General features: G+C 42.3%; 10 protein-coding genes across 11 annotated transcripts; 3 read left to right on the forward strand and 7 right to left on the reverse strand.

The window, feature by feature from the left end:
* Positions 1 to 36,134: 36,134 nt before the first annotated feature.
* Positions 36,135 to 68,121, forward strand: spred1 (sprouty related EVH1 domain containing 1). Its single transcript, XM_084568879.1, has 6 exons — positions 36,135 to 37,074; positions 48,780 to 49,050; positions 53,557 to 53,725; positions 57,722 to 57,768; positions 62,523 to 62,678; positions 62,779 to 68,121. Exons 1-6 carry the CDS (start codon positions 37,043 to 37,045, stop codon positions 63,457 to 63,459), a joined length of 1,356 nt encoding a protein of 451 aa, XP_084425005.1. The 5' UTR covers positions 36,135 to 37,042; the 3' UTR covers positions 63,460 to 68,121.
* Positions 68,122 to 69,430: 1,309 nt separating this feature from the next.
* Positions 69,431 to 72,676, forward strand: fam98b (family with sequence similarity 98 member B). Its single transcript, XM_084569728.1, has 8 exons — positions 69,431 to 69,769; positions 69,898 to 70,046; positions 70,140 to 70,268; positions 70,356 to 70,531; positions 70,758 to 70,838; positions 70,930 to 71,046; positions 71,136 to 71,303; positions 71,382 to 72,676. The coding sequence occupies exons 1-8, from the start codon at positions 69,732 to 69,734 to the stop codon at positions 71,655 to 71,657; spliced, it is 1,134 nt and encodes a 377-aa protein (XP_084425854.1). The 5' UTR covers positions 69,431 to 69,731; the 3' UTR covers positions 71,658 to 72,676.
* Positions 72,677 to 72,843: 167 nt separating this feature from the next.
* Positions 72,844 to 88,800, reverse strand: ptpn21 (protein tyrosine phosphatase non-receptor type 21). 2 transcript variants are annotated; one of them, XM_084569134.1, is made up of 19 exons: positions 87,902 to 88,800; positions 86,451 to 86,767; positions 84,993 to 85,162; positions 84,640 to 84,737; positions 83,554 to 83,621; positions 83,370 to 83,440; positions 82,950 to 83,037; positions 82,757 to 82,845; positions 82,255 to 82,342; positions 81,871 to 81,950; positions 81,010 to 81,070; positions 80,790 to 80,871; positions 79,162 to 80,693; positions 78,030 to 78,200; positions 77,346 to 77,564; positions 75,605 to 75,733; positions 75,260 to 75,494; positions 75,025 to 75,185; positions 72,844 to 74,919 (listed from the first exon to the last, which is right to left on the reverse strand). In XM_084569134.1, exons 2-19 carry the CDS (start codon positions 86,628 to 86,630, stop codon positions 74,791 to 74,793), a joined length of 3,651 nt encoding a protein of 1,216 aa, XP_084425260.1. In that variant the 5' UTR covers positions 86,631 to 86,767; positions 87,902 to 88,800; the 3' UTR covers positions 72,844 to 74,790. The 2 variants fall into 2 exon arrangements, with proteins under 2 accessions (XP_084425260.1, XP_084425259.1); XM_084569133.1 differs by having other exon boundaries at positions 87,539 to 88,800.
* Positions 88,801 to 88,805: 5 nt separating this feature from the next.
* On the reverse strand, positions 88,806 to 93,231 carry spata7 (spermatogenesis associated 7; the record flags this gene model as incomplete). The annotated part of the gene is made up of 11 exons (XM_084568511.1): positions 92,943 to 93,231; positions 92,214 to 92,276; positions 92,036 to 92,125; positions 91,870 to 91,917; positions 91,340 to 91,443; positions 90,728 to 91,182; positions 90,593 to 90,638; positions 90,216 to 90,337; positions 90,060 to 90,110; positions 89,801 to 89,909; positions 88,806 to 89,429 (listed from the first exon to the last, which is right to left on the reverse strand). The coding sequence occupies exons 1-11, from the start codon at positions 92,983 to 92,985 to the stop codon at positions 88,806 to 88,808; spliced, it is 1,755 nt and encodes a 584-aa protein (XP_084424637.1). The 5' UTR covers positions 92,986 to 93,231.
* Positions 93,232 to 95,832: 2,601 nt separating this feature from the next.
* On the forward strand, positions 95,833 to 112,668 carry kcnk10b (potassium channel, subfamily K, member 10b). The gene is made up of 7 exons (XM_084569513.1): positions 95,833 to 95,992; positions 98,838 to 99,253; positions 106,576 to 106,693; positions 109,184 to 109,344; positions 109,609 to 109,801; positions 109,893 to 110,035; positions 110,980 to 112,668. Exons 1-7 carry the CDS (start codon positions 95,938 to 95,940, stop codon positions 111,613 to 111,615), a joined length of 1,722 nt encoding a protein of 573 aa, XP_084425639.1. The 5' UTR covers positions 95,833 to 95,937; the 3' UTR covers positions 111,616 to 112,668.
* A 14,383-nt stretch (positions 112,669 to 127,051) lies between these two features.
* gpr65 (G protein-coupled receptor 65) lies at positions 127,052 to 128,185 on the reverse strand. The gene has a single exon (XM_084568770.1). It carries the CDS (start codon positions 128,096 to 128,098, stop codon positions 127,130 to 127,132), a length of 969 nt encoding a protein of 322 aa, XP_084424896.1. The 5' UTR covers positions 128,099 to 128,185; the 3' UTR covers positions 127,052 to 127,129.
* Positions 128,186 to 129,190: 1,005 nt separating this feature from the next.
* Positions 129,191 to 130,539, reverse strand: LOC311505800 (psychosine receptor-like; the record flags this gene model as incomplete). The annotated part of the gene is made up of 1 exon (XM_084569566.1): positions 129,191 to 130,539. One exon carries the CDS (start codon positions 130,537 to 130,539, stop codon positions 129,364 to 129,366), a length of 1,176 nt encoding a protein of 391 aa, XP_084425692.1. The 3' UTR covers positions 129,191 to 129,363.
* A 1,658-nt stretch (positions 130,540 to 132,197) lies between these two features.
* LOC311505802 (B2 bradykinin receptor-like) lies at positions 132,198 to 134,853 on the reverse strand (the record flags this gene model as incomplete). The annotated part of the gene is made up of 3 exons (XM_084569568.1): positions 134,762 to 134,853; positions 133,187 to 133,255; positions 132,198 to 133,067 (listed from the first exon to the last, which is right to left on the reverse strand). The coding sequence occupies exons 2-3, from the start codon at positions 133,196 to 133,198 to the stop codon at positions 132,198 to 132,200; spliced, it is 882 nt and encodes a 293-aa protein (XP_084425694.1). The 5' UTR covers positions 133,199 to 133,255; positions 134,762 to 134,853.
* Positions 134,854 to 136,658: 1,805 nt separating this feature from the next.
* Positions 136,659 to 138,633, reverse strand: LOC311505801 (B2 bradykinin receptor-like). Its single transcript, XM_084569567.1, has one exon. It carries the CDS (start codon positions 137,611 to 137,613, stop codon positions 136,663 to 136,665), a length of 951 nt encoding a protein of 316 aa, XP_084425693.1. The 5' UTR covers positions 137,614 to 138,633; the 3' UTR covers positions 136,659 to 136,662.
* Positions 138,634 to 140,354: 1,721 nt separating this feature from the next.
* On the reverse strand, positions 140,355 to 141,230 carry LOC311505365 (B2 bradykinin receptor-like; the record flags this gene model as incomplete). The annotated part of the gene is made up of 1 exon (XM_084568883.1): positions 140,355 to 141,230. A coding segment is annotated over one exon (858 nt), but the record flags the coding sequence as incomplete, so codon positions are not given.
* Positions 141,231 to 143,505: the final 2,275 nt, after the last annotated feature.

Below are 143,505 nucleotides of genomic sequence, written 5' to 3' on the forward strand. Positions count from 1 at the left end.
AAAAAAAAAAAAAAAAAAAAAGAGGCCCCTTTGCGTTGCCCCTTGATGCAACAGTCACCATAATGCGAGTGGCATGGTGTGTCCGCTGTTAAACGATTCGCATGAGAATCTCTCCCTCCTCCTTCCCTCCGTTTATCTCAGTTCTATAGTCTTCCTGTCTTTGACCCATGTAGAATCTAGCTTCCCATTTGGGCTTCCATGCGTCCAGTCATTTACATTTCAGCACATTCAAACCTTCCCAAATAGGATCTGAAAGCGTGTCATCACACCGACCGTCGAGAGAGGCAGGTCCCATAATTTCATTTAAATTTTCATGTGGTATATTTTTTTTTTTGTGCCGTTTCAGTTCAGTGGGAGGCCTTTCTCCGTGGTGACTGTTTTGAATGATTGTGGGGCTCAAATTGTAATCGTGAATCACAGCTGTCTGATAACAGTCTGAGTAAAAACCCAATGGAATATTCCGCAGCTTTCAAGTTACATTCTGTGAAAATCACTTGCTTCATCATAAATTTATAGCCGCTGAATTGTAACCAATAGCTTTCATAGTCGGTCACCTAAAAAGGACCCAAAACGACAATTCCAGGTGAATTTTTGATATTTCATTATGAAACAAGCCGACTGTCTCATTTATATTTCCGAATGTTCGCTCTGCCAGAGCCGTAGAGGCCCTCCCCGCCTCTCCATCTTCTCCTCGTCTGAGCTGAACCAGCCCAGGCTCATTTGGTTATCATCCGATAGCTCTCTAATGTGACGGCCGCTGATGAATGGCAACTCCGACAGTGAGACAACATTATTAAACACATGCGTGGATCTCACGGCAAAGGCTGAGGTCAAAGTCATACGGAATTAGGGCTGGAACATATTTTCAAACAATGAATCTATCAATTATTCCACTGATTATTTTCTGAGCTCTTAAATAATTCTGTTTTACTTAACAATAAATAATAACCCTAATATCTACCATTAAACTTTCACTCTATTACACCATGAAATCTATAAATATATGACAAATTTGAACTTTTACCCAATTAGACAACTCAACAAAAGTTCAGATTTATTCAGTGTAATTAGGAAAACAAATGTGGTTTAATATTGTCGGCATTTATTTAGCGTAACTTATGTTCTTGCCGATTGTAACTGGCAATGCATTTGTATCTGTAAATGGTTGCTTAGACTTGGAGCGTAATGTTAAGAGGAAAGTCACTCTACACAAAGTTAGAAATTCAGAAAAAAAAAAAAAAAATTCTAATAGGTCAACAGAACACAGTGGGAAAAAAAAAATTTACTACCGACAAAAACATCCACGTCTGAAAAACTACTATAAAAACTTAATTAATATTTTTTTTTTCTGCGTTTTTCTGCATAAATCTCTTAAACCACTTCAGCAATTTACAAAACTACCAACAATTCCATCATTTTGAGGATTTTAATCCTTTAAATGCCAGTTTGATTACTTAAAGTCACTGTTTGTTTTTTTATGAAAACCATAAAAAATTTGCTAATTTCCATTAAATGAATGTTGGGAGTCTGGGGAATTTTTTCAAATCAGTCTTGGATATGACCAAGATTATCTAAAATATTGACTTGACTGCATTATTAGTTTTTGTGTAGCATCGGATTTAAAATTTACTACCCTCTTGTGATCTTAACGGACAAGAATGTCCCATTGACAGCCACTAAAACCACATTTTTTAATCTCTCAGCCATGACACAATAAAATCATTCATTCTACAATATTAGGGTTTCATATATGAGAAAAATGGTCAAATTTGTCATTTTTAGTGTTCAACACTAAAATCAGCCATTTCCCCATTATAGGACCCATGCATAAAATGTTTGTTGTTTCATTAGTTTTTGTGCTTGTGTTATTGAGCTTAGCAGGCTGTTTTAAGGTGTGTGTGTATTCACAGCCATGTATGCACTCTTTCAAGAAAATAAAAACACGGGCCCCTTCACTTACTGCACTTCACTGTGGAGAGAACAAAAACAATGGTTAGTGAGTTCATGCACCTGGCTGGAGTCCTGTCACAAACTATTTGGAGCTTGGCTATCTGGTCATTTCATTCCTTTGACAACCAAGGAGCAAGATGAAGATGTTTTTCTCTTTGGAAAAGGGTCAGAATGGAAACATGTGGCCTGTAACTCCCAGAGAGATGCACAAAAAGTGAAACATCCTCAGAAGGAGAGTCTGATGTGGACTTTGAGGTGGGGTCAGATCATTCTGCTACCTCTTCTTCCTCTCCTGACTTTTCCACCGTGAGTGGAGACGACACAGCGGATCTTGCAACAGAATGGACTTCAAAAAGTGGGAGATTACCCACTGTGCTCCTGTTGCCAGAGGTCATTGTCATCATGACAAACCTGAATGGAAGACGTGTAGTGCAAGTGATATTGATGTAGACAGCATCTGTATCACTCCAAAGCATACACTGGACACCTGACTTTGGAGGCCAAAGGGGAATCCACCTGCATCCTCAGGGATGACCACAGTGTAAAAGTCAGGAGAAGAAGAAGAGGAAGCAGAATGATCTGACCCCACCTCAAAGTCCACATCAGACTCTCCTTCTGAGGATGTTTCACTTTCCTGCTTCTCTCTGGGAGTTACAGGCCACATGTTTTCATTCTGACCCTTTTCCACAGAGAAGAACATCTTCATCTTTCTCCCAGATAGCCAAGCTCCAAACTGTTTGTGACAGGACTCCAGCAAGGTGCATGAACTCACTAATCTTCACAGTGAAGTGCAGCAAGAGAAGGGGCCCATGTTTTTATTTTCTTGAAAAAGAGTGCATACATGGCTGTGTGTACACATAAACACCCACACACAGAGACACACACACACACACCTTAAATGAAACCCTAATACTGCAGAATGAATGATTTTATTGTGTCGTGGCTGATAGAATAAAAAATGTGGTCATAATGGCAGTCAATGGGACATTTTTGTCAAATAGTAAATTAAACTAATGCCTGAGGCTTAATGAAAGTCTACTTTGTTTGCTTTTATAGGTGTATATGCAAATTAGCACACAACTTGCAAAGGCATTGGGAAGCAGTGTTAGCACACTAGCCATTAGCATCTGCTCTCTAGTGAGTCTTTCTCGAGTTACTGTCACGAATCGATGGACGAGGACACAGCGTCAGCTCCCGGACACCGAACAATGACCAAGAATCATAAAAACATTAATAGTCCAAATACTGAAGCGGACGTCTTTTCATTCTGAGATTGGAAACCTGGAGGATATTCTCCGTTGATGTACTTGTGCATAGCGGTTGTGCTGCTATGATGGGTTCCGTTTCTATCTGAATTCCTACACTTTTGACACCTTGGATCAGGCCTTCTTTGGCTAAAGTTTCATTTTCTGCCTGCCTTTCAGCAGGACCCAGCATAATTGTGGATGATTGTAAATACTGTGACACTTGGTTGTAACTAGGGATGTCCCAAACCAGATTTTTTCCACAGATACTGTACAAACCAATCATTGAGTATCGGTCGATCCACTCACTCAATCCAATGTATGCCTATGTGTTAGACAGTTGAAAAGCTCTGCATTGCATTGAGGAACTAAAAAAAGCTGCTTACAAGCTAATAATTTTACTATAATACAATAGTATTTGTTTCACCACTTATAACACCAAAATAAATAATGCCTAAAAAGAAATTGAATGACCGTCGTTGATTATGCACCGTCTGTAGTCACTTTATTTCTGCCAGAACTTTAAACAACTAAAATGAACAAGTCCCTTACAAACATATCCACACTAATGCTCACACGCAGTCACACGTTCCCTTTTGATGATATTCTGAAATTGGCCTCTTTAATCAAACGCACCGTGGTGTTCGGGTGTTGAAAAGTCCTCCTTTTTTCCGTTTTCCTGAGGTTGTTGTTGTTGGAAAAGTATTCTGTGGATTACACTGGCAAGCCACCCATGAACCCTTCCTAACTCTGTAATCCAAAAGGGAAGCATGTTTTTTTTATTATTATTTTTTTTTTTTTTAAATCAGGAAGCTCAATAGATAAACAATAATAATACATTTCAGCTAATGAAACAGGCCACGATGTATGGAGAGCTTACCCGTAAGCCGAGCGCCTCGTCGCCATTTGTCTGGAGCTGTTTGTTTTCAACTGCCTGCCTTTGTTACTGTTTTTTAATCCAAGAGAAGTAAATTTATTTGAATGCTCCACGGATTAAAGAAACTGTGATTCTCCACTTCAAACACATGCAGTGTGCCGAATGATAAAACGACTGCAGCTCAGAGTTTCATTGTCCCTTTCTTCTTCATGAGCCAAAATGCTGTTTATTTAAACTGTACCCTTCCTTTTTTGGCTTCACACTGTCTGGGTGTCTCTGTAAAGATTTTTTATTTATTTATTTTTTTTTATTTGGAGGTGTTGTTTACCTCCTCAAAAGCTGGTTTGAATAATCCCAGAGCCCACCTGCTCAACTCAAACTTCTCCAAAACAAAAAGACCAGGTAGGTGTGTGCATGTGTGTCCACAAGTTCGTGTACTTACTACCAAACTGCAATAATGCAAAGTAATTCCAGCTCTAATTGCAGATCAAGAAAACAATGGGCAGGCTTTATTTGCATCACAACGATCCCTTATCTCTTCATGGCCGGCGTTCTCCCTACCCGTAACTCCAATTAGCACTCTCTCTTTCTTTGTGGTTTCAGGAAGTCTGGTCGGATGGCCATGGTAAAGGCCAACTTTGGTCCATGGGGGGAAAGCAGCAGCAAAACCCCAAGTGAAAGATGGAAAGGAGGAAGGATGTGTGCGAGCATGCGACAAAAGGAGGGAGAGAAAGAGTAAAAAAAAAAAAAGAGAATTTCTGTAATCAGAAAACTTCAGATGGATGGAGATTTATAAGGTAGTAGGGGAGTTGGGTCCTGTCACGACAAAAATACAGTATCTATCTAAAATAATTGCTGAAATATTTAGGTTTCTAAATATATGACTGAAGCAAAAACACCTTTACAGTGATGTTGATAACTTCAACCATTAAGCTATTAAAGTTAAGGTCAAAAGTAAAAGTCAGTGTTTCCCGTCCAATGTTAAAACTATGGCGGCCCGCCAGGGTCTAATTTACTCCGCAGTGGTCTCATCGGAAATATTTTTGCACGTTTCCAAACCCGATGTTCGTGCTCTTGACTTTTACACCATGGAGATTTACAATTATTTAAAGAGAGACGGTCAAAACCCAAATGAAACGACTCCAGACATAACGTTAACTAGCTAAACTTTAGCTAACTTTCAGCTAACTTTTAGCTAGCAAGCAAAATTAGATTGAAAGTCAACTGCTTACTATAACTTGGATTTATTCGCTGATACTTTATTTAATCTTACATACATTTGCCCACAGAATGCCACGTCTCAAAAGCATGTTGTTTCGCATTTCTGTATATGAACTACGCAGGCTGCTCCTGTATGTCGCTAAATCCAATGTGCGCGTTATATGCGGTAAGTTAAAGACGGAGTGATAAAAAAAAAATATACTGTATAATTTTTAATGGTTGTGTTCGCATTATAATTGTATTAAGACAGTAGCACCCCCCCCCCCCAACAAAAAAAAGAACAGATGCCTGGGTGTCACGAAATTTTGTGGTAAACACTGAAAGTGAAGAAATATTTTCTAAAATCTGCACACTTCCCTCATAAATAAAATAAAATAAATAAAAGCTGCAACATTCTGACAGTCATTCCCGTCTGTCCTTCCATTCCAACCAACACCACTGCCACCCTCCAGGGTTGGGGGCATTTTAATTGGCCCACTTCCGAAGTGTAATTTTTTTAATTGCTTGGAGACACTCTGCTCTCTTTAAAAGAATCAATGCAGATGTAATAATATCTGTAATTGTCTGCCACGCTCCAGGGACACCACAAAAGCCTCGGATCAATGGAGGAAAGCAGGGAAGCTGGTAGGGGTTAATTTTTCCCTTTCTGGAGGTAATGACAGGGAGGCAACGCTTGGCTCCTGGCATAGAGGCACAACTTGTGCTGTTCCTATTGTCTCTACAGCGCCTAATTGGGCCAAATGCAGTTAGTTCCCCTTGGCAGAGGCTGTCGAGGTGGTGATTAATGAAGCCTCCAGTCACGTAACCTGATAAAAAGAAAAGAAAGGGATAGGAGAGGGGGAAAAAATATCAGCCTGCTTTGTGTTCTTCATCCTTTTTCCTTTCTTGTGCTTTTTCACTGCCTTTGTCAATTCGCCACAACTTCTTTATCAAAGTAAACAGGTGAAGCAGTTTCAGTTTGCTAAGCGTTTATTTTTTTTTCCTTCAAGGAATGAAAGAGGGCGAGCTCATTACTATGGTGTGGCAGTAATTAAACCAAAAAGAAAAAGTAGAGAAACAGGGGGCTGCTCAGCTTGAGTCCACTTCTTGCGGTGCAGTATCACACATTCTTTGCGAAAAACTGTCTGGCCGAGGAGACGGTGTTTTGGATCTTGCGGCCGTCTTTCCTGTACAGTCTCCAGAGACGTGTGTCAGGAATCCAGGATCAAGAGGTCACAGGTATTAGCCTCCCAGGATCGTCATGGCCTTTGACTAATTACCTCATTAAGCTGCACTCCAATACCTTCCGTGGTCTCTGTGGCCCGGCCTTGTTGCTCGGTGTAAAGAGGATAGAGTGGACACAGAACTCACCCGCAGTGACCTGGGTGAACTGACCGCAGCTTGTTGCTGCCTGGTGGGTGGGTCGTGGGAGGGAAATCAATCCTCGGTAAATATATTAGATGCAATTACATCCTGCTGGACTTTGCCTAACACATTTATGGAAGCATTAGGCAAAGCCTTCCTTTATCAACCTCCCCAGGCCATTAGGACAATGACATGTAATTTTCACATGTAGGAACTGTTGGGAAGGTATTGGTGGGGGGCAGGCACAGAGAGGGGGGAGTTTCAAGTCTTAAGTTTTGATTACATTCAGAGCAGAGCGTTTTTCATTTGTTTCATTAGGTTGGTGACACGTTGTGGTTTGTTCTTATCCTAATAGTAAGACTTGATGCAACATGGCTACCAGGCTTATGGAGAAAGTATGAATAAACTTATATACTTACTATTTCTTTAATCACTGATTAATTTATATAATCAATAAACTATAAATATTTTTGTTCATGTAAATGAAGTATTAACATTTCAGTTTCTCTCAAAGAGAAGTCCTCATTATTCACTTTTCATTATCAGTACTACATGATTATTAGCAGCAGTTGCATTATTTCAGGGATTTGATTAATGTTTGTGTTTGCGCATGTTCGTTTTGTCTGGAATTATGTCTGCACCTTAATTCCTCTATGGTGCTGGTGGTGTTGGGGGGGGGCAATTACCATAAAACGTATGAATGATAATTGTGGAACAATGTAATGTCAATAGCTTTCTGATTAATCCCTCTGAACGGAGCCAAACGGCTGGCACAGTAACTCGGTAAGTGATAAGCAATTTCATTTGTTCCTAATTACCAAGAGCCCCATTTTGCCACTGTCATGATGAGATTTCTAAACCTCCTTAACCAGCCAAGTCTTATACATTTATAAAAGCATCTCTCTCTTTTTTTTTTTTTTCCTCCTCCTCTCTCCTTTTGGAAAGTATTCAAGTCTAATTACTCACGAGAGGGCATGTGTGCTTACAGCAGCACAAGAGGTGCTTGACGACAAAGTTTATCCCAAACAGCTCGACTGAAAGTGCATTCAGGGACTTTGAGCAAGAACAGCGGTTGTCCTAATGGGAAAGTCTTCATGTGTGCGTACTATATGAACTTTTATTTCATGGGGGTTTCAGAGCCAGCAGAGCAAGTTCGTTTGTGATCATCCATGAAATAGCCTTAAGCCTACATGCCATAGGTTCTTCAGACAGCCTGACTTTTTCCCACCTTCCTTTTTCTTTTAGCTGCAGAGGAGGCCCGGTCAGATCGGTTCAAATACAGCATCGCATAGTTTTACCTCAGGGCTTCCTCGCTGTCACCCAACAGCACCCTCAAGACCACTATTCTGCTTCTTATCCCAGACCTGAATTCTTCATTTGGTCACACTGCTTGCTCCTGAATAGTCACCTCTGAGGAGATTAACCCTTTCATTAAAAATGCCTGACTAGGGTCAACCTTCTGCCTGGCTCTGCGGTCCCAGCGCCTCGCTTTGATCTATCAGCTATGGTGAAATTATTAGCAAACTCTAAGCCATGCCATGTGATTTGTTTTTGTAAATTTGCAGAAATTATTCATAATCCTATTATGTGGCCAAGGGGCAAACCTGCATAAAACATATAAAGCCTTTGTTATCATGGGGAAGGCAGAAGGAAGAAATGTTGAACGCGGGCACACCGAAGTTATGGGAAAGCAGAAAAGGATATGTCCTAATCTGCTGGACTGAGGCTTAAACCTGTGAAGCAAACCACAGATTTCATTCACATAAAATAGAAGAACTAGTATTCATATTTACCCATTTCCCATCTCCATCCCAACCCCAAGTTCGCCCCTTTTGTTCCAGACAAGGAATAATTGTGACGTTACAAACCTCGGTCCCCAAAGCATGCATTATCCGCGGGGGTAATGTATTGCACATAAGCAGGGGAAGAGGAGAAATCACAATTTTTACACCACCCATCTCCCTTTCAGGGGCCGATACTTTGCAGAACAAAAGTCAATGTCTCAGCCCAAATCTTGTCTGACAACGCGTAGCAGCCCGTGCTATTTTGGGCTCTTTGTGGTGCCAATCTCCTATCTCTCCCGTGACATTTTTTCAAAGAAAGAGTAGATTTCCTAGAGACTCTGCCCTTTGCAACTTCCACAGTGTATTCTTGCACATAGAGTGAGGACCCTCCTCCTCACTCTTATGCCGCTGCTCTCTGCAGTGACCTGAGAAAGGGGAAATTAAGACAGCGTATCAGACTAAGAGCCCTATCTTTGAAAGTGAAAAGACGTTATACAGATGCTTAATTCTCAGTTACACATTCGGTATAAAAGGTGCAGAACCTGGGAAAATTCTCTCCGTGAACTATGCCGTAAACAAGAACAAAAAAAAATGTTGAAGTCGTTGAAAAAGAATATGTTGCGTCTTTGCGGGACCACTTCCAACTTTTAACATGTGTGATTTACAATTGTCCCTAAAGTTATTCACAAACCTCACCCTTTAATCTTCCCGTGTTCTGTTCTGCAGTAATTTACAGGTTATACAAAAATGTGCCTTCATGCTTTTAATGTCCCCATTTTAGATGGACTGTCGAACTGGCAGGCCACCAACTTCACATTAATTTGCCGCAGTGTCTGAGTGTACGGGTCTTATCCGGGCCCCGCTTTTATTCAGGGTGAAAAGCTGAGTCGTTCTAAATAACGCAGGTCTAATTGGCTATGTTTTGCAGTTAATTTCCATAAAGAGCCTAGGAGACTGTCACCTCAGCTTGGGAGCACAAGGTGCTGGAGCTGGAGCCATGTAGCTCAGGCAGCCGTTAATCAGGAAACACACTTTCGGCTGCTTCGCTGAGGGCAGAGGTCAAGGAGGAGGGGCCGACACCATATCTGCACCAGAGTGCTATAATTGTAGGAGTGTAAATTGCTGCAGAAAAATGCCCTGTCTCGGAAATTCAGTGAAAATGCGTGGCGAGGATCTGTCCAAAGGGTATAATGAAGGACCAAGTGTGTCTTTGTGTAAGCAGAAAAGTAAGACTTGAGAAACTTATTTGGCAAAAATCCAATCTACATTCAAATAACTAATAGCAGGTCCAACGAATGCATATCAGAAACGTTGTCGGAATATTTATATCCAAAATCGGACTTTTTCCAACAAAAGTGTCAACTCTAAGCCCTTTGATTTTAACCTGTGAAAGTAGTGCTGGTTCGTCACTAGGAGTCCATATACTCACAATCAGTGAGAAGATCCTCTTTCCTTTGGTATTCTACTTGTGCTGTGCTATACCCATGCTTGGGGGCGGACTCTCTCTCCTAATGTGGCGTGCTTGATCCCACAGCTGTGATTTTTCGGCTGCCACTTAGCATCCAGTGGCTCCGGAGCCATGAATAGAGGTGGTCTCAACAGAGTCGGGCCCCCTCATTTTATGGCTGCCTGCCTGTGGTCAGCAGTCCTCTAGATCACAACAGGACCACAAAGGGGAGGGGGTGAGTCTGGACTCGAGATCTGCTACGTAAATGTACGGCGATATATCATTATTTCTTTTGATGTGCTTGGAGTGAGCGCCCAAATACTTTTTCGGAGAAAATCATATCGGTAGTAGCTATGAACACGTACAAGTTGTAATGCAGAACCAAAAACCCTAACCCTGACGCTTAAAAGGGTCAAAACTTGACCTTTGAGATGCAATCAGGATGCAAGGAGGCATGAAAACATGACCTACAGGTGCACTTCACAACTTTATAGCCACATGAAAACCCACAAAATCCAAGATATGTTTCCTTTACAGCGATTTCCCCCCCAAAAAAGGCCTTATTTATTCCGTTTAAAGTGACCACAATGGGGTCCATGGAACACACAAACCCTCAGCGGTATAATTAAGTGATTCACAAAGAGCTGCGGAGGACGGTGCTGCCAAGAGCGGCTTTATAGGGACAATTTAACATAATGGTCAAATAAATACTGGTGTAAAAAAACACCTGTGAACAGTGGTGGCAGGTTGACACCCATTACTATATTTTTTGTGTGACAGTTCAGCAGTGTACCAGAGATTTAATTCCATTTTGCTGAAGTGGACGGCGGCGTTCAGGTTTTATACGCTAAATCGGCGCAGCTCACCAAAACCTAGCTAGGTAAAGACGCAACAGGCAATGCAATGATCTCTAATCTTTCCTTTGATTGTTTCTTACTTTCAAACATTGTTCTCTGTTGGTACAAAGGTTAAAGTCAAAACCCACTGTACAGTTTCAGAGCTATCGCAAAAATACAGAAGTCCTAGTTTGAATAAAAACGGTGGACGGTACGCAATATTAGAAGAATAGTAATTATGGCAACTGGCAAAGGACATAAACATGGTACTGTGCGATTCAGTGTGAATTTAACCCTTTAAAACCCCTTTATTACAACATTTATTACGGTTGTGACATTAATTTCACGGGTTAATAGTTGTTTTTCCACGGTCTCAACAACTGTCATCTCTTTGTGGACAAATCAACGCTCACTGGGACGGTGTCCTGGTAAACACAGACAAACAATGGCACAGGCTCTGATTACTCGGGTTTTGTCAGGTTTCTGGCGCTCAGCTTAGTCTCGGGAGGCTCAGAGTGATGACTGGGTATCTACGAGCTGTCAAAACAGGCCAGAATTATCAGCTAAAAACCCAAATCAATACGAAGTCCAAATGTCGATAATGGACATGTCACTACAATTTGGATTTTGCATTAATATAGTTTCTTTTAAAACCATTGTGTTGGTTTGGGAGAAACAAGGAATGAGTATTTCATATTTTTTAATAATTATAATATCATACATTAATGTTTAGTAAGAATATAATCCGACCAGGCTAAAACTATCTGACTCAAATTTATTCAAAAACTCTGACTTTATTGGTTGCAGTTTCTCAAATGCGAATATTAGTTGATCACCTAGAGTGCTATGTTCGTCATTCTCCTATGTTCTTTGGGTTGTTGGACAAAATGAGGCATTTAAAGATGTTTACTTGGACTTAGGAGACGTTTTCCACAATGTTTGTACTGATATTGCAAAGGATTAACCGATACAGAAAATAATTAGCAGATCAATCAGTCCACAAATGTGAAATTGGTGAGCATATACAGCCGACACCAGATTGTTTATACCCAAAAGCTGCCATAACTCATTTATAAGGCTTCTCCTTTAAAATGTCTATGAAGTATGTCTTATTAAAAAGCATCCTAAGGTCTTTCAGGTGAACAGTGCTGCTCCAAAAGATGTACTCTTGATTTTGTTTCTGCCTTACCTTACTTACTACCTGTTACATAATGCCGCCTTCAGACAATAGTCCTTGCAAGAATTCTCCCTCTCCCACTCCTTCTGCCCGTCATACTTCTACACGAGAGATGAGATGACCCCTGCCTCACCCCTACGGTACTGTTTGTGAGCTGGCTGTCCCAGTCGGACCCGTCCTGCTGAATGCCTCGTGGCAGGTTGTTTGTGAAACTCTTGCGTTATGTTTGTTCCCTCTCCCCACCCTGTCCTCGTTGACAGTGTCCCCATTGTGAATGTGAAGGGCCCTGCTTTGTTTCGCCTGTCTCATTGGAGACGGTGTTGGTCCGGAGGGAGCTCGCGCTCACCTCCGCTCGTTCTGGGAGAGCATCTGTTGACTTACCTGCCCAATATTTAACCTTACCTGCCCAGTAATTAACTTTTTCTGGGGGTGTTTTATGCAACTAGAGTGTTAATATTAAGATTTCGTGCTTTTTGATCTGCTTGTACACATCCAAACATCCTTTCACAATCATCAAAATAACACATAAAATAACCTTTATATTTTGAATATGAACACCCTGTATATAATTTTATCTTGCATTAAAATAATCCATTGAAATTTATGAGCGGCATATAAAAAGAATTGACCTCATTGAAATATGTTGTAACGCATTCCTTATGGTTCCCTTTTCCACTCGCATAAATATGTGATATGAGGGAAAAAAAAAGACATTAAATAAAAATCCAATACAATCAAATCCAGCCACACATCTACATCTAGTCTTCTCCCTCAGCCCCCCTCCCCAGTCTCCTGTTCCCCGGCTCCTAACATCAGCGGGAGTGTGGCTAATTTACGAGCGTGGGCAATGCCAACATACTCTCAGAGGAGGGCCCGTTTTAACACCTCCAAATGCTGTAATGCATCCCAGCTGACCTTAATTATAAAAGCATGTGCCTCCCCTGTGCTCCCCCCCCCCCCCCACCACCACTTTCTCCCCCCTTATATACAATCCACAAGGCCGGGGGTGTGAGCCAATGTTCTTACCTGCAGAGAACAACACAGCAGCAGCTACCGTAGCGGCTCAATGTTAATAGTTGCATCCTGAGAGGAAATCAATAAAGCTATAAAGGGTGATATCACAGTGTCTGGGCCCCCACGCACACATTCTTCCCATCTACCGCCCTCCCTTTGCCCGTCCCTCCCTCCCCTCCCTCAGAGGGACCTGTTTATGAGGGGTTCTGTTGGTTGGTGGGAGCGACTGAAAGGTCAGTAGTATGAGGTTTTGATCCAGGGATGAGACACCCTCCTCGGGAGTGTGAGGTAAATGGTGGAGTGGGACCCCTGACTCATCTGGAGAAAAGTGGATCTTTTAGAGGGGCTTATAGCTGCTGCTGCGTGTTGTCAAGGTAGCGGAGCATTAGTGGCTGTAAAGGCCCATCGATGCCGCCTGGTTACGATCAGAGAAGAATCCCATGAGGTAAAACGAGGCCTTGCTAAACTGCTGATGAACCGGGGGAGATATTAAAAGACTCACTCTCCCTCTCCTCCTGTCTGTATTGCAGATTTTTGCCCATAATATTGATATACGCACAGCACGGGGCTCCAGCATCATTGGGCTGATAAACTGCTCATACAATAGATAATCTTTTATGTACCTCCCGTGCACAGCACAAATATTATGACTATTAGTACATTAATTAACTCGCTGGCCTGGGGGTCCTCTGCCCAGCCAAGGTTAAGAGCTTCTTTAATTAAAGATCAATACGGTTTTGCAGTATATTTCTACAGCACCAAAAGAGAGACTTGGAGCTCTTTACTGTCTGCGTGTCAGCGTGATATAGAAGTTCACAAGATGTGTACAGACAAAGGCTCAAAGTGCAAAATGAGGCCGTTTGCAGGCGCAGAACAGTGAACTGATATATGTCAAACAGCTGAAGTGATCACGTGAAAGACGTACTAATGTCTTCTTTGTGGAATGATTTAAGTTTGTCACGTTTATCAGCTCCGAACTTGATCCCAAACATAAAAACGGAGCAGAGATAATGGGTTCAGCCAGCCTTCCTGCCTGTGTTGACACTTCCCTGTCTAACACTACTTAATACACCTGTGTATTGAACAAGGCAGGTGAGCGGCCATGATGACAGTTCAGATCAAAGCCTGGACCACTCTCTCGCTCCCTCTCTACAGCCATACAGATGTATACACCTTAGGATTTAGCCCTTGTTTGTAGAAGGAAAGATGGCAAGGCCCAGAGGGCACACCTTCACGCTCAAGGCTCCAAAGTTCCCCTCAGATCATTGTAATCCGCCTGGATTATGTTTGACAGGAGAGCACCCCTGTCCATTCCGGAGGACGGCCCACAAAGGGATGGCTACAGCCAAAACGCTGACCCCTAGACCTAAACCGAGCAGAAAAGGGCCTCTATATATAAGCAGCTTGAAAACATGGATCTTTGAACTTAGAGTCAATTGAAACGCTGTTTGTTTAATGTATTTGTCCAGGAGTCACTTTAAAATATTTCCTTTTTAATCAGGTTTGAGGGCAACGATGTTGATCTTTAAATCTTAACGTTATACTTTCTGTGAATGCAGTTGAGGCCCTAATAACTGCAAATACACTGCAGCAACATATGTTCACATCTTTCATCTAATAGCCAAGAAACGAGGGTTGTAACTGAAGAAGGATTGATATGATTCAGATTTATTAGTCTGTGACACCCAAGGGAAGCCACACGCACGCAGCCTCTTCATCCTCCGTCTCTCCCTCCCTCACACGTACACTGGTGTACTCTACCAACTCCACTGGTTATGTCACGGTTAAGTCCGCCTCGCTTATCAGTGCTGCTCCGACTCTGGCTTAACCCACCCGGGTCTCTCCGGGCCTGTTGACCAGTCTCTCTTCAAACCTTGCTTCCTCTCCCTCCCACTCCGTTGCCACACAAGACTAAGACAGGTTAAACAGTTAAACACCAGCAAATCCAGCACTGCCCTGTGGGAAATTTGCTTCTAATCCCTAACTTATAGGCACAGAATCAAAGCCAAAAAGCCTGAGCAACAAATCTGATCCTCCCCCTAACAATCTTAGGCCTCTTGGGAGGGCAGGGAGAAGCTCCACAGACAAGGCTGAGATGGATAAATACCTAAATGATGAGACAGTCTGGGGACAGGGGAGTAGTGTCTGGCTATGGCCGTTCACCTCCAATTTGGCATCCGCGCAATGAAAGGCAATTGGGCGGTAGCCCCCACACAGCAGCCAGTCCTTATTATTATATGTTGAAGTGTGGCTTGGGCAATGATTAATGACAGTGTCAGGGCGAAAACAAAGCACAGCGCAAGTTATCTCCAATCCACCTGCTCCTGCGGCCCGATTGGAAGAGAATGGAAAAGACTGTGAGCAGAGGCTTGATAATGTGAAAGAAAGGGGGAACAGAATGGAAAGGAAAGGAGGAGGAGAAAGATGGGGGTGGGGGTGGGGGTGTGTAGGGGATGGGTTGGAGGGTATAGTGATGGGAACTTACTGACCACAGCAAGGTGAGAATAACTTAACATTAAAGGAATATACGATACGAGTCATTTACAAAGACCAAAAGTCGGTGCACATCACAAATCCTTAAATTCAAGATCAAAATAATTCCTAACAACCCCCACAAGGATGTATTCTTTGTGTCTTTAGACCAACCCAAATGCCAACTTGCAGGTAGTTTCCATGTGAGGTGTGAACATGTAGCTTGTGGCTTGCCTCGGTGATTGATTTGACAGACAGAGTGGACTTTCATGGCGTCTGTGTTTGTTACATCCAGGCCCACTGTCCCCTGCTGTATTGGTGTTGACATTTATGAGACATGTCGGAGGGGGCCTGCTAGACCTCACTAATGAGAAGGCTGGGGCCGACGGCGGGTAGCGCAGCCTGACACTGCCATCCAGAGGACGCAGCGGGGAACGGCAGCCGCGGCGCGTCGCTCAATTACCGTGTTTACACTTGTTCCACTTCTGTGAGTCTTTGACAGTGTACTAAACTGCGACGTCTAACAGATAATCAGAGATATTGCATTTATGCCAAGTTTAAAAATATATACAATATACAAACAATTAAGTGCTTATTTATTCTGCACAAGTAGCCAGTTAGAGTGTGTACGTGTGGACTCTCAGGGCCGTGTGTGTTTATAAGTGGGGATCTGCCTTAACACAGCCCTCTAAATCAGGTCACTGCGTGGCGGCGTGTTGCAGGAACCACTGTGACTAGAGCTGGCTGACGACTGAGGCCACCCTACATAATATCACATTGGAGCACTGTATTTCATTCATGCGTGCACCGCAGATATGCAAACTCTTGATTGCTCACTTATCAGAGTGAGGAAGGCTGGAAAACTGCAATTGCAAACCTGCACGCACACATAGCGCCCGCACTGTAATCAAAGGGATTAGGACACTATCTGGCATCCGTCTCTTCCAACAAGACGTGCAAGTAATGTAAGAAACAGTGCGGTCATGTTTTCCATGTTTAAACTCCATCACGTGAAAATCTTTAATCCTCAAATGATTCCTTTAAACGTCAACATGGAACGTCAACTGAAATATTCACCTCTCTGCGCTCCGTCCCTCACAAGCTGCAGAAAAAAAAAAAAAAACATCTCACTTCGACCCGCGTGTGCACCCAGAGACTGTCTCCATTAAAACCAGGAAATGAAAGTTCACCACCCCTGGCTCTGCTAATAAATGTCTCCGCACTTTCCGAAGAACCCGTCGCCACAATATACACCCTCGCCGTCCCGAGTCTGATGTCTGAAAGTGAAGCAACAAAAACTGTTTGTGTAGCAAAAGAAACATGCCAAATAAAACCTGACAGAAGGAATTTATGTGCATGTAAGAGACTTCATCAATAGTTCGCCTGGATCAGAAGTTGCGCAGATGAAACCGCAGTTTCTGGTCCAAAGCAGGCCTTGAAACAAGAAGTCGGATTAAAACTAGTAGAATACAGAACCTGATGTTTTTACTTTCAGAAAACACAGCAGTGGTAAATATCTGTCAAATTTAGACGAACTTCAGCAGGCACTGAAAGGAGCCACATATTTACGAGTGGTTCTCTAACACATTTCCTTCAATACGCAGCCTTGGCTTGGCAGCTACTCCTAATGTATACAAGACTGTTGCCTTCTGGCCTTTTAACCATTAGGATCTGTTCAGAGGCCTTGACCAGGTCTAAGACAACAGGCTGAAAATAAGCAGCCCTCCCCAAAATAAAACAAAAAATAAAACCCTAGACATTTCTGAACATCCACAAAATTTCTCTGTAAACAACTTGTCAATCATTTCCATTAAAAATGTTTTTGTCGTTTTTGTTTTATGAGCGCTTGTTTCGAGGCTCCTCCGACTGTATGCTTTATTTGACAGTTCCAATCATGCAACGCCGCATCCTTCAGCTGTATCTGTGGCAAAGGGTGTGTTCCCTGTGTAGTTTTCCCACAGCAGCGTAATCTATGGAGGAAACGGTAGCGTTTTTTAATGAGAAGCCGTGGTCTCCTCTTCTCCGTGGCAGCTCTTGTCTGTCTGGAGCACGGCGCAGCACTGCACTGCACAGCACAGCACAGCATGCTCCACTGAAATGTGGTCTGTCTATGTGGGATTGCAGGGGCCCTCTTTGAAGTGCAGAGCTGCGGCTGTTTCCTTTGTGTGTAACAACCCTAAAAATCAAACCTAAAACCAAAACACCCATAAGAATACCTGAAAGGGGTACAATATAAAGAGCCATATGTATATGATGCTTTACACGTCTCCCCTTTGTTTCATCCCCTCCCCTCTGCCATAATTATGCATGTCTTCTGTGAAGAGCTGCACCGCGTCTGGAGAGCCCCTTGAATGGAAACCGTGAGGTACAGAGAGGCACATTAAAATCCTCTAACGCTCTCAAACGAACAACCTAGGGACAAAACATGAATTCCATGCGGTTCCTCTCCTTGTAGTGGCGCGGCTCAGACAAGCTCACATTTAGCACTGGCTGCCATCTCAGACAGTGGGTCCAGTGGGATGTGTAGCTATGTATTTATCAGAGGATGAACTTCCCCTTTTAATGTGGCAGCCCCCCCCTCCCCACCTCCCTCCACCCCCTATTATCTCCTCCTTTCCCTTTTCTTTCCTCTCCTTCCCTCCCTCCTACTCCTCTCATACTGTAGTTGAAGGTGAAGCGCCAGAGTTCAGAGAGCAACCGTCGCCTGAGTCGCACGGAGCGCCGCTCTTTGGGAGGGTTTTGTCCCTGTGTAGACGCTCTGGCACACTTACACACTTACAATGTAGGATGCTTTAATATAGAGTTTATGTTATCGTGGCCTACATAACATCTGTGTTTGGTAACTCGGCTACAAAAAATAAATAAAAATCATACTACTAACTTAATAATTATCTAGTATTTTTCCTTTCAAAGAACATTTTCTTGCATGAAGATAGAAGATTTTTTTAAATCACTACATAAATTACATTTTATTGATGTGGCACAATTCACTGAGTAGAAGTGATTCAAAGTGCAAGAATAATAGTAAAAGGTATATAAGGTTTGAACATTATTTGCAAAACCTGTGCATTTATTAAAAGCTAAGTTAAGAGATGCATTTTTAAAAGGACAGTACTGAGGGTTCCCACTTGATGTCTGGCTGCTCCACAGTTAGTGGCGTAGATGGATGTTGAAATGCTGCATCTCCTATATTTTTATGTATATGTTGTTAAAGCTGGGTATTTCAAGACCTAAGAGATTGTACATGAATATACCGATTTAAACATTTGGTTGAGTAGTTCTGGGTGTATGTAATTTAAAGTTTTGCTACATGGAGCCAGTGTAATAAAGTCTCTCTTCATTTTTGGGTTAAAATGTTAGCAGCATAGCTCTGAATCAAACAGTTAAATTATGTCGTAAAATTACTTTATTTATTGACTTGTTTTCTTGCATTATGAGGAGTTTGTTCCAACACAATCACAGTAAAACCAACTTTTATTTTGAGATTAGCCGAACTTCTTAAATTGGACCTGCGCCAGTGTTTCACTGTGTCAGACCGATGTGATTCCCCTTGCGTCCGCTCTGCACTCAAATATCTTTCATATTAAACAGTACACTCTGCATTAGTGTTGTTAAATAGGCTTTAACCCGCTTTGTCAACATTTCCTCCCACATAATGGAAGTAAATAACATATGGCTCTAATACTCCGTACACTAATCTGGGTGCCTAATTTTTAACTGACGGCTCATGAGCAGTTATCGCTCAGTGTGATCTAAGTTTTCGGCTGTGCCCAAAATCACTCCCGACTTTCTCTATGGAGGGCTACATTTAACGTGCGCCATTTTATTTGACTGCCTGAATCCCGAGTGCAAACATTTAAAACAACAGTGCCCACCAAAATACACAGTGAAGCACAAGAATTTGTGGCTATGGCACGGCAATCCCCACAATGCAAAGTTCTGTCATTCCATATTAAACTACTTGTGCAACTCTAAAACTCACAGTGATGTTTCAAAATGACATATTTGAAATGATGAAATTAATTTACTTACTCTTCTAAGTAAACTACTGAGTGACTGTGAAGGGATTTTGGACACATCCATTGCTTTGATGACCCCGTAATCAGATCAAATCAACCCGTCAAATCAGCTCTATATCAAAAAACTATATAATAAAAATTATACATCATTTTAATTATGGAATATTAACAGGAATTTTAAAGTATGATAAAATCCTATTGGTTTCTGGAAAAAAAAAAAAAGATCATGAAATCTAATCTCAATTGCGCTCTCTAGTGGACAGTTTGAATCACTGCCTTTAATCCAAGAAAGAATCTAGTTCATATTTATTATTAAAACCTTTTATCCTTCAGAATACACAGTTTTGGTTATCCAAGAGAAATTCAAGAATCATGTGGATATTGTTGTCTATATATGAACTTAATGAAGCAAGATGCGGGGTGAAAAAAGGCAAAAAAATCCATTCGTTTGGACTTAATACTCCAGAAATAAGAATTTACACCGAATCTTTTTGTTGAAAGAGCGTGAAGCCTCTCCACGTAATGGCATCTGCCCATTTTCTTCCTTTGGCGTTTTCCTGTGGTGGTTCCTATAAAGTAGTGCAGTAGTAAAGCAATATTCAAGGCCTCAAGATTGTTTCAAATAAATTACAGTATGTGCTGGAAAAGACCCAGCATAAACAATATGATACAGATGGGACGCAACAACGAAAGAAAAGAAAAAAAGCACCAAACTTGTTTTAAAAGTTTAAAAACTGAACAAAAATAACTGCTAAACAGCCGACCTATGAGCGTCCATCAGCCTCAGAGTCTCGATGCCCCCTAAACAAAACAATATTTAGGCCTATACGAATCCAAATCTTTTGGTAAACAAATACTTGTCCATTCAAACAAGCTGTCAGAACTGTGACGCCGAACATGCTTCCGCCCTTCCGTTGTATATTTGCATATCTTTTCGGCAACCAAATGTTCCACAATCATTTAACTGATATCACGAGAAATCCTACTTCAGAAGCTGGAAGAGGTTAAGAATTAATTCCTCCTCGTAGATATATATATTTTTTTTTTTATGTGTTTGTTTATCAGTCTTGAACAACAATAAAGCAGACAAAACTAAACCTGTGCAGATTTATGCGCTACAGTCCACTAGTTGCCACTTGCTAGATCAATATTTGTACTTTCTCAGTTAGGGCAACTGTTGTCATGCAGCGGCCATTTTTTTTTTCTTTTTCTTCGTATCAGTTAAATACACAACCCGCTACCAGCCTCATGTTCTGATAGGAATTGAGTGTGGCTACTTCAGGCTATTTAAAAGCAACGACTTTTGATTTTAAGCGCAGTGGCGTTGGTAATCTGCAATGAATTCAAACATTTCAAATTCATCCCTTGTACTAAATAATTGCTACTACTTTGATTCTGGTTGAACTATATTAACAGGCACAGGAAGTATAATCTATTACAGTAAAACACTATGGTTGAATGGGTGTCGCATGATCGCCCCAACGGACAAACTGCCCCGCTTGTACGGGGTCGAACGGCCTGCAAAATTTTGTCTTTAAAGGCCCTTCGGACACACGTTTTTAATCATTGCCATGGAGGAACACGTGCAGGAAAGTGCGTGACGTCGCAAAATATCTACGTGCTGGAAAAAAAATTAATAGCACAAGTAGCCTCAGCCTAACCAGTTCAAGAAAAGTGACAGGAAACTGAGACGGATGTCAATCAGATACAGTTTGTACACACCCACGCATCACAAAATAAGGAAAAACAACAGATCAGTCTCAGTCAGCAAGCAAATTAAGTAATAATAATGTAAATGATCTTTTGGAGTAGCAACAGCATGAGAAAAATAGGTATGTATCTTGTCAATGTGGCTGTATTCAACAGAGTTATGATAGAAGGCGGGGAGCCAGGTGGGAATCTGAACTGCGAACAGGGCGATTCGTGTAGCTCAGGGGCTGCGTTTTCTGGTACGGACTTTGTGGCTTTGACGGCACTTAGCGTAAATTAAAGGAGAGGGAAAACCAAAAAATATATAATATAGCATCTTTAATATGCAATGTAAGTGTGGCATTGTGCGTTTGTCGCTCTGTTCAGTGAGAGTGCAGTGTATTGTTCTGTAACGTACCACACAAGTGAAGAGAAAGCATCTGAACAAACAATGCATTATTAGTCAGCAAAATCTAAGAAGCAAACAGTGCTCCTTTATTGCGGCGCGTACAGCCGGCTCGGATGAGAAAGTACCGCTACTTTCTGCACAGTGACGGCCTCCTTAACCTCCAGCTCGAGCAAAGACCAAAGGAAAAGCTGAGAGTAAAACAGAATGATGCTGATGTGGAACGACTCAAACATCAAAAGCACAGATAACAGTCCACGGGCCTGCCTGCATCTCCTCTATAAATAGTTCACCTGGTTACATTTTTCTCTCCATCTTTATTCTTCAACACCAGGTTTATCAGGTTCAAAGGGATGCACCGAGGCTCACTCATTAAGCTATCAAAGTGTGCTTGGAACCAACATGGAAATACACGAGAAGTTGGGATGCTCTTTGGGATAATCTTGATGCCACATATTGATGCAGCGGACACATGTTTTGCCAAGAAGATGCCACAAACTGACAGACTTGAAGGTGGAATTATAGCTCCTGTGTATGTGTGGTTGCTCACGCTGTCTACTGTAAACATCTGGGACACACACTGCTGTGTTTCTATCTAAGGGGGGTGTGTTAAATGACAGTGACACTCATCCCTTCATGGCGACAGGATGAAGATATTACGATGATCAAAGCACGGGTGGCACGCCTTGAGGAGACAGACGTGCGTTTTACGTGCTAGGGTGTGGGCTTAGTATCTATGAAACAATTCAAACAAAGTTGGTCTTGCCATTTAGAAGCATGTGTCTGTCTCTGATAAAGTCATCTCTCCGTTGAGAGCTCTTCACTGGGCTTGCAACCAAAATGAAGGACTTAATATATTCACCGATCAGGAGAAGTAAATAACATTGACCATCTTGTGACAATTCAATGTTCTGCTGGGAAACTTTTGGACCTGGCATTCATTCGTGTGGATGTTACGTACCCACAGTTTATGCTTCTACGTTAAGTTTACGCAGACGCCTACGCAGACCCTAACGTTGTAGCTGATGTGCACCTCTCCAGAAATGTAACTAGGCGCTGCAGCGACGCAGAACGCAAGAGCTGCGATTGGTCCGTTTGGTAGCAGCGTGTTTCCGATTTAGTATTTCTGGCTGCTTCTCCATCTCAATCGAATTGACTGTTTTGGATCAATAAAGAATCACTAAGGTTAACTGAGGAGGTTTGGAGATACAGACATTTGTATGACTCGTGTTCGGCGAAATTCCTGGCGAATGTTTCAGACGCCATTGTTGAAAGTGAAGCAAGAAGTAGAAACAAAAATGAACCCGACTGGCAAAAAAGACACAGCGCCGTCTAGTGTTTAAGGTGGCGTTGAGACAGAGCGAGCCAGACTGACGAGGAACAAGCATAAATGGCTCGCACCAGCGTAGGCTACGTGCGTAGGTCCTTGCTTTTAGATCCCGCAGTACTATAAAAGCGCATTCAGACATGTACTACCCACCTAGACCTGACCAGGCACCCCGACCCCATAGCAAAAAAACAGCACAAGGTGTTGACCTGGCCTCCAAATTCACTAGATCCCAAACTGATCAAGTATCTGTGAGATGATCCACAGAGGCCCCTCCCCTCAACCCATAGGACCCAAAGGCCCCCACTAACAACATCCTGTTGCCAGACACCACAGGACACCCTCAGAAGGCCCATGTCCATTCTCTGATGAGTCACAACTGTTTTGGAGGCACAAGGAGACCTACACAATATTAGGAAGGTGGTCATAATGTTATGTCTGATCGGTATATAGATTACTAAGCCATAAATAATTTTGCTTAAGCCAATCTTATCTGGTTTTATGTTGCTTGACTTGTCCTCTGGTTGAGCTGAGATGTGGCATTAAAATTGATGTAGTAGGATTTAGCGGCATCTAGCGATGAGATTGCAGACCAACTGAATACCCTCACCTCCCCCTCTCCTTCCAAGTGTGTAGGAGAATCTATGGAGGCCAATGAAAGCCCAAAAAAAGGACTGAGTGGAAGAAGACCAACTCCTTGGTTTGTTGTAAATATTAAGGGCTTGTTTATCAGTTAAATGAAAACACAAGTTACATAAAATAAAAATAGTAAAAAAACATTCAAAACTACTAGTTATTCACTTTACAATATGTAAACCTGCCCGAAAAAGGCTGTAAATCCAGACTTAATACTCTATCACACACACACACATTAGCAGCAGGGTGTTGCTGTCATTGTATTTCATTTTCTTTTCCTTGTTGTTGTTGTTTTAAATCATTATAAATGAGCCCTGTTTTTTTTGCATTTTCGCTTCTTGTAAAAACATGAAAAATATTTTATATACACACATATTAATTAATTATATGAAAAGCTAACAAACTATGTGCTAGATGCACAGTTTTGAAGTTTTGACGTAAACCGGTTGACGCTTGCTGAGGAGTTGTGTTCAACATAAACACATTGAAGGATGCTGAGATAATCAGGGTTTACTAATAAAAGCCTGACGTCTGTTGTCTTTACCAAACTAAATATAGAATAGACAGTTTAAAAATGACAAAGGCACCACGGCGGGTGCAGACGAACAACACGACAAAAGCCAAGTTTCACAACACAATACAACAAACAACACCGATCTTGAACACCACTCGAGCTAACTTACCTCTGTCCGGCGTGTTCTCCTGCTAACTAGCATCCTCCTCTTCTTTACGGAATAAGATCCAGCTTCTTAAGTTTGTAAACTTATTCTTTTTTGAAAATGTCTTTAACATGACACATTTTTCAGCTAGGTTCTCCATCTTTTCCTCGCAGGTGTCCCTCCACGGACTGGACCCTTGGAAAGCGAGGTTAGCTTGCGGCAGGTGTGTTTGATTTGTTTGATTTGTTTCACCTGTTTTCACTTGTTGCTTTTACTGGTGTAAACTTTAACCGCGATCTTAAACTATCTCTATAACGTGTTTAATATAAATAAGTATGGTACAAACAGTGTCTATTGCAGGGACCGCTATTTTGGAAGACGCAGCCGTGACGCAGACTCACCTGCTTACCAAAAACTAGCAAGGTCACGTGATGCGGAATTATGTAGGCCGAAGGCTACACATATTCAAACATATTCAAATCATTTCGCCATTTTATAAAAAGTGCTATTTGCTGGAAGTGGCAGTTTTTAAAAGTTTACACCGTCATGTAATATACACCCATAATCAATAAGTCAATTAAATGTAGGTGTAGAAATGCTAGTGGCTCATTAGCATGGCTTAGGGGCGTAATTCTTAGTTTACTTTTGTTAATGGTGTCTCACAAACCATCTTAGAGATGCATTACCGCCACCAACTGGTCTGGAGTGTGAAGGAATTACATTAAACAGGAAACAAACAAAAAACTAAGAAAATAAACGAACAAATTAACAAAACAAAATAAGAAAAAGAACAGAGCTGTTATGAATTCAATTCAGTTCAGTTCAATTCAATTTTATTTACATAGCATCAATAACAATACAAATTGTCTCAAGACGCTTTACAAAATCCGGCCTGAAACCCCCAAAACAAAATAAGAAAAACAACAGAGCTATTATAAATATTGTCAGTCTCACCCGTGTTTCCTGATCAAGTTAAAATGCATGCCCTTGAGAGAGTACTATAGCAAAACAAAGCGTTTTAAACGCACACAAATAAAGGTTGTTCAAAATGTCATTAAAATTTTCAAATGGGAGCTATTTACCTCGGCAGGAAATGCACATCTGGATTGAGGGTGGCTGCATTCCATTTAGAAAAAGGCCCCGCTATGATGTGCATGCTGCTTGACTGTCACAGCCGTCACTGACCTTAGCGGTTTCACATGTGCTTTTCCTTCTGTGTCCAAAATGTCTGCTGTGAAAAAGGTCTGTCCTCGTTGAACTTAATAAACGCAGGACCAACTTTCACAGAGGAAAGCAGATATTGATCCAGCAAAGCTTACTTATTTACTGCATTCTCACGTGATTGCCATCCAGTTTAATACCTAAGCTTTGTCTAAAACACATATTGATGCAGTAGAAAACCTTCACTGCATGCATTCATACACCATTGCATTAATTAAATTGAGCTGGCTAGAAATTTCTTAAATAACAGAAAGGTGGAACATGGCAGTTGTGATAAAGATAAAGAGCCTTTATTTGTCATTATATTATACAAGTATCATATAACGAGATTGCATGGTCAGACATGGAGGGTTGGTCCTGAGCGCCGCCACTGTGGGCCAACCTGACCAGTGCCTAACACCTAGCATGTTTTGATGATGGGAGGAAACCGGAGTGCCCGGAGAAAACCCACGCAGACACGGGGAGAACATGCATACTCCACACAGAAAGGCCTCCGCCCCGGGGATTCTAACCAGCGACCTTCTTGCTGTGAGGCACCAACGCTACTCACTGTACCACGTGGTACATCATTAAACATATTACTTAACATTGAACAAACCAAATTAATGTCATGAAACTTAATATCTTTGTGTTTAATAATCATAACCCTATCAAATATTTTATTATTATTATTTTTTATCTATGTGGTTCTTTAAAACTGAGCCATAAAATAAAGGAAAATTACACTTTCATAGGGCCCAAGAAGATATCTTTGTATTTCAGGATGTTACAATCATAACAAAAGCAGGTAATCAGCAAATATAGCTGAAATGTGGAAGTGTAGAATAAACTAAAGAATGAATGCTCAGCAAAATAGTTTCCGATTGTTATTAAATTGTTAATGACATAACGAAACCTCTCATGTTTGGTCGTTTAATCCACATATTCACGGGTGTGGGTGCTCAGTTTTATGAATGTTTTTTTTGTTTCAAACAGAAAGCAGAAGACTTACTGAATGTTTTATGTGTAAATTAATTGGCAATCGGCCATCTTGTGGTGAAACTGTACTACCCTGAAGATATGTAAAGGCAAACTCATCTCTCTTTTATTTAAAAAAATATGTGCGTATGATCAGCCACTAGAGGGCGCTAATGACGAGTATATTTACTGATTTTATTTCTTTTTCATATGTGCGTTGTTTTTGCAGAAAGATAAGAGTTGATGTTTAAACTTTTACTCTGCTTTGGATTCATGTTGTCACACTTGTCCTCACCTTTGGTTAGAGTGAATATGAGTGTTTCAAATTTTGCACTTCATATGTAGAATAATCTGATGAACCTAGTTATATCAGAGTTGTACAGTCTATGTCCTCATTTGATCACCCCTATTTGGATTCTTAACTCAGCCTCCTTTAAGTCCAGCCTTAAAAATTAATATTAATGGCTTCAATATTGAGTTTTGATGCACATACCAAACAACCTTTGCAATAACATCTGTAGCCACTTGGTGGCAGCACAGGCCAAAAAAAAGAACTGACAAGGACGAGATTCAAATTTCACCTAGCAACACGGTTGCTGCTTCTTCATTCACACACCTACACGGTGACACACGTGATCTCCTTCCACTTTCACATGTGCAAACAATCCATCCCAATTGCATGGACGCAAGGTAGATCAGGTAGTGCTACATATGAATATATATGATCACAACAAAAACCCTTATTCATCTGCAAAACATTTCTATGTATGTGTTGTATGTATCAGGAGAACACTGAACATGCCCACACATGCTACACACATGCTACACACAATACATACAAGCAGAGAAAGCATGAGGGTTAAGAAGAAGTCGTATCCATGTAACACCAGGGCCTTGTCAAGCCACTTTTATTATGAACGGAACAGCCTTTAATAGTAGAATTGCTCTTGCCACTTTCACCTGTTCATATCCCACTTTCCTCCATTCACACTCAACCATGTCCCTTCTTTTTTTTTTCTCACACGAACCCTGACTATTTGCCCAATTCGAAAAAAGAATTTCAGAAATACTGGTGCTGTGTATGAAATTAAAAAGAAAAAATGCGACGCAGAAATCAATCGGCTCTGCAAGTCTCAAGACTGTCATGGAAGAAATTGGCTCTGAATGACAGCACTATGTGGACTGTCTTTGTTTTTTTTTTTCCTCTCTCATTTATTTATTTATTATTTAAAGTTCCTCTTTTTAAGAAAGACAGAAACAAACAAGCGATGGCATATTCAGAGCGCACCACAGCTGTTTTCCTCTGTGTAAAATCATACCAGGGGACTTTTTGAAATGATGTGATTACTTTTGTGGTTTTATCTTTCCCTATAGTGGCTGGACTTACAGAAAACAAAGTGTCTGTGGTTTCTGATCATGTTTACGGTAATAGATAACAGTTCTGTTCAGTTGTACTCATTTCCTAGACAATGCCACCAAAGCATCTTTTCACTGACTTTGGACTTTACCACTGTAGTCAGATTTGTCAAGGCCCTGTGAGAAACCATGACCGCTGTAGGAAACAGACTAATTAGTCTCGATCAATTGCAAGTCTTCCAGTCTGCTGGCGGGTGACAGACATATAAACCATAAAGGCCGACTTCCCCCATACTTCCTAAGCTCTTTAATTAACTCTTTGATCTGAGTGCTACGTAGTGGGTTCAGGCCAGAGGCAGCTTCGAGGGCCAAGGAGAGGATGGATAGGATTTCATATACAGCACACACTGCAGCAAGAGGAGAGGGAAATGCTGACCTACTCCTATTTGGACCAAAATGAAAGTTTAGATGCTTGCTTACGTTCATTCTTGTTTGGTTTCGTGTCAATCCAGGAGAATTTGTAGCCGTTTATACTGTTTAATATGGTGTACGGACACGACATGTGATGGAAAAGTTAGTTTCTACAGCCAAATCTGTATTGCGGCTTAATCTCACAACTAAACTTCTGTGCTAGATGACTAGGTAATTCAGATCTTGTGTGTTCGGGACTCCACCTTCAGTGGTGCGTATTGGGGTTTAGGGGGGGGTGGGGGGGGTTGAAGGGAAGGGGCAGCAGATCTGGCAAGTTTCAAAAGGAGCAGCAAGCTCGCTTTGTTGGTTGGAATTTGCAGCGCCATGGAACGACTTAATAACAATGCGTGAAGCAATGAAAATTACACAGCTCCCGCTCGAAAGGAAAAATTAATTGCTCTCAGGTTGCACTCTGGAGAAGTTTGTTCATTCAAGCATTTGCGTGCGCACACTCACACACGCATACACAGTCACTAGGCAAGCAGGACCGCACATTTACACCACACTCGTAGGTGCACGTGGAACCTTGGCTGTGAGCAAAACCAGGCCTTAGGACTGGATGTGCATCCATGTGTGTTTGCGTGTTCGTGTGTGGGGGGGCGTGTGTGTGTGTGTGGGGTGAACCTGCAACTCTCCTGTGCTGTGCAGTGAAGAGAAGAATTAGGGCCTGGGCCACATTCCAGCCCTGCCTCCCTGGGCGAGAGACAGTTTTCAGCATTCCTCTGCCTGCCTATCAGGCCAGGTGCATTCCAGAACACACACATGCACACACACAAACGCATATATACACACACACACGCTCACATTTAGACAAACGCTGCGCAGTTCAACAACACACATTTGTGCTCCATCACAAATGCAGCCTGTGTAGGCATGCACACGTGTGCACTCAAGCACTTACAGGTGATAATAGAGTAAAGCTATGTGTATATTTGGACTTAAAAAAAAAAAAGAAGCTGCATAACAGTATGACATGTCATGCTGCTCTCTCTCTCTCTGTGTGTGTGTGTGTGTGTGTGTGTGTACAGTAGATACAAGTGCTGCCTTGTTCACATGAATAAATGTTGGCTTTAACCGAGATGTTGTGCACCGCATTATGTAAAAGCATCCTCTCTGCCTCTTTAATTCTTGTGTGATTCAATCATTTTTTTTAATGCATGGATTTTTTTTTTCCTCTTTGGAGGAGGCTGAGCTATTTAAAGAGCACTGTGAATGTACAGCCAGCCTCTTTTTGAAGTTCATATGGTGCTGCGATGCACTGTGAGTCACTCATGACAGTGCAGACGGGGGTGGAGTGTGTGTGTGTATATATGTGTGTGTGTGTGTGTGTTTCTGTGATGCGTGTGTATGTGTCCCCATCCGGGTCTTTCTTTTTTATTTATCAGATATTTGCTTTGGTTCTGTTCTCTTTCGTCTTGACGAGAATAAAATAGGAAGAAAAAATACCAGGTTGTCTTTAAGCGAACAATCACAGCACAGAATGTGAGAAGGATCCACCCTTTCCCAAGAGTTGGGGAGAAGTTAAGGAAGTTAAAAATGGTGGACAAATGGCGAGATGGGCGGGCTGGATGAGAGGTAATGGAAGCTTGTGCTGACGATCAACCTGCGCAAAGTGGGTTTCGTCTACGGGCTTGGTCAAATGTAAAGACACAACCCCAGAACAAAAGCTCCATTCAGTGTTAACGGGCCGCTTGCCTTCTACAATATTCCTCCATCAGACAGAGAAAACGGTTGTTGGTTACAAGCTATTTGACTGGCAAGAGGCTCCAATGCTTGACAAGCTCTGAATCAGACCATTACTCTTTGTCATTCCTCCCTCACCGTTACGCTTACTTCCCCTATTCTTGCATTCCCCGTCGCTATCCTTATCCTTTTTCTCCTTCCTCGTCTCTCATCCTTCACCTCCCTCTCTTTCTTCCCCTTTACATCCCAGTTCATGTCTGCTGGTTGCGAGCCAATTCCCGCCCTTCTCCCACTCACCCCCAACCTCCCCTACTCAGCCCACTTCTCATCCATTTCCATGTGGCGACTTTTCATCAGTGAAGTGCCTCCCTGGCCCCGGCTACCCTCACCCCACCTACTCCCACTGCCACTCTCTGAATGGATGCAGCATTAAGGAGAGAGACAGAGAGAAAAAAGAGAGAGAGAGAGAGAGAGGGCTGAGACCGTCCTTCCGTCTTCCTTCCAGCGCCACCCCTTTGGCTGTCGCAGAAGTGGTATGTTCCACAGCGAGGACTGCAGAAGTTGAGAGAGCACATTGTTTGTAATCTGGCATTGCAGGGGTCACTTCCTGACTCGTGTGTCCGCTCCCCGAGCCCCGCGCCGATCCCCCCCCCCCACCTCCTCCTCCCAGTGTGTCCATCCGTTGGCCAAGCGGCCCAGGGCTTTTGAACAAACCCTGTTCTTCCCCTTTTGTGTAGGAATGCTCCAACATCTGAAAACAATCAAATAATCTGGGCACAATACGTCTCTTTATGGAGGGGTGCTGGTGGTTCCCAGATGAGCGGGAGGATTAAGTGGAGGAGGCCATTGGGGAGAGAAAGAGAGGGATGGGGATGGGGGCTACACAGCTGAGGAGGGGTGGGAGTCTGGGTGGAAGTTATTGTTACAAGAGTTTCAAAGTGAAATGTGTGGATTTTTTTTTTTTTTTTTTGAGTGAAGGGATGTTTTGGGAAGATGAGCACATTTCCACTGATCCCCTATGATTTGAACGGAATAGAAACATTAGCGTGAAAATTATTTTATATTTTTTAACATATTTAAAGTATAAGCCTAGGAAATGTACAACATTTTAGGAAATTAGCTTCTTTGCAGCCAGTTAGCTTTACTTAGCACAAAGACTGCTATGGGGTTCTTTTTTTTTGTGGCTAGACTGTGTTACTGCATCTTCCATGTAAAAGCTCCTTCCCACAATGTGAAGTATTGGTTATGAAACAAAGTGCATTTCAAACCCCACAAAGTGACTCTTTTATTATCTGAATTTGATTAATTTGGGCTCATAACATTTGGAGCTTGAGGAGCGTTCACTTTATTTCATTAGTTGATCGAACAGCGAACCTAATAGCCAGTTTATACTTCTGCGTTAAGTTGATACAGAGGCTATGGCAACAACACAGTCCCTACGCAGACGCTAGCACATTAGCTAACGCGCACCCCTCCAGAAATGTGACTATGCGCCGTGGGGATGCGTCCACGCGACTGCAAGAGCTGTGACTGGTCCGCTTGGTAGTAACGTATTTACGCTTTAGCTTCTTCTCCATCTTTGCAGCTTAATTTTTGTTTCTACTTCCTGCTTCGCTTTCCATTTCCTCCTTCACTTTCAACAAAGGCGACTAAACGAGTTATACAAGTGTTTGTTTATCCGAACCTCCTCAGTTAACCTTTCCTCGATGTGTTCCATCTTTGTTGATCCAAAACAATCAATTCAAAAATGGCCAAGATGGAGAAGCAGCCCGAAACACTAAAGCCGAATCATGCTAGTACCGAATGTGCTAATCATAGCTCTCGTGGTCTTCGTTGCCGCAGCGCATAGTTACATTTCTGGGGAGGTGCTCATCAGTGTGTCGAAATGTCACAGAATCCTAAACCGCCTAAGCTAGGCTAACTAGCGGCTGATGCTAGCTTTGTGTCAGTCTTCTCATCAAAATCAACTTCCTCCTTTGTGTATAAGATATGATAACACAATATGTCTTTCTTGCCCTCTTTCCTCTCTTTATCTTCTTCACATAAATGCACTTCCACATGCAGGCACGTGCCCACATGCGACAAACTTCTTCTTCTTAATTCTTCTCCCGTCTCTCATGCTGCTCCTTCTCATCCCCATGAGAATGGTAAATAGTCATCTGTAACTTCCCCTCCAACATATTCATTAATCCCTTCTATCCTGTGGGCCTGGATGATGATTACAGGGAAGCCAACTGAAGCCGCCCAAATAAACACCCCTCAGGCAGTAACAAAGGCCTGTCCACCTCACCCTAAACACAGCTTCCCCAGCTAGATCAGGTTTCAATCAAGCCCACGCACAACATACAAACAATAGGAAGTAACAGAGTCTCAAGCACTGAGAGAGCTAACTGTGGCTGAAACCAATTTAGTTTCCCATTTTTGTATCGAGACTTTCACGAGTGGTTCAAATTTACTGTAAAGCAGATCTTAATTGAGCACACTTTTGATGGCCTCAAACCTAATCTGTAACATGTAAGTGGATGTTCAGCAGACAGCATGAAACCAACTCTTTCTCTTGGTTTCTGTTTTTAAGCATAAGCATATCATATGACTTACTATGACACACACTGTGTTTTTTTTGTTTTGTTTTTGAACGTTCGCATATTTCAAATTCTGGCCATTTACAGAACATAGACAATTCTAGAGATGAGTTTCTCTCAAGGGCTTCACAGTCATAATGACCTTCCATCTGAACCAACATCCTTGTGCACTGTCACAAGACGAGCTCTTTAAGCTTGACACACTTTACTCATCTGCTTCCTCTTGAAAGAGAGCTAGATCTGTTTCGAGACTTTCCCAAAATAAACGTCTGTAGAAAGAAAACACCCCAATGAGACGGCGCTTAAACGACGCTGGACGTTTTAAAAGCGGGATTCTGAGGGGAATTAAGCAATATTAAAACATTAGCTTTTTTCGTTTACACTGGTCATGTGCACACACTCAGTCAGAAAGTGAGAGAACTCGTTCACAGCACATCAAACATGCCTGCAGGCCCGCACACTTCCTTCCCTTCTAGCCACTACACCTTTTCTACTCACCACCCTGCAATTAGCTAGCCTAAAAGTTGCAGGCTTCCGAGGCCAGGCCCACACTAATCATAGGTATGCATTGTTGTGTTCAGCTGCCAGGCCTTTAAAAAAATCAGCTCCTCTTGTTTAAACCACACCTCTTGTCCCAGATCGGCAAGAGTCCACCGTCCGATGGGCCTCGTAGATAAACTTCAGAGGAGTTTTTCTCCAAACTCTACAGGTGTTTTTTTTTTAAAAAAAAGAAAGGAACAGAAACAAAAAAAAATCAGCACAAACAAAATGTGCAGCTTTGGGTTCAACAAATACAAGGGAAGATGAGTCTCGGATGAGGCTGTTTACCAAGAGCTGTCGTTTTTCGTTCATTCTTGCTCCACGCCCCGGGGTCTCTGCAGACTGTATGGTGGCGACTACACAGGCACTGAATATCCTTTTCCGTAGCTACTGTACAAAGAGAGGCCTTCACTTCTCCTCTCTTGTGACCAGAGGCTGCCTATACTGCTGGGAGCTGGTGATCACATCACCTGTGTTTTGAGGCCGTCATCTGATTCTAGTCACCATGGACTCAAAACTGGGAATGAATCTACCGAGACCCAGTGTCCACTCTTAACGCCATACTTAAAAATGTATTAATAGTATAGCATTGTAGAACAATACGTCAGCTTTTATTTTTGAGAATGATGAACACAGTATTTGGATGCCAAGTAGTGGCTTATACTCATTTATCCTATTTTGTATGACCCGTGGACTGTGTTGTATTTCTGAAGAGATCATTGCTGCTGTTTTTCATTTTTTTAAACACAATAATGCAGCTGAATTTTCCTGTCGGTCTCAAGTCCTCCATTTTTTAACCTTCTGACACAATACGGGGTATGGACGGTGGAAGATTAAAGTTATTTTTTGGTGATCTGACAAACAGACTGCAAACAGATGACGCTCAGCCTTTCCTCTGTGCTCACGTCACACGTGTTTGCCATTTACGCGACGCTTTAACTGACCATTTCCAACGCAATTTCCCGCAGTTTACAACAGGATATTTACGTTTAAAAGGAATATGTTTCATTAAATGCGGCGACTTACCCAAAGACGTTTTTGCTTCCATATACAGTAAAAGGTTCATGCTCTCTCACGTAGCAATCTGGTTTATGTCTGAGTGGACGTTTTATGAAATAAATCACGAACCTCTGTGAGATTTGCAGATGGTTTTACTATCTGACTGTACCTCGAACAAAAAGAGGCAAGGAGAAATGTGTCTCGGTTTTTATGTCAAGAGCTTTGTTTGTTTTTGTGCGTCATCACTACAAATGATGATTTCTCAATTTGGAAACTATCTCTTATCGTGTGTTAGCAGTTTGGCAGGTTTGCCTGTGGAGTTTTAGTCAGTCACTTACAATGATTTAATAATCAGAATCTGTCCACATAGATAGAAATGAATCGGGTGGCATGTGTCAATGTTACAAGTAAGATTTGATTTAGACCTTTTTAGTAGGTCTCAGGTTTATAAATGGGATTTAAAAAATCGAATAAAAGTGTCAGCTAAAAGATAAATACTTTTTCAAAACGAAGAGACAATAAAACACATCACACCAGACTATGATCTCCAAATCATTTTAAGCCATCCTCTTGAAAATCAAGTAAACTTGTGCTCTGCTGAGGGAGAAACACATCCTTTATTCTGCGGTTGCTTCTTGGCAATACAGGAATTTTTAGCTTGTTTACTGCCTCAAAGAAAACCTTGATGACTCTCGTTGCACTTGGGGAGTCAAGTCAAGGGATGCCTCTGTTAGCAAGACATCCTGTTGCCTTGTTAAAGTACACTACATTGTGTGGTGTTCAGTGTGACAAAAAACAAAACAAAAAGAAAAACACAGGAAATGCTCACATTTGTGAGATGAGAAAGCAGGCTGACTTCCTGAACTTTAAATACTCTAAGGATAAAGGCATGCTCGTGGGAAAATTTGTGTGCTTTCTTCTTGGTTGGAAAGAAGGGGGATTTCATTGATTCCTGTAAGCGCGATCACAACAGCGGTAACGTAATTCTAAAAAGGAAGAAGTGAAAACACATTTAGTAAATGCCAGAGACAACCATTTGTCATCTGATAAGCTAATCTGAGCCTTTATTAGAAACAGCTAAAACAAAGTTATGATACAGCTCACTTTTGGTCTCCGGCAGGCAATCGTCAGCGTTACACACACACACACACACACACACATCAGACAGAAAATCTAACCAAACACCCAAAGCTCGTCTACAATATGTGTCAAGGCTGCACATGTGAGGGCCGCGCATGCATGGGTTGTCAATGTACAGTGACACAGAGGGGCGTTTTATACGGCTGCAACATAAGGCTGTGGCACAAGCTGTATGAAAGCCAGAGAAATACAAAGAAACTTCTCACACAACATGCTGTCACTATGACAACCAGGCAGAATCATTTAGCCTGATCTCTTGCCTTTCCACACAGCACAGAAATCCAATAGCATTTAAGTCTTACGCAACCAGGCAATGGATTCGCTCTGCGAGGCTTTTAACACATTTGCAAAATAAGATTCATAGACGGATTTTTTATTTATTTTTTATTCATTTTTTTCTGGTAACTTCTTACGTCTTTTTTATTTGGGAAGGTTGCTGGAGCTGACTGGAAAGAGTTTGTTGTGTAAGGTGGGGGCAGCTTTAACTACACGAGCACAGCTATTTGCATTTTTATTTTAATCCCCTCATCAGTTTAATTTTCTTTTTGTGTTGCCTGGAGGGTAATCTCACGCCTCATTTTTTATTTACAGTTACAGGCTATTGCATTACTGAAACAATACCACGCTGCCATCCTCCCAAGCTGGCCCTGAGAAATATATTTTTCACATAACATCCTCGTTTTCTGAATGAGCCATTCACTTGTACACGTTGGCATGCAACTATACCTTTATAATACCTTCATATACTGATTCATGGATAAGAAATAAGAGGCGGTCTGACATAGAAATGCAATCTTTATATTCATCAGCCACTTAAATAGAGAAGGGGGTCTGATGTAATTTCCACGTGCCGCAGCAGTCTTGGTTGTGTGTACATTTGCGGCACTTCCCCGCAATTTTGCATTAAGGTTTCCTTTTTAACCCTCTGCGACAGAGCTACTTAATGAAAGAAAACAACTGAATTTGTTAATGGCCGAGTGTGTGAGTGTGACAGCCCAAGTCCTCCCTCCAGATTATTTTCTACTTTGCGTGCTATCACACAGACGCTTCCCTTTAGTATCAATGCGTGATTGAAGGGGAAACTTCTTTTGGGAAGTGCGGGGACTTATTTTGGGTCAACTTTGGAAAGAAACGCTCCCAGTCCGCTGCACACGCCTACAAGTGGACGTATTTTAGTACAATATACGCAAGTCTTCAAGCGGACACGGCAAATTCAACGCCGTGCGGGTGTATTTTACCGCAAGAGTGTCATGTTTTTACTACGTCGCGGAAGGATCTACTTTCTCAAGCGAGGGTCGGCACATCCGCCCAGTTTTCCGATGTTTCATTCCCCCCCGAGTTGAAAATGGAGTTCGATTAAAGCAGATGTCCACCAACTTCTCAAGGAGATCTCAGCTCTAGACGTTTTCTCTTTGCGCGTCGGTGTTAGCGTTTCAAACAGCCGAAACCCCTTCCTTTTTGGCTTTGGATGCCTTTACTGCAAATTACTCGGACACGTTGACGGAGCAACGCTGCACAGCGCTTTTTCAAGTGTTGTCCTGGACCTGAAGTTGGCGAATGGATGCTCGACAGCCAGCCATAAATAACCTGCCAAACCTTACAGCCTACAGCGATTTCTACATTTTTTGAGGATCTATAAGCATCTCTGCAAGCGAGGGATCCGCGTTCGTTGAAGAGGATGGTGCCGATGGCCCATTTGTTGTGGTCGGATTTTACTTCCAGGGAGGATAAAATGAATCAACGGTTGTCATTCCTCCTCGCGATTTAACGTTAGTCCCAGCCAGCCAAGCTAACGTTGAGCTAGCTTCCCTTGGTCTTCACAGGGACCCCTTTACCCAGGCATGCCCCCCTGCACACCGCTCGCTTACTATCCAAAATAGTGGGGGTAATTTCTGCATGTGAAGGAAAATGGTGATATTTGTGGTATTTTATCCCGCCGTCACTGCGTCGTCGATGCTATTGCTAGGATTTGGATCCCCGTGAGGAAAAAAATGAGTGAAGATTCAACAAATCCAAACAACGAGTGAGTAATGTTTATGTGTTTTTTTGGGGTTTTTTTTTAATACACCATTTACTCACACACACACACACATATCCAGTTTAATAACGGGTGCTTGTATGTCGGGTACAGACGTTAACACACTGCCCACAGCTCCCGATGACATTTCTAACCGTGCAATGCTGGTATTTCATCATCTCGCGAATATCAACAATACTTTTTTTTGTTTGTTTGTTTTTAATGTGTTTCTGGGCCGATACACGGATATACATTATGATTAAAGGTTAAAAAGGAAACGTGACTAATAAGATATGTTACAAAAAAAAATGATCTAAATCCTACTATTTTTGTTCCTTTCATGAAGCTAACTAATGTAAATGCTGTGAGAAATCATATTAGGCCACAGTATTGTAAGTGTACTAACGTTTGTCTATATATATATATCATTGAATTTCGTGTATTATTATTATTATAGCTGTATAGATAGCCACTCATAAGACAGTTGATGAGGGGTCAATCCAAATACAGAGACGGCAGTAATCCGGTTTTAATGTAAATATATTTATATTTATATTTATATGCGTTCCTGTTCAGTACATCAAGATCCGATATAGCGTTATATTGACAGCCTGGATCCGTGTGTACGAGCCGTCCGCCATGATTTCGGGACATAACCATCGATTAAAATCGTCAACATCAGCTTCGTGTATTCCACTCCTGCCTTTCTTTAATGAAACCTCTTCGTGCTTATTGCGGCATTGAAAAGCCCGAAGATGCCATTTTTTTTTTTTTTTCTCAATCGCACTCATTTACATATCACAATCCCCATTCATAAAAAAAACGCCTAAAAAACGGCGTCTCCTTCGCGCCCGGAACAGCAAAACGCACGGGGATCGATTGCGACGTGTGCATGTTGTGTTTTCGTGCACGTCGCGTCCGTTTCGACTCGCGTTTTGGTATTGTTTTAATGGGCTGATCCCCTTGTGTGCGCTTGTTGACAGTCAGTGAGAAATATCTGCTTCGGGAGGTGCTGCGGTCACATGATCCCCTCCATTCATAAAGTACCTGCCTGCCCATTCACAGCACTGTACACTGTTTCGCATTGCACCGACGATCGGCACAATGGTCACATTTTCCGTGTTTTCCCGCACAGCACGTCGCGTATAAGCACCGGTTCTTGCTGGATAGTCGTTTATTTCATACGAGCGTGCCGTTTAACCGACGTTTCTTCACCGTGTCAGAGGATTTTCTTTGATAATGTATTTGTCACAGAGGAAGTCATATGCCCTTTTTCAGCCATTTACAGTGTCATGGTTCAGTCTCTAAATCACACCCATGTTTTTTTCCCCATTGCATCTATATCGCCTGTGTGAGGTTGATTGATTTAATGCATGGGGGTTTTTGTCCTTGAACTACACTTCTAGTTTTTTTTTTATGTAACATATGTCATGGAGTTCTTTTCCCTCACATTGAGCCACACCAAATAGCTCACAATCACACATATATTGTTTTAGGGGGATCCACCCTAGCTTATTTGTGCAGTTAGCCTCAGTTTAGCTTTAAATTGTGCAATAGCATGTCCCGATTCGAGCCGGAAGGATAACACCTCTGAACTGAGCGGTCGTCAGGACACATTTTCCCAATCGAATCGAAAGGAATTGCAGTAAAATCGGAAGTATGCCTAAATTCACTGTGGCTCCTCGAGGCCCGGAAGGCTCCACTTTGGCAATACCTTGCCACAGGCTACATGTCACCGGTGGGGTGGCGCGTGAGCTACAGTATATCCTGGGTTTGTTCCACGCTGCGTGATGGCAAGCGGCTAAGATGGCGAAGTGATCCAAACATCGTTGCTATGATTCCACCACCTTTCCGGCTGTTGTATGATTCATAGTAGTCGAGCGAACCGAATACCGAGCGCTGCCTGAGCTGGAGAGAGTCTCTTTAATGTGTTATTTAACATGGCACAGCTAAAAAAAAAAAAAAAGATATTTATGTATTCTTTTTTTTTTTTTTACATCCGTTTTGTCACCCTGACATTTTCCTCTTTTCTATTCATAACATGAATTTGTGTCTGATGAGTCACTTGCTAAATTAAGAAAAAAAACCTTTTCTACAAAATGTAGATATTGTGCGTGTGAGTCCTGGTTATCTAGCCATGTACAAATGTAATTAAGGAAAGCTGTGTGTATGTGTGTGTGTGTTCTCCTGTAGCCCGCTTTTAAAGATTCAATTTGAAAATCTCCCAAAAAAAGAAAAGACAATGTGTGTGAAGAGATAGCTCCGAGGTGGTTTAGTCTGAATGATAGGTGGTAAGCCAAACTGGTGTACACACACACAGTACGCCCTCTCCTAAGAACATGTTACTTGGCCTTGGTGCAGAGATGTTCACGAAGCTGTAATGACAAGAACGCACGTTAAGGCCTCGTGAGATTTTTGGTCTGCGTCTCGTCTGGGGTGTGTTGTTGGGGTGAGCGTGGTGTGACGTGAGGCTAATGTGCATTTTGTAGACAAGGGCTATGGTCATGCTGGGTGAAATGGAACATTTATGTGCGAGCGGTCTCCCTGAATGTCACGTTTCGTCTAAAATATTTATCTCAACCGAGGCCGCAGCCTGTTGAGGTGTACTACACCCAAGTTCTTTGTCTCCGCGCTTTACATGCACATTTATATACATGGGAGTGGTGTATTTTAACACCTTAAATGTCCTGCCTTGCTGTTCTGAATGACAGGCTACCGCTAAAATTGCTTTTTTTTTTGTTGTTTCCAAGCCGCAACTAAAACAAAATGACAAATACAGATCAGTCTTTGTCCTCAGTCATTTCGGAAACATCAGTGCAGTCGGTCTTGGCCTAAATACTGATTTTACTGAAATTATTCAAGCCCTTATCAATTTTTGTCAGTGAAGGTCAGTTGCCTCTGTACTTCACTGAACATGTATAGGGTTTTGTTGTAGATTCCTGTAGTGCTGTGGTATTGTCTGTTGCCAGTCAGGTGATCCCCAGCGATTCCTCCTCCTGTGTCCTCTTCCTATCTGTGTGATTGATTTGACAGCTCAGCGTTTTATCTGCCAAATGTGGGTGTTGTGATCTTATCACCTGTGGGCTGTTTTGCACTCCCATTCCTGTTGCAGAGCTTTTCCAAACACATTCCTCCCAAACAACCCCCATCATGTCCCGAAGCGACAAAGGGAGACAGCTACTTCAGCTGTTAGGGCTAGAGCTTTATGGCCTGGGTAATTGCCTATATCCTGTGGCCCTTATGTTAAGCTAAATAATTTCCTGGACCTTTTTATAGGTAGTATTATTTGGGGTTACTGCCAGTTGTTGGGTGTGACCTCCACGAACCCTGAGCTTTACTAGCTCGCCTAGTCTAAGCTAAAGACACATCTTACCTTTGACAAAGTCTGCTGACCTGAACACATCTTGGGTTTTGCTTCTGTATTCTTTTGGGGAAGTGTTGGTTATGACTGTGGTGGTTTACAGGCCCTAATGAAATGTGTTACTTGCAAATGTACATCAGCTCATGTTGGTGGCTGCTAGGCATCTTCTCATGTTTTGTTCTAAGATAAGTCTAAGATATATTGTGAAATTGATCGTGTCTTTCCAATGTCTTTATCTTACTTCACCTCATTTACTTAGAGTGAAATGTTATGTTCTAAAAGTTGCTTTGTGTGTGTGTGTGTGTGTGTGTACGGAATATTTATATCCAAGGTTTCTTACTTTACGAGGAGTTGTTGTATGTTTCGTTAATGCAAACGATTCACTGTATAATCACAGGGCTCGGGGCTGTCTGTCACCAAGACAAGCTAGCAAACTGAACAGGCCTTGTATAGTGGTGGACTGTTCCATTCCCATGGCCAGATTTGGGCCTGGATTCTGTGTATTTTAAACCCAAGCCACTTCCCTCTTATGATTCTCATTTCCTCTTCAAGTATTTTAAGAGCACGCATAAAATGGCGTAAATGTCAGTAGTGTATTTAGAGCACATTTCAACCCAATTTTTGTATTTTGAACACAAAGACCTGGTGCGGACCTTTGCTGTGTACGTAGACAGATTTTTTTTATGTGCGCGCGTGTGTCCACAACAGCATTCACATAGCAGGGCTTGTCTTTTTTTTTTTTCTTTGTCATGGATTGCCTCTGATGTTCACAGACCATATCTTAATGCCCCTAAGAAGGGCTTTTAGCACTAAGTGTCTGAATTGTGGATATTGTTTTCAGTTGTGCTGCATGCGGGAGCATGAAGGCTGGGCCTTGTTGTGAGCTCTTTGCTGCAGCTGGGCTAAGATGGTTCTTTCCTGTGAGGCCACAGACATAAAAGGGCACAGATGTAAATCCTAAACCTTGTGTCTTTGATTGAGTTTCCAAACGCTTTGAAAACAGGAAGGGGTTTCTGTGTGTGCGTCTGTGTGTGCGCGCACACACTTGAGTGTTTATTTCTCTGGAAGCATTTGGCATGTGTATGTCTTTCTGGAAGAGATAGGGCCGGATCCTAGATGAGTGAATTTAGGCAAGCGTAACATTATATTATAAAATAAATGACTTAACGACTCAAGTTTTCAAATAAGATTAAAGTTAGAGGCTTGTTAGGACCTATATTTACACTTTTGATCACATTTTGTCGTGTCTAGTGGCTATATTTAGAACTTGGAACAAACTTTTATTGGTTGGTTAAAAGAGTTTGAGTCTTCAAATTCCTTGAGACAGAGGTTCAGTTGAGAGATACTCGAATTGGAATTTAATTGATTTTCAAGATGGTCTGATAGTTTGGTTTCTGACATTCATGGTGAAGATAATGTCATAGTACACTCAACAACTGGGCATGTTGCAATAGTTTACAACTTGTCATAGCAGTCTCTCTTAACATCCATGGGCCGTCATCTTGGTTTGGTGGTTTATCTTTCCCAAGTTGCTCCTGAGATGTATCGACGGTTTCTCCCACAGCTTGGCGGCTGCCTTTTTCCCTCAGCTTCCTGTTTCCCCCCCCCCGTCTCAGAGTAGCTATGACGAATAGACGCTTGGTCCCTGGGGACCACTCTTACATCAAAGCAGACCAGAAACGTCGCAGCAGTCGAAATTTGTGGTTCCTCTTTTTTGTGTGTGTGTGTGTGTGTGTGTGTGTGTGATGGTAAATGCAAGGTTTTAATTTTCCAAATGCTTGCGGTTCAAATTAAGATCATCTCAATATGTGGCTTTGATTGATGTTTGAGAATAGTTTTTTGGCATTTGATACACATATGGGACTCTTTTGATTTATAGTGCCACAGCACAGCGGCACCTAAAACATTGCTCTTGGGGTTGCAGGCCCAATCCAGTAATAGAGGGGTTGGTTTGAAGATCAGTGTCAGAAACGTTGCCTAAGTGAGCAGCTCTGACATTCATCTACTGGTTAGGTCTATCTTTTTGATTTAGGCTACACGTTAATTTGACCCATTAACTGTCTGTGTGACAGAAACTACCAGAAGTGGCTATGATCCTTTAATTTGTTGTCATAATGGGTAGTATTTCTATAAGAGGATGGTGGTACGTTACAAGATTTGCAGTGTGGTGCAGCAGCAGAGTAGGCTTGTTCTTTTTTTTTTTTTTTTTTTTTCCTGAGTCAGTTGGTAGCTAAGCTGAATGTTCTTGTGAGGGAGATGACTCACCAGCAGCCTGAGGTGTTGAGAGGAGATGGGGCAAATTTCTCTTTCACTTCTCTTTCTATAGCCGGCGTATTAGTTTTCACTGCAGCGCATTTAAGCAGGCTTGTGATTCCGGCTTGGCGTTTTCTCTGGCCATTGTTGCGTTTTTATAGTATTTCTGTTTTACTAATGGCCACCAGACAGCCCCCTTTTTATAAGTATTTTGCTCTGACCTTATGTCATAATTTGCACTGCATCCATGTCAGGCCGTGTTTGGTGTTTGTTTTGGGTATGTCTGAGCCCTCGAGTTTGCCTCCGGTTATTTAAGGGATTTGAACCGTGGCTAATTGGCCAGCTAGTTTGCACCGTTCAGATTAGATGCACTGCTGGAATCGACGGCCGAGTCCCAGATTGCATGTTATTTATTTCTTCAATGAGGCATGATCACTGTGAAAGAACTTGCACTGCTTTATTCTCTCATAGCTTCAGCTCTGACCTACAATTAATTAGATTACTTTTTTGTTTTAAAGGAAAATATTTGGATTGATAACTTTTTTTTTTGGGAAATTCATGAATTGTACATGTGTAAACAAGCTTCAGAGACATTTAAATCTTTGTAAATGCGTCTACAATTAATAGATCAAGACTTAAGTCAGACTAAGGCTCTTAAAAAATGTAAAAATATCACACATTATTTATGGTAACAGCTGTTGAGGATGGACGTACATTTTAGAAAGGAAAGCAAATGAGTCACTCCCAGAGTAGCTTTTCACGCCATCTTCCATGTCCCACCCACTTTCCTAGTGATTGCTTTCCCTTCGGAGGATAATCTATTGAATCGGATTGGGATAAGTAGCTTGTGTTTATTTTCCCAATGATATTTTAATGATTTTTCCCCCCTCTCAAAAGTCCTACAAGCCAAAGTGGCCTAGTGGAGCTTGACTGAGCTTGACAGCCTTCCTCCGGTTTTGATACAGGGGAGAGATGGGGAGGAAAAGGGGCGATGGAAAAAAAAAAAAAAGAAGTGGTGGTGGTGGGGGTCTTTTCTCCTCTTTTCTGATGCTAATGAAAGGAGGAATGGTTTTCCAGCTTTTAGCTTGCAGAGTGTGTCTCTCCTGCAGCATGCTCCGCTGCCTGGACATTGTGGGAGGACAAAACTCCAGGCCCGGGATCCAATAACGTGAAATTTCAGCAGAGAAGCGGCCATTGTGTAGAGAGAGGCAGCCGGGGAGGGGTTGGGTAGAAGGGGGAGACAGAGTGGAGGAAAGGGAGGGTGACTTGGCGAGCACCCAGGGCTCAGGCCACATCCTTTCTCTTTCCCATCTCCTCCTGCTCTCCTTCTCTTCCTTCTCCTCTCCTTCTTCTCCCCCTTCTGTGTTTCTTTCAGTAACCCCCTTATACCGCTGCCCTCCTCTTCTGCACTCGTCTTTGGGGTGGGAAGCCCAAGGCTTAGACAGGAGCAAAGCATGATGGCATGCTGGAGCCCAGCGAGCCATGGGCCGGAGCAGCAGACAAACGGCCACTTTGTCCACTTAGGAAATGGTTGTCCCAGGATCCCCCTTCTCCACCATACACTGGAGCGGTCGGCCTCGAGGCCCACGCCTGCTTGGTCTGCACATGCTCCACATCACGCTTTTACACTTTCTTCTGTAGATTCGTACACATCTGTAAATGTGAACAAGATCTGTAAAAGAATGTGCAAATACTAGCGCTCGGAAATCGTAGAAAACTGCACGTTTTGCCAACAGCGAAGCGTACCTTATGCAAGGCACAACGTTTCGCCCGTTTTCCCGGCTCTTGAAGCTAACGTGCAGGTTCACCCGTAATAAAAGATCCTATTTGTTTGAGTTCACATACTTTCAAACGCACGCGGAGACGTGGCACATTAAAGATCTGCACGCACACGTCAGCAAATCTCCACACGTTTACAATGCCTTTTACACACCCACATATCTCAGTACACTTGCAAATCTGAATACACATTTACAGATTCCTCCACACACTGACAAATCAGAATACATATTTACAGATCCATGTACACACAAATGACACATAGAGTACACACTGTTTCTCAATCCGCGTTTGCACGTAATATTACCACTTGTCTTTCAATTTATCTCATGTGGAGTTACAATTTTAGCCGTGGTGTTTTGCGTGAGATTTGAAATGGCAAGATAATGTTAAATATCTTATTCTATGTGTCACGTAGTCTGTAAAACATCAAATCAAAATAAATCAAATACAAGCTTAAAATGTAATTTTTGTGTATAGAAGTATAGGTTCTTCTAAGAGCTGTTGACCATCACCTTGGTCTCTACACTGTTCACATCCACAGCCACCTTCTCCTCCTCCTCCTCCTCCTCCTCACCCCACAGTCCCCCCCCCCCCGTTAAACTCTCACTCCTCCCTCTGTGTTTCTCTCCTGCTTTGGTCGGAAATGAAGTCAGTCATCCAGCAGAATAACTTGGAATAATTTGGAATTGGGGGCTCCTTTCTTTCGGCCCCTCCTCCTTCCCTGCAGGCCCAGGCCAGCTGATCTGCTTCCGCTCTCAATTGTGTGTCCAGTCGACTGTGTGCTCCCAGCAAGGGGCGTGGAGGCCAGCCTTTGTCTCCTCCATCCCACTCTGAACTTTGTGTGTGTGCCTTTGTGTGTCTGTGTGTGTGTGTGATGCAGCAGCGAGTTGCTCTGAAATATCTTTTTGGACCACTGTTCCATCTTAAGAAAGGAACAATTTTAATATAAAGGGAAGAAGAAGAAGAAGAGGAGTGCACAGAATCCTTTAATTTCCATTTTAAAAGTTTTACCTCCAACACTTATTGGTTGAGTTCAAATTAGTTGTTGGTGCTGGTTTTAGGTATTTATAGTAGAATAATTCATATATTATAGGATGTATAATTTTAGTCTGAAGCTTGTTTTGATATTAAAACTACATTATATGGATGTTTTAGACTAGAAGGAAATGCAAAAAATGCACAAATGCATAGTCCACTTAACTTCCTCTCTGGGCCCAGCCCCCCTCCCTGTGAGTGTCATGGTTGCTGGCATGTGTGTGATGGTAGGTCTGAAGGGTCAGGCCCTGGTCATTGTGCCCTGGTCATGGCTGAGCGACACCACCGCCTGCCTTCTGTTCACCCCAGGGACCCCTGCCTGACTGACAGCCCCTTCTGCACCCATCACCAGCATCCTTTATTGGGGGCCATAGAGGGGTGTAACAGCAGCACTGTTTCCCTCTTTTACTGCCTACTATACTGCTCAAAAACAATTTTTTTTTCTGGCGTGGCAAAGGTTCTCGTGCACAGTTTCTGTGACACCGCAGTCATAAGGTGTAACCAGAAAGGGTGTTTCTGGGAGGATGCAATGGGGAAGTTAGCTGTGTCTTTTTGTCAGTCTCCCACGGCCAGACATGCACATTAGAGAAGAGAACTCACAATGGTGATACGGCTAAATTTATGTTCATGTTGTTGGTTTTTAATAAAAAAAAATTGTCAGTTTCTTTCCAGCTCTCCTTCTTTTCTTTCTCTTTTTTTTTTTTTTATTTGGCAGAGTGTGTGTTTATCTTTGGATCTGTTTATTCTTTAAGTGGCAGTAAAATTACAACACAGTATTTGAAAAATTTCCTTGGAATTGTGACGACGAAGTAAAAGCCTTCCAATGTTTTTCCACTTTTTGCGACCTGATTGTCAAAGCTTGCTGAGAATGTAGATGGACTGGAATGGCGTCAGCTTTCAACAGGCAGAAGTGTCTGCACAGGTCTGAGAAATTCACTATCACCGAAGCGTTTGATAACCATTCAGTCAGACATGTGGTTTATTTGGATATATTGATTTGTGAGCAAATATGGAAAGGTTAAAATGCAAAAGAAAGTCGAGGATATGAAGTGTATTTCGTGAATTTTGTCACAAGATTATTAGTTTAGTACCAGATGAGTCCAAACGTAACCCTCTTCAATGAGAGGAGCATGTCAAGCAGGCTACAACTGTCTCAAAATGATGTAAACAAGTCACTGAGTGCAGATTTCCTATAACTTCACGTACAAGGAGCTGTTATGTAACCATCAAAACATGCTAGACAACCAGCTTAGATTTAGAAGCTAACCAAGTCGTCCTTCCGCTAGTCACAGTTTCCACGAATTTCTTTGGCTTTCTTTTATTATTTTCTGTCAGCTGTGTTCGCAAAGAGTTGCATATTTACATACCCAGTAGTTACGGAGCAGCGTTATCATTTATTTCGAGTTGCGTGAGTGAGGAATTATTTGTCTAGTTATGTTAAATAATCAGCAAGTCGCTCACCGAGACACTTAGACAGGTTTGATGTAGTGGTGAAGAAGAGTTTTATGTGGGGTGTATGTGGCTAGGATGGTCCATATATTGTCAATAATTCAGATCTTTTCAGATGAATTAATGAAAATGCCCGTCTGTAAAGAATTTCGTGTTTGTGTGCATGTCTCAAGTGTCTGAACGGACCAGAATGTAGGGTTTTATTAGAGGAAACTTGTTTTGCAGATTCCTTTATTTGAATCCTTTGAGGAGGGAACTAACTATGGGTAGCTATTCAAGCAAGTGCCAGGATATTAGTGCTTTCACATGAAGATCGCTTTAGGTTTAATGCTCACTGGCTCTTAGATTAATTACTAACCAATTACTTGGACACTGAGGTTTGCCAAGGGTGTGGAAGGCAGGGGACCAAAGGTTAGCCTTATTGAGCTGGCCAAGAAGAGAGGCAGTATGGGGGAGGAGGATGCAGCTATCTTTGCAGTTCTTTGGAACAAGGACTACAAGTTAACTGTTTTATATATTACTTGTTGTTGTTGTCATTGGCGTTTCTGTCCCTCAGTCGGTGCCTAACATTTGGCTGCTGGCTGTGAATCCTTGACACATGTTTTAGACCCCGGGTGACATCATCTGCAGCGGTTAACCTGGACATTGGCCAGATGTGTCACAGGAAGACATCCGGCAGTCCTTGACATTCTTGACTTCTTTCCCCGTTTCTGTCTGCTCTCTCATCTTTCCCAGTCTTTAATACATCACCAACAGTTTGTGAAAAAAACGCTGCCCTCAGCACGCCGCGACCTTTGTCATTTCCGGTGGCCCAGTGCAGCCTTATCTAATCAGGGAAACATCATACTCCAAATGAAGGGACGGGGATCCTTGTTTAGACTTACGGTGTTTATTAAATAATTATTTGAAATAAAATGTGTAATAGATAGTACAATGGCAGTGTGATAGTGATGTGTTGTTATTTTATGGTCCTCCCCTTGGCGGAATAGTGGGTCATGGTAATTTAGCCTGTTTTTAGTTTGTGGCTTTCTTTTATGTTTGAATGATGACACATGCATGTTGTTGTATGTCTGGAAAGAATTAACGCTCTGTGCCTATCTGTGCAGACTGCCTCGTGTCAGCTGCTTCCAAACTCTTAAAGGCCTTTATCATACACTGAATAATCTGCCCTTGTTTCATCCTTGTTTCATAAAAACATACTTTTTTTTTTATTAGTGTGTCCTCCTGCAGTTACGGTGACAGAGTTATGTATTATAAATGGCTGTCTCACAGTGTTTGCCCTGTGATTCAAAGGAAAGAGGGCAATGTGAGCTGGAGCCCCTGTCATGTGCTGTCTTGTTTAGAACCACCTGCTTTGGGGGAAAGGTTAGAAATCAGCAGTGGCCAGAGACTGAACTTGGCCACATGGTCAGTCACCCTCTGGCTGGGCTTAAACATACACTGACGACTTCAGACAGTTAATAGTCTGTTATATCATGTGCAAGACCAAAATGCGATCTTAAGTTAAAACCTCGGACTGTACTTCACATTTTATTTAACATTTGCCGCAGATTTTAGGCTAGCTTATTGCTTAAACCTAGTAATAGGCTTTGCTCAGCTGTATATAGGTTCTTACCCGCTACACAGTTACTGATGTGTACTGTATTACAACTGTTTAATACTGTAGTTTAACTGTTACGTGTTGATATTTCATGCTGTTCTAATGATTCTTTTTCAGTTCAGGTGATCCTGAAATTTGTCGGTAAACCTGGATCATGTTCACTAACAGAATCGTTTGTCTTTTACCCATCCTTCCCCCCCCCCCCTGTCATCCTCCCTTCGTCCTCTGCAGTGACAGTTATGCGCGTGTGAGAGCAGTGGTCATGACTCGGGATGACTCCAGTGGTGGGTGGCTTCCCCTTGGCGGCGGAGGCCTTAGCTGTGTCACCGTCTATAAGGTCAGCCGGGCGGAGGACAGCAGCAGCACCCACAGTGGAGGCAGCGGAGGAAGCAGCAGCAACCTCAGCCCCTGTAGCCCCAGTCCTAGTCCGAGCCCCAGCCCTAGTCCCAGTCCCACAGCTGTGGAGTTCCATATCAAGGGTGAAAGGCTCAAAGATAAATTGGTAAGAGAACCTCTAGCTCATGTATGTGAATAATGTCCTAAGGTATCTGACTTCATATTAATACTATGGATGTAACAAGCTAGTTAATTTGTATCTCCATTTAGGCATTCCCTCTAATACACATTCAATTTATGCAAGCCATGAGGCCCGCATTCCCAGACTCCCTTCCTCTGTCTCACTGACAGTCACCGAGACACACTCACACAGGAAGTGGTTGTTTGGCTTTCCTCCGTAGTGCAGGTATCTGAAAATAGTAGCAAGCTGCGTGACATCACCGGGGAGGCAGATTACTCAAGAACGGAGAATGCAGGATGAGGGATGAGGGAAATATGCAAAGACGATGCAACGGACTTAATACATGGAATATGGGATGGAAATTCACACTTACTCCGGTTTTCCATGAGTACTAAAGTTTTTGCCTAGTTTTTTTTAAATTTTTTTTATATATAAGCGCTTCCTCCTTCTTGAAGTGAGATGTAAACACCATATGTGTCGTTAAATTAAGATAGGAAAATGAAAATATGCCCCTGATTATTCTTGGAGTAAAAGGATTGTATTGTGTTGGTATGTAAAACACTTACATGGTGATAAAAGGCTTTTGGACATGGAGAAAGGTTAATCTATATGTTGATATTGCTTGTTTTTTCTGATCATAGATATAGAGTTAATTTTTGCATAAGACAAAAACAATATGCTCTTGTCCAACCAAATTCTGAATTGGTGCACAATTGTCATGTTATTCTCATAAGGAGAAAAGCGCTTCGTTTACCTTTCCGGGATTAATGCGTAGTTTTCAGTGGCAGGAGGACAGACTAACTGTCAGTAGTCTCAGCTTGCCCAACTTCATCAGGGCTGCTAAATCTAACTTATTTACACTTTTATTGAACCTTCAGTCTGAGTCTGTTCCAAATTAATCAGACATTTGAGCAGGTGTACAATGGATGGCAATGTCTGTTGTTATGGTATGTTTAATATGCTGCAAGTATTTGCTATTTATCTTTAGTTTTAGTGCGTTTATGCTAATAATTCTTCCAGGTGGAGGACACTGTGGCCAAGTGATCGTTCTAGAGATTCAATCAATTAAAGAATACATACAGTTTCAGTTGATTGATCCTTTGTTCCTAAGTGACTTTCAGGCCTACTTCAATTAAACAAAGTAAAATACCAAGTTTTATTCAGAAGTAGCAGGTTCCTACACTGCGAGGATGAGTATTGTGCACCGCATCTTTACGAATCTGACTACCGACAGAATATTTTGAATTACTGACTTATAAAATAGTTTGCAAACTGCGTGTTTACTCTGCATCTGCGCTGTCAAAGAAACAGGGAGACTCCAAAAGATCAAGCCATGTGTTGTGGCTCTAATCTGTGTGGCTTTTGCTGTAGTTGCTGCAAAGCTCGTGACCTTCTTGTCACACACTCATTCTGTGCTGTAGATGTAAAACAGATCCAGCAGAAGCACTGGGATTATCCTGGGTCTGTGGTAATGAGAGAGTAAATCTATTTGTGAATAACTGTCTGTCACATGCCAGAAGACAGAGGAGGCCACCATGATGCACGGAATCCGGTGGTTCCTGGCGATCCGACATTAGAGGCTTTTTACAGCAGGGCGTCTAAATCACCTTTTTTTTTTTTTAATCTTCTGTGACTGAACGCATTTTATATGTGTTTTTGCGTTTATTGTGTGTTTGTGTTTTGTGCGTTGCTATCCGAGCGTGTGTGTGGCATGGGAAGGGGTGTGACGGGAATACTCTTGTTCAGACAGGGTATAGACATGGTTCAGGAACCCCGGGCAACTGTTCTGGGATGTGGTAAAACACCCCTATCACCGCCAGAGTCCCCAGCCACCACAACAAACACCCAGCCATATGTAGGTCTGTCGGGATGCCACCCAGTGCCAGGGTGTTGGCGTCAACCACAGCACTACCGACAGTCTGAGGGCATCAGAGGAACAAGCGGAGTGATGAGTCCAAGAAAACAACAGCAACAAACAAAACCACATAAGAATATGTTAGGAGCTAGTCGGGAAAAACGCAGGGCAGTGTCAATACTTGTTACCGCAGTAGTTTTTAAAACAGTAACGTCTGTGTTTTTATTTTGGAGGTAAATGTAAGACTATAATTATGTTGTATAAATGAACACTGAAAAGAGGTCTGAGGAAAAGCTCCTTGAATGTTTGCAAGGCTGTTTGATTTTAGTTGTTATGTCTAAAACACAGAAAAGGAAACCGGTCTGCCGTGTTTTGGATATATACTTTTTGTCCCTTTTAAAGGACACTGTTTTACTCTTTTAATCCAGCCAGAAATAGACGGAGCGAAAAAAGAAAAACGGTGACATCTCTCATCTCTGAAAGGCACACGAGCTAAACAGAGGAAAACGGATCAGAGATATTTTGAAATCAGAAAGGCACAAGTTGGGCTGGTAGGAATTAGGCGACTGGGACGGATGAGATATGGGAGAAATTAGGGAAAGAGCGGTGTGTAGTCAAAGAGCAGGAAATGGAGGTGGAGCCAGATGGATGGGAGACGGAAGAAGAGAGGTGGAGGGGATCTGTCTATAAGCGCAGTGATGCGGCACAGAGTGTACTGGTGATGACTCAGCTGGCTCTCCATATAGCTACCAATCACTCTCCTTCTTGCCCCCCCTCCCTCCTCCCTTTTTCCTCTCTCACTCCGATTCTCTGACTCTCTTAAAACTACCGATCTAATTGGTTGGTGATTACTTACCATACTGGCTCTCGGATTATGACAAATCTCTGGCTAAGCTCTCTGCCACTCCACCTCGCTTCCTGTCGTTCATACTCTGCGACTCCCTTTGATTGATACAGCTGTGGATGTGGTGTAGCCAGGGCTTACTCAAGGACTCGAGAGCCTGTTTGATACAGTTTGTTTCTACTCTTGCTTATCTTTGCTAGCAAAATACAGTTTATGAAACTTTCAAACATGAACACATACCCTCTTCCAGGCTGCACTATTACAGAGCAATGACTTCTTCTAATCCAAGACAATACAGACAATATTTAATTTCGTGTCATGCATTTTTATTAAAAAGTCCTGATATGTTGTAGGTTGTCATTACAGTTCTGATAGCAAAGACAGTATCTATAGTATCGCCGAGTTTCTTGTGTGCATGTAAACATAGTCTCCATCTATATTCACTGCATCCCACCTCCTTCTGTCGCTCTCCCTCTCCTCCTTTTACATCTCCTGCCTCTGTCTCTATCTCCGTCAGGATGGCTCCTCCTCCCCTTCTCTCTCTTTTTTTTTTTTTTTTTGAGCACATTGTGGAATGCGGTGTTAAGTGTCATCCCTCCATGCAACTGTGATACTTCCTCCTCTGTCGGCCTTGCTGTGCGCTCACCTTACCTGCTCCGGCTCCATTCAGTCTCGCCTCCACAATCACCCCCAGAGGCGCACTGGACCCCCTCCATCCCCCATCCTTGCCACCCCACCTCTCACATCCATCCCTCTCTTCTTCCCTCCCCTCATTCACTGGCTCTGGGCAAACACATGGGCTTAACCCTTGCCCCTCCTTTCCTTTGTTAGCGGCATGTATTCAGTAGTGACGCGAGGACAGGCGCTGTAAAAAAAAAAAATAAATGCTGCGGCACACTTGCACCGAGCGCACAAAGCACCTCGCACAGACGGAATGCAATATAAACACGCGCACTTCCCCTCTCGTGACACACACATCGCGTATCGTCAACCTCTTGTACAGCTGCCACGTATCTGCCTCTTAAAGTGTGAATGTTGACTGCCGTGCAGATTCAGGGTGGGACGGTGCCGTCTGCTTTCAGCCACCGCGTACCGGGCTGGGACCGCTATTCTCAGACAAGGCATTTGCACCGCGAAGATGCACAGTGTCGCACTTGGGTCATTGAGGTTTTCCTTACACCGGCTCCTGTGCTCATTCTCTCATGCAGATCACCATGCACAGAGTCACACATTCACACCCCATTAAGCCACCTCTCGTGCACGTCAGTGAAAACCTCAAAGACTGTAATGGCCGTCTCTCATTTCATTTAATCTGCCTAGAGGAAGGCCGGGAGGCGGCCCAGTAGCCCCTGATTAATAATAGGCTTTGGAAACACAGCCTCTCTCTCTCTCTCTCTCTCTCTCTGCCATACACTTGGGCTTCCTGGCTCCAGAACACCTCCACATATCCCCACCCTGCTGCCACCACTGCTCTTCAACGTTAACATCATCTGTAATGAAAACCCCACCATTTAGAATGTGTTTTACAAATTATCCACCCAAAACGAGGTGAAATTATTGGGTTCAGGGTGTTTTTTTTTTTTTTTCTTCTCTTTTTCTATTTTAATAACTCTCTCACTTTTTGCCTTACTCATGTTGTGTTGGAGCGATTGAATTTGACACATTGAAACTGCTTAGGGATTTAGAAGTCTGTCCTCATCCTCAAACCATTAACCCACACAGTTTAAAGTCTGTATACCAACATCGTTGAGTGCAAATATGCATTTAACTCTTAATCTCTGTGTGTCGTCAGGTGGTGCTGGAGTGTGTTCTTCAGAAAGACCTAATATACAACAAAGTTACTCCCATCTTCCACCACTGGAGGATCAATGACAAGAAGTTTGGACTGACCTTCCAGAGCCCTGCTGACGCCCGCGCCTTTGATCGGGGTATACGCCGGGCCATCGAGGACATCAACCAAGGTGGGTGTTCGTGTATTGCCATGGTATTTGCACTTATATTGTTTGTAGTTTAGAGCAGGTTAGACCAGATAACAGTCAGTGCCAACTCAGCAGAACGTCCTTTAACTTAAAAATCAATCAACCAGCATTGGCTATTGTTTCCGTATCAAAAAAATCTGAGCAGCCCACAGGATTTTTCTCGACTACCCACACCGTCTTACACCCTCTCACCTTATCAACAAAACATCAGATTTGTTTGGCATTCCCTTCCGAGAGTTTGCATCAAACTGTGCGTATTGGCAGCTGCTCAGCACGTGTAAAATAATATGGGTGTATGTGCATGGAGGTGGCGCGGATTTTGTTGGTGGGCATCTACAGTCTGCTTGTTTATCTTTGGGTTGTAATGGCTGACCTAGCATCTGTTCTAGGAGAGATGCACGGCGCTGATTAGCGTTGATGACTCCCACCCCTCCTCCTGCTACCTGCTCACTCACCCAGGCATGACCCCTCCTGTGTTATCTTATCAGCCCCAGCTGCCCAGATAAGCTTGCCACTTCCTGTAAAAACTGGCAGTGCAACACTGTGCCCAGACAGTCTGTGATATAGGACAGGGGAGGGGTGGTAGAAGAGACGGGGGCAAGAAACTCATAGAATGGATGGCAACCTGAGATAACAGCTAAGCTTTAGTCAGAAGAAACTTGACCAGACTGGGCTTTTGTGCTTTTCAGCCTTGGCAAGTTAGTTTGAGGGCTGGCTAGACTAGTCTAAAAAGAGGCAGGGACTGGTCTGGGTTTACACAGTCTGGCATTTATAAAAATGTTTAAAGCTTAACTAGATATTAACTCTTGTTGGGAGTTAAGTCTCTTTGTTGAGTTGGCAGCTTTGGGTCCCGATAAGCAATATTTTCCTGCGCAGTGCCAGAGGTTCCAAAGTCATCCAATTAGTAGGAGAGTTGCCAACTCAGCAATCTGTCGCCCAGCCCCGTGTTACACAAGACGCTGGCTGGCTGAGGAGCTATAATCTCCTTTACTCTCTAGACCTGGGAACCCTGGGGAGCATAGACGAAGTGCAGCAGAACATATCATAAAGGCTTATCACTGCTGGGCATCGGTTGCTTCTTGCCCACAAACGCTTATCTGAGATTTGAACTTCCTGGGCACACAGTGTCAAGGCAAACGATAATCACAGTCAAGTGTGGGCCTGGCTTTGCAAACTGGGTTTTCTCTGATTTTCACATGAAGCAAGAGAATAGTGGATTATTATGAACGTAGCACAATGTCGCCACAATGCCGTAGTAAAGGTCGTTCTTGTGTGTTGATTGGTTGGTCTCGCCAGTTGGCTTGGGTAGTTTTAATCAACTTACATGAACTGATTATAACGGATCAGGAACTATTTTGAAGTAAAGTATCCAAAATTCACTGCTTCCCATTTCTCAAACTTCAACAATATATGTATTTTTTTTTTATAGTCATGGCCAGAGACACGTGGCCAGAGGTGTTGTCAGTCTGTGCTTTCTTGTGAATGCGATATCTCTGGAACGCCTTGAGGGAATTTCCTCAAATTTCGCTTGGACTCAAAGATGCAGTGAATGATTAGAATTTGATATTTGAAGGTCAAGGTCACTTCAACCTTAAGAAAATTTTTTGGCCATAACTCAACTCGTGAATGGGACATCTCAGGATTGCCTGTTGGAAATATCTTCAATTGTGGCACAGATGTCCGCTTTTATGTCCAAAATGTCGACTTCACTGTGACAACATGATGTGCAGCAACATGTTTATTGGTTTTCTTAAACTTGATTAGTTGGCTGAGGCGTACAACTGCGAGGTAGTGATCCTGGTTTGCAATGTGAAGATGTCACGTTGAGCTAGGAAGATATTATGGTCTTTTTTTTCCCCTAAACATTCTGAGATGTTCTTGACAAATCGAAAAATATTGGCTGTTAATGGTGATGGTTGGATATTGCAGTTGTGGTCCACATAATAATATTTAGTAGCAGGGCATTGTTTGTGTGATAAGGCACATTACCTTCACCTCACAAAGAGACTGTACTGGTTCAGTCTGCTAGTAAATGCTTCAGCTCTTCCCTGTGAATGTCAGTCAGCTACACCAGGTGATGGTGAGTTTCGACTCCCTAGTGCCCGCACCTCTCTCCCTCTCACCCGCTGTCCTCTCCTCCCTCTGTTTTCCCTTCTCTCCTGGCATCTTCTGTATTCTGCCAGTGTTGTGTAATGCCTCTCCTCAGCACAGGCAGGCAAGTTCTTCTGTATTCCTGTTGCATCGCTCTGCTGCTGGACTGCTGCGCGAATGTGTGTGGGGAGAGAAGAGGCAGCGAGAGAGAGAGAGAGAGAATATGTTTCGCCTGTGTGCATGTATGTGTGTGCGCGCATCAGTCTTGCAGTCCTCTGTTGCCATGGCAACGTCGGGCACATGGCTCAGGCAGCTCCGTGGCCCAGCGCTGCCAGAGTCGTGCTGCAGGAGGCCTCTTTCTCTCGGTAGTGGAGAAATGCACACACGCACACAAACACCTCTCTCCATGTGATTTACAGACAGACAGACAGACAGACAGACAGGCTGATGGACACACTGCGTCTCGTGGATGCTTCTGTCCTTTCTGTAACAGACATGGCTTTACCATGTACTGTATGTGGAGAAAGACTGATGCGTCTGTGCTTCTAATGAGGCCTCAGTGATTCTAATTAAGTGAACCAAAGTTTTAAAAGAACCTCTTGATGCTTCAGGTACAAACTGTTTCCTCCTTATCTCTGTGCAAAGAGCTTTATGCCTGTTTTCTGCTCTTGTGTTCCGTAAAACTGAATTATTAGTCTGAATGCCTACACTTCAAATGTAAATATAATAAATAATATTGTATTGTGGCCATAAGCACGGACAAAAGCAGAAGTGCGTGAGGATTTAAGCACACTAAATCAGTATCCTTTATGGTTTTTAATATGTTTAACAAGTTATATTTATTCTCAGATTAACAGTTGCATTGTGGTTGAACCTCAAGCACATACAAGTACATGTCTGCATTTATTTGGTGTAGCTGTCCTCAACTGGCTTGTTTAAATAAAGTTTAGGATTTTTACATAAATTATAAGACCAAGAGCAAATGACAATAATACCCATGTTAGAGGCGAAGTTGGTATCGCATATTGGAGTACTTTAATGGGGATTACAAACCTTCTTGGTGCAGTGTGATTCCATGAATCCAGTTGAAGCGCTCTGATACCTGTGGTAGGTTTTAATCTGTTTTCAAAGCAACACCCGACAAATTTTTACCTTCAATAAAACTTTATTCATTTTTTTTATTTTTATTTTTTGGTTGATATGATCAGGCATTTCTACATATGAGTCATATGTCGTTAGCAATATTAGTGTCTTTCTTCGATGACACCATCCACAGAGCTGGTTTTATTCTGTGCAGTAATAAAACGCTGTAACACAGTCAGCCTGATACCTGAAACGCAAGCTCCGGCTCCAGATTCAGCAAAGCGAGCTGTTTTGGATGCGGAAATGGCACATGGCGGTTTAGCCGAGGTCGGGGTTACATTATTCTAGGCATGCATATTTCATTAACTTCTGTGTGCCCCACAAACACAAAGCAGCTTTCATTTCCCCATTAGGCGACAGCCAGAGGAAAGCAGAAGTCTTGACCTATTCTGGCCTGACAAGAATCAGCTTTGTAAATCTGCTGTTTCTAACTACGCTTAGTGGGGGAGATGTCATCGAACAGTGGTGAAATGGTTTTAAAAATGTTGAACACACACATAGTGAGAAATATAGCTATGGTATGATGAAACATTATTTGGTTGTCTGTCATTTATTCACGGAAGTGAATGAATATTAAGTCTGATAAAGGATTTCACTCGGTGCTTGCCCTCTAGTGGTAAAGCCTTTCCACGCTTTTGCCAATCAAATTTAGCTAAGACTAAAGAGATAGTTTGCTATTACTGGTTTTAGTGGATAAATATTTATATAAGTACTCAATTTTTTTTTGTTCTCCCTCTCTGGCAGGTTGTCGGGCGTTTGGGGAAGGGGACACTCCTGAGGATGGCCTACCGGTAAGTCAGACTTTCTGGATAACAGATGTAATATGAGGAAGAAATAAAGAAAAGGTTTTCTGTTTTAGTTTCATTATCCTCCTTCACATTTAAATAGCAGGAAGCTCATAGCTGAATCCTGACCCCCTTTTTAAGGCCTGGTCTGTCTTCGTTTTCCAACAGTTGTTCAGGGAGATGCAGATTTTTAACTAGTGCTAGCCGCCAGACCATGGGTTAAATCTGGGTGTGAGCCAGCAAATGTGATAGAGCATGCTTAGCTGTCTCTCTGAGTCTAGCTTGGTAGCTGTCAGTCTTATGGGAATTGATGTTGAAATAATATTGCCCCAGTATAATATTGGACGTTCGAAGGCAAATTCCACCGTTTCGTGTTTTTGATGTTCTCCAGGTACGCTTTGGTTTAGGTGCGTTTAGGCCTGTCCTATCCCAGACTGTCTTCATGATGCGGGCTATGAGGACTCCTTGTTGTTCTGGTCTCTGTGGTTTACTCAGATAATGCATTTGAGGTTACTGTCTCATAATGCAGAATAAATACGTGACCAACTGACCTGATAAAACAGAGTATTCTGCCTATAAACGGCGGTCAACGCGCGTTAATGTTGTGTCCTCTTAAGCAGAGAGAGGCAGTGGGTATATAGTTCAGGCCAACACACCCACGTTCATTTGTTTTAGATATCAGTTCTGTTACAGGAAAGTCAGTCACCTGTTCTACTTCTGATTGCAAAGTAGGTGAAGAGACACATTAGAGGAAGGTGCGGCAGTTCTTGGTAATGTGGCAAGAAATATAGGAACGTCTACACACTGTAAAGCAATCCAATTCGACACTCCTGTAATAAATGTTTTTTGAAACACAAATAAATACTGATATCACTATTTAAAAAGCTACAATGAGTTTACTTTTGAGATAATATAGTGTCTCCTATGGTATTAGTTTTTAGCCAAGTTCGTAGCGCTTCCCAGAGACTTGTCACCACCTCTGACCTCCCCGGTACTGACGCACTGTGTCCAGAGTGCGAAGTGGACTAGACGAGCCGCGAAGAAGGAGCCAGAGCGACGTTCCTGTTCCTGTGGCGAAGTTCCTCTTTAAGGAATCAGCCCGAACATACAGGAAATCCAGTGGCACCACTGTTGCTAGGCAGCGGGGGTGGGGGGAGGCGGTGGCGTTGGTGGTGGTGGTGGTGGTGCAGCCAGAGAGGGGTAGAAGGGGGTGTTCACAAGGTTCAGTGAGTGAGCCACCGAGGGTGTCACCATGGTGATTTGGCATCCGAATGTTGCGGTCGGAGACCTGGTCTACAGAGAAAGAGAAGTGAACCAGAGGCAAGAGCTGCAGCCAGGGAACCAACAAATACCACCACACAACATGGTGTGAAATTAGCTGTGCTGCTTTACGTTCCAGAGTTGTTCATATCACTGTCTGCGCAGATAAAGGTGTGTATGAAAACCACATGAGCTGTGACCAGGACTCTAGTTTTTAGTAGAGATGAGTTTTTTTTTTAGAAGCAGCAGTTCTGTTTTGAGTAGCTGTGACTTTATCAGTAAAAACGTCTGATCAGTATGGGAGGTCACCATCAGGCCTTGTTTTTAGTTCCCCGATCAAAATCTGTAGGTCACAATTACTGGAATTCACGATAGCCTTGCATTGCTCCGAGCATTTCGCTAGCGTTTGTGTGAGCAGATTTGTTCATGCCTTTTTTTTTTGCGTGCGTATGTGTCAATGTACACGCGTTCAAGACGGTCTTCTCCACCCACATCCTGCCCACTTAGGTTGAGCACCCACATGTATGCCCTTCACAAGCTTACCACATTCTTCCTCTCACTCAGAAACACACATACACACACTCTGTGCAACTTATTTTACCCATAAAAAAAAAAAAAAAATGCGGTTGCACAACTCAGCTGTGATGACCCACTGCCACAGTCCTTCCGCTAGTACAAAGTAAGGCATGTGTTTTTTTTTTTTTCCAAATACCACAAGAAAACATCCGCATCTAATTTAGCCCTGGCAGGAAGTTTTCTCTTATCAGTTTTGTACACAGACTGGAGGTTTTGTTGACCAGTTTACTTTTACAGCCTTACTCATTGAGCAGAAAGGCTCACTGGTTCTCTGTAAAGCATACTGGATACAATGCAATAGTAGTTCAAAGTAATTTAGCTTTTTTTTTGCTGGGATTTAGACCAGAAAGTTGATAGCTTTCAATCTTCTGCAATCTTTTTAAGCTAAAACAAGCTAATGAGCTGCTAGCAGTGTCTTAGAATATGGTGTACAGACGTGAGTCATCACACTTTGGAAGACAGCACGTTTCCAAAATATCAAACTGTTCCTTTAAGAGATACATGAGGAGTAACTTGGCTGTACTTCTTTGTTTTAAGCTGACAGGACCCAGAGATAAGCACCACTCATGACTTGATTTCTAGAGTGTGAGAGACGCACACATACACATGCGGGTATAAACTATTAAATGTTTGTATTCAAATATCCAAAACGTGGACATAATAGTTTCTTCTCCAGTCTAACGCAGATGGTTAACGCGTCTAGGAGGATTTTTTTTAGCATGTGGGCCGACCCCAGCCTTCCCCTGTCCCGAGCCCCTGCGCCTTTGAGGGCGGAAGTGCATGGATCCCTGATGTTGGTGTGGAGCCAGGTTGCCCCTAGCTCCCACCACCTCCACCCCCCCTTCCATCTCCCCTCTGCTCTCCTCCCTCACCCAGCCACATCTCTGGGGTCAGATCAGCTCCAGATTGGCCCCCACGCATGCCTTTGAATGGTGGGGCTTAGGCAAGCTCTTTAAAAGGAAGCCCAAGTCTGTTTCCCATTTCGCCCCCCCACCTCCCCACCCCTCGCTCCTTTCTCTCTTTCTCTCACATACACACACAGCTGTCATCTGGCTTTTTAAGTTCAGTGCTGCATTTCTCCAGCTGGAGCTGGTTTATGACATTCCCTCGGCAGACTTTTTGGCCTCTCTCTGTTTCTCCCGTCTTCTTTCTCTCTCTCTCTCTCTCACTCACACACACACACACACACACACACACACAAGGACACAATCTCATTTTTTCCTGTTCTGTTCTTTCTCTTCTCTCTCTACCTCCGCTGTCTACTATTCCTCACATTCCCCTGCAGATGCTGTGGATGTGTATTACTTGGTATCTTTGGAGGCAAAGAAGGAGCAAAATCTCTCTCACACACACACACACACCATGTATTAGCAGTCTGAGGGGGGGCAAGAGGAGGGGAGGAAGAGAGGGAGAGAGAGGGGAAAAAAAGAAGAGAAAGAGAGGAAAAAAAAAAAAAGAAGTCAAAGGAAGCATCTCTTAGCAACCACAGGACAGTAATTACTGTAGCAGCAGCTGGGAGCAAACCAGATTTCCGCTGTGCGTTAAAGCACTGGCGTGGGCTACTTTACACACGGCACTGACTAACCAGAGCCAGCAGCCTCCTCCACACGCATACAAGAGAGAGAGGGAGAGAGAGAGAAAGAGAGAGAAAGAGAGAGAGAGGAGAGGGTGGCAGAAGGAGAAGAGAGGAGGACTAACCCTGCCTTGATGAGGTCGGGATGTGTGTGGGAAAACAGGGACAGCTAGCCAGTGTGTTCAAGGCTTGAATATGGTTGGATGGAACTTGTGTGAAGATACCTCCTCGGCATGCCTTCATCCGCGTTGGTTAGATAGAAATAACCTGGATTGTTTTTAGACATCTAATGAGTACCTCTTCGAATTTCAAATCTAGTTAAGTCATTGACTCAACCATAGTTGTCCTGATTTTTATGTCACTCGCCATGCATGAATGGCGTCACGTTCGCCACATGCTAGGAAGTCGTGAAGAGGGTTTGCGCTGAAATAATGCCGCACAAAAGGCTCTTAATGTAATAACCGACTATCCTCCCCCATCCCTCGTCACCTCTGCATGTATGAATCATAAATCGGCATCGCTTTTGATTTCGTTGAAGGATTCTGCGATGTCTGTTGGGTTTATTTTGTTTGCGAAGATGTGTAGAAATATCTTTGCCACATTTAAAGCCACCCGCGGCCCTCACTGTAATTTTATTTATAGACATCCCGACCTGATTGATGTGAACGGTGAGCTTTCCTCTTGTAATTATACAACGGCTTGGGCGTGAGGTGGAAGGAATGTTTTCTCCGGAGCCTCCGACATTTCTCTATTTTTTTGCATCCTTTTTTTTTTTTAGGGCCGTGTTTGTAGATTTTGCATCAGTTAAAATGTTTGTGGGAACACATGGAAGGCTGATGGGAACTCTGAGTTCTTAACAGAAGGGCCTTGAGTCATCACCACACAACACAGTCATTTGGCCAAGCGTGGGAGCAGGATGCCCCCTGGTGGTTAAAGTGGAACAAACACTCTCTCACACACACACACACACACACACAGGCAGCCTACACACCCTGAGTCAAATCTGTTGTGGTCATGGAGAATGAATTGATCGACCGCTCGTGCTTTTGACGGTGGAATAGTAACGTAGAACGTGAGAATGACAAATGTTTACGGCTGCGACGCTTGTGTTTTCTTTTGTCGTTTATTTTTGTCATAGATAAAGTGACAAAAATTATGATTTCCAGAACCTGAAGTGATGTCTTAATCTATTTTCAGATGCTTTCAAAGTCCTTAAAGCAATATTGCACTGTGAGGGTTTGGATTCGTAGTCGTTATTAAAATTTGAGCAGACGTTAATGTGTATTCAAGTTTCCTTCACATATCTGACTATAACTGTTTTGCATGCGTATCTGCTTCTGTGTGTCTCCAGGTGTGTGACGAGCCTCCCTCCATCTGCACCCCGATGAAAGAGTCCTTCTCTCATCTCAACAATGTTGTCTCCACCGAGCCGTTCAGGGGTTGCTACGTGCGCGCTCAGCCCTTCGACGAGTTCCCCTCTAGCAATCGCCGCTACCTGCCTCCACAGGTCTGCCTCCTCTCCACGACCAAACACTTGTGCAACCACATGGTGTTGTTGAGTATGCAAAATTTTGATTATCTTTCTTCTGTTGATGGGTTTCCTTTAGTCGACTCGCCGTGTCAGCTTTCGCATGGACGAAGAGGAGATTGTTCGCATCAACCCTCGCAAAGACGTGCTCATCCGGGGCTATGAGGACTACCGCCATCCTGTCATGTGGAAACACGAGGCTGATCGCGAGGACCTGGACTTCCCCGCCTCCTTTCACAAACTGGACAGTAAGAAATGCGAGTACCTCTTCCCCGACGGACCCGGTGGGGACTCCCACTCTGGCTCTGGCATGGGCATTGGAACAGGCATGGGGCTGGGGCTGGGCAAGGACACGGCTATCAAGACTCAGCCTTCGCCCCTGTTAAAGAAGGGCCGTCGGCGGCGAGAGGACGGCGAGCGTTCGCGCTGCATCTACTGTCGGGAGATGTTCAACCACGAAGACAACTGGCGGGGGCAGTGCCAAGACGCCCCCGACCCGATCAAGCAGTGCATCTACAAAGTCAGCTGCATGCTGTGCGCCGAGAGCATGCTGTATCACTGCATGTCTGACTCGGAGGGTGACTTCTCAGACCCCTGCTCATGTGACACATCTGACGAGCAGTTCTGTCTGCGCTGGCTGGCCCTGGTGGCGCTCTCCTTCATCGCGCCCTGCATGTGCTGCTACCTGCCCCTGCGCGCCTGCCACCACTGTGGCGAGGCCTGCCGCTGCTGTGGGGGCAAGCACAAGGCCGCGGGGTGACCCGACGCCGGACACTGGGACACCCTCAAAGCTAGCTAACAAAGGAAGTGGATAAAAGCGGAAAATTAAAAAGCCGGCATCCTTTTTTCATTCCCCCTCTCAGACGGGGTGATATGTTGTTGATCCCCAGCTCTGAGGGCTTTTGGAGATTTCAGTTTGTGTTTGTCGCCGACAAGCAGCAGTGGAGGGACAAACCATATGCTTTGTGGGGGCTCTGAGCGACAAGCTAAGTTCAGGAGCTTAATCTGAGAAAAAGGAGGAGACATCGCGATAAACAGACTTGGAGATGTTATTACACGCACCTGTACACACACACACACACACCTCTCTCACATTCACACTCACTCATTGAGAAGCCAGGCCACAAATCTCAGAACTCTAGTACAAGTAATGTGTAACTTTATGAAGGAAAATTGTCTGTTGTACAGAGAGGGACAACTTAATGACGATAAATGAAAACAAAACTATTCTGCGTTGAGAAAAAAAGTACTTGCTGTTTGAGTATGCTAAAAGGGATATGTTCTTGCTTTTTTTTTTTTTTTGTGAATTTGCAGTTGGGTAACAGTGGCCTTTCCTTCATGGCTTAAGCATTTGCTGACAATGTAATTACTAGACGGAGAAAAGTGCACTAGAAATGGTATTTCCCCCCCCAGAGTAAATGTAACCCCTTTTCAAATTCTTGTGGTATATTAACCACCATGTTTAGTGTAATTTTAACATTTGAGAGATGTTGCTGTGGTGGATGTATGGCCAATTGATTTCCTTGTTTTCCTTTCCATGGAATTATTATTTTTTTTTTTTAAATCAAATAGTAACAGCTTATTTCTGAACACACAGCTTTGGTATAGGTGTTAAAAATGATTACTCTGCCTCCCTGAGGTGACTTAGACCATTTGATTGCATTCCAAAATAAAGGGATCGAATCCACAGTGAGAAGGGAAAGAAATGGTAAAGACTTTACCATGCTGAGTTTCCCCCAAAAACGGTTTTTCCACGTCAAGAAAATAGCAAATTAGAACCTCTTGAACCATTTAAAATTGAAACCAGTACATTTGAAATTTTCTGTTTTTAGCCGAGTTATTATTTACTGCTGTAGTGAAATTGGTGTTTTTTTTTTTTTTTGTTTTTTCTTCATTGTTATTTTCCTGCTCACTTTTATCATTAGGTTCGAATCAAAAGGTTGAATTGTTTGCTCAACCAGCAAGTTTTGTTTCGGTGACGCAAGGGGTCACACGGTGCTCCTTGGTTAAAAAAACGACGAGGCACTTAAATTAAGGCCGTTCTTTGATTTGAGAAACCCTCAAGATTTTGGAATGAGTCTGTATATAAATTTAACTAATCAACATCCTTAAAGCACTGCTCTCCAAGCTTTGGTTGCAGCACCCCTCTCCAAATTTCCGTGTTTGTCCCATTTTTGCTTTCTTTATTTTCCCTTCACGTGCATGTGTAAATGTAGTGTTTACACCGTCCACTCCTTCCATGTGTCTTCGCTTGAACAGGCCCTGAGTGAATGAATGCATTGCTTCAGGAACGCTGAGTATCTTCGATATGGAAAACATCCAGATGTTATGTATGTATGTACGTGTGTGTGCTTGCGTGCATAGGTTCTCATATGCACACGTCATGTTGGCGTCACCACTGACTATTAAGGCTTTGACTCATAGCAGTATGTTTCTCGAAGCATCTTCGTCTATTGGCTCCAAAGCGAACAAAGCAATGAAGTAGACTTTCTGTCCGAGTTAGATGAAGGAGATTGACTGAAGACTGAAGCAGGGGGGGGAAGCTGCCTGGCTTTTTCTGTTAAAATGAAAAAAGGGTAAACAACCGGTTGTGGTGTTAAAAGGGGGCTACGCGTGGGACATGTGCTGTCTTCAAATGGGAGTTTACTTGTTTACCACTTTCGCTAGTAAGTGGGAATTTTCAATAAGGTCTGAGTTCAAAGTTCAGGACTTCACGTCTTAACCGCAAGCTCAGGACGTTCCATTTGAAGGCAGCATATTTCTATGTGTGTTATGTGATTTTGTGGAGTCTTGTCAAATCTCACCTTGAGATTGACAGGAATCAGAAACCTGCTCGGCCACAAAACAGTGCAACTTGTCACGTTTACCCTTAAGAGACAAGCTGTAACATGTTAATTAACAAGGTCTGCATTTGCTGCCGGAAGGATTTCATTACGACTGGATATGGCCAGGCTAGCTGTGCTAAGCTAAGCTAGGCTAGGCTAGGCTAACCAACTGCTGCCACTTCATGTTGAGCAAACAGACTTGAGAGTGCTACCAATCTTCTCATCTAACCCTTGACAAGAAAGTGGAAAAAGTCAAAACTACTCCTTTTAAGTGTAAGAAAACAGACGGACTATACGGCACAGTCTCACTGTATCGGACCCAGTTTCCCACCCAAAAGAAAAAAATGACTGACTCTATTCTAAACAACACTTACTATATATAATCCCTACAGAAACAAAAGGTCAGTTTGGACATCTGGCTGCAATAATAACTGAAACTCTCCCCTAACTAAGGCTCTCTTTAAATTAACTGTAACACAACGACAGATTTGGTGCAACGTCCAAATTCTGTTGCTAACAGATATGCATCTCTTTTCACCTCCTGTCACTCCTAACTTAAAAAAAAAAAAGAAAAAAAAAAGAAAAATGGCGTAACCTCGATCTCGACACAAACGCAGGAGAAACGTTTATTTTCCTGATTCCGCTCCCCTCCTCTCCCTTCCCCTCCCCTCCCCGACCAACGCTCCCTTTACTTTCTATGCAAACTTTTTAACGCGGGAAACACATTGACCTCTCCACAGACTGAGTCAGTGACGGGACAGGACACTTTAACGCTATATAGCTAGAGGACCGACCCCTGGTACCAAACTCCAAACACCTGTAAATACGTAACACTATATTTAAATACCGATTAATAATCCCAGCTTTTTTTTTTGTTTTGTTTTTTTCGGTTGTTTTCTTTGTCTTTGAAATTTTAAAGATAGAGCTGTATTTATCGTCGCTGTCAGCATATACTGTAGCTTCAAATGACAGCATTTTGTACATAGGTCACCTTTTAGTATTATTTCACATTGAAAAGTAGAGGGCGTTTGTGATGGAAATGACTATTGAGCTTCTAATAGAGTTTCTCTCTAGTTTTGTACGGTAGAAGGAAGGATAGCGCTAACACGGTACAGTAGTGGCAGTCCACATGTTTCTAAAGTTTGATATATATATATATATATATATATATATATATATATATACACACACACACACACACACACACACACACATAAAGCTGCTAGATACAATCACTAATTTTATTGTGTCGACAGAGAAAATCAGCTATGAACGACTGTTAAAATCCTAACTCTCCAACAGCATATAACAACGACGGTCAGTTTTTAAACGTTTGATTGCTCTGTGTGATGAAGTGGACACTTGTGCATGTGTGTGGGTGCGCGAGTGTTACTATATCTATATATGTGTGTGTGTGCGTTCTTGTGTGCCCACGATTTGTGCGTGTGCTTGCAGCGCGTGCGTGCGTATGCGTGTGTGTGTGTGTGTGTGTGTGTGTGTTTCCAGGTTGCCGGCGGTGTGCGTGCGGGGTTGGTGTGTAACCAAACGTTTGGTTGCTTGTCATATTCTCCCATTGTAATCGGATTGCCCTGCATCAATGCAAGCTGAACCAAGGTTTGATGAACCTGATTAAAACTTGCTGGCTGAGAAGCAAAATGTAGGACGTGCATTTATACACACAAAAAAAAAAAAAAGTATAGAGAATGCTGAAATAACACTTCTCATTCTGCATTAACCAGCACAGTGCAACTTCCTGTCATGTACTGTATTATATATGCAACATGTGTCTGTCCGCTTTAATATATATATTTTTTTGACCTGCATTATATAAGACTTCAGTTTTAACCACTTTGCTGCTAGTCTTTTATCCTCTTTCAATCTTGGAAAATTGTGCATATCTTTGGGAATGCATACAAGTGTACATTCTTGACATTGTGTAGATTTAAAAAGAAGAAAAAAAATGAAAAATCTATATAAACCTCTTTCTCTTCAGTGTATTGTTTTAAAAAGGTTACTTTTCACAGCAGTTGAGTGGTTATGTTTCAATTCTCCGATGCTTTTGGTGCACTGATGATACTATATGTAAGCTTTTTTTCATCTTACAGCGCTTGATGTAACATTTATGTGATTAGTTCTAAATAGTGGAAGACATTTGTGTTTTGAAACTTGCAGTATAAATGGTACTACTCTTAACTATTCTGTAAACACTGCCTGTTTTCTTTCTTTCGTTCCTTCTTTCACTCTGTGCATATTTCTTTCCCTGTGCATCTCTCTCTCTCTCTCTCTCTCTCTCTTCTTTCTCTTTAAGTTTCTTAGTGCCATCGGCTTTCACATCCTTGACAACCTCAAAAAAGTGCCTCACGTCCATCCTAGTTTCCATCTTACGACTTAACATCTCTCCTTCTGGTTTTATTGGTTTCTACACGTCTAGGTATTTCTTATCATGGTTCGAGAATACCAAGTATCTGATGTAAAATTTATAGTCCCAATAACTCATGTCATAGTTGTATTTTCTTTATACAGATGTAGCTTGTTACTTTTCATAAATATATAATGTAAATATGCATACATATGTTTGTAACTGTTTTTATGTTACATCATACACTTGTAATTTGACATATCAAATAACATTATCATAATAAAATGGTGAGTTTTAAGCTTTTTGTGTGTGCGTGTGCTTCGGTGCGTTGGAGTGGATGAACATCGGCGGGTACGGTTGAGACGGGGAATTAATACACATGCTCAGGTGATTAGTGATTCCTCATTTATAAATTATTATTATGATTATAATGGACTTAATTTTAGCAGGAAAAAAGGGCCAGGACAGGTAGCAGCATAAATACTGTGGTTGTCGACAAAGAATAATTGTCTACGACCTTGGATATTCAGCAATATTTGTGACAAATCATAACCTTTTATGGGCAATACAGCCAGATGTGCTCACCTCAGAGTCATTTAAATTATTTTAAAGGATTATAGTAACATTTAATAATAATAATAGATAATGGGAATAAGTGATGGGATTGAGGAATTTCCTTTTTTTTATGGATGTAAATCCATAGGTAAGATGGAAAACTCTTTATCAGTAAGACTATACCGATAATAAAGTGTACAGGTGGACGAGGCAGACCATCCGTCCCTGGAATACAACGAACAACGGTGCCGCGTGGTAAACATTATCCAGTTTGCGTAAGACTTGCAAGCATGCAATCATGTATGAACACATGTGAATGCACGGCTGTAAAGCGCAGCTATCAGTTCTGAAATCTCCACACCTTTGTCTTTGACCACACAGGTACAAATAGACTAAGAATATATATGCACTTTGCTTTTACTGTTCGCCTCCTCATGTGTATGTATATATGGTCTCACCTGTACATAGGTTTTGATCTGTAAATAGTGTCTATATACTGTAAAAAAACAACCTGTACCATTCTACTTATATACCATACTATTTATGCCACGTGCACTTACTGCCTATTGCACTGGTTAGATGCTAAACTGCATTTTGTTGCTCTGTACCTGTACATGTTTAATCACAATAAAGTTCAGTCTAATCTAATCTAAACTGAGGTTAAAGTAGCAAATATACAGTAGTAGTAGTAGTAATAGTAGTAATAGTATAGTACTCATTATCCAGTGATTATTCCCTTTGAACTGTATTACATGTTGGAGGCATTAAAGGTAGGTGCCATTTTAAGGTTGCACGATACCTCCAATAATACTTGAGTGAATGTACTTCGTTACTTTCTACCACAGGAACTATCTGAGTACATTTTATTTTATTTATTTATATTCATAATATTATATTTCTGACATCACGGCATTATTTTGTGTATTATGTGTCTAAATCTGTCTCCAATTTGAATTCTGCAGCTATTTGAAATCAATTATGAAACAGACATTCATTGGTCATTTATTCATAGTAGGTTTTTCTGCTTTTAAGATTTGTTTGTGTGTTAATTAAAACTGGACTTTTACTTGAGCTGGTTCGCTTTTATACCAGTGCGGAACAAACATTCCGCGGAACTGTAGTTACAGCGGTCGCATGTTTCACTCCGGTAGCGAACCGCAACACCAAAGGGGCATGATGATAGCGCCGAAGAAATGAATGGAGCCAGGAGCTGTTAATGTTGACATAGCTGGAGCCGTAACGTCGTAATGACTTCAGAAGATAAAGAGAAGTAAAAACTTCACAGCTTTAGTGATGGAGTGTGACATTTTGGACTCTTTGGAGCAGCTCGGGTAAGCTAATTCACTGTTAGCATGTACGTAGCTTTGCCTCCGGTCCGCGTGTCCGTATAAAATGACGTAGCTGGTCCATACAGCGCCAATGTATGTGCGGGTATCTGACTGTGTGTGGTGGTCCTCAGCTATGACGGCCCTCTTCTGGAGGAGAAGGCGCTGCTCAGAGCCGCGGAGGGAGGCCTGTCCTCGCCTGAGTATGTGGACCTTTGCAGGTGGCTGGCATCCGGGCTAAAGCCGCTGTGTGACCTGGAGGAGAGCATTACTTCAGGTCCAGGTGAGACACACGCACCCCACACCTGAATCTGAGACTCACAGCTGTCTTTTTGCTCTTCTTTGTCAAACCGTTTTCTATCTGACCTCCTTCCAGACGACATGGAGAGCCTCCAGGTAGAGATGAGTGGTTTGCTGAAGGAGCTGCACTGTCCTCATGAGGAGGTGGTTTCGGGGATTCTCAAAGGCAGTGTGCGGAACACACAAGACCATCTCAAGATTGTCTGTGTGTAATCCCTCTCTTCAATCCAGTCAATGTGCTGCAAACTGTCTCGAGACGGTCATTAACGTGTCTTTGTTTTTATTTTTGAAGTGTTTCTGAGCTCTGAGCTTCAGGCGGCTCAGATCGTGAGGAGCAGGCAGCTCTCAGATCAACGGCAAGACGAGGGGCCGGTGTATCGGGAGCTGCTGTCCATCTGTGAGACGCTCCAACTGCCTGAACCGAGGGGCCAGGACGCTGCGGGGGTTTTCACTCAAGTACAAAACAAGGTGACTCCACACACATCACGTGATAATGACATTTGTTGTGTCCATGCACATGATAATAATGTGCAAAACGTGCATGAAGCGTCCCACCTGCAAAGATTCCTGCATCCGGAAAGGATTTACGTTTCTGTGCAATGAGTTTCATGTTGCAAATCTATATTTTCCTACTAAAGCAACATATTAAAACATGTGTATGGTGTGAAGGACTAAAATCTGTGTCTAATAACAGGTTGAAAAAGTTCTTAAAGATCTTCCCGATTCCTCCGTTGGAAGCCCGGTGCTGAAGAAGTCTCTCGGCGGTGATCAGTGGGTACGTAGAGGAACGTCTGAGTGTTGTGTCCGGTCGTGACGGCCCCGTAAAGTTTTCATTTAAGTCACTCTGGCGTCGCCCGTCTACGCAGGAGAAGTTGCGCAAGATCAACACAACTCTGTCGGCGGAGTACGAGTGTCGGCGCAGGATGCTGATCAAACGGCTGGACGTCACGGTTCAGTCGTTCGGGTGGTCGGACAGAGCCAAGGCATGTTCACGCTCATATACCTAACAGGAAGCAACATATTGCAGTTTTTTTAAATTTTCTGTTAAAGCTGACTGTTCATCTCTTTTCAGGTGAGAGTGGACAGCATGGCAAGAGCCTACCAGCCCAGGAGACACTCTCTGAGGCCGCAGTGCGCAGTGGACATGGCCCATCTGCTGGCTGCCAGAGAGGACATCTGCAACGTGGTGAAGACCAGCAGCGGCTCCAGCAGGGAGAAGACTGCGTGTGCCGTCAACAAGGTAGGTAGCATTTCCCCTTTCAAAATAAAACACTTGTGTTTCTTCACTAATATTTCTTTCCCGCTCCCTTATCCGCAGATCCTGATGGGAAGAGTCCCAGACCGAGGAGGACGCCCCTCAGAGATAGACGCCCCGGCTCCTGAGATGCCACCCTGGCAGAAAAGACAAGACGGAGGAGGTGGGTGGGGAGGACGTGGCGGCGGCGGCGGCGGTGGAGGAGGAGGACGAGGATGGGGACAAGGAGGACGAGGCGGTGGAGGTTGGAAAGGTGGCGGGCGGAACCAAGGGGGACATGGTGGAGATTACGGAGGACGTGGTGGACACGGAGGGAAGAGAGGGCGGTACCAGTATTAGCTTGTGTAGATTTTTATATAAAAATGATCCAGATGTAGTTTTACACGTGATCTCAGATCTGCTTCCTGCGGAGCGTGAGAAAAATCTTCCTCACTTTTTAACCACTTTTATTGGATCAGTGTTTTTTCTTTTTTTTTCTTTCAACATCAGTATTTTTTAAAAGGAAAAGTGTCAGCCACGACATGAATTATCACATGAACTCAGATCATTCTGCTTGTGCTCGGGGCGCCGTCCCAAACTCGGACTGTATTAAAGAAGTGGATGTAGACGCCGTGATGGCACTCATCGTTACGTGGACTATCTTCTTCAGGGCTTTGGTCGCTGCCGCCATCTTGGATTTTTGGAGGATGAGAGGGTCTAGATCTGAAGAGGTGAAAACCTAAGGATATAATGCGGCGTGCCCATACGGCGTCGACTCGTCAGTCACAAGGTAGCCACGCCGTGCTTTATGTGGCATTATTTAAAATTAAACTGCTGCTGGATGGACTTGGAACTAACTCATAGATGTCCAATAAATAAATAAAGTGAGAATTATCCTCAATTTTCTTCTAAAACTTTATACAGTCTTTTTTTTTTTTCTGTGTCGCCCCCTGCTGGATGTTAGAAATAATTAATGTTCGAGGCACTTTCCCTCATTTATGAGACTCTAAATCTATCTCCACTTCTTTTGCATCGTCCGTCATCCTAAATACATAGCACATAGGGAAACAAAAGGCTCCAAGAACGTCTCGGAAAACCAGAAATATATTTTTTTTTTGGGGGGGTGAAACATTCAGCTGACTTCTTTTAAACTGTGCAGACAACAGACAAGTCCTCGACTGCTAAACTATACCTTTCCAATGTTTGATTCGATTGTTTCCATTGCGTGAAATTCGTATTCAAGTCTGTATTTGATAATTCTTATTAAAAAAACTATAGGATCTTCTTTAAGAATCTGCACCAGCTACTCATACAGTTGTACTTGAAACTTTTGTGCAGATTACTTTGACACAGGACCTAAAAATACACATAAAGCTATTAAAAAATGCAAAATTGTTTTTCTTGAAGGTTTATTTTTTGTTTTTTTTAATTAGGAAACTGATCCAATACCACAACTTCTTTTAATGTAGACATGTAAACTGTCTTTCTTGCTGTTGTATTTAAAAGCCAGAGGAAGCGGTCATGCCAATTCCAACCACAAGGGGGCGGTAAGGATTGAGAAATGCAACAGGCACAGGTTTATTTCCAAATATTTATTCTCATCTGAAAATGTTTTCTACACATTATTTATTTCTCCAATGGCATACCAACATTTGTTGAATAGATACATATTTTTTTTACACAGTTTGTACAATAACCAATATTCAATAATGCATGATTTTACATTTTTGTGTACATTATGAACAGCATACCTGTACATGGACTTAACGTTTACACCTCGGGCCAAAAAAAGCCGCTTTTCAGTCTCTAAATTAAGACTTTTTTTTATTTTTTATTTATTTTTTTATGCTGAAACCGAAAACACAGAATCTGGAGCAAGTCTCAAAAAGATCCGGTTGAGATCAATCCCAGCATCAGTTCAGATGGATTTTCGTTAAGCGAAAAATAAAAAAAACGATAGGATCACCTCACTTTGGCCACGTTACAAGTTGGCACGGTCGATTTGAAAATTAAACACTTCAAATGATCCTTGACTCCGACTACAGTGCCTGTAAACATTGTTTCTGTGCAGATTAACTTTCTACTTAAAGCTGCAGAAGAAGAAATAGACTAGACCCGAGTCCAGTTTAACACAACTACGCGAGTGTTCATTAATAGTCAGGAAGCCATTTGTTTGAGTAGGAAGTATCTCCGTGGAGAGCTATTTCTCGCTGGAGGGAAAACAAGTGTGGCAGCCAGAATACTGAAACTGGAGCTGATCTTTCCATCAGACTTCACGCTTTCACTGAACACGGTGGCCAACAGAGGTGACGCAAAAAAAAAAACAAAAAACAAAACCAGCACACTGCACACAGTTAATTATATCTGAACACTTCTGCATGTCCTGGTCTTCTTTGTTTAAACGTAATTAATTTAAATTAAATTAAAGGCCCAGCTGCCGTTTAAATTAGGGATCTGAGATGAATTCATTCATGTTGCTTGTTGGATTTTTTTTTTTTTTTTTTTTTAGCGAAGAGGACACTGAATGAGAAACCTTTCGTTCATATTTAGCCAAGATGCAAAACACTACCAGCTTTACAGTGCAGATATTCAGGTCCTTCGTCTTCACAAAACTGAGCTGAAAGTATATTTCTCAAATACAGCACTCCCGTGTTCAACAGTTTTAAAGATACAAAATAAAATTAAAAACAAGTATAAAATTAATTCTCCAGTTTTACTCGAAAACCCAGAACCTGCTGATATTTTTCCTCTTTTTTTTTTTTCTTTTCTTTTTTTACCCCATCAAGTATAGATTTGTCACTTCCCGTCGATCCAGTGTTTTACACAGTACGCCACCCCCTTCTTTCAGCAGGCATCTTGATTCAGGTGGGGCTATTATTTTCTACGTAGACGTCTCGATTATTAAACCGCTACACAACCAGATGTCTGTGCTGATGGTTTCAGTTAGCACCGTTGTGTGGTCTGTCTGTCTGTCTTCCTTCCTTCCTTCCTTCCCACCGGAGTTCACGCGTTAAAAATCTCTATTTCAGGCTCAATAATCAAACATTCATAAAGAACCATTTGTCAAAAAGCAACAGCAATCCAAAATATCCTCTTCTAAAAAGGTGTCCTTCTTTTGTCAAATGCAAATGAATCATCTGTTTTTCCATACATACCTATAATAGATTTATTTAATGCAGCTTAATGTTGGTTCGTTATATACAGCAACATACTGTGAAAGTGCTGGGCTTTATGAAGCAATATGTAAAAATAATATATAGATAATACTGTTTAGAGGCAGGTCACAGGTCTTTTTTTTGCTCCTTCATGTGGTCTTTGTGTATCCACACTTTCCTTCATTATCACCTTGCCTGATTTAATACTTTCTGCTAAAGTTCAACTGCTGTATTGTTTTTTTTTTTTTTTTTAACAGATTTAGACAGCTGCATTGTTGCAGCGCAGTTTGGCATAAATGCAAAATCCTCACTGCAATCCTCTGCGCCGTCGTCCGCGATCAGATCAGCCTCGAGTTGCGGAGGTACTGGATGAGGACCTTGTAGACGAACGTGTACTGAGACAACGTCTGAACCATTATCATCCTCTGAGTGCGCAGCTCCGTCAGGACCTCCGGGACAGTGTACCTCTGAAACAGACGGCGTTCATTCTCGTTTTAGGCCACTGAGATAATCACATGGAAAAGGATGTATGGCACAGATGTCATTGTTTGATTTCACGTGCATGAACCTACCTCGTTGTGCTCTTGACACGCTATCATGATCTCAGACAGGATGACCACTCCGGTGCGACCCACTCCGGCACTGCAGTGGACCAGCACTGGTAGGTTGGTGTTCTTTGGGTCGCTGATGCTGTTTGTGTGTCTCCTCACAGACTGGATCTCCTCCAGGTAGGCTGAAGGAAGAAACAGCGCAGTTAGAAACAAATCTCAAGAGACAAAACCGCTGAGTGAAACCACTCCCACTTACTGATGAAGCCTTTGAGGTCCTCGGGACAGCCGTGGTCAGGCCAGTCTGTGTACTGCAGGTGCCAGATGGTCCTCTCCTGTCCCGTCAGGAGGTGTTTGATCTTAAGCCCCGTGGTGGCGTAGCATCCGGACTCCGTGCGGAACCGCGTGGTGATCTTGAAGCGGCCGTACGTCACCGGGTTGTGCCGCGAGCCGAGTCGGGGCCAGTACCGGAAGCTCTTTTCCCGACCGTTCTCCTAGAGGGAGGAGGAGGGAGGGAGGAGGGAGGGAGGGGGGGCGACGTGGCAATGTCAGCGCGAGTCAGAAATGAAAAAAAGGCGGAGCTTAAAACGTGACGTCGACGCACCTCTTCAGCAGTGACCATGGCAATTATGGAGACGCCCTGTTCCCACACCATCTGCCAGAAGTCCGGAGACGTGTTCGACATTGGGCCCTGTGTGGCAATGTAACTCCACTCCTGTCCACCTACTGTTATCTAATGAGAAAGGAGGCAAGGGAACATTTCTGTGTTATGTGATCACCTTTTAAAAACTCTTGAGCCACAGCAGCAGTAAATGCATCATTCGTGGATCTGACTAATATCCTATTGCTTACGAATGAGGGAGTAAAAGTCACTGCCTTCCCACAAACCACCGAACGCCTCCGGGTGAGTCGCACGACAGCTATTCATGAGCAGCTAAAATCCAGGGGAGTGTTTGGATGTCTGGTTATGTGTATACACCGCAATTACTCTAAGAGCAGAAGGAAATGTTCTGTTTTCTTTCCGAGTTGTCAGTCACACACTCGCAACAATTTGGGTTTGGCTCCCAAAGTAGTCCTGGGTTAGGTCCGCCCTGTGAGCCAAACATATAGCCTACAGTCAGAAGTCTTGTTCACGTCGACTTACTCATAAAACAAATATTACGCGGTGTGAGCGCTGCCTGCAAGGTGTTGGCGCCGCACCGGTTGTTTCAGCTACAGCATGCTAGCAGGGTTGGCTCTGAATGCTAGCAGACACCGTGCAAACGTTTCATTCACACTACGACTCTGAGTCTTCCTCTGCAGCCACAACCTGAACTGACCTTCCAGCGTGTGAAGCTCGCACTGAACGTAAACACTAAGGCGCAGGTCGCTTTTGTGCAAAGAGACAGCTGTGGCCTGTGTTGCACGCAGCGTTGCTTTGTGTAGTTTTTTGCTCCCGCTGACAGGCATGCCAAAAAAGCCTATAGCGAGGGATTTCTTTGAACAGAGACCCGATTCGTGATATTTAAATGGCCTAAGACAGCAGCACAACGAAGAAGATCTGCTGGCTTTCCAACCTCAAAGTGACGAGACCGCAGCATCAGTCCTTGCACTGTTATAGTGATTTTATCAGATTCTTGGTTGGTGGTCAGTGTCTGGGAGCCACTGTTGCATCCTTAAATGTTGTTTTACAGACAAAACTCCACAGAGACTCCCCTGGTATGCCGATGCTGCTTTCTAAAGCAAGTAAGCAGTTGTTTTAGCGCATATAGACCTATTGATTCCTCTTACTTTTTCAAACTGTCATGTAACATCATCAGTTTGTATCATAAGACTCCACATGTACGCTTTAGTCAGATATGTGTATCTATGACAGTGATGTATGTTTATCTTGCTGTTCTCTCTTTCTTCTGTCTCTACCCGGCCAGCTTTAGGCAGATGGGTCCCTCCATATGAGCTGGGTTCTGCTCAAGGTTTCTTCCTGTTAAAAGGGAGGTTTTCCTTGCCACCGTCGCCTTCAGGCTTGCTCTGGGGGTTTCAGGCCCAGTTTTGTAAAGCGTCTTGAGACGATTTGTATTGTTATTGACGCTATATAAATAAAATTGAACTGAATTAAATGGTTTCTATTAATGTTACACTCCGAGTGAGCGTAAACAATGCATGTTATAATCAGCACAAGTCACTGAAGTTAAATCATACTCGACTTTTAAAACTTAATGGTAGAAGTTATGGTTATTACTTAGCAATGGGTTAATAAACAGTTTAAATGACCAAGAATGTGTCGTCATGGCAACGTTACACTGCAACGACAGACCAACAACCGTCACCGCTAACAATCCTTTTATCTGTGGGTCCTTGCAGCTTACTTTTATGTGCGACGCGTTGATGTAGCCCGTGTTGTTCTCCTTCGTGGGAACCAGCTCCACGCGGTTGTCGTCGTAAGGCATGACGTCCTGGAAGCGGTTTTTGTCGGCGCTCTCCGGCTGCAGGGCGATGCTGCAGTCGCCTCCTTGGCGGCGCTTCGGGATGCTCTCGTACTCCTTCAGCAGCTCGCCCCTCTCCATGTGCTGCTCCAGCGCTTTACACTGACGCGCACACAAACAGAAAAAGTACATCACTGTCATGGATTCGGCTCAGTGTCACCGTGCTTCACCTGCTTAGACCTATCGATTATTTAGAGACAGTTGACATTCACAAATATTATCAAAGATTATCAACTAAAAAAAAGACATTTAAATGAATTAATAATAATAAAATCCATGTAAAGTGGATAAAAAATAAAATACGACTGCTGCATGAAGTTATAATACCAGCAAGTTCAGCTGTGTTTTGAATGAGAACACTTTCACTTCCCTAAGGGCACTACCAGCAGCTTACTAAAACCAACACAACCAGCAGCTCTTGATAATCAGCTTTTTTCTTATTCATCAGCAACCAACACAACTTCTTTCTTCATTTAACATGACAAGCTCTACAAAAACACCTTTCAAAGAGCTGAATAAAAAAAATAAAAAAATCTATAAAAATAGACACAATATCAAATTCCTTACCCTCTCGTCATTAGACGCTTGTTCTGGCTCATCCTTGACCTCGTCGTGCAGCGGCTGCCGGGACACCGACAAGCCGTTGAGAAGGGCCATCTTCAGAGGGCCCATCTTCGTAGGCTCAACCTTCAGAGGGTCCACCTTCCTCACCTCTGACCTCGCTCCTTTCTTCATGCCCTGAAATGGCAACGGGGTAGTGACAAAGAAAGGAGAGAGTGAAAAGTGTGCAGCGAGCCTCGGAGAAAGAGTAAGCAAACAGACGGCGAGAGGGGGAGGCGACGGCGCAGCCTCGATGGGTGTTTTCTTTACGGGAATGTCACCTGTCTGGTTTCCCATTTGCAAGGTAGCGCGACTGCATTCTTTCAGCGTGTCAGCGGGAGCGCGTTTGCGTCATTACACATGAGATACCGAAACCACCTCTTATTCTTTCCACGGTACGTGTACACTCATAGGAAGGACTGTGGTCACTGAGCAATGCAGGCGCACACAGCACGCTGTTTTAGAGAGCTGAACTAGAGGGAGCAGTTTTCGCTGAAACTCTGGCTCTCTGAGATGCCACAGATCAAAAGAGGAATGGACTGGTACCAGCTAACAATCGGATTGACGACCGAAAACACAAATGCTGAGTGTGCAGGACCGTGCAATCCGACACAAGCCTGTGTCTCTATTGATTACACCGTAAATACCCGTGTTTGCTGACGCTTAACTCCGACATATTAAAAATATACAGCAGAACTAGTTCAGAGTGATAAGACGGACATCCACAGAGAGAGAGAGAGAGCAGCGATGTTTTGACAAGAGACCAAAGAATGTTAATGAAATTCAGTGAGCTGTAGCGACGACAGGTGACAAAACCTTTAGTAACGCAAAAGTGGGCGGGTACCAAGTTAAACTAATCAAAACTTGGAAGTGAAGTGATTCAGGCGAGATCCGAGTAGGTTCACCAAATATTTACCGCGTGGAAACATTCTCCACATTTTGGCAGGTGATCACTGACAGAGTGGGGCTGGTGTTGACAGTATTTTCTTGTCAAGAGCTCGCTCCGTCATTAGTCAACAGCTTAAGAGTTTAAAGCACAATAACAGAATGGCTCAAAGCCAAAAAATAAAATAAAAAAGGGGTTGGGAATAGCTCTTACCGGAGGCGGCAAACCCTCCACTGCCTTTTTCCCGGGAGGCACATCAGACACAGGTCTCTTCTTAAAGTCTTTCCTGGTTTTCTGCTTGTTCTGGCCGCTCAGGTCTCCCTCTGAGACCGAGGGCATGATCCTGGGCTGGCGTAAATCTGACAGCAGGTACAGGGGCTCGCTCTCTTGGATCCGAGTGTGAACCTTGTAGGTAGAGGTAATAGAGGGGTCGAGGGTGGAGCCGATGGGATACGCAGGAGGAGGCTCCGTGGGCGTCTGCAGCTGAGGCGTCGGAGAAGACAGAGACGTCAGGCTGTGATGCTGCTGCTGCTGGGACGGTTGCTGCTCGGGAAGAATGGCTCGGATAGCGTCCTGAGAAAGCGGAGTGTGACGTCCACTGTCGTCCTCGAACTCTTCTTCTTCGCCGCTGCTGTGAACCAGCATGGTGGCGTCCGAAAGAGACTTTTTGTGTCCGTACTGCACGTCCTCCTTAATGTCCCCCCTGTCCTCGGTCTTTGTACGTTCCAAAAACACGTTGAGTTGGGAGCCCTGAGAGCGGCCGCCGCGCAGCACCGGAGGGGGCGTGGCCGTTTCAGCCGCCGATGACGACATGGTTCGCTCTTTGACCCTGATCCCCTCGAGACTGTGCGCCAAACCGGCAATCTCGATGGAGTTACGCTTCTGGGCGTTGTACGGGTGTCTGTGTGGGGGTCCGCTGAAAAGAGGCTCAGAGACTTCTTGTAAAGAGTGAGCGACAGGCAGGCTGTCCTCTTGAAATGTTTGGACCGAGTGGTGCACGCGTCGTGTGATGATCAGGTCTGGATTGCTACTGCTGACGTACAGGTGGCGGGACAGATCGGGTGTGCTGTTAGCAGGCCGAGGATGAGCGTAGGGGTAGGGCGGAGGCGGTCGGTAGACCTGTGTTCTCATGATGTTGGGGGCTGGATACTCCTGAGCATGTTGTAACTGGACGTTTGTGAGCTCCGGGACACTGACCGCCCCCACTACAGGCCTCCTCTCTGTAGGGTAGGGGTATGGAGAAGGACTGTGGAAGCTGGAGCCCAGATGGAAGGGATAGTGGTGGTGATGAGCCGCTCCTCCGTGCTCCCCCCTAATCTCTGGTTGGCTGTAAACTAGAGGATCTGGTCGACTGTAGGCGTACGAGTTTCCAATGTTAAGATTCCTCATGGAGTGGCTCTGCCGGTGCTCCTGAGACAAAACCATCCCTCCCCCTGCACCACGGTTCTTCTGACGCATCACCGTCTCGTAATCGGGAGTGGCGCGGTAGGAAGGTGGGATTAGAGCGCTGTGGCGGTGAGAGGGGACGTAGTCCGGCCTGGTGATATCGCTGGTGATGGAGGGGTTGGAGGACATGGGTGAGGGCTGAAGGTAGTGTTGTGGATTGGTTAAGGAGCTGGTGCTGTGGGCGCTGTACACGCTGCCGTTGCGTAAACGCCCTCCACCGGTGTATTCAAGAGGAGGGCAGTCCAGGCTGGTCTGAGAGTGGTAGTAATAACCGTTCTGACTGTTCATGTACAGGTTGTCTAAAAGAGGAGGATACAGAATTATAATTAGAGAGATTGAATACGTTTAATATTAACACACAACAGTGCAAAATAACTTCTAGTAGATCACCTTACCCTGCGATGATGTGTAAGGTTCTGTGAAATGGCCATTGTAGTGCATTTGCGAAGGGGGCATCATGTAGGGTTGTGGCTTTGGCTGTAAACCAACAACAGAAGGATTTAATCACTGCTCGCCTGATCTGAGAATTTAATATAATTGCTGCTGGATAATGATCTGAACAACATCAGTACGCAAAATATGTTGGCAGCAGGTGAGACCGAGCGCAGACCTTACCAGAGATATTCTAGTGGACGATCTCTGTCTGACTGGGTTGACCACCGTGGGTTGGTTTTGGCTGAAGGTGGAAAACGAAAACACACGTCACACAACCCTCCTTAAGGACACAAGACTATGAATTTGCTCCCACACACCTGCAGGCATGCTGCTGCAAGTCAATTTCCATGCAACATGCTTTAACTTTGTTTCATTTGCATGCCAGTTTTATTTAACACATGGCACTAATCGAATACCAAATGAAAATAGAGTCTAAGCTTAATATAGGCGAGTATGAACCTAACTAAGCTTTTGGTTTCAATTTTCAATACATGACAGTTCCTAGACTTCATTCCACAGACACATTTCCGACAGTCCTCGACATACAGTGGTTACACACTTCTTTCTAGTGACAGGTGAACCCTGTGATTTAGAGTCACTGAATTAAAGATCAGAAATCTAAAATGTACCTAAAAGTCTTTAAAAAAAAAAATTGGCCCCTTGTCTACTGGCTTTAGACCTTAAACCAAATCTAAAAATATATTTTACTTGGAAGAAAAATCACTTTATGCATCACAACCCAAGGCCTATTTCAGATACAGAGAGCCTATTTGTGGTGGCGTACTGTAGGCGGTGGCTGACAGTGTTGCTCACCCCTTATTAGAAGGCAGAGAGGGACGAGAGAGCATTGGAAAACGAGGAAAGGAAAGAGTGAGAAGGGACTTCTGGGAGACCTCAGAAGGCAGGGGGTCACACTCCTCTCTGAAGAGAGAGGAGGAGGACAGACGTGAGGCCAAAGAGGAGACACGTGCATGAGACAACGAGGAACAAAGAAAGCAGGAACTAGGCTAGACGTGTTAAAAAAAAAAAAAAAACACTTACAGGCTACTCTTGTTAATCTTATAAAACTTCAGTCTGGCCAGACACATCCGGCACACATATTTGGAGGTTTCCATGTCTTCCTACACATGAAAAGAAAGAAAAAAAACTCATTAGATGGCGAGACAGTTGGTACATAGGCGGTGCTTGCTCACTTATGTACAAATAAAAGCATTCCTGTCTATAACCTCAAATACTGCGCCATTGTTTCAGCTAATGGTATGTGACTTTATCACTCACACACCCACCCACGCGCACACAGGTGCATTGTTAAGACTCGTAACTCTTATGACGAAGGCCATGTCCAATTTGCCAAATCCAATAACAGATAACAACGTCCCTGGGCATGGGTAGACACGAGAAAGTGCAACAGCAGCAGAGACTTACGGTCTGGAACTGAACACTCTCCTCTCTGTTGGCTAGCTCCAGGGCAAAGAAGGACCTGTTGTGACTCATGTTGTTAATCTCATGCCACCTACACAGTCAATTAAAGTGAAGAGAAAGAGAGGGGAAAATATCACATGAAGTCACCATCAGCTTTTCAGCTGCACAATAGGAAAACACACAAATCAATCAACGCTATCTAGGACTAATACTCACATGTGGATAAATGCTGGTTCCATACATGTTCAATTACTCACTAGACTGACAAACTATGCTCCCACAATCCTCATCAGCTACCTGACTCATTTCCCCTTTGGCCACACTCAGGCCTACAGAGCATTAAGGAGGCAGCCTTAACTAAGAATAGCTGTAAACTCAATCTATCCCGACAGATTCTATTGAGTTACTGTGCAGAGGCAAATGTTTCCAGACAACGCCTTTTTCACTCGCTGCTTTGTACTCGGATCACATTTCAGGCCTTTAAGTGGAATCTTTCTACACTTACCTAAATAAAAGAAGCGGGCGTGTGTTTTTGTGCTTGACAAAGATGCCTTCGAGGCAGGATCCCAGCGTAACATCTGTACCTGTACTGTCCTGTAGGGATGAAAGCATAAACGTGTTTTTTGTTCTAGATTCTAAGCCGGCGTCATGCTTCTTTACAATTTGGGCTGTGGGAGATTACTGGCTTGTAAACCTACCTTGGCTTGGTAGCTTTCCTGGCCATAGCCTTCCATTTTCTCCACTTCTTGCATGTACAACATCTCTGCTTCTGGGGGTGACAATCCCCTTAAAATAACAAAAATATAAAGAAAATATTAACATTTATTACACATTGACTTCAGACTAAATAAAATCAGGTTGTGATCCACAGCCAGCTTTATTCATGCTTCCACAGCCCCTCTTCATACACATAAAAAGTGTGTCTCCAGATCTTGGTTGAGGTTGCATTCATTACGTTTCACTACGACTTTACCCGAGTGACCTTCTAAATAACTGCAGATAATAAAAAAGGTAGATTCTCTGAATAGAAAGACTGTGTTTCTTCTGCAATACGTCGAGCTGCTTGTATGTTGATGCAAAAACAGAACAGCAGACTGACGCTTTCAAAACCTGCTCACCTGAAGGACTGATAAAGAAGCGCCACTTTCTGAGTGGCGTCTTCCAGCACTCGTTCATCCTGAATCCAGTCCTGCAGAGACAGAGTTGGGATTGATACAGTCGCACAACTGAACCCAACTTCTGACATATTTCTCCAGTCGTGCATTGAGCATACAAAAAAATAAAAAATAAATAAATGCTTACAATAGGGAACAGCGCAAACTTCTGGAGGAACTCCTGGGAATCATATCGATTGAAGTCTCCGAAGTCAGCTGTGGACAAAAAGAAACAATGCAGGACAAAATATAAATACAGACAAAGCATCCTGCACAGAACTGCCCTCTATATAAATCCTATGACGGGTCCATTTCTGCATTTAGTACGAGGCAAAATAGACACTGAGGAATTGCAGAACGGTGTAATGCATTTTGGAAGGCTGTAGCATATGATGACATGATGGACTAATTTTAGGTGAAGAGAGGTCTATTTGTTATTGCTCCAGTGTCTGACAACGTAGAGGTCCTAAACTGTTACAGCTTCAAGCTGCCTTTTGGCAACACTGACAGCTATGCAGAGTATCTCAGGCATCAGCAATGCTTAAAGGATACAAGCGTCCTTCACTCCAGACTATTCCTGCCTGCACCACAAGTTAGGAATCAGACAACTTCATGCACAGGCCACTTTCCAAGTCAAAAAGAAGCATTGACTTAAATATTAAGGGCAATTGCAAGAAGTTTCGTGGAGCTATTTTTTCAGGGCACATGTTGAATGCTGGTCAGGCATTTGAATATGGCTGCAACAGTAAGTGATCTCAGTGACTCTGCTATGCTAACACTCAGGCCAGTAAGTTGCAGTGCCTGATATAACTTTGCCAGCAGTGTTTGAGATTCTTCCGGCTGGGCGAACGTTGGAGGACGTGTTACAGATGAAGCTCAAGCAAGGAGTGTTCACTCAAACACTCTCCAGCTCTGACCGATGCAGAAAAGTGTTTTTTTAAATTCAGTATATCACAAGAATCTTAAGATGTTCTTACAATTGTGCATGTTAGGGGCTGTGCAAAGACACTTAAAACAAGATATGAGGTGTGATAAGATGTTGTACATGACAACAAGCGATCTGCAACTTAAAGTTCTTAAACTAGTTGGTAACTGACTGGTTTATTAGAGTTTACTTACACCCTAACTCTAGCGAACTTGCAAAGACTGTTAAAGGGGCTTAAACTGCATAACGACTCGCACCAAAAGACATCAGGCTGGACAAATTGAAATTTTTTCACATTCTTCTTATTACCTTGCACCGCGAGGCTAGCTAAACGTATAGCTTGCTCTAGTGAGCATGAAATCCTGCCCTCCAGAACATCCTTCTTCAGCTGTAGGTAATACTGATATCTATGGAGAAAGGGACGGGAAGTTAAGAGAGAGAATAGAAAGCCAAATATGACAAATTTACCCGGTCTGCACAAACAGCGGTAAGGTCACGACACAGCCATACGTGCAGAAGGAAATCTTTTTTTTTAACTATTATACTTGATACCTCTTGGCTTTGCATTAAACATTAAATTAATGAATGGGCCAAGTTATGAACTGGCCAATACGACCAATATTCTTGAAACACAGCGGCTTAGTCAAGACTTTTCCTGTCACCTTGTAATCTCCTGTTGCAGTTGGGTGACACTGGGTATGTAAAACACGACTCCAAAGTAAACGGTGGGCTCCAGCCCATACTTGTCGAGCTGCTTCTTCAGCGGCTTCTCCAAGTCGATCCATCTCTGTTGGTTCTGCTTGTTGAAGTACCACAGGCTGAAGTATGTTATCTAAAAAGCAAACAAAGCATGAAGACGCATTCAACCACAACCACGATGATTATTTTAGACGTGCAAATCTGCAGGCCTTCTTTCAGCCATCTGTATTACATCCAAAACATATGTAGATCTGACAAGTCAAACTTGCTGACTGCTCTGGATTCGTCTGTCTTGTGACTGTCTGAACATCTTTCAATGAACACTGGTAAGAGAAGTAAACCCTGTGGGCTTGTTGTTTACAAGGACAATTTAGCTGAAAGAGACCTATTGTGATTTGCAACCACTCTCAAACCACAATTTGAAAAAGACAAGCCAACGTAACTGTTCTACACCAGAAACCAACACTTAAATAAACACTGTGTAAACGTTATTCAGATGTTTCAGTAATGGCCTAGAGCGTATAAAATAAAATCAATTACAAACTATTTATCTTAAAGAAAATACATTTTTACACCATCAAGCAGAAGCTGAAACGACACAGCACCTACGAACCCTTGTAGCACAACCACGTAATTAGCAGTGGTTGAGGTATAAGCGTGATCTTTGGTTGTCTGATCACTGAAAACATCTGTAGTGGGCGTAATAAGCGTCACTCCTAAATCGATCAAGGCAGCAGAGCCCGCAGACAGGAGCTTTCTATCGAAAACAGGCATTCAAGAGAACCACATGATTGCACAATTAACCCTGCCGGCAACAAAAAGTGAAAGAGGGTGGAGGCCTGCCAGTGGCACTGCTGGCTAGACTGCACGACAAACGAAGCCTTGCAACATTACGCCGCAAAATAATAGACACTGCAAGTTAGTATACTATTAACTTGAGGTGCAACTGGTATGAGAGCACTAAAACTTACGTGCCTTTAGGTTTATGACTAAGAGGTGGTGTCATTTAGTGACCAAATGCAGACACTGCCGTCAGTACATTGTTCAGCGCTGACTCAGAACTACTTTTCTTGACCATATTGTCCAATCTCTGTGAGAGCTGGCGCTTATGTTTGAGCGAAAAACGCATTTCCTCGTCTGCGCGATGAGTTTCTTACACATGTATTTACACACGACGGCACGCCGCGGGTACAATTGACGAATTCCTGAGACGCCACAAAGAGGGCAAAGATTACGAGAGGTGACACTAAATGAGTTAACAGCGACAAACTGGTTGTCTTAGTTTGTGCTCAGCATTTCAGGAATGTGGCCAGAGGACAACCACAACAAAAATACTCTTTTGCTGAGTCGGCGAGTTTTAAGATGAGTCTATCAAGAGAGAACAATCCGCACCTGTATTGCACAAATAAACGCAAACATACCTCTCTTAACTCGAGCCTCTGGGCGACCGCCTCCAGACATTCCTGTCCAGTGCTTTCCACCGAAAGTGTGAACTCAACAAACTCCCCATTGAGAAGCTGAATCCGAGTGACAAGACAGCTCTTGCTTGAAACAGTATACCTTCGAGTCCTTTTGAGTTTTAAGCCAAATGGCAAGGGCATGTTTCACACTTGTGAAAGAGAGGGGGGAGTGGGGGTGGAGGTCTTCACTCCGTCCAGAGAAAGTGCTGTCCTGCAGTAGTCCGATAGAAAGCTGTGAGAGTGCAGCAAGTCACGAGGTTCATCATCAGCTGGCAAATCTGAAAAAGCGAGACAGACAATATCTAAAAAAAACTGGTCCACAAAACACACACCAAAACGCTTGGGTAAAAATGCAAGGGTGCAAAACAGAGTGGGCGTACTAATCCTTAAGTAATATGTCGTAATAATTTTTCATTTGCAGCACTCCTCCACACCTGGCCTGTCACCGTGGAACATGTCAGACTAGACAAACACAAGGCTTCTCGTCAAGTAATCCTCTTAAATGCTGCATTTTGTCACCACCAGCACAATCTCCTTAATCATTTTCTCAAACTGCAAGTTCTTTAACTATGAATAAACTACAAAAAAAGGTAAACCCATAAATTTGTAGTAAGCCATATGGGGTATGTAATTAGCGCTCACTATAAACAAGGTTTGCTGCTCAGTTTTCCCTAGCCTGTGGTTAGATTAATCCCTTTCCGGTGAATAGTCTTATCCAAACACTAACAACAAGGAGCCGATACGCAGCAGGCTACTGCAAAATCTGAACTATGCATCCAACATATTTCAAATTACCTACGTTACAACTTAACTTCTTCACGTACAGCGCACACGTTAAGCTACTTCCAAAGGTTTGACACTTTCCAAACAAGCTAGCTGCTTTTTTTTTTTTTTATTTAAACACAGCCGTGACACTAACTATCAACAACTGCTGTTGAGTTAGCCGTGCCGCTAGCGTGCTAACTTGTTCCAGCAAATAGACGACACCCTTGGGAAGCTGACGTCGCCCCGGTAAACATTTTAGGGCAGAAAAAAAAAAAAAACGTTACCGTTAGCCACCAGATGCGATTTATCAGCCCGACAACAGCTCGGTCCTCAGGGGTCCCGCCATCGAGGTTAACCGATTGCCGTTTTTTAAAACATTCATCTGAATCACAGTCGGTGTATTTGTCAGTAGTTTGTTAGTGGATCAAAACTAATGTAGCACCCCATGCCTCTCTTGGTCCAACAGTTCACTCAAGTTCCAAGCGTGTTTCGCTTCCTGGGATTGGAAGAGCAACAAGTGTATTCCGTCTACATCCGCGGCCCTGTTGGATTTACCGTTCGCGTTTAATTTGTTATTTTTTCCCCACACACGCACACTCTAATATTCTTCAAACCTACTGTGAATGTGTACAAAGTAATTGTTTAACCTTATTTTCTTGAAGAGACGCTTCAAATCCATTATAGTTCCTTCGTTGGCGGAAGAATACACGGAGGCTTTCGGAGCCATGACATCAGACAGCTGGAATGCCGAGCGGTGAAAATGCCAGAAACCGGACAGCTGTCAGAAGACCTGTGTGTGTTTACCTTTAGTATCGACCCACCGCTGCTCCACCCGTAGCTGCAATTAATGTTATGTAACGATTAAAGAGTTCTCCTTCTCGGTTACAATCCACGTTGTGGTAATAATGGCCCGCGTGTTTGTTGTTTGTAATTTAAGTGTTGATAATGAGATGCAAACACACAAGAAGGAGAAGAATAGAAAATTTATTGCAACTGCAAAGACACTTTCTGGTGACAGATAAAACTTCTGGTAGCTACATGTCTGAGGCATATGTTATTTCAAACACACTTCATGTTTCCTTAAAACAGCTATTTTCTTTTTCAAAACATCTGAAAATGTTAACTGCAGCTACATCATACTTAGGACTGAAACTCTCAGCAATCCACTCAAACTAAATGATACCATGAATTTCAACACATATATACTTTAAAATCTGTAAACTGTAACAGTTATCATGGAGCAATAACTCTAGCATCACTCTGAAAGTCAACTGCAGCTCAAGCACTATTTTCCAATATTTTAAATGAGACATTCAAGTTTCTGATTTATTCGTAGGACATTTTCCTTGTGCTTTTAGTAAACAATATCTTTTAAAAAAAAAAACTAAACAGAACAACAACCCCTTTTTCGAGGAGGCTGTAAAACACCAGTGTTAAATTATTTCTTTACAAAACTACACTTGGAAAATGAATGTTACATTAATCTCTGAACCAACACTGGCTCCTTCATGTTTAAACTAAAGGGCGTTGAATCCCTGAATACAGCAAGAGTTAAAACTCATCATCACTGACCGAAGCAACGGTGTTTGCGTGTTGCTCACTGACAGTCTCCACGTTTTCACCGTGTCCATTGTCGGACACGTGCAGCGACTCTGACAGACTTCTTCCCAGATCTTCGATCTCTTTAGATTGTCCGTCAAAATGAATGTCAGCTTGGTCTTGGTCGCTGGTTGTAGTTGTGTATTCATTGTTTTCATCCGTTACATTGTTGGTTGCAGCTGCATCTGTCTCGTGGAAGTCCTCTTCACTGGTTCCTGTATGATCGGTAACATGCTCACTGAGCAAAGTAGAGACGGCGCCCTTTTCCTCATTGTGACCTTCCTCCTCCTTTTCATCTTTTCTAGCTGAAGAAGTAGTTCTTTCAGGGGAGGGTAAGGGTGTAGAAACCAATAAGGGATCAGCATAATCTGGTGAATCTGAGTATTTAATCAGTGACACATAAGGGTACTGGTCGTTGTCTTCTTTGGTCTTTACTTGTTTCCCCCCTGAATCCATATGTGGAAGGAGTGCACAAAGCACATCCTTCTCCTTCTTTTCAAGCTCAGCAGAGGTGGATATGCTGGCTGGCTCTTCAAAATCCTTACGCAGCACTTCCAGAAGGTGGCGCATTTTACCCTGAAAAAAAAAAGAAAGAAACTCATCAGGTGTTTGAGAAGAACTCCAAAAGTCATCTTGCTCAAAATCTTTGATATTGTGCTTGAAGGTTATGTACTGACCTCATCTAGCTGATGCCGATTCATGTTAATGTGACGATTTATCACCCGGTCAAGGACCCTTTCAAAGGACACAGACACTTGCACTTCAGTGATCACTACTCAAGAGCATCTGTAGTCAATGTTTAACAACTTCATTACGAGACAGGTTGCAAGCTAGCTATCATCAACTATGAAAGTCTGTTCAGGCTGCACACACACACACACACACACATATATATATATATATATATATATATATATATATATAAAACATAGGACATTGAAATGTACATATTTCAACCAGTAAACAAAACAAAAAAACCTGTCAGAGATGTGGCCCCTGGACAAGATATCTTCTGTTACAGCAGAAATGAATTCGAGGTACATCAGTTCTTCTTCCCTAATGAAAAACATAATAATTAATTTCATAGAAAATACATCAGTTGTTCTTAAGATTCACTAAATCTTTAAACAAAAGGAGAAAAATATAAATGAAAGAAAACATGTTTTTTTTTAATTAAAACCTGTACACATATTAAAGAGAACTTACTCATCAGATACATGCTTCATAGTTGGAAATTTCCCAGGTGCTGGTGAGGCCCTAAAAGAGAAGACTTAAATTCTTATTGAACTTTACCAAAGAAAACACACAGGGCACAACATTAAGAATAAAATGTACCATACAATTTGAACTTCATAATCTCACCTGAAAGAGGAGTCAAAGAAATAACGGTCTCGGCTCTTTGTTGCTCGACTCTGTTGTCTTGGCGATGATAAATATGTGCCATTGAACTCATCCTCAGACCACGCATGTTCTGTAAGAAATTCCTGTAAAATAAGAAAGACAGGAAAATGGGAAGGGGCTTTCAATATTGTCGAAGCTTTCTCAGGATCAAACACATACTGCAGCTTGTCTTTTTATTTTGTTATTTCCATTTTCAAAGGGACAATGAGCTCAAGACAGTAGAACTTAAAGACGAAAACACACATGATATAACATTAGGAATAAAATTTCTATCAGTACCATCATGATTTGCCATGATTTAAAAAAGTATATTAACAAATAAATCAAATCAAAATTACCTGAGATGGATCGTCAAGTTCCTGTGTGTATTCCCTGTTTGTGGTGCTGCATAAAACAATAAAATCGAAGACACTGAAACACATGCTTTACTAGCTAAATTAACACATCCCTCTTGCTGTATGTTAAGTAAGTACCTTCCATGATATGTCTCCTGTCGCATCATTCTCGAGCTACTGCTGTCCTGAGAAGGTCTCCTTTGTGGTGCCCTGTAGTAGCGGTATTTCGACAGGTATGAACCCTTGTCGGTTTTTAGGGTCTTAGGAGTGAACGGTTTGTCCTTGGTAAAGTGCTGTGAATGTTTCAGGAGCAGGTCTCCGCTGTATGTCTTCTGGACAGGGTCCTTGAAGGTCTTGTAGCAACTGTGATCTTCCAGAGCTGCCAGTGAACAAGCCGACTGCTTTCTCTGCAAAGCTGCTCCTGGGCTGCGGTACTTTATTTCTGATGCCGGGCGAGTGTGATGAGATGTGACTTTACATGACGGATAAACTACCTCCTTGGCATTAAAGGTGGTGTTGAACCTTGGGCTTGAGACCACAGAGCTCCTCGAACAGAGGTACGGACTGTCGTCATACTGCACAGATAATGTACTCTATAAAGCAAGCATGCATTAAATCAGTTTTTGTTCAGAATAAAAAAAGAACAGGAAATAATGTTAGTTCAAGTTTCCCATCTGCTTCTAATGGGACACAAGTGCTGCATTTTCGTAAAGATACGTTAACATCACACCTTGATTTTTGCCTTTTTACCTGAGCTGAAGAGCAGGAGCTTCTGCTAGTCCTCTGTGGGAGTGAGTGGGCCGACTGAGGACGACCCCCTTTCCTCAACCGCTCCTGCCTGATCTGGTCATTATCTGTAAAAGGTATCAAGATGTTCTACTTTTCACCGTGGCAGCAAAGCAGTTTCTCAAATAGATATTTTACAGGCGCATGTTCCTGGAAAGACAAATAAGTCAGAGACTTATCTGACTTAACTGTGGGGTATGTGTGTATTATTTGCATGGACAAAGAAAGCAATTGTGTTAGTAAGATCATGGGAAGAGAGTATGACTACTATTAAAGATGAGGATCAGGATGAATTGCCTGTACTGTACACAAATGAGATAAGTTGCTAGTTTATTTTTTCACTCACTAAGGCTAGGGTCGGTACGGCAATTGATTTTTATCTCTGCTAGGACGTGTGTTCAGGACTACCGCATGTTGGTGCAAAGTGGTGAGTTCAGAAATCAGAGTAACTAATTATTATGCAAGCATTGTGGTTTGGCTACTTGAATACTCACACTTCACACTATGCAGCAAGCTTTTGGGTACTGAGGCATCGATGGCAGCTGTGGAACAAGGCAAGGACAGCCATTATTATTAATATGCAACGGAAATACAGGCTTTAAACACTTAAAAGGTTACACCACTCTAAGGATCATAACGTATGCTTGCTATGCAGCTCACCTTTAGCTGAGTAAACCTTTTTGTAGTGAGACACCATGTGGTCTTTAATGATGGATTGTGTCAACTTGCTGGAGGAGCGAGGACAGAATGCTAAAGACACAACGTACAGTACAGTATTAGATCAAGTTCTTATCTCGCAAACCACCAGTATGAATAGATAGAACATATGAATACTTACGGCTACTTTTCAAAGCATGTCCTCTCGTAGCTGAGCTACACCCCAGCCCAGACGATACACTCCCTGAAAGGAACACAAATGCTTATAGACTGGTTGACTCGCTTGTCAACAGCTTGTTAAATGTGAAGACGAAGAAGTATTGTTTTCACGTTTTTACTGTGCAGTGAATAAGTTTTGAATAAAAAGCAATACAAAATAATTTAAGATCTCACTGTGGGCTTTGAAATCTTGCGATGAGAATCTGTTATTGGTCATAACATTTGCTGACTACAAAATCAAAAAATTAAATATGTTTAAGTAAATATACGCAGAGTATTATATTATTAAAGTAATAATACAAAATAATTTATACGTTACTTAGTTATAGGTAAAAATAATGAGTTCTTTACAGTGATAAGAAATAATTCACAGAAAATAAACAAACAAATATTTCATAGAAGACTACAAACTAACGTAAGGTTAGCTTGCGTTAGCTGTAGAGTCGTGTTATAAGCTAATATGTATTACAAGCTTGGCTTTAGATTTAGATATTATCTTGAATTGTTGAATACAAGCCAAGTGTTCAACGGCCGTTGTCTAGACAAAACATGAAGCCATAATAGCGAGTGTATACGCGGACAGCTTGGGTTTATCTTTAGATAGCTGCATAAGCACAAACTGAATGTGCTGCCTTCTGTCGATTAGTTAACTAGCTACACAGCTAGCCAAATGCTAATAGTATTTACAAACCTATTCTCGATTCCATGATAATGTCCAACTCAGCGTATCCCATTTTCCTCGCAAATATGCCGGGGCGGCGACGACAGAGCTCGGACACATCCAGAAACTACTGTGCACTTAATTGTAAGCATGCTGACTCTGTGAAGTAAACCGGCAACATGAATATAACAACCTACACTAGCTTAAGCAGATGAGCAGCAGCGAAGAAAAGCTTCCCCGTCGCCATGCTGGTTGCTATGATTGCCTTCGTCATCACGTCATGCGTCAAAGTGAGGACGCCGCAGACTCCCACAAACCTCTATGCTGGGAAAAGTCAACTTAAACAACATAAAGAAATATATTTGATTCTGATTTAAACTAAATGCCATAGAGTCACAGTTATTTTAATTATTTGTCATGCAATAAACTGGTATAACAATAAACCAGTTTATTGCGTATTTACAAGATAGCTGAAAAACACACAATATAAGTCCTCTGTGAATGTTTGTTTTAGCACTGTGACATTTTTGGACGTGGGCGTAATATTTTTTGAGGACAAACATTGTGAAGCAAACAGAGCCAGTATAAAGAGCATAAAATATAGGAAAGAGCGGCCTGCGTACTTTTAAGTGGTCATAACACAGCAACATCTGTGCTCCAGCCTAGGCCTGCTCTTTAAGAGTAAGATTACACGGAAGCAGCCGTGTAATTGCACTGAATCTTACACAAATGTTTTCCTAAAAGGTATAGACACAAGTGATATTAAAACCTGCAAACAACCCTTGCAAGGTCATGAAACAGGGACCATTTAAGGGCTCCCTGAATCTCTATGCAACATACTCAAACCTCCTCTTAGGCATGCTACAGAAAAAGTATACAACAGTGAGTTTATAAGGACTTATTGGTAACTGTACAATAAATATAATAACTAACGAATTCTCATTTAGTTAGTTATCTTATCTTATCTTATTATAAGTGTATACAATTGTCACTAACCATTGGCGATTTTGATTGCAGGTAGTGCAACTAATCATCGCTGAAAAAGGGCAGGTGCACCTAATAACATCGGCAAGTTCTTCGTTATAGTTATATAATACATTCTAGTTATATTCTTTGAGTGTCCCATAAGGCGTGCCATTGACAGCAAGCATAAACAATTCCAGGCCCAAAGGAAACCAAAGGAAGTGCATAGTATTGAACCACTTGTGCTTTTCTACTGCTACATCTCAAAATACCTTACGTATGTAGTCGAAGTTAATGTATTACATCTCAGGAAGTCTTCAGTTACCGGTCCAAACCTTGACCAAGAAAACATTCTATGATTGTCTGTGAAGCTATTAAGACCACAGCTGCGATTAATAATTCAAGATCTGTGCCGTCCCCGATCCCCAGGGCGCTAAATCCCTACCAGATGCCCCAAAGACATGCATAAGCATGGTTTTGTTAGTAGCCTATGTTCTTTATTTCTGCAACAAAAGGTGATTATGGTGTGCCGTTGTCAGGAAAGCCACGACCCTCATTTACAGTAATTCGACAGTGTGAACGTGGGCAAACAAAGTGCAGCAAATATAAGTTATGATTCAATCGAGCTGCACATGAGATCATTCTGTCAGCATCATATTGTTAATTCGTTCATGTTCCTTGTATTGTTTGATAGACCTTTTAACCCCTTGCGTCATTTACTAACAAAGGAATGTGAGATAATTAAAAGGAGTGTGACAGGCAACATCTAAGTGTTGTTAGATTAAACCACAATTCAATGCCTTATTTAGATGTTACGGTTTATTTTCCTCTGATGATTTTCTCTTTAAGTAAAGAAAGTGATGTAAACTGATAAATATATCATCCTCCAGTCTAAAACACTGACTGCATTAGACTTCACAGCAATTTTATTTAATTCCTTGTAATGTTATTCAATTAGCAATGTGTACTACAACAGTTTGGCTCTTTAAGACAGTCATTTGCATACATTTTCTTTCTGTCCTACACTTCACAACAGCGTAATGTGCCTGTTTTCCTGTTCAGTGGTCCCCTGCAGTGTATTCTGGTCTTTTAAGACAATAAAATTATTATTTATTTAACCAAGAATCTGATCTTTACTAGTGAATTAACTACTACTGTGAATAATACATGAATACAATGAGATCCTTTCTTATAATCTAACTGGAAAACCCAGCCCTTTTCCCTACAATCATCACAACAAAAGCGCAGCATTAGTCACGAGCTGTGGTTTACTTGACGCTAAAAAATTCCTGAAGCTGTTCAATTAGGTTTATAAAATGCCTAGTAATCTAATGTATCACTTTGGTTAGATGCTCTGACAGGATTGAGGAGGTGACTTGTCTTTAACATCCGAATTTCATAAATAATGCACTGTTTCCCATACATGTGAATGATGTAATGGTTAAAGTCTGCAGCTGATTTGGTGTACATCTCTGACTTGCCCTCCTGCGCCACGTACCCAGTCGCCGGTTGCCAAACAATGTGAGGATAATCCTGTTTTGAGGAAAAGATACAAGAGTGAGTATTCAAAATCGGATTACATAAATTAGTGAAAACGCAGCTGATGCAAAAGCTCGATGCGCAGATACAGCGGAGGCAGGTGGAGTAGCGTGCTTTGGGAATTGAAGGGAGGAGAGCATCCTTCCTCGTTGTTCTTGCTGCCTGTGTAAGGCGTGCGTAAAATTCCGCTGGCGTGTGTGTTTGTGTGTGAGATGGGATGTGGTTTGGACCAGCGAGTGGTGCAACAGCTCAGTGAAAGGTGGCACAAGTACCTCAGTCTGTCAGACGACCACCGCGCGTCCAAGCGAGGTGGAGGGAGGAGAAAAAAAAGGAGGGGTGAAGGCAGACAATGCGGCTTGCGATGCGTTCATTCCTCCGTGCAATTTACACCCACTTCCACGAGAAGATGATGTGCCGAAGATGAAGAGAAGGGATTTCTCGTGAATTGTCTATTTTTTCCACCTGTATTTTCTTGCAGGCTGATTAGATTCACCCGCGTTTTGACAGAGACACAAAAGCAGAGATGAAATTTCCACTAGAAAACCCAAGAAAACAAGTTAACTGGGACCCGCAACAAGGTTGGTGAATCCTCATCTTTTACTGCTCGACAACTGTAGATATCATATCTTTTAATGGTAATCTACACGTAAAATCCCGCGGAGAAACGTGAGACACAATCGCTCCGGGCGACAGGGATGTTTCACACACATGTACAATTTTACACATTGTCTCCACGGTTTCTTGATGAATCAGATACCTCTTTATTTGTTTCTGTGGTGCAAAAGGACAATACATATGAGACAAAGCGGTTGGGGTTTTATATTCTCCATCCATTCGTGTGCTCAGTTGTGCAATGCAGCGCTGCGTCAGGCTCTCAGAAATAAACAGCGTGAGACCGTAGGAGTTGCCCAGCCGTAGGGGTTGTCAAAATAAAAGGCAATGCCTAAAAATAATGCACATAAGAACTTTTTCTACACAACTCCATAGTTTCATAATTCCATAATTCTGTCAAGCTTCATCAGAGAGCAATTGACTCCATTACGATCGTCTAAAAAATGTGGTAATTTTGTTTGGTGTTTGCAACTACACCGGCAAAGGTTTTATTCTGAAACAATTTTTTTGCCGGAAGCTTTAGTCTCCCATGCTATTGACTCTAACTTATTGTTTCATTTCGAGGTCTCAGCTGGTGAATAAAACGCCTACAACCTGCCCAGTGCCATAGGGAATTACTGGGCCAAGTGCCAACCTGAGCCAAACCCAAAATTTCCCTTCGTGTTTACTAAAAAGTGGGCTTCATTAGTGGGAAAATAATGCTCCTGCAGCTCCACGTGATTTGGACCTGGCAAATGTTGACATAGCTGCCCCACCACAGCAGCGCCCCTCAGTAGTGTGATAAATGCTGTAGATGCAACATTAACTCATCACCTACATACATTTTCTCTTTAATGGACTTCTCCTGTGAGCATTTCCTCTGCTTTAGCCGGACATCCTGGAGCTTGCTGGAAGTGCAGGGAGTGCAGACTCAAAGAGAGAACCAGATACTATCAGATAAAAAAGCACTGCTTTCCACTCAGGCCTTATTCAATTTGCAAAAATCAATGTGAAGCTGTTTCAGTGGTTTGAAAAAGGGATTGTATATCAACACAATGCACACATGGCGCACAGCAGCAGCAGCAGCAGCAGCAACAGAAATATGTACTGAAACATCCCGTCAGTGTAGTTTTGGTTTAGAATGGATGCTTTAAATGAAGATTATAGATGTATTTTCTTTACTTAAAACAGTTTCTTATCTGAAATAGACACAAATGTGCAAGATACAGCTTTCTGTTCTTGCTGCCTCTGCCCTGCTTAGTCCTTTTACTCATTTTTTGTAACAAGATGAGATGAAAAGTAATAACATCTTTTTTGTTACGGGCTAATTTACAGTTTATTTATAAGTACACGTTATACTGAGTCCAAAAACCGTCTACACCAAATGCATCATGAAAGTCTTTCAACCACTTCACCCCTCAGTTTTAATTCGTTTTATGCTTCTAAAAATAACCACCACCATCGTAAAGGCATATACTGTAAATTGAAAGTGGCTGTTTTGCACCTTCCTAAGCTTATGGCATCACTTCGCCTTTATTGATTCAGTTGTGATGTAGAGATTTACTAACAAGATTCATAGCTCCTGGACCAGAGACTGAGACGCTTCCTGGATGTCCTTGACTCATCAGGGCAGGGTGTGTGTGTATGTGTGTGTGTGTGTGTGTGTGTGTACATTTTGCATCATATCCCATAAGTGAGACGATCCCATTAAGCAAAAGAGTGCTTCCATCTACCACATCTATTTCTCAGTCCTACCTTCAGGGGTTGCATCCTTATAGGCGCCAGGCTCCGCCCGTGGCTCGCAGGCACTCCTGCTCTCCTGACTGAAAGAAGCGGGGGCGTCAGGGGTGAAGGCCAGAGCTTTGAAAAGCTTATACAATGCTCTATGTACGTTAAGGGAATCTAAATTTGTCCGCCTCCTCAGTGCGGTTCGGTTCATTGTTGACCTACTGACGCATATTCAGAAAACAAGTGGCAGTTATCCTTCAGATGGAAAAATTGAAACATGGTTCTCTGCAAAGAGTGACTAAATTTCACCTACCCTAAGGTGGTGTGTATTTTACATATTGTAAGTGCTTTTCTTAATGTTTCCCGTCATCGCATCAGTGTGATCTTCAGGCAGTCGTTCCATTAATGCTTCTAATTTAGTCTTTTTGGATTTTTTTTTTCATCGCTGATTTTTCTGCTTCAGCGATTAAGGCAGGAGCTGCTGGGCTGTGGATCTTTACGGCTCCATTTCACAGCAACCATAATGGCTTTTAAGTGTAGGATTGAACTGATAGAAGGTCTTACTGCACTCTAGCTTTGGCACAGCTATGTTAGGAAAGAGGCTTTTTTTTTTTGGAAACGTCATACAGGCGGTAATAAGGTTTTCAATGGCTTTAAAATGAGGTTATGATTGTGCCAGCACATAGCAGTGTCCTCTTGTTATTACATGTGAAATGTAACCCATAAGAAAGCCTTACTGTAATTTAACACATATCATGCGTTCCTTTTGATTTTCTCTTTATCTATTACAACAGGTTGGTTATCACAGACTGGGACAAATGGCAGACACAGAGATCTGTAAACATATAAACGCATCAAATTAATCTTTTTAAATGAAGCTTCAAGGACTACGCACAAAGAAAACTCAGAGGATTTTTCTTAAACTGCACATCTTCTCCTTCTTTTCAAATCCACTGTGTAACAAATTTTGGGCCTTCAGCCAGCTTATTCGCCTACAAGCATCAGAGTCACAATAGCAAGACAAAGAATTGCAGTTTCTGACCTTCTAACAGCAGTGAACAACTCACCGTACTGTATGTACTAATCCAGCCTTCTCTTTCCCAGTGGCGGTCCAAACCAACTTGGTCCCTCCCAAAAAGATCCAGCCCGGCATGGTGAAGTCGAGCCTAGTCCAGGCCAGTGTGGCCACCATGCAGAACCCCATGGGCTACGACCCAAAGGCCAACGGTCACTGTCCGCTGCCGCGCCTGTCCGTCTCCTCCCGCTCCGCCAGCGTCGTGGCCAGCATGGACACCAGCTGTGACGGCTCGACCGCAGCGCTGCACTCGGTGATGAAGTGGAAGACAGTGCTGGCGGTGTTCATCGTGGTCGTCCTTTACCTGGTGTGTGGGGGACTGGCGTTCAGGGCTCTGGAGGAGCCGTTCGAGAGCAACCAGAAGACCAGCATCACCCTGGAGAAGGCGTCTTTCCTGGAGAGACACCCGTGTGTTACTTCTGAAGAGCTGGACGGCATCATCAAGGTCAGTTGATTGAAACTGAGATTTAGACAAAGTGAGATGTGGTGTTTAATATGGTTGAAAACAGGTTCCTTTTCTTGTTTTCTTCCTCTAGTTGTTTGCCATTTTGTAGCAACACGTTACATTTGATGCATCTATTCATCAGCAACAGATTAGGAAGATAAGAAGAACTAAATCAAAATGAGATGATAAATGATGAGATGCTATATGATAGATTGATTGATAAGGGAAGAAAGTCAGAGGACTGACTTTTACTGCAGCAGAATTATAGATGGTGATTACTGTCAGGGGTAATTAGAAATTTTATTGGGGAAATTAAGCATTATTTCATTAACTAGTCACATGATCTCGAAAAGCTTGAACTACTCGCTCGCTGCTTCTTTCCACGTTCAAGTTGCAATTCACTCCGACAAAGGCCACAAGCGGAAACATATCAGACTACTGAAGCGTTGCTGGAGTCCTGACCTTTTCATATTTCCTCTCCTCCTCCTCCGCTCAGCTTGGTAATAGATGAAGATGCACCAGAAATACAGGTTGCCCTTCGTCAAACAGAGCTCATTTGACTTCGCATTCACGAGACACCGGTCTTAAGTGACGTATATAAAAAACATTTTCATAGCAGCAAGTGTCTGCATGACATGTGTGTAATACGCTCACATCCAGATGCTCACATGATGAGTATAAGAAACCCTAACATTTGTTATTTCCATGCATAAATGAAGATAATGAAGGTCAGAAAAGCTGGTAAAGCTTAGAGTTGAGATCGTGGTGGTTTTGTTGTTGCTGCATTCCTAATCCGACTCTCCTACAGTCATTAGGATGCTGTCCTGCTGTTGTTTGCTGCAGAGGTGCACCCGCTGTTTTTCACTTCTTCCTCTCCAAATTCTAGCATCTGTTGCACATTTGTTTGTCCTCTAACACATCTCCGGACTATTATTATTATTATTATTGTGCTACTTTATTTAGAGGCACTTGGTACCTACATATGCATCCAAGTGCGTGGGCTGCATGCATCCTCACACCAAATCTAAGTTGAACAAACTTTCCCACTAGAAGAGTGTTGCATTAATAAATCTTTAACAGAAGCTTCATTAGGTTTCTTCCAGCAGCGTTGACGAGACAATATATTGATTGCGCGCGCTCTAAAGCTCCATAAGAACACACAGCGCTGCCATCTGTGCCCTGCCGTGGTTGATGACAGGTCCATCTTTGAGCCAGGAGTGCAATTAGAACTTCAGGGTCACCACAGAGACATCCATAATTCTCTGTGATACTACACATCTGTTGTGAATGCACCGCACAGTGGTAAACGCATCTCAGTATTACGTAACAGTGCATAAAAGTAATCAAAGAGAAATAGGCAGTTAGGAGTTTTCTTCCTGAGAGGTTCATCTTTATAGAAAATTACCTTTATATTATGTGCACCGTGGCGATTTGTGCATCGTAATTACAGCTCTGCATTGATTTTGGTGTCGGGTTCATGTGTCATTAAATCGTAATGGTAGTAAACAAGACGCCGTTTTTGAGCTTACAATAGGCAGTGATGATGGCTGCTTTGAGAAATAACTAGTTGTACACGAACGTGTTAAACCCTCAATCATATTAGTGCAATATGAATTTCCAGAGTGCTGCTTTAACGACACCCACACGTTTTAAAAGAGGAAACTAGTTCACTGCCAGAGCAGCACGGTTTCATTTACTGTAAGAAACACTTTTCTATCAAAATCTGTTGTGTTGCTCATACACAAACGTAATTCAGAAACTCAGCAAGACTTTAGTATGTTATATTTGACGTTAAAATCCATCCAAGTCTGCTTTAATTCTATAAATAACAGCATCTCTACTAGTTTCACATATATCTTACATATGAACCTGAGCACCTGTCACCTGTTAATCTGCTGACCGGGGGGCAGGCTGCCTTTGCAGTGTTACACATTTTGCCAATACAGCTTGTGAAAATTTTATCCTCAACCAATACTGTTGTGCACTGGACTATATAACAAGCAGAACTATTAAAAAAAAAATGGCATTGCAAGTTAACTGTGCGTTTTACAGTGTCAGCCGCTTTATAACACCGAGCGCTGTGATCCTTCACGTCGCTCTCTGGCACCGCACCCAAAATTACGGGTCAAGATTTAAGGTCGCTCCATCACGCTGACACGCAGAGACGAGAGCAGGATTGGAAAATGATTTGAGACGTGCCGAAGTACAGCTGGCTGAGTGGAAAGTTTGATTTGTGAGGGGGTGGAGATAAAAAAACTAGAAGCAACATCACTCAGACACTTGTTTGTATTGATTTTCAGAAAGAAAACTGAAGTACATCCAGGGACAAAAACAAGAATAAAGACAGAAATGTCTAATTAGCCTAAAATCAAAAGAGCACAATTAGTTTAAGGCGTGTGACAGAGATACCAAGAGAGAATCTTTTAGGAATAATGTGCTTTCCATGTTTTTCTTATGTAGTCTGAGAGTAATATAGACAGGACTCGTGTTAGTGCCACGGTGGGCCCCTCTGATTCTCTTAAACTCAAAATAACCCAAAGAGAGAACCAGACAAATGGCATTTAGTGTGCTCCACTTTCCACTAGAATGGCTCCATTCGATGTCAACATCTTCAACACCGCTCCAGTGAACCTGTTTCTCTCCCTCTCCACGCGCACCTCCGTTCTTTTACTCCGCCTCAGAGAAGCACCTTTTATTTTCTGCACCTTCGCGGTGCTCAACCGTGGCATCACAAAGGCCCTGTCATCAGTTTGCAAAAAATCAATGACAGTATTTCTTTAGGAGAAGTGTGGAAATTAAAACCTTTAGCGTGGTGCGCCAGGGGTCCGGAGGGAATCAATTATTCATCACACAGGGCCGGCAGTCACAAACCTCCCGCTGCTCCGAGCTGAAGAGGCAGCAGCAGAATCATGGATGAGAGTGTCTCTTGGACAAACAATCAGATTCAGGTACATGGGATAACATATAACGGCTTGTCGTGAGACTTGAATGATGGAGAGCCAAGGAGCTGAAGGCTAAGGAAGGTACTGTATTTAGAATAAATCTGACAAAATGAAATGTATTGAAAGAAAAGCATTTTTATTTGTGGTTGTCACATTTATACGGAGCCCCTAGAGGGACATGGAAGGAAAAAGGGGCTCCCTCGTTTTCCAGAATTTATGCTAAGCTACTAAGCTATGCTAATGTCATTTGGTAGCAGTTCCATATTTACTGTACATATATGAGAGTGGTATCTTCTCAGCTAGGTCCCTTCAAGAAACTGAGCATGTGTATCCCCCCCCCCCCCCCCCCAAATGATTTAATTCTACTGACTTGGGCAAAAATAGCGATTATCAAGCCACGTGTGAATCTCACCCTTTATAATAACACATTTTTTTTTCTTCTGCTGTCTCAAGAAAAGGCCTTCAGGACACACTGCTTCACAAGTACTCAGTTTGTCTGTCTGGTCCTCTAACAGGTTCCGTTATTGCCCAGTTCCCGCAGTGTCAAGCCTGCCACTCAGCCGAAGATCCTCGGTGGGGACACGGCGGCGGTGACTCACTGTTCGGCGGAGGAGTTGACAGAAAAATGGCAACCTCAGGAAGCGCGTGCGCGCGTGTGTTTTTACGTGAGGCGGGAGGAGACGATGTATTAGGACAGCGAGCTCTCGCTTCACAGCGTGCGTTGACTTATAATTTGCGTGAGTCTGGGCCCGTGCACGTCTGTTGGTCCCCTCATGTCGGCGCGAATATCTGTGTTGACCGCACACCCACTGCGCGCCCACAAAGACAGCAGACCTAACTATCTTTCCTGTTGCTGATTTAATGACTCACACTGTGGCGCGGTGCGAAGCCATGCTGTTATTGACACCAGTCAAGCCTCTGTTATCGATGACTCACTTGTCAACAAAAAAGTGTATTCACAGAGCTACCTGCAGTCAGGTTACGTCAGGACATTCAACCAACATGTAGTTATTTGTTTATAGCACAAATTACATGTTGTTCTTCGTGCCATTCGAACCACTTTGAAGAGACGATGCTGCATTATCGGTATGCCACATTGACTTGTGAGGAATCAGCTCCTCAGGTGTGTGAAAACACCAGAGCTGGAGGTGTCATTTTAGTATTGGTAGTGTGAGTGCTTCCACTTGAATCTGAAAACGTACTCCACGACAAAACCCCAACGAAAAAACAGCCTTATCCGCCATGGACCTCAGTCATCCTTTGGATCCACAATCTTTAAGCCTTCAAGGTGATCAGGTTAAAGTTACAGGCATTAGCTTCCTTTTAAAGTGCCGCAGAGAGCAGTGTTTGGCACCGTGTCACAGTTAGAGTGAGTGCGGGAGGGAGTTATAGGCCCCCACGCTGGCTGGATCGCTGCCGTCACCTGCTGTGGGGGCAGAGACACACACCGAGAGGAGAAAAATCCGCAGCGAGTTTGTTTGCTCTCTAATGATCCTGCGGTGGAGAATGTGAAAACACATTAAGCGCCCGTCACGAGCACTTGGTGGCGATCTGCAAGAATGTCTGTGGTGAAATGAAAACAGAGGAGATTATGACGCGTGAAACAAAAACACCATTTGTCCCACTAATTAGTGTGCCGCAGCACCAAGTCACGATCCCCGTGACTTGAAATGCACATAAAGAGAATTTTTCACATCTGTTGCAGCATGAACTTGGCCATGAAAAGGCATTAAACAAAAAATAGATCTCCTTATAAAGCATTCAGATACATTATGCAGCTATTTAAAGCTCTCCCCTGACTGTGGAATTAGGTTATTTGGGGTTTATTATGTAATTAGCTGGTTGATATTTTCCCTAGAAAGTAGTAACTAGCCATTTTTAGACACAAAAATCAAATCTCATTAGGGCTTGTTGATGGCGCTGAGGTAATCACATGCAGGATTATGAGTAGGCATGTGCAGCGTCGTGTCTAGAAGCGGCCTTTCACTCTTTCCACTTTGAAATGTATGTCACGAGAGTTGATACATGTTTTATGATATGGACGTGCATCTCTCTGAGAGCTTTTGGGGGGTTGCACCGCAGGCATTGAAGCTATTTCTTACCCCACTTTCCTCACGGTGAACTTCATTTCAGCAGAAACGATGTCCACCCAAAGCCCAGGCATAAAGTTCTACCCTGCAAATTTAGATGAGAAAATAAATGCTTTTCTCACAAAACGCCCATAAACAGGAGAAATTAGAGAGAACACGAGATAGCGGATTTACTATTCATGGCAGCATAATGTAGCACAGGAGGCGATCAGTGAGAATAACGATGCGGTAAATGTTTGCCTGACACTGAACAAGCTGGAGATGAAGACGAGCTGAGGGACTCGGAGTATGGATACGTATTTTTATTTATATATTATAAGATATCATAGTGCCCACTGAACGAGTTGGACTACACCTCTGTGTATGGTGGTTAAGATTCATTTTGCACCATCAAGAGGCTCAAGAAACAACAGAAGACTGCACTTACTAATTATGACATTTAAATGAAGCAAATTTTTTATTTTAGCTGGCCACAGCTGACAGGTATGATTCTTGTGCTAATTTGTTACAAACAGACATTGGTTTGTTTTATGCTCATGTTCTAAAAAGATTGGGAGTACTGCTCTGGACATCAGTAACTTGGATAGATAATTGAATTCTAGTCTATTCTATTCATATAGCATCAATAACAATACAAATGTCAGGGGTTTTGTAGCAATAGGACCCAAATGGTGGACACAGGGATGAGGCAGGAGTAGGAAACGAAACGAATTTAATGAAAACTTAAAAATTATAACAAAAGTCCAAGAACACAAACCAAAAAAAACGGGTAAGGACCAAAATGAAAACTAAGGAACACCAGGCAACAAACAGGGTAAACACAGCGGACGACTCGACGGAGAACAAGGGGAATGGCGGGGCCACAGAGGGGTGACGAGACACAGGTGAAATGAATGAGGGCGGAGCACACAAGGAGAAAGCAATCCAACAATCAAAGGGGGGAAAAACGCAGGAAATAACTCAAGACAAGAAACACCAAGGAAGAAAAAAATAAAAACAGGAAACATAAAGAAAACCCAACAGGGTCATAGGAAACACTCAAAACTCAGAACTATGACAACAAATTGTCCCAAGACACTTTACAAAACCCCGTCTGAAACCCCCCAGAACAAGCACGAAGGGCGATAGTTGAAACTGTGCAGACATCACAGCAAATGTGTTCAAATTGTTTAACAGCAAAAACATCAAATTGATGTTCATAGTAATGCAGATTTTGAGCATTTTTATTTAATTATAGACAATTCAACAAGTGGGGATGGGATGAAAAGGGTTCGATGGGATGGGATGAAAAGGGATTGGGCAGCTGGGATGAAAAATGGTTTAACAGTAAAAACATCAAATTGATGTTTATAGTAATGCTGATTTTGAGCAATTTTATTTAATTATAGACAATTCAACAGGTGGGGATGGGATGAAAAGGGTTCGATGGGATGGGATGAAAAGAGATTGGGCAGCTGGGATGAAAAATGGTTTAACAGTAAAAACATCAAATTGATGTTTATAGTAATGCTGATTTTGAGCAATGTTATTTAATTATAGACAATTCAACAAGTGGGGATGGGATGAAAAGGGTTCGATGGGATGGGATGAAAAGGGACTGGGCAGCTGGGATGAAAAATGGTTTAACAGTAAAAACATCAAATTGATGTTTATAGTAATGCTGATTTTGAGCAATTACAATTTGTTTAACACTAGACCATTTTGCAAAGTAACAACACAGTATAAGACAATAATGCTGGACGGATCTAATTAATTGTGATTCAATCCACATTGCTTCCTGCCTGGGTTTTTACAGCGTTATAACATGCAAAGGAATAATTTAATTTCCCCATCTAACTTACATTCCCGTCCCCCATTTTCAGCACCTTCTCCAAGGCCTTTTCTTCTCCTCTTTCATTCTCTTTTCTTCGCTATCATGAAGCAACCTTCCAGGTTGATGATGAAGATAGTCATGCTTGATCTACCTCAAGGGTGTTACACAATACGTGGCAGGTGTCTCGCATGAATGCACAACACACACAACAGACACTTACACACAGAAAGATTGATCGGGTTAATATACTTTCTGTGTTCACTGTGCACACATGAGGTGGCCTGCAATCATAGCCCTGAATTCCTCTTTTTGTAAGACTTCAATGGCCAAATGGGAGCCAGGTGCTATTAAACGTTCTGTCAAAACTGTTTTTCCATCCATGACTGATTCGTCATTGCTTTCAGTCGTAATATCAGGCTGATTCGCTTAGATTCAAGTGTTTTAATCATTCTGATTTTGACATTTTCCTCTTCCCAGCATGCCATAGATGCTGCGAATGCAGGAGTGAAGCCTTATGGAAACACGTCGTACAATTCCAGTTACTGGGACCTGGGCAGTGCCTTCTTCTTCGCTGGAACTGTCATCACAACAATAGGTAAAACTAATGCTCTAACAGAAGTTAAATATATTTGAGGGCTTACATATGTTTAATAAGAGGAACAATGATGCATTTGTCTCATTTTCTGTTTGATAAATTAGGGCGAAACCCCAAAATACATGCACACCATATTAAATGTAACAAGTCTCTCGTAAGTCTTCAACAAGGATTTCACCAAGAAAGTTAAACAGAAGAATGTGATAATATGACTTGTTTATCAGTAGATATCAGTCATTAAACTGTACCAGTTTATCTGAAGCCTTCAATAATATTTTTACAAGTATAAACGATAAGAATAAGAATATTGTGGGTGTAAAATATATAAATGAACCAATAATCTGTGCAATAATTGAACTCAGTTACATTTTATTTAATTATAGACAATTCAACAAGTGGGGATGGATGAAAAGGGGTCGATGGGAAGGGATGAAAAGGGGTTGGACAGCTGGGATGAAAAATGGTCGAAGGGATGGGATGAAAAGGGTTGACATAAAGAGGCAGGAATGTGTAGGCAGATGATGGTAGAGGAACCCAGGGGTTGATACTCAGGATGGGGGCACATCTCAGGAAGTGGACTGGATCCTTGTCTCCTAGTTCCTGTAATGAAAGGGGGAAGAGGAAAAAAAGAAAAAAGAGGGATGGAGAGGGTAGGGGTTGAGAACTGAGACGAGTCAAAATGATGTAACTGAATGAATACAGGCTTTTATTGCAACACTTAAAACTTAAATTAACACCTTTTCCAAAACTGTGGAGGCAGAGAGGACACACACTCATGCCAAAATAAATCATAATTACGATGAAACTAGGCCACTACCTACGGTAAGAAGACAGCCAAGAAAAAGCCTGACTCACTTTTTGGACAAATAGGCTTAAATAAATAAAAATAGAGGGGGTGGCACCAACCTACTACCCTAGTGTTTATGGACAAACTATATCTGTTAAAGTGTGTAGGGTCCACAACCTGACACCACATGTTTGTAACTAAACGTGAGATACACAAAACCCAGGGCTGACAAAAAGATGACACTACTGGTTTGAAGGTCAGCACGACTGCTGCTTTTGTGGCAGGCCCTGAACAGAGACTGGACAGCTTTTTCCAATTAACAGCCCAGTTTGAGTCCAATCCATAAGCCGTTACCTACGGAAAACAAAGGAGGGAGGGGAAGACAGAGAAAGAGAGAGAGCACGGTAAACACACACAAAGTATACAATTAGGTGTCCCTGCACGTAGCAATGACTATAATGGAATTTAAATCAATTTAAGGCTAGAAAACAAAACTGTACTCAAAGTCAATGGGATTGCTCCTAAATTTAGCAGCCTGTTGGTCCCTGAGCGTACAAATACAGAGAAAGAGTTTTTCCAAGAGGGATCGATAATTTTTCTATTCTTCTTCTTATTCTCCTCCTTTTGAAATTGCATGTGTGTTGTCCACAATCTTTTATTGCATATTAAAGGATATTATGTTCACTCATTTGTGTGTCAGTTGTAGTTGTTTGTTGGCAGTGTTTGCTGCTCCCTCGGCCAGGTCAGTCCTGAAAAAAGACATTTTTAATCCAAGTAAGGATTTTACTGCCCCTTAAACTATGTAAACAATACTCCGAACTGTCTAAATCCTTCTGTCTCATTACTGCCCTCAGGTGAGTTTTACAAACCGATTTGTCCTCATAAAGTACTGTGAAATTATGCAAAACCCAATCAGAGCAGGATTAAAGCTGCCATTCTTTTGAAAGCTTGGTTTTGCAACACGACATTAATAATTCGTGACTGAACGCAGTTCTGTAAAAAAAACAATGAAAGTGGAAATACTTTGGGTGCCTGGAAGCTTTGCTTAGACTGAACTAATAGATATAGTTCCATTTAGAAGCCATGACTGCAACATCAAATCTGACGCATTAAGGTTTCTATTCAATCTATTAACTGCATGTACCATTATGTGAGTGTCTGGAAAATGTCCCTGACCTGTTATTTTGCTTTAGTAAAGAGATCTAATTAACTATGGCATTTCTTGCTGAGCAGAGGCTTTCAATGAACTCATTTACCTGACTGCACAGATAAAGATATTTATTTTGAAATATCAGAATTGGTCATATAAGAATATAAAAATGTATGTGGAACTCATATTGGTAGCAGCAGGTTGAAATGGGAAGAATTGGGTAAAATATACTGTGTCTCCTGTCTCCCTGGCTTCTTCTTTACCTCATCATATCATTGCATGTCACCATAAGGCCATTATTAATGCAATTTTCATTTAAGCACAACCGGATTATCCTCTCTGTAGGAGTCTGTTTACCTCCGACCCATGCTCCAGGAACTGAGAGGCATTACACAAGAGATTCAATTGATTATGTTGCATAAGAAAGTCCTGATTGTCTTGTGCTTGTCATCACACTCGCCGCCTCTTCATTGCCCCGCATTGCATGCGTGGTTCCCGTCTATTCTTTTCTGACTTTTTTCTCTTCTTTGTCGTGCTTCCAATCTTTCAACAGGTTATGGAAACATAGCTCCAAGCACGGAAGGCGGGAAAATCTTTTGCATCCTTTATGCCATATTTGGCATCCCTCTCTTTGGCTTTTTGTTGGCGGGCATCGGAGACCAGCTGGGGACCGTCTTTGTGAAAAGCATCTTGAGAGTTGAGAGGATATTCAGGGTGCGTTACAAGTATCACAGTGTATTGTTTTTTTTTTGTTTTTGTTTGGGTGTTGTAGTGCCTTTTAGGTTTCTGTACTACTGCATGTGTAAAAAGCTCCAAATGTGAGGATTAGTTTTATTTTTAGAATGTATTTTATTAATATTTTTCAATGGGACGTTTAAGTACGTTCCCTTTGTTTAATCTGGAGTCATTTATCACCCAAGAGGATTGTTTTTAATTGCTTGTGTTAGTTCTAACAGCCTCTCCTCTTTGGATTCTCAGCAAAAACACAGACAGATCAGTCAGACAAAGATAAGAGTGACGTCCGCCCTCCTGTTCATCCTGGCGGGCTGCATCGTCTTCGTCACCATCCCTGCTGTCATTTTCAAACACATCGAGGGCTGGACCACTCTGGAGGCCATTTACTTTGTTGTGATCACTCTCACCACAGTGGGAATAGGAGACTACGTGGCAGGTAGGGCTCTGCGACAGAAGGGCTGTTTTGAAACAATCTGCTGTTGTTTTGAACATCACCACTCATTTCTCGTCATCCCGTTCCACTCCAGGTGGAAATCGTATGATCGACTACATGAAGTGGTACAAGCCTCTGGTGTGGTTCTGGATCCTGGTGGGTTTGGCGTACTTTGCAGCCGTCCTCAGCATGATTGGAGACTGGCTTCGGGTGCTGTCTAAAAAGACCAAAGAGGAGGTGGGGCTTATTTGATTATACTGGTCAGTATTATATTAGAAGGTACAGAAAATGAAGAAGTCTCTCAGCTAACGCTTCCTCTGCCCCTTCTGTCTGTTTTCATACTTTTAAATTAAATTATGCTTAGATATCATCAGAAGGCTCTGTGACACCATGCACTTGCTTGAGATCTTCAAGATGTAGCTGGTTTTTAAATAGGACAGTCACTTCTCTAAAAGAAAATGTGGAATAAATCTGTCCTTTTATTTAGGTTTTTACTAACAAAGACCACGCCTTAACTGATGCAAATAAGTTTATTGTTAAACATGGATAGAGGGATGAGAAGGATTGAATGGTATGGGATGAAAAGGGGTCCAGGGGATAGGATGAAAAGGGTCAAGGGAAGGGATGAAAAGGTGTCAAGAGGCTGGGATGAAAAGGGGTGAAAACGGGTTGAGGGGATGGGATGAAAAGCGGTCAAGGGGTTGAGGGGCTGGGATGAAAAGGGGTGAAAACGGGTTGAGGGGATGGGATGAAAAATGGTCAAAGGGATGGGATGAAAAGGGGTTGAAGGGATGGGATGAAAATGGATTGAAGGGAAGTCATAAAGGGGGTGGAATGTGTAGGCGGATGATGGTAGAGAAACCCAGGGATTGATACTCAGGGTGGGGGCACATCTTGTCCCCTGGTTCCTGTAATGAAAGGTGAAAGAGGAAAAAAAGAAAAGAGAGGGATGGGAGGGTGGGGGTTGAGAACTGAGATGAACAGAGAGAGAGAGAGACTTAGGTCACACTTTTATAGGTAAGTGCGGGAAATAGAATGATATGGGGCGTGGTCTAGTTCCTGAACTTCAGCTATAATAACTTAAATAACTTAACTGTTGGTTAGGGACCACCATTTTAAAAGATATAAAACAGTCATTAGTTTCTAGTCATTCCCTGATCCTTATTGCCCTGCTGTCACAGGTCGGGGAGATTAAAGCTCATGCAGCTGAATGGAAGGCAAACGTACGAGCAGAGTTCCGTGAAACGCGACGACGTCTGAGCGTCGAGATCCACGACAAGCTCCAGAGGGCCGCCACCATCCGCAGCATGGAGCGCCGTCAGCTGGGCCTGGAACAGCGGGCCCACTCCCTCGACATGCTGTCTCCAGAGAAGCGGGCCATGTTTGCTAGTCTGGATGCCGGCCGTTTCAAGACTTCCTCCCAGGAGAGCATCGACACCAAACTGAACAACCTGAGGCTGAAGGGCGCCTGCTATGACCAACAGGGGAGTGAGCAGACGCAACAGACAGCCTCTTCCTCAGAGGAGAATCTCAACGTACGCTTCGGATCCCTCACCAAGCTGGCCAGGCGCAACAAGAACCGTGATATGCGGAGGAACATTGAAGATGCTCGTCGAGCGAGTGTAATCGTGAACAGTAGCAACCCCATGCTCGGGGAGGAGAGGAAAGAGGAAGAAGAAAATGGGGAGCCAGATGAGGAGAGCGGAGAGAGGAAAGAGGGAAACACCAGTCTGACGAACCTGTCACAGTACGCGATGGAGCGCAGCAAGTTGAATGGGTTCATACCAGCACAGGCCAAAGGCAGTGAGAATGATTAAGTGTGGAACTGAACAACATTTCAGCCATAGACAAGTAATGTAGAGACTGAGAGAGTGAAGAGTCCTAGCATGGTCCTTTAGGATGTCAAGATATGTGCCTTTCTGTTTCCTATGCTTAGATTGGAACTGCTCCCGGGAAATTCAGTCATCGTGCCATAGCCATGGGAAGAAAACGTGTTGCCAAAAAATGAATACAGATACAGAGGAGGCTGTAGTTAAAATACCTCAATGTGGATGTTGCTGTGGAACGGGCTACTTAAGAAACTTTCATTTCCCACTGGAGCTGCCCTGCTCAGCTCTCCTGTCTTTCAGCCCTCGGGCTCTTTTGAGACTCTTGGGCACTGACCATCTGCTCATGCTCTGTCTTATTTTTATTTTTTATTTTTTTAACAATGTGGGCGGGACAGCTAGAGGAGCCAGATTCATGTCATTCATCTTCAGACACATTATCGATCGTCTATTCGTCATCTCATACTGTGGTGACTATTTTAAGCCCAGCTGCCTGCTGCAAAGGGACCGCAACGTTAAATGAACAGAGAGTGGGAGGTTGTTCTTGCTGGATCAATAGACAGTATATACCCATATGACATGTCCAACTATTCCTACATTGTATGTGGCTTTGAAAATGTAGCCTGAAGATAAAAAGCTATTACATACTAAGAGCTTATGAAAAAAACTATTTACAGTGCATGGTTATTAAAACACAACCATAGCAGTAAAATTCACATAAAATAACTAAAGCTTGGCTTTATCAGCTGTAATAATGTGTCTTTCTGTTTGAACAAGATGAGATGTATTGTCTTTTCCACGTGTACAGTTGAAGAGATGCATTTCAGTAAAGCTTGCCACCACTTTCTTAATACATACAATACAGGCGTACAGATTGTCAGCAGTGTTGAATACAACGTGACATTCACGCGATCACAAATGTGTTGCGATTGCTTAAATGAATTTTCAAAAAAAAAATGAATGTGACACTATTGGTTTTGTATTCACCGAGCATGTTTGGATATATCTACTCCTTTTTTCTATGAGTCAAGCACCTCAGTTGTATTTTCCATTCAACTGTAAAAAAATATGACCTAAATAAGTTATTTTTTTGTATTTCTTCTTCTTTTTTTTTTTTTTTATAACAAACATTGTTTCTGAAAAAAAATCTTCACATTGTGTTTTCTTGTAGCTAATAGAGGTTTATTCACGGTCCATTTGCAACTCTATTTGCATTTCACATACAGGTTTCTTTTCGTTTTACAGAATTAATAAATGTGCCACTGGTGTGCTTTGCATGCGTTTCTCAAAGTGAATAAGGGTGCTTTCACCCCTATATACTTGTTGCGATTCAGGGAGTAATATGACTTAACCATGTTTTGGTTATGATGTTCACAGGGCAATCGAAGCAAAGCAATTGAGAAAAGGTTCTGACATGCCCTGAACATCGAATGCTTGGAGGCAGGTTTGAAAATTGTGCAGGAAAAAATGGATTTCAGGAAACATTTCAATCAAAAATGCAGTTGTGGGCACTGGCATCTGTTACTGTTGTATGGTCCCAGTGTATAAGAACAAGATGTTCACTTTGATTGAGCATCTAGGCTAGACGTATAAAATAACGCTTTAATGTAAATGATCAAAAGGTGCTCTGCTGCTGACAGACGCCTCAGAAGGAGAAGACACGCCCTGGAGGCATACAAAGACCTATTGACCCAAGAGTTTCTCCTCCACTGCTTTGGCTAAGTAATTAAAAGAGGCGGCCAAGTTGGTCCGTGGGTAGCGTATGTTCCCACTGCAGACAAAACTGCTCCAGGAAACAACTGCAAGCGGGCTAAGACCGCCCTCTCCATAGCCGCTCTCAGCTCGGTTGATTTGTTGCTGTGTTCGCACAAGCGCAACCGAACCGAACTGAGGGGGAAAACGGTCCCTGTGTCGGAGCAACAACCTAGGTGTGAAAGCACCCCAACGCATTTGCTTGTTCTAGTGGCCCGCTGATCTAATTGCTGCATTAACATTCCCATGACCATGACCTGTGACATGCTGTGTACAATTTATTGTATGAAACAGTCACATTAAATGTAGTGAGTGCCTTTTTCCAGGTAATAAACATCACTAAAGAGACACGTGTGCAGTGGTTACACTAACAACAGCAGTAGCATATTAATGTGCCCTACCTTGTAATAAGAGTATATTACAAGGGCATTGTTTGTCAAAAGGCATGTCTACTTAATGTCTTATTTTCACAACAGACAATATGACTTGTCCTGATAAGAAAAGCATGGCCTTTCCTAATAAAAACAAAAAAGAAGTTAACTGAATTAATACGCTTTCTTTTCAGGCTTTACGCTTCATCCTGACATCCTCCTCCTCTCATCCCTCCTCATCCTCCACCACCACCTCTTCTTCTCATCAGTCTTCATCTTTGCCTTCTTTCTCCTCCCTCTTCTCCCTCTCCTTTATCACCTCCTTCTCCTGTTTTTTTATTCATCTTGTTTTCTTCCTCCTGCTCCGACTTTGACTTCATTGTATTCTTGGTGCTCTCCTTCTTCCGTTCATCCTTTTTTTCCACTTCGTCTTTGTATTTGTCTTCGTTTTGTTTTCATCCTCCTCCTCCTCTTCCTCCGCCTCCTCCTTCTACTTCTGCCCCTTCTTTGTTTGCATTGTGCATTGACCGTTCAGCTGCAGGACAACCAGAGATGCCACATGTTCCATTGATCATAATAGCTAATAAACCTGGCCCCAGAGGACTATGCAAAAACAACGAAAGAGCGCTGCCATGGTAACAAGTCCAACACACAGCACTGCACAGCACAACACAACAGCAGCTCTTTCTTTTCAGCTTCATGGAATAAAACATAAAATTGGAAATACCAGCGTGTATCTGAAGAATGGGCTACTTTTCACTTTGGGTTTTTCTGTCCATCGTTGTTAGAAATAATTTGGGCTTGCACACGTAAGCGACGACGTTTAAGATGAGCGGTTTTAGACCCTGGTTACCTGTGGTAGGTGAACATGAGGAAATACTGTCCCTGTAAAACCATCGAATTGGAAAATGATTAAATTTGACCTTTATTGCAATGTGCCAACTCAAATCTGGGTAAGATTCGTCCTATAAACCGATGCATAGAAGCATACGTTGCAGTAAATACTATTACTTGAAATCAAGGATGTACTACAATATAGATTTCAAGATGTACAGAAAGTATTTTTCTCAGTTTTACCCTTAAACATTAAGGGAATGGGGTATTAAAACAAAACTAAATCACACTAGGAACACTAGTATGCTGCAAATCTTTCGAACCTCTTCAACCAACTCGATCGAATTCATTTTTATCCCTTTTGATTTTTTTTCTCTCTTCTCTCGACAGAGGGAGCCAACACGGAGCCAGACCATCCCCAAGGAGATTACACACAGACGTCTGAGACGACTAGGACTTGTGCTGAGGATGGAGCAGAACTGTATCCCAAAGGTCACCACCAGGCAATAGAAAACCTGGGAGACGGAAGAGCTGGATTAGATGAACCTGTCATGGGGAGAGGCCCAGCATGCTGCCAAGGACAGAATGCAGTGGAGAGTGCTCATTGAAACCTTATGCCCCATCAGGGAGGTAGAGGAGTAAGTAAGTAAATCTCTCGACAGTTTAACCTAGCTAGCTTTTAAAAATACACATTATCACTGTGAATTTACTGTGATTCAGCTTCTGGGTAATAAAATGACAGAATTCATTATTATGTGTGCGTGCCACAGGATGCTTGAAGCCCAAGGTCTCTATCCATGCACGTGCACCTCAGAGCCACAGTCACATGTGTGCAAGTGTGTATGGCACCCTGTAAAGAGATCCAGCTGACAGCACAACAAAAGAAATTAACGAGGGAGGCATTCCATTAAAGGGAAAGACATAAATTCCATGCAAAAGTGTGTGTGTGTGTGTGTGCGTGCGGGTTTGTGTGTGTGCGTATGTGTGTGAGCTTTCCTTCAAGGTGGACGTGACCGCGACCTGCTCAATGCCCATCCTTTCACTTCTGTCTCTTTGTCAATATCTTTCTTTTCCAACAGTCATTATCTCTACACCATCCCCGTGCAGGATAAATCACCAGGGGGTTTTATACCCACTGTTTTTTTTTTAATTGTGTTTTCTCTGTAATTATTGCTGCTCACTGTGCTGTTCATTAGTCTATTTACTGATGTATTTAGACAATCAATCAGTGTAATTAATAATTAATGGAGTTGGCACAACGGGCGCCAGAACAGTTAAGGAAACTCTATGGAGCGGTGTGTAAAAACGCCTTACAGTAAGCTCACAGTAAGACTTGGTAGGTATGCAGCTATTGTTTTTTTCCTGCATGAAAAATAATTATTACAATATCTTTTTAATATAGTCCCATACAATACTGCAACTGAAGAAACAGCATCTCAGTGGGTATGTTGACATGGACATTAGTATTCCACTGATAATCAAATGTATAAATATATACATATATATTGGCAGGAATTTTCAATTGAAAAGGGAATCCAAACGGTGGTGCCAAATTAAAAGCCCATTGCTGATTGGTAGAGTAATAACCACCCAAACACTAGATCTGATCTGATGGTTTCTCTCTGTTTAGACCACAATCTTTCTGCAAATGTTGCCTCATGTGGGGTAAATATCAAGTGACATGATGAGTTTCAGGAAGGGCCAGAAACATGGAAGTAGCAAAACAACAAGTTAGTACTTAATGAATTCAGTGCCGTTAAAGGGGAATTACCGTTTTTTACAACCTGAACCCTATTTCTGGCATAAAATATGATTGTTTACTCAGCCATATAACTTTGGTGTCATTCGGAGTCATTCGGACGATATTTAGATCTGCGTATATCCATATAGTGGGAGTGACTGGGGCACCGAAACGCAGCCTCTAAATAACACATTATATGCCGCGAAACTCGTTCATTTCACCAATATTTTGTTATGACACGCTAGTGCTATTCCCCATTGACACCGGAGTTACTTGTTATCATCATCCGGGGTCTGTAGATTGACCTACTAACCTCTGACATGGATGATGTCGTCTCTGAGCGCCGCGTGCACTCCGGGCCGCTTGTACACCTGTAATTTGCTACTGCTATTTTTTTGCAACATGGCCGAATATTTTTCTGATTCTGAGGTTGTGGACGACGGCTTTGTTTATGATGGATGTCCTTACTGTTTTGAACCAGAGTATACGAATGAGGAGCTCATTGAAACGAGGATATGGAGGCAGAGAGAGGAATGGCTGGAGAAAAAAAAACAACAAACCGCTGCACGTCCGTGAATAGATAACAGGTAACTCCGGACTCAACGGGTAATAGCACTAGCATATCACAACAAAATATTGGTGAAACGAACGAGTTTCGCGGCAGATAATGCGTTATTTAGAGGCTGCATTTCGGTGCCCCAGTCAATCCCACTATATGGATATACGTGGATCTAAATATCGTCCGAACGACTCCAAATGACACCATACTTATATGGGTGAGTAAACGATTGTATTTTATGCCAGAAATAAGGCCCAGCTTGTAAAATAACGGTAATTCCCCTTTAATATGATTGAGGAATAATACTTCTCCTTCTTTTGTTATGTTTTCAGCTGATTTAACGCTTCACATGGGAGCAAAACCTCTTTGTGCATGTCAGAAAGTCCTCTTCTGTATGAAACTTGTAAATGCATAAATCTTACAGGATCATTTTATTTAGCGTCCATGCAAACAGACAAGTTGGAATCTGTAAAGAAATATTGTCCAAGTAAAGTGTCTAAACAGAAAATGTAACTTCTTCCTGCATAGCTCTTTGAGTGATTTATATTTATGTTATTAGTGTTGAATCTTACAACTAAGTTCTAGTAAGGGGACAGAGGCTTTTTGATGGCTACTTACGTCCAGCTGCACCCAAAGGCTGCCTCTAATCCTGCTTATAAAGGAAAGTGAGAGGGAGGTTGTGTAAGCATTTGACCTTGATGGCTGCTGAAGTGATATGCGATTTGTCATTCTAATAGCTTTGAGCCACACAGTACTTACGGCGCTGTGGAATTAAGTCACATTATCACATGATTGCTTGCATTCCCTTTCCAAGAAGTACTCTGACCATTTAGGCAGTTAAGGCGAAAAAAATAAAATAAAAAAACAACTTGGTAGGATTAAAATGGACTTTTGTTAATAGTCATATAACCAGTGCATTGTCCATTCAGATTTCACGAGACCCTGTCATGTAAATTTTTTTTTTTTTTTTTAAAAATAGTCAGGGAACTGTGCATATTTCAGCTTTATTTGAAAAAAAATATTGACTGAGGACATGGATAGCCTCTCAGCTGAGCGTCTTTGAAGTTGGTTCTGCACTTACTAGAGTCTCCAGCAATGAACCCTTCAAGTGTGATGCAGATAATGACCGGTTGTCAAGTACTGTAAAGCAAAGCAAAGCACAGAGACACATGTACAAAGCTTCATTGGTGAGATAACAAGCACATGTTAATCTATGGAAATGTCATGGTTTGATACCGACTTTCGATTGATACAGGAAACAGTCAGTGTTAAATTGCAGTGTTTTGTTGAGCTTCCTATCAACCCCAAGCTCAGATTTCCTCTGGCAATTAGAGATCATGGTTACAATGAATGATTTGGGTCATAATCAACTGCTTGACCAAATGAACTATGCTTCTTATAGGCGGTTTAGGTGCCTTACCTACAGCAACAGCCCAGACCCTATGCAGACCCTAACGCCATGGACTGACGTGCACCTCCCCAGAAATGTAAATATGTGTTGCGGCAACGCAGGTTGCAAGAGCTGTGATTGGTCCGCTTGGTAGTAGCGTGTTTCCGCTTTAGTATTTCTGGCTGCTTCTCCATTTTCTCCATTTTTGAATTGATTGTTTTGGATCAATAAAGATGGAACACGTCGAGGAAAAGTTAACTGAGGAGGGTCGGAGAAACAAACATTTGAATGACTTGTCTCTCGCACGGCGTAGGCTACGTGCATAGGTTACAACGTCTATGTCCTGCAGTACCCCAAATGAGCCTTTACTTTCTTATGATTTACCACCATAAATACATAGATTTTAGTTTCACAGCAGTTTAAATTATATTTGTACATGCAAATCATGATATTTTAATGTGACTGGACTTAGTATGCAACAGATATAGCACTTTTTATTTAATAATCTGTCAAAATAATGTCTTCCATCTGTTTTTAGGGCTTCAATTTTTCTTCTGCCACAGTGACAGTTGAGGCAACTTCAACTGACGTTATGCATCAGAGTGAAGGGTTTCACAGTGCGTATGAATTAACAGGCTTGCGTGTCTCACCCGGAGAGGTTGACACATGCGTGGGCATACATCCTAATTTTAGTGCAGGTAATCAAGTAGGATGAAAGCTACCAAATGAATTAACGCCCCGCTGCAAATAGATCAAGAAGATGGATTGTCACAGCGAATCCTGCCTGCTTTAAGTTCCCTTTACACATGCTCAATATGGCCATGAATCACCCGTGTGGAAGTCCTCTGTGGTGGCAACTCACTCCCTATGTTTGTGCATCATTAGTCACGTATAGAGGTTTCATGTAACAGGTAATTCTGCACCCAAAACCGCAGAGTTTCTCAGACAGAAATAGGCTTCTTCTTGTTTGCTTGGGTTCTTGTTTGCTTGCATTATATAGGGCTCCACTTTGCTGAACCATCTCCTGAAAATGATGATGATGAAATGATGTATGTGGGAGTGGGGACGAAAAAAATACAACAGTAGAACTTGCATGATACAGATGTCCAAACATATTTGCCTACTTTAAGTTAGTGCAAGACTTTCAGGCAACATTCTTATTTTTTGTCTGACGTATCCCCACTCATGACATGTAAGATTATTACAAATAAATAGTCTTAAAATCCATTTATTTAAGTTTCTACTCAAACTAAAGCTCTAAATGTATCACAATGAGGGCTATGTACCAGCCAAAAGGAGCAAAAATGTAAAAAAGTACTTTCAAGATATCCCATTTTTGATTTCCTGTTTTGCAAAAGTCTGAATAAGTTATTTTGGAGAAAAATACAAAGCAAGATATGTAAAAAAAAAAAACAAATAATGAAAAAAGGCATCCAAGATGTCAACAAAATGCTTTTTTCTATTCTTACGTCTACATCTGAATGCAATGCATCCTATGTCGCATCAAAGACCGCATATACTCAATAAGGGTCCTCCTTATTTAGCCTTACTGCTGGAGATTACGGTGCGTATGGAAACTTCCAGGGTTGGCGTTATAATCTGAGTTTTGTGCCAGTCTATCACAGGCAACCATTCGCACTCACACCTTATTATATATGCAAAAGCCAGTTTATGATTCATGATTGAAATTGTCTATCATTACCTGAAGAAAACTCTAAATAGAGACAGTCGATCGTCTTTCAACAGTCACATTTCAACACGTACAAGGCTGAAGTATAATGCCAAAAGCTGCCGCCAGACTTTCCCCACAGGTTTTTGAGAGTTTGTTTCCAGAACAAGGAGCTGTTGTTGTGAGGAAGAGAGAAGTGTGAAGGTGCTGAGAGCGACAGGAAGGAAGATGTAGAGGGAAGGTTGGAAGGAGTGCCAGACGGTGGCCTAGAGGATCGCAGCAGGCTTGACATGAGACGCACCGGGAGAGAAATGTGAAATCCGCTTGACAACGTGTCACTGAAGTAAAGAGAGGTGTAATATGATGTCATCTAAACCAGTGAGGAGAAACTAACATCAGGCACTTCCTGTTACAGTGAAGTATACTCCCTTTATTGGAAGCTGAGTTAGAATACAGTAAAAACGGGGTGCTGAAAATGGCCTGAGGGCTGAATGGTTGACGCATAGGACATGCCCCAATTTGACTCCCAGATTAATTTGCATGTACATCCCACAGTTTAGAAAAGAGACTCATATAATTCCATATAATTGTTCCACCAGGTACAGGGCTTAGTTTCTTAAAAGCTCAAAAGGTTCCTTGGTCATAGACATACTTTAAAAACACAAAACCAACCCTCAGGAGCAAAATTAGAAGCAAATTGTTGTTTTCCAGTACAAGTATGATTCTCCAGAAGTTGCATTTTCTTTAGAAGTCGCATTTCCTGTTCCCTGACTCAGACTTGACTCAGGGAACAGGGCGGCAGGCAAGCATACCTTTTGGTCTGCTACTTGGGGAGCCCAGCAGGGGTCCTTCCGCTTCGTCCAGAGGCACTGTCTGCTTCTCTCCGCTGCCTTGGATGAGTTTCTGATGGCGACGTGCTGTCTCTGGTCCCTGACTTCCAGGTCTCTCAGCAGTTTGGCAGTAGGTGTCGCCACAAACCCTCTGCACCCAACCTCCACTGGGCTTTGTTTCAGCAGCTAACTCATGTTTTCGCTCGTATGACTCCGCCACATATTCCTCCCATGGTACAGTCAGCTCCATGATGTAAACCTTCTTTGGAGAAGGGGACCAGAGCACCATATCAGGTCTTAAATTGGTAGTGGGGATCTTTGGAGGGAAGATAACTGTTGGCCAATATCCACCAGCAGTTTCCAGTCACGTGCTGCTGAGCACAGCTGGCCTCTCTCCGATGGTGTGGAGCTGCTGACAGTTAGTTTACTTTGTAGTTTAAGAATAATAAAATGCCGCTCATACCATCGGGCGCCCTACTTATTAAGCGTCATTTTGTTGCATAAACTAAAACTCTATTTCAGAATCAGCTATGTGGAATTGGAGTCAGGAACCCTGCCGCCTTTGATGCATCTCCACTGTTTAATGAATGCAAACAACTGTTATTAAGGCTGAGTCAGACCGCACACGTCTGGAGAGACAAAAAGAAATAAACAAAAAGGAGACAGTTTGGATTATAGATTGTGAGCTGTAGCTGGGGAGACGCGTTGGACATTCTGTGGCGTAACAGAGACAGGAAAATTATTTCATGGTACAGATTGACTGAGAAAGGTAATTATGATTTTTGTTTTAAGGCAGCAAATCCAGTTGCTATATGTTTTATCATTACCACACATTACTAGGCTGCTATATTTGTCCATCTGTTTCCTTTTTTTTTTTTTTTTTAGCACATGCGTGTGTTTTGTTCTGATTTTCTCCGCAGCACGTGTACGTGTACATTACCGCCAGTATTCCCACAGTCTGCCTCCAGGCATCCAGTGCAGCAGCTGCCAGGCCTGGGATTGGTCAAAAGTGTTGCTGTGTCACCTGATTCAAATGCTTGTTGCCTGAGGTAGACCTTTAAATAACAGGAACCATCCAGTCAAAGCATGCATTATCTTTCCTGTGGCTCAGTTTTGCACCTTTTTTTTTTTATTTATTCAAAGAAAAACCCTGCTTTTACATTTATATGCATGTCAGATCACCAGTGCAGACTACAGTCCCGCTCATTCATCATGTCTAAAAGAGTGCAGGCTCTCTCACTGAAACTCTGCCGACATCCAAGTAGAGACCAGTAATCACTGACAAAACCTATTGATCCTCGGTTACATCTATCCCCTACTTTACATATAAAGAAGCCTGTCTATTACACAGCCAAGGGCAAAGGAAGGTGAGTGGTATTCATTTGGGCTTTATAGCCGGTACAGCGTATTGCTGATGCAGGTTATTCAGTGCCAGGTGAAGCACGTCATCTGACGTGGATGGATGGATGGAAGAGAAAGGCACGGAAAGGACTCACATGGAGGAGCACATGCTTTTTTTTATTATGAAGGCCTAACAGCCACATGAGAAGTGTCACGCACAGTTAACACCTGAGAAATGAATGCGGGAGGCCGACTCTTGTATGGTTGGCCACTCTTTTTAACCCTATTTTTTAGACATATGGTTTGTTGCGTTTGCACTTATGTCCTCCTACCATCTTTGTTTGTCTGCTTATGATGTCCTGACTGTCTCTCACAGACCAACAATAAGGTCTTGGTTACGGTATTTTCAAATTTAAAAAAATAAAAAAATAAATAAAATAAAATAAATGATTGTTGAGTCACTTTTTTTTTTTTGCCAAATGATGTAGCTCAATTGTTATTGACTGATTACAGTTACTGCAGTATGCCAGTGCACTCTTTTTTGATTCAATGTGTCGCACTTCCTTAACTGTCCAGTAGAGAGCTCCAGATATACATGTTTGTTTAAAGACAGACGACTGAAAGCACTGTATGCAGTATATTGTCAGTGAACACCAATCAGGCATAACATTATGACCACCTTCCTAATATTGTGTAGGTCTCTCTTTGGACATGGACCTTCTGAGGGTGTCCTGTGGTGTCTGGCAACAGGATGTTGTTAATGGGGGGGGGCTTTGGGTCCTATGGGTTGATACATAATCAGTTTTGGATCTAGTGAATTTGGAGGCCAGGTCAACACCTTGTCCTGTTCTTCGTGTTTTTTGAGTTGTTCCTAAACCGTTTTTGTGTGTTTACCTTTGTCAGACTGCCTCCTGCTGGGGATGGCTGCTACCATCAAGGAGTGTCATTGCTATGAGGCGGGGGTGTCTGGTCTGGCCTTGGTGGGTGGTACATGTCTAAGTAGTTAGTTCCCTAGATCATTGTATTGTCACAAAATGTTCAGTGTTGTTTACTTCTTCTGTCAGTGGTTTTAATGTTATGTGGCAATGCTGTGGTTGATGGCTGTATATCTAAGTATTGCATTAAACAGGAAATGTTCATGTACTTTAGGCACGTTTTATCAACGGCCGTGTGGCCTGTGTGGCTTTTTACTGGCTGACTTTTCATTTAAAAAACTGTTCTTCACAAGGCATCGTTGTCATAAATCAGAAAGTTTACGTTTAAAAATGCAGAAAATAATGAAATGTACTAATTATTGAGATGAGTCCTTTATTTACAGCCAGTGACAGCGTTATCGCTATAAGCTGTCCTCTCAGTCTTCCAAAACATTCAAGCAATGTCATGTCATTTGATTACGGTGCTTACGGAAAGAAAGAAATCATGTTTATCTGGTGAATGCAAATACGCTCTTCACATGAAGCCTAACGTGGTCTGGTTTTACCGAACATGCAAAACAACGGCAACTTAAATTTGAAGTGAGACTGATCAAATGCGTCGCGATGCTGTAAGACCCAGTGATAAATGTCACAAAGTTAAACCACCGGTTTCTGCTGACATTGTAACAAGTACGCAGGAGGTCTCTTTAATTTCTATAAGGGCTTTGCACAACAGAGTAAATACTCCATCGAAGAACAGCTGTCGTCCACGAATTACTGCTGCTAAAGGGAATGTGCTTATTGGACTTAAGTGCCTCATTGGTTTAATAAAGTGCACGTAAAGTAAACCGTCAGTTTAACCCTCGTGTTGGGTTCATTTCATGTTAAACAATTTAGTGTTCCCGGTCCAAAATGACCATAAAAACTGTAATAATACATATGCTATCATTACTTGTTGTGTTAGATTTTATTTTTCTCAACTTAAGTTCTTGTGAACTTTACAAATTTTGAATGTCTATTTGTTATTTATGATCTGCATGCCTCATTGATCTGAGCTTATACATCATCATCATTTGTCTATAAGAAACAATCAGATGAAACATACACTATATTACCAAAAGTATTCGCTCACCTGCCTTTACTCATTCTATGAACTGAAGTGCCATCCCATTCCTAACTCATAGAATTCAATATGATGTCGGTCCACCTTTTGCAGCTATTACAGCTTCAACTCTTCTGGGAAGACTGTCCACAAGGTTGAGGAGAGTGTTTATAGGAATTTTTGACCATTCTTCCAAAAGCGCATTGGTGAGGTCACACACTGATGTTGGTCGAGAAGGCCTGGCTCTCAGTCTCCGCTCTAATTCATCCCAAAGGTGTTCTATCGGGTTCAGGTCAGGACTCTGTGCAGGCCAGTCAAGTTCATCCACACCAGACTCTGTCATCCACGTCTTTATGGACCTTGCTTTGTGCACTGGTGCACAGTCATGTTGGAAGAGGAAGGGGCCCGCTCCAAACTGTTCCCACAAGGTTGGGAGCATGGAATTGTCCAAAATGTTTTGGTATCCTGAAGCATTCAATGTTCCTTTCACTGGAACTAAGGGGCCAAGCCCAGCTCCTGAAAAACAACCCCATACCATAATTCCTCCTCCACCAAATTTCACAGTTGGCACAATGCAATCTGAAATGTACCGTTCTCCTGGCAACCTCCAAACCCAGACTCGTCCATCAGATTGCCAGATGGTAAAGCGTGATTCATCACTCCAGAGAACGCGTCTCCACTGCTCTAGAGGCCAGTGGCGGCGTGCTTTACACCATTGCATCCGACGCCTTGCATTGCACTTGGTGATGTGTGGCTTGGCTGCAGCTGCTCGGCCATGGAAACCCATTCCATGAAGCTCTCTGCGTACTGTACTTGGGCTAATCTGAAGGTCACATGAAGTTTGTAGCTCTGTAGCAATTGACTGTGCAGAAAGTCGGCGACCTCTTTGCACTATGCACTTCAGCATCCGCTGACCCCTCTCCGTCACTTTACGTGGCCTACCACTTCGTGGCTGAGTTGCTGTTTTTCCCAAACGCTTCCATTTTGTTATAATAGAGCTGACAGTTGACTGTGGAATATTTAGGAGCGAGGAAATTTCACGACTGGATTTGTTGCACAAGTGGCATCCTATGACAGTTCCACGCTGGAATTCACTGAGCTCCTGAGAGCGGCCCATTCTTTCACAAATGTCTTGTTTCACAGTCTGCATGCCTGAGTGCTTGAATTTATACACCTGGGACCAGGCCAAGTGATTAGAACACCTGATTCTGATCATTTGAATGGGTGAGCGAATACTTTTGGTAATATAGTGTACATAATATACAGTTTATCACAGACTAGTTTGGGTCAAAGAACATTCATTTTGAAACCATATCAAATTTTTATACAGTCACATAAAGTAACACAGGGAATATTTTGCGTGAAAATACAATTATGCCAAAACTACACTTGACACCTGTTATGTTGTGTCCCTTAAGATCTGCAGTCATCTCCAGAACCACATGGTTCTTTTCAGGGACACCGTCTGCAGGATTCCTGATATGAACCAGTTCAAAGCAGGATCTCAATTCAATTTTATTCAATTTTATTTATATGAATTCCAGTGTGAAACCCCCAAAGCCAGCATGAAGGCGACAGTGGCAAGAAAAAGTCCCTTTTAACAGGAAGAAACCTTGAGCAGAACCCAGCTCATATCACATGTGAGTTTGCTGGTATAATGACCGAATGTAAGAGGTATCATAGACAGGTTGGAGAATGATGTATTCAGGTAGGAGTGGGTAACTGCAAGCTGTGAAGACCGGGCTGCCTATGATCATCCTCATTACATTTTCAGCTGAAAGCCTACCTTGATTCTTCGGTGGGGATGAAGACCAGGGTGCACTTGCGGTATATCGATCTGCCATGGCGCAGCCAAACAATTAATTGCGAGCAAATCCTCAAAAAAGCATTACATAAGAAACCTTTGAGTTCAATAAAAGTTGAATATTATTCAGTATTCAATTTTTATTGCAACTGTCTGTGAGAATTGCCGACAGGTGTTGTCCCCATGGCAGAGAGACTCTACTGGGCAAAGGTTCCCGCTGTAGTTGCCAGGGAACCCAAGATGTGTATGTGTGTGTTGTGTGGGTGTGGGTGTGTCTGCGTGCATCCATCTGACAAATGAAGATGTACCTGAAGATGATGTACCAACAGTTGAAAAGTTGAATAAAACTCGAATTACTTGAACTCTTGAACTGATATGACACAGAGATTTGTTAACTATAAATGATGTAAATGAGACTCCTGTAATGCTGGTCTGTGTAATTCCACCCAGTTTTGTAACTTCCTGCCTTATCTTTCCCCTTGCATCTCATGTTACCTTATAAACTCGACTGCCAGTGCTCAATAAACAGTAAAGCTGATAATATTTTTATTTATTTTTTTCTTGTTATTCTTTTCCAAACAGCATTGAATTGATTATTTTGACAAAACTACATTTATGGCCAAAGACAGCTAAACACACATTGAGCCTCACTGTTCCGCTGGGTAATGTGTACCTTATGACCAGGAACATGACCACCAAGTTTCCTTTGCGTCAGTTATCCATCCGACTGCGAATGCCCACTATAGAGTTCTAATTGTGCATTAATCCACTGAAAATAACTCAGATTTCACATATTTTACTACTATCTTTTCCAAAAACTTTAACCCGACCTGCAGTAAATAACTATGACTGATTTGCTTGGACACTTGGAGGCTAAAGCAAGTCCTGAACATAAAACTGACCATAATGTCAATGTGTTAGATATTTATTTACACATCCAGCAACATGGAATCACATTTCTGGTCACCATGTTTAATATTTTTATTTCTTTTTCTGGACTTCTTAACTGCTAAATACTGCACCGGTTGATCTGTCTTGTGTCCAGACTGAAAAACATCTGCATATTTTAACAGGGTAAAACATCTTTTCGACATTTTTAACACTAATAAGGGGTACATTAGACAAGTGGTGTTGACGATAAAGTCTGGAGGAACCAACAAATGCATGGATATTCTACTAATTACTTTTTGTTATATACTCATACTGGAATTTCTTCTTTGCTTTTTTTCTTTCTCTGGAAGAAGAGAACTACCTGACTCATACTGGCTTGCCCTGTTCTCGTGATAAGGCAGTAAAGTAGTGGATCTGCCAGGCAGTTGAGGGTTGAGATAGCGGTGCTGATTTTGTAGGGATAGAGGAGCCAAGCAGCATCCCTGCAGTCATCCAGCTGCGTACGGAGAAGCATGATGACATGGTAAGGTCCAAAGCAGAACAAAAGGCAGAGCAGGACTCCTGTCAAAAGCTTTGATATCTGTTTACGTTCCTGTTTGTCCGTAGCCTGGTTGGATTTCACTGCCACACAAATGCCACAGGTGGAAAAAAGCACAAGGAGACCAGGAACCATAAACCCCAGGAAGAAGCGCACCACGTTAGCACGAGCCAGATTCTCCGACAGTGGGTGAAAGATGTCAAAGCACTCGGAAAACTTCTTGTCCTCGTGGTATGAGTCCTCCCATGTGATGGTGGCGGCGTTGAAGCCGGACACCAAAATCCAAATGGAGACGGTGACCACCGCTGCGGTGCCAACTTTCCTCAAGGATGTGTACTTAAAAGGGTGAACCACTGCCAGGTAGCGGTCAATGGCAATGCAGCACAGGAAGGCTTCGCTGGTGTAAAAGTTTGTGAAGAGAGAGTAGATCGAGAGCACGCACATATAGCCTCCGTGGACCCAGACTCCTCGCCACAGAAAGTCTAGCCACAGGAAAAGACCCACGGTGAAGGTCAGGTCACTCAGTGCCAGATTGAATACGTACACGCCGAGCTCATTCTTCAGCCTGATGTGCTGCCAGGACACATACAGGGAGAAGACGTTGGTCGGGATGGAGGTGAGGATGATTCCAAGGTAGAAGAACATAAATGACCTTCTCCTGAATATGCTGTCAACATGGTGACATTCTGAGTGATTGGTGGCCAGGGTTGAGTTTTCCATTGCAGCTGTGGAGTTCATGGGATTATACCTTGGAGAAAAACAAGGAAGAAATGAGGAAGAAATACAACAACGACTACTGAAACCTAAATTCAAGATACCCCTCAGTGTGTATTTCCCAGTCTGAGAGACTCTACTGTAATGAAAGATGCTTTTTAGTGTAGAAACTTGTGTGGTAGCTTGAGAATAAAAGTCTGGGACATCCCAGCCCTCTGCTGCCTTGATTTTAACAACAGGCATAAACTGTCTCTTCATGAGCCCCCATAACTTTACGGAAGTCCCGTACTAAATCACTGGAGTCAGTTACATTATGATCTATTGTCTCCCTCTCAACCTCCATAACAGTGCAGTCACTACGCATGCTGACAACAAAGCTGCAGTTCTCTTGAACACACAACACTGTTATTGTCACGTGACCACAAAATAACAAAATAGGCTGTTGATAAAATGCTTACTTTGAAGGAATTACGCAATTTTACAAAGCTAAACAATATTTGATGCTGCCGTTTAGGCAAAAAAAAAACAGACCATCTACTTACTCTTTATCCGGCTGTATTTCCGCTTTTATGCTGTTTCCACAGAAGTCATTATTATCAAGTGAAGACGTTCGAGCAGATCCAGAGGCGATTCATTCAGTCCCCTCGTCCTCTTTTGTTAAATTAGTCTTAGCACTTGCAACAGGAAGGGTCATCTGCTGCCTCCTTGTTGTCCCTGACTACCGTATGTCATTCACTGGGACCATAACAGGACAAAGTGCCGGTGTCACAGGCAGTTTTAATTTGTGTGATCAGCGTACTGTGTCTTTATGTTTGGTGTGTCAATAAAGACATGAACTCAAGTAAAGGTGATGGCGATTACTGTCTGATAAAGGAATACATCGGATAATTGTTCTCATAGCACTGACGCTGTGGTGTTTTTTTTTTTTTATGGCAGCGCCTACGTGCCCTTAAAGCACATATATTATTTTCAAGTCTGTTTTAAAAAGCCCGTTTAAATCACACTATCCGGGAAAGCACAAAGACAGACGATTTAACTAAAAGCACTCTATTAAGATTTGAACATGCAGCTATCTTTTAATGCAATATACACAAGAAACTCTTCAACCTAACCTTACACAATTAAAAATAAACCATTTGTGATTCGGCCAGCCAATACACATGATAGAAATAACGCAGTTAAAATGTCAACATGTAAAGACACACTTAATTTCCACATTTACATCTCCTAAATTGCCAAGGTAATAACTGATTATATGTTAAAAACAAGCCAAAGAAGTAGTCCATCTGTTAGCAAACTGTCTGAATTACCTTAGACCTTTTTGAGCATCTCATCCTCAAGAGTTCCCTCGCTTTCTCTGTAGCTTTCCTAATTTCTGTCTTAGCGCTCTCGCTGATTAAACAGTATATAATAGGATCCAGTGTGCTGTTTAGGGTCGTGGTGGCAACTGTGACCAGGTATGGATCGCTGAGCTTTGTGGCCCAGTTGGTGGTGGAGTCCTGGGGCTCCAATATGGCCCTGAGCAACATGACAATCTGGTAGGGCCCAAAGGAAACAATGTAAGTCAGAAGAAGGAACAACAGAAGCAGTCCCACTTTCCTGCGCTCCTCCCTCTGGATGGAGGTGCTCTGTCGAAGAGACCTCATGATCTGCTGAAAGCAAAAAGTCATGATGGAGACAGGGACCAGGAAACCCAGGGTGGCCCGCGTAATGGCGATGTCAGCTTGTTTTTGTGCCATGGGTACTCCCTGCTCACACAAGCATGTTGGATCTTGCAGTGCCCCCGTGTGGTTGAGTAAGAGAACGTGGACGGCAATCTCCAAAGTCCAGACAGCAATACTCACAGCTACTGCCGTCCTCATCTCTCGGATCCAGTGAAAGTAGAGGGGGTAGACGAGTGCTAGATAGCGATCAATGGAGATGCAGCAAAGGAGACCCGCGCCAACGTAGAAGCTGTTGTGCATGATCACATTTATTGAGGCACAGAGATATAGATGTTTGGGTTTCTGCAAGGCTTGTTTAATCCACACAGGCAGGGAGACTGTGTAGAGCAGGTCAGAAATTGACAAGTTGACAAGGTAGACTGCCATGTTGTTCCCGTTCTTCATCAGCATCCAGGCTACGTACAGAGACAGGCAGTTGGCTGGAAAGCCCACGATAAAAAATAAAGAATATGCGCATGGATACATGTACAATTCCACCACCGAGGTAGCATTATGGCTGGGGAGCGTACTGTTCATTCTGACTCGATGATGTCCAAACCTCGAATGAGAACGCCGATGGAAAGCTCTCTGCTGTCGTGAAAAGAGATAAGCTCCGCAATGCAAATACGTGACCTGGATGGTCCTAGGTAAAATAGTGTCACTGTGGAGTTTGTTTGCACAGTGTTGACATTCAAGAGAGGAAACAAGAGATATGAGTATATGAGTACACATGTCTAAGATACATTTCCTCTCAACTGTCATTTAAGTAACTGTTTAAGGCTAAGGCTAAGAGCACAGGGCTTGTATTAAAGTACATTTCACTGTTACATTTACACTTTATATATATGTTTATAAAAAAGCACAAATAGAGCCTTCCAGTAACAGCACATTTTTGCATATTTTACATTTTCCGCCATCGGTGTCAGCGGTCAGTGTGGTGCCATAATGGATTCTGTTCAGCATTTTGTGAGGTCAAGAGGTGAACTGTTCTCCCCAGACAAACCAGGAAGTGGCATCCTGCTGATGACTTTAGTGATACAGTTGTTGTTTAGATTTCAATAAAGTCTGTTAATGCTACACTGTGGGAGGGAAGTGGCTTGGTGTGATAATATTTACCAAATGTCGCCATATAAGGACTTGAGGTTGAACTGAGGTCCTGTGTAAAAGCAGCTCCCACACACGACGTCTGATAAAAAAAAAACAAAAAAAAAACACTGCAAACAAGTTAAACATGACACGGTTTTAATAGGAATGCCTCTTGTATCAAATGGCACAATATAATATCTTAGATAAAGGCATATTTCAGTGAATACAGTTACAGTTGTGACAGTGATCTAGCTTTTAGCCCAGTGGACCAAAAACCATCTTTCTAACATAGAAGTAGTGACTATAGCGTAACCAGACTACAAAAAATCTTTGTTTAAAGTTGAGCTTTTTCCTTTACGCTGCCCAACGTGTTACAATACGTTTATTAAGCAATGTTTCCACAACAGATACACAGTAGTTATTTTAGCAACAAGGAAATCATGTGTTCACGCAGTAAGGTGATGACGGCATGAATATGCGTGTCGCTATTTTGAATAGTAAATAAACTGTACAAAACAACACAAATACGTGCATGCAAATGTCTACCAGGGAACCATTCTGTTCTGTTGGCAGGTTCATAATGTACGATACGCATGAGTTACAGTGTCAGGAGCATATGGGGAGATTCTGGCAAAGGTGGCAAGGTTTGTTTTTTAGGTGTTTGCCGCTAACAGCATTTAACAATAAACCGCCACAGTATGTCACAATACAGAGATTTAAATACACATCGACAGACAGACAGACAGACGCAGATACACAAAGTCAGTCTCTTTTGCACATTGCGTTCCATTATCTGAGCTTGTGTCCATTACCCCTGCCATACAAAACACATTTGGCATTTCATGTGTTTAATGGTCTTTAATTATGTAGCAGTGCCATGAAAGCAATGGAAGAAACAACTGTTTGAGTGCAAGTGGTGCAACGGCACATAATCGGTAATGCGAGTCTCACATCCCGTAAAGTTGCAACCGAAGCCCAACAATATGTCATCGGAGAGAACCACATCCAATCATTTGCTTTAAAAGGGGCCACGCCCTTAATTTCTATGGGTCGGGCTGGTGTCAGGAGACAAAAGGAAAAAGACCTTTAACATGTTTCTTTTTCAGTCCTTGGAATCGACATCTTCTCTTCCGTTGCTTGTACATCAGTGTCTCCAGAGTTTTTAAGACTGGGAATGCCATTGTCTTGAATTCACCCTTCTGAGCAACAGGCGATTGGGGTGCTAAATACAATACACGTTATGGATATAACTCTTAAATACTTTTCTTATATGTTGCCTGTGTAATTAAAGAAATTCAGTATAGAAATTCTCAAATACATCTCAGTTCTAGGGATCAGCTTGAGACCTTCTCAGTTCTGACACTTTTTGTCAGGTAAGTGCGCGTGGAGGTGAGGCTGAAGGTCCCGGTTCTCCTATGCCTCCACTGCCTGAAGAGTTCCCTAACTTTCTTGCGGAAGTTTTTCCCCACAATGACGTAGAGAATGGGGTTGAGAACACTGTTGAAGAAGGCCAAGTACATAAAGACTGGTGCCCAGATGTACATGAAGGTGTAAATGTTGCACGTGTACTTCAGAACATTAAAACTTCTAAATAAATTTATTATCTTAATCACGTGGAATGGTATCCAGCAAAGCAGGAAAGCCAGGAGGACTGCCAGAACCAGAAAGGTGGCCTTCTCCTCCGTTTTCTGAATGTTTAATCCATCCCTAAACCTGTTTCTCAGAGTCTGAATTATTTTGTAAGTGCAGAGGGAAATAATAAACATAGGAATAATGAAGATTAACATAATTTGCATTATGTCTAAGCCCAGGCCTATACTATTATTTGGATAATAAGCTCCGCATACAGTAGAATTATTTTCTCTCTTTTGAACATCCCTGTAGATGAGTGCGGGAACATTCAGGAGAAAGGAAAAAACCCACACCAGTAGACATCCCACTTTGGCATAAACTGGCCTACGCAGTCTTTCATGGGACAGCGGGAACACCAGCGCCAGATAACGGTCCGTGCAAACCAGAACGAGGGAGTAGATGCTGCAGTAGGCATTCATGGGGATGAAAACATTGACCATTTTGCATAGGCTTTTACCAAAGGACCAGTTATATTCATTGTTGACATATTCAGCCCAGAAAGGCAAACAGGTCATCAGAAGAAGGTCAGCAGCAGCCAGGTTACTCAAGTAGATCTCGGCCACAGTGCAGGCCTTCTTGTGGAGGAAGAAAACCAACAACACAAACACATTGAGGATAATTCCAAGCACACAGATGGTCAGGATATACCCATAGGTCACAGGGTAGAGCGATTTGCTTGGCTGAAACTCACATGAAGAGCCATTCGTTTCGGTGTGGTTTCCAGCCATAGTTGCGTGGTAGTCAGGGCTGTTGCAGAGAACTAGAAGAAGACAAATCAAAAATAATTTGACTGTCATCAGCCCAGGGATTGCCAAGGTATGATCACATGAATGTGCAATGCAGTGCAATACAAATACCTGGCAATTATGTTTTTTCAGCATTTAACATTGTCATTTTACATTAAACAACAACTGGCAGATTGAATTTACAAATACGAATAGCGTAATAAATTGAATGCATGAATGTGAGTCTGCGTTTGGGTCACATTACGTCGCATAAGGGAGTCTGTGCCTCACCATTTTTGACGTCTTGCGTGTTTTGATGCGACCGTAAAACTCCACTAGAACAATTTTTAACATAAATATAATCTGTAAATTTAGTTTCTTCTTCACTTTTCCACACGTTCATTTACTGCGGTTGACAAAGTTGCAAGCGGCTCATTAAAGAATGTCAAATACTGGCTTTTATGTAATTAAAGTAAAGAATCCCGAAAGGCCACAGCATGATTAATGCAAATTAATAAAGTGAAGATTTCTATGTGATTTAGTCTCTGCTTGAACAAGCAGTAGGAAAAAATACAGAAGGTGGAGTTTACACAACCCCTTCGGTAAAAACGTTATAATCAGATGTGATTATCAGAAGCAAGTGTTGGCTTGTTGACAATGACTGATAAAAGATAACATTCAGTAGGATGCACACCCAGCATGAGGAGTTGTTTATCTTGATTTGCACGCCCTTTCTTGTATTAATAATGCCCCGTGGTATTTGTCAAGTTCTTATTTGTGCGTGTCGCTTGATTGCACATAATCATGAGACTAATGCAATAAAGGCATTTCTGAATGCATTGCTTTCTGCTTAAATTAATGCATTGAATACATTCTAATGCATTTCCATTGCTTAATACATACTTGTCTATACATGACACACACCGTATATCGAAATGCAAACAAATATCTATTCCCACTATTCTCTATTCTTACCTTAAGTGGCAATGGTTTGTGCCTTCCATAAACCTACTGGCTGTTTATCAGTAGCAACCTAGCAGCTTTTTTTTCCCCTCTTGAATGTTGTTCAACTAGTCACGTACAACTTTTTCAGACAATATACATATGTTTTAAAATGTTTTACATACTAGCGCTTTCAGCAACAGTTTTGTATGGTAAGCATAAGTTTCTTACTGCACGTTTAAGCTCTGGGGGTATATATGCTTATTAGCATATTTTATTGAACATGTTTAAACAAATGCAGTTAGTTTAAATGCTGGCATGTTCAAACAGTCTAACAAAATAAAACTGTATTTCAAAACCTGCTCATTTGGTTTGACATCTGAAGATGTCTCTATACTTTTTTTTTTTTTTGTCTGAGATAGCTTTGTGGTCACGAGGCTTTACTGTTTTATAATACATCTGCAAACACCATTCACATCCAGTGCACGCAATGTTGTTCACGGTGAACAAAGGTGAACACTGTTAAGTTCAGTGGCTAATATCGGAGAATAAAACATATAAAATATATTGTATACTTAAAGTAATAATAAAGTGCATACCTTGTTGGCAATTCTTCTTGATTCAAAAAGAGAACGGACAAACTCCCAGCTCCTTTCCTCCGGCACCTTGTGCTGCAGCCTGCTGCGCGAGTGTGACTTGCTTAAAGGAGAAAAAAAGCTGCTATTAAAGTGATGTCAGGCAATGTCTTGGAAAGTATCAGATTACTCATTCTGTTGCCCTCCCCTTTATTCTGTCCCTCCTCTGCTCTTCCCTTTTGTAGAAGTATTGTGGATCTGTTACAGTTTACATAATTGATGTTATGTCTGTGAGTTCACCCATGTCATGATATATCAAAAGAGAACTCTACAAGTCCAGTTGCCTTTTTAAAACCTTTTTTTTTTTTTTTTTTTTTTTTAACTAATTCATGGTATTTTCCCAGAGATGGTTTAAAACACTTGTCGGGCTATGAGAAAGTCGATAAAAAAAATGAAAGTCTGTCAGAAAACATCACACGGCAATTAACTGACAATTCCCTAGAAATATACAGGAAATTCATAATGTGTCCGCTGGGATCAACAATGAGATATGTGTCTTTGAATAAACCAACCGAGTGATGTGAGATTCTTTCATAGCTCTTTCTGCCCATATTAGTGGGTGTGAACTTTCCTTGCTTGTGTTTCATATGCTTCTAATCAACAAAGTCTGTTAAATTCACGACTAGCTCTAAAGACTTCGGCAAAAGAGACACTTCAAATTTGGAGCAAGTTTTCGTACATTTTATTTAGACAGTCAGACAGTTACAACCTGTAACAACACTGCAAATTAAGAATACATCCAAAGAAAACAACTTAAAAAAACAAACTGCATAACTGTGCACAAGCTTTCATAACTGGCCACGTGACTGGCCTCGTCGAGCATAATGTGAGACGGTGTTCCCGGTCCACGATGGTCAGTACCTATCAAAATGAGTCCAAGGAAGGTGGAAGTGGTCAAAAGCAGTGAACCGACGACACAATCATCGACAGCCGAGCCTCAGTGATGGAAGGTGGGAGGTGGGCGAAGGCTGGCCTGGGTGGTCCGATCCGACAAACGAGGTAGCGCAGCTGTGATTGCTGGGTTAAAAGCATTTAGGAGTGTCCCAAGATTCATAGTTTAACTAAACTAAAATAATGAGTTCAGTTTAACAAGGTAGCCAGAGCCCCAACTAACATATGAATATTAATTGCAGACTTCTGCTCGTTTTACTGAATGAAATAAAACGAAAGAAAGATGAGGTAAGTAGAAATAGTTTTTTAAATATATCAGTGGCAATTATGCAGAAAAACAAGGCTGCATGCTACACACAGGCTCTTGTTGGTGTTAAAACATTTGCCTTGCTCTATTTTCACATTACACTTCACACTAAGATGATTCAGAAAGAGCATGCAGTACAGAGGTGACTGTTACCAAGGTGCGGTTGAAGAGCAGCCACATAAACAGCGCAACGTAGTTAAGCTACTAAAGGCTTTACTGGCTGTGGTCACACAAACATTGATCCCTATTCATTATTTTACCCCAACAATGTACCAGCACTTAGCAGGTGCTTTCCTCAGAAGTTCGTGAGGAGACTGAATATTTGACTTACAACCCCCGGGCGGCCAAAACAGTTTGCACGCATTTATTGCTGCAGAACACGCTGTTATGGAAAAGCCCAGGGAACTTGAATGTTAGATTGAAACAAAGATACAGAGGAACAACAACATGCCAGTTTTACGCTGATGTGGTTATACAGTTATTCGCTTTGATCAAACATTTGGGAAAGTCGGAGGAGGAGAGGAGGCAGCAATGGAGGGGAAGCCCTCCAGTATCAGGATGAAATAATCAGATTAACATGCCAATGAATAGATTTCACTTCTTTTTTTTTTTTTTTTTTTTGGCTTTAACATTAAATGCAACACATAAGCCGTTGCACAAGACATCCTCATTTTTGACACCGGCACTCGCTGATTTCCTTAACTTTTTTGCAGAAGTTTTTCCCCACAAAGAAATAGAGAATGGGGTTGAGAACACTGATGGTGAGCTTTAGGTAAAAGAAGATCGGTGCCCAGACGTAAATGGAGATGTACGTGTTACACGTGTACTTCAGAACATTAAACCTTTGTAATAAATCTAATATCTTTATCACATGGAGTGGTATCCAGCAAACCAGGAAAACCTGGAGGGCTGCCATAACCAGAACAATGGCCTTCTTATCCCTTTTCTGAACGTTTACGCCTTCCATAGAACTATTTCTCAGACCCAGAAATGATTTATGAGTGTAGAAGGAAATAATGAAGATAGGAATAATGAAGTTTAACATAATTTGCATTATGTCTAAACCCAGGTGTATACTATCATTTCGATAATAAACTCCGCATTCGGTAGAATTATTTTCTCTCTTTTTAACATCCCTGTAGATAAGTACGGGAACATTAAGGAGAAAGGAAAAAACCCACACTAGTAGACATCCCACTTTGGCATAAACTGGCCTACGCAGTCTTTGATGAGACAGCGGGAACACCAGCGCCAAACAACGGTCTATGCTAACCAGAACGAGGGAGTAGATGCTGTAGTAGGCACTCATGTTGACGAAAACATTGACCATTTTGCATAGGACTCTACCAAAGGACCAGTCATATTCATTGATGACATATTTAGCCCAGAAAGGTAAAGCGGACAGTAAAGGGAGTTCAGCAGCAGCCAGGTTACTCAAGTAGATCTCAGCCACAGTGCAGGCCTTCTTGTGAAGGAAGAGAACCAACAACACAAATGCATTGAGGATAATTCCAAGCACACAGATGGTCAGGATATACCCATAGGTCACAGGGTAGAGGTAAATGCTTGGCTGATACACACATGAAGAGCCATTCGTTTCGGTTTGGTTTCCATCCATAGTTGCGTGGAGAACTAGAAGAAGACAAACCAAAAATAATTTGACTGATAATTGACCAGGGATTGCCAAGGTATTATCACATGAATGTGCAATACAATGCAATACAAATACTTGGCAGTTATGTTGAATTTTTATTTTTTTTTATTTTTTTTTAGCATTTAACATGCAGATTCAATTTACAAATACAATAAATTGAATGCATGATTGTGAGTCTGCGTTTGGGTCACATTACATCACATAAGCTCACAGTGCCATAATTGGTTATGGTGAGGCTCTGCAGTTATGCTTTGGCCAGTTGGTCTTTTTCTTTTTTTTTTTTTTGTGTGTTTGTGCAAGTTGGCACAAGAGCCAGCCTGTCAGGACGCTGAGTCCACAACTTCCTTATCCAGGAAAAGGAAGTTGCTTTTGTACCTGGGTGAATTTTCGGCATATTTAACAACCAGTCTGTGTCTCTCTGATGTCTACAAGGCATCACCATCATTGACCTCTTGTGTGATTTGATGAGACCATAAAACTCAACTAGAAAATTTCCACATAACCATAATATGTAAATCTAGTTTCTTCATTTTTCTTTTACTGCGGTTGACAAAGCGTCTGCAAACACCACTGACATGCAGTACACGAAACGTTGTTCATGGTGAACAAGGTGAACACTGTTAAGTTCAGTGGCTAATATTAGAGAATAAAACACATAAAATATAATGTATACTTATAGTAATAAAGTGCTAAAAGAGTTCATACCTTGTTGGCAATTCTTCTTGATCGAAAAAAACAAGGAAAAAGCTCCTTTCCTCGAGTCTCTCGTGCTGCAGACTTCTGTGGAAATGTGATTTGCCTAAAGGAGAAAACTATTTATGTGCTGATAAGAATGATGTCAAGTAAACTATCAGATTACTCATTCTGTTGCCCACCCCTTCATTCTGTCCCTTCTTTGCTCCTCCATTTGGTAGTAGGGCTGTCAAACGATTAAAAATTTTAATCTAATTAATCACAAGGATTCTTGAATTAATTTCGATTAATCACAATCCTAAATATGACAAATATGAAAGTACACAGAAAATTCACATTTTCTGTGTACTGTTCTCAGAACAGAAAGATAAATGACAAGAAGCGGATATTACATTTGTTTTTTATTAATAACAAATCCAAAAAAATTATTTAATTCTAAACAATTTTGGCAAGTTAGCCATTGCTCTTTTTTTTAAAAATTTTTTTAGCAAATACGGGATAGGTGAATGGAACATTTTCCTTTTTGAACAACTCCACTTTCACACAATTACATGTGGCCCTTTTACCTTTTATTTATTCATCTCTTAGCCAGTTGCTAAGACAAACTTAACTGGTTAACATTTTCAGTTCCCAGGTAACTGTTGTTACTCACGGAGGTCCAGTGGTCTCCTGTCAAAGCAGCATATTTCACTGAAGCCAGATCCTCTTCCTTCGTTTTCTTTTTAGCGTCATATAGTTTGTTGATTTTAGTCATCACTATGCCTCTTGACGGTGGCTTGTAGAATGCGTCTAAAGTTGCCACTTTGAAAACTTCTGCGAGGCCCGTGTCCTCGACAATATTAATCGGTCTACAGTCCTTGGCTATCCATCTGGCAATTGTGTCCGTCAGCTTCTCAGACGTAGACTTACTTAATGCCCTGCGTTCGGTGAGGGTGGTCTGGCATGCCAGGCGTAACACCTGAAGTTGAAGCCCCAACAAATGAATGCTTGGCGTTAAGATGATACTTAAGGCTCGAGGTGCTTCGGTGAAACAAAAAGTCCTTCCTGCAGTGTGAGCAAACCACAACATATTTGTTTACTGTTCCATCTTTGTTTTTTTATACTTGAACTGTCCATCCAGAGGGCCAAAGGGTTATTCGGACTCACTCGTGTCAGCCATGCTGTTTACGCAACAAGGAATGAACGCGGTGGGGGTTGAACTGTGGGTAAAACAGGGCGGGAATGCAGGAATGCGGGAATGCGTTAAAAAAAATTATCGCCGTTAATTCCAGAAATTAATCATCTCGCTAACGCGTTAATTTTGACAGCCCTGTTTGGTAGTATTGTGCATCTGTTCCAGTTTACATAATTCATTCACTCAGGAGAAAGGGATGATGACATTTTCAGCCCAGAAAGGCAAACAGGACATCAGAAGAAGGTCAGCAGCAGCCAGGTTACTCAAGTAGATCTCAGCCACAGTGCAAGCCTTTTTCTGGAGCCATGAAAACCAACAACACAAACACATTAAAGACAATTCCAAGCACACAGATGGTCAGGATATACCCATAGGTCACTGTGTAGAGTAAATCGCTTGGCTGATACAGACATGATCCCATTGATCCCTACTCATTATTTTACCCCAGTAATGTGCCAGCACTTAGCAGGTGCTTTCCTCAGAAGTTGGTGAGGAGATTGAATATTTGGCTTAAATCACCGGGCAGCCAAAACAGTTTGCACGCATTTATTGCTGCAGAACACGCTGTTATGGAAAAGCCCAAGGGACTTGAATGTTTTATTGATACAAAGATACAGAGGAACAACAACATGCCAGTTTTACGTTGATGTGGTTATACAGTTATTCGCTTTGATCAAACATTTGGGAAAGTCGGAGGAGGAGAGGAAGCAGCAATGGAGGGGCAGTCCTCCAGTATTAGGATCAAATAATCACATTAACATGCCAATGAATAGATTTCACTTTTTTTTTTTTTTTTTTTTAACAAGAGCTGGCTTTAACATTAAATGCAACACATTAGGCGTGGCACAAGACATCCTCATTTTTGACAGTTGCACTCACAGATTTCTTTAACTTTATTGCGGAAGTTTTTCCCCACAAAGAAATAGAGAATGGGATTGAGAACGCTGATGGTGAACTTTAGGTACATGAAGATCGGTGCCCAGACGTAAATGAAGATGAAAGTGTTACACGTGTACTTCAGAACTTTAAACCTTAATAATACATTTATTATCTTAATCATGTGGAGTGGTATCCAGCAAACCAGGAAAACCAGGAGGGCTGCTATAATCAGAAAGGTGGCCTTCTTATCCCTTTTCTGAACGTTTACGCCTTCCATAGAACTATTTCTCAGACCCAGAAATGTTTTATGAGTGTAGAAGGAAATAATGAAGATAGGAATAATGAAGAGGAACATAATATGCATTATGTCTAAGCCCAAAACCATGTGTATACTATTATTTGAATAATAAACTCCGCATACGGTAGAATTATTTTCTCTCTTTTTAACATCCCTGTAGATAAGTACGGGAACATTCAGGAGAAAGGAAAAAACCCACACTAGTAGACATCCCACTTTGGCATAAACTGGCCTACGCAGTCTTTGATGAGACAGCGGGAACACCAGCGCCAAATAACGGTCTATGCTAACCAGAACGAGGGAGTAGATGCTGCAGTAGACACTCATGTTGACGAAAACATTGACCATTTTGCATAGGCCTCTACCAAAGGACCAGTCATATTCATTGATGACATATTTAGCCCAGAAAGGTAAAGCGGACAGTAAAAGGAGTTCAGCAGCAGCCAGGTTACTCAAGTAGATCTCAGCCACAGTGCAGGCCTTCTTGTGGAGGCAGAAAACCAACAACACAAACACACTGAAGACAATTCCAAGCACACAGATTCAATTCAATTCAATTCAATTCAATTTTATTTATATAGCGTCAATAACAATACAAATCGTCTCAAGACGCTTTAGAAAACCCGGCCTGAAACCCCCAGAGCAAGCCTGAAGGCGACAGTGCCAAGGAAAAACTCCCTTTTAACAGGAAGAAACCTTGAGCAGAACCCAGCTCATATGGAGGGACCCATCTGCCTAAGGCCAGCCGGGTAGAGACGGAAGAAAGAGAGAAGAGAACAGCAAGATAAACATACATCACTGTCATAGATACACATATCTGACTAAAGCGTACATGTGGAATCTTATGATACAAACTGATGATGTTACATGACAGTTTGAAAATGTAAGAGGAATCATAGGCAGGTTGGAGAATTGTTCATTCAGGTAGGAGTGGAAAACTGCAGGATTCCATGAAGACTGGGCAGGCTGATGAGACCACGACAACAGATGTAGTATAGAGCTCCACAGGAAACACACAATTCCAGGCCAGAGATACGCACAGGAAGATGGCGGAGGAGGGGAGGGGAGGGGAGGGGAGGGACACACAGAAGTAAACATTCTGTACAGTAATAGCACAGAATTGCATGACTAGTAGTAGATAGGAAATTAGAGGGCAAGAGCTCTGTGCCAGAGAAAAGAAAGTGGAGGATGCGAGAGAGAAGAGAGAAGAAAGAAGGAGGACATGTGATGAGATGGTCAGGATATACCCATAAGTCACAGTGTAGAGTAAATCGCTTGGCTGATACAGACATGAAAAGACATTCGTTTTGGTTTGGTTTCCATCTATAGCCGTGTGCTTGCAAGGGAGGACAAATAGAGGAAGACGAACCAAACAAAATTTGTTCTAAAAACTATGTAATGCTCATTTTTAAAATGATATTAAAATGTTGTTATAATGATAACAGTCATTAGTTACATGGCAACATACCACAGTTGTTTCTTCAGTTGCTTCCTAGAGCGGTTTGATTAAAGAAAGAAAAGGCATGAATGTGTCTCATCGGGCCAGGACGCCAGGGATTTCTGAGACAGAAAAGTCTCTTCAGTGCGTTGAGTGACGCATATAACTAACTTTACTCTATAACTAACCACCCACACACACTCTCAGAGGGACATGATTAGCTGGCAGACATTAAGCACGGGCCGCTTCCTCCCTTGCACACACCCATCCCCACACAACACACAGATTGTTAGGCTGATTATCGCCGATGATTATTAATTAATGTCTCAGGGATGGTTTTAAAACACTTGAATCCCAATATGTGAAAGGGTGCTCTAAGCTTCACTAGCTGTGGTCATCGAACATTGACCTCCATTCATTAATTTTCAGAAATGAACCTGCATCGTGGACACAATGCAACAGATAGAAAGAGGTCTCTGATTTGTGGCTTGTTATGGTAACAGAAAGAAAGGCGCAGCAACCCCATCCGGACTATTTCCTCTGAGTTTGAAGCTAAACTCATGCACCAAAATTCAGAAGGAAACTCCGGGGGCACTGTTCAGATAAAATTAATCTGTGCATTAATCTGTGCTGATACACGTCCACTAAAAGTTTAACAAAAGCATTTTGCCATAATCTTGAGTGAAAAACAATGAGTAACTCACAGCCAAGACAAATAAAGCACACAGCTCAGACTTTTTCTCTGCAAAGTGCACTTGACTCCTCTTCAAGAATCAAAGGCGTAGAGAGCTAGGGAAATGGGATAATCACTGCAACGCACTGGCAAAAATGAGATTAAACCAGGTCCAAACAAAGCCTGGATGGAATCAACTGTAATTGTTCATGTTATTCGATTTAGATAATAGAGCCCTGGAAATGGCACAACGGCAGTTATACTTGAATACCACAGGTCAAATGTCAAACCATGAATACTAATATAATAATCTAGCTTCTAACTACATCAGATGTTACTGATAATTAACCTAATAGCATAAGGGAAGAATATATCATAGAAAAACCTCAGACTCATGAGTTTCCATTCAGGATTAAAATGTGTAACTGAGTTGATTAATCAAATGATTCCAGCACAAACAAAAATGCACAAAAATATCTTATTTAATGTCAGTAATTTGTATGCAAAGTACATCCTTACCGGTATAGACAGGACAATCTCAAGGGTTTTCTTTGGTATTTTTATCCGTGAAACATAACAGCTCAGAGACTCATTAAATGAGGTGAAAGACTCACTTTAGATACATTTTTTTTTTTGTGTGTGTGCCCGCAGTGCATGATGCCAGTGCCATTATGGAGACAGTAAACTCAAAATCTGCTTCC

Source organism: Chelon labrosus (assembly GCF_963514085.1).
Source record: "Chelon labrosus genome assembly, chromosome: 20".
Lineage (NCBI taxonomy): Eukaryota > Metazoa > Chordata > Actinopteri > Mugiliformes > Mugilidae > Chelon > Chelon labrosus.

Bases quoted from the DNA above. Each gene is read 5' to 3' on its own strand.
- spred1 (XM_084568879.1), top strand. From the start codon at position 37,043: ATGAGTGAAGATTCAACAAATCCAAACAACGA. The intron at 53,726-57,721 runs GTGGGTGTTCGT...CCTCTCTGGCAG, and splicing joins CATCGAGGACATCAACCAAG to GTTGTCGGGCGTTTGGGGAA. The intron at 62,679-62,778 runs GTCTGCCTCCTC...GGTTTCCTTTAG, and splicing joins GCCGCTACCTGCCTCCACAG to TCGACTCGCCGTGTCAGCTT.
- fam98b (XM_084569728.1), top strand. From the start codon at position 69,732: ATGGAGTGTGACATTTTGGACTCTTTGGAGCAGCTCGG. The intron at 70,269-70,355 runs GTGTGTAATCCC...TTATTTTTGAAG, and splicing joins AGACCATCTCAAGATTGTCT to TGTTTCTGAGCTCTGAGCTT. The intron at 70,839-70,929 runs GTACGTAGAGGA...CCGTCTACGCAG, and splicing joins CTCTCGGCGGTGATCAGTGG to GAGAAGTTGCGCAAGATCAA.
- ptpn21 (XM_084569134.1), bottom strand. From the start codon at position 86,630: ATGCCCTTGCCATTTGGCTTAAAACTCAAAAGGACTCGAAGGTATACT. The intron at 80,694-80,789 runs GTAAGGTGATCT...CTCCTCTTTTAG, and splicing joins ACCTTACACATCATCGCAGG to ACAACCTGTACATGAACAGT. The intron at 75,186-75,259 runs GTAAGTGGGAGT...TTCTTCCTTCAG, and splicing joins GGACCTCAAAGGCTTCATCA to CCTACCTGGAGGAGATCCAG.
- kcnk10b (XM_084569513.1), top strand. From the start codon at position 95,938: ATGAAATTTCCACTAGAAAACCCAAGAAAACAAGTTAACTGGGACCCG. The intron at 106,694-109,183 runs GTAAAACTAATG...ATCTTTCAACAG, and splicing joins AACTGTCATCACAACAATAG to GTTATGGAAACATAGCTCCA. The intron at 109,345-109,608 runs GTGCGTTACAAG...TTGGATTCTCAG, and splicing joins GAGTTGAGAGGATATTCAGG to CAAAAACACAGACAGATCAG.
- gpr65 (XM_084568770.1), bottom strand. From the start codon at position 128,098: ATGAACTCCACAGCTGCAATGGAAAACTCAACCCTGGCCACCAATCAC.
- LOC311505801 (XM_084569567.1), bottom strand. From the start codon at position 137,613: ATGGATGGAAACCAAACCGAAACGAATGGCTCTTCATGTGTGTATCAG.